At 47.3% G+C, this 144,179-nt stretch overlaps 1 protein-coding gene and 1 long non-coding RNA gene across 6 annotated transcripts in view; one reads left to right on the forward strand and one right to left on the reverse strand.

The window, feature by feature from the left end:
• The window catches only part of LOC121271417, a 26,960-nt gene extending 20,277 nt beyond the window's left edge, over window positions 1-6,683 (reverse strand). Inside the window, exon 1 of the long non-coding RNA XR_005941714.1 lies at window positions 6,363-6,683. This is a non-coding gene — a long non-coding RNA (uncharacterized LOC121271417). The remainder of the gene's footprint in view (window positions 1-6,362) is intronic.
• A 46,560-nt stretch (window positions 6,684-53,243) lies between these two features.
• Window positions 53,244-116,903, forward strand: LOC121271284 (putative adhesion G protein-coupled receptor E4P). 5 transcript variants are annotated; one of them, XM_041177154.1, is made up of 19 exons: window positions 53,244-53,371; window positions 70,047-70,133; window positions 72,419-72,577; window positions 80,214-80,363; window positions 85,251-85,391; window positions 86,336-86,485; window positions 86,756-86,893; window positions 89,795-89,832; window positions 91,331-91,508; window positions 94,519-94,638; window positions 94,875-95,059; window positions 95,471-95,629; window positions 97,794-97,994; window positions 99,555-99,775; window positions 102,320-102,386; window positions 109,053-109,144; window positions 110,891-111,059; window positions 112,754-112,843; window positions 113,836-116,903. In XM_041177154.1, exons 1-19 carry the CDS (start codon window positions 53,338-53,340, stop codon window positions 113,866-113,868), a joined length of 2,412 nt encoding a protein of 803 aa, XP_041033088.1. In that variant the 5' UTR covers window positions 53,244-53,337; the 3' UTR covers window positions 113,869-116,903. The 5 variants fall into 5 exon arrangements, with proteins under 5 accessions (XP_041033088.1, XP_041033089.1, XP_041033090.1 ...); XM_041177155.1 differs by lacking the exon at window positions 86,756-86,893; XM_041177156.1 differs by lacking the exon at window positions 85,251-85,391.
• Window positions 116,904-144,179: the final 27,276 nt, after the last annotated feature.

A 144,179-nucleotide genomic window follows, 5' to 3' on the forward strand; every position in this document is an offset into this window, starting at 1 on the left:
GAACTCTATTCCTGATCAATGTCCACTAATCCCTAGAGAGAAAAGAGGATTGGGCTTGGCTATGAAGTCCCCCAAGGTCAAATGGCTTACCCATAGACTCTTGTCTAGGCTCATATAAAGGGGCAAAGCTACATTGGGGTTGCAAGATTCTGTTGTGAACATCATGCAACAGGGAACAGCTCTCAGCGTATCTTCACACTTACTTTGTTGTATATATGAGGTAACATAGGAAGGGGGAGGCCATTCAGCCCCTCAAGGTTATTCTGCTATTTAATTAAATCATGGCTGTTCTGTATCTGAACTCCTGATTTAGTTTCATATCCATTAATAACTTTTCCTAACTAAAATCTATCTGAGTTGTGAAATATTTGATCGCCTCCCAGCTGCGACGGCTTTTTGGGGTAGAAAGTTCCGGATTTCCACCACCCTTTGTGTGAAGACTTGCTTCCCAATATGATCCCTGAGTGGCGTAGCGCTAATATTAAGTTTTTGCTCCCTTTTTTGGACTCCTTACACCCATCACTCCCCCTCACCACCAGAGGAAATCGTTTCTCTCTATCTACCTTACCAAACCCTTTAAACACCTTAAGCACTTCGGTTAAATCATCCATTAATCTTCCACACTTGAGTGAATACAGGACAAGTCTATCCAACCCATCCTCATAATTTAACCCTTGCAACATCTTGTAGCAAGCCACAATATTCCATGATCAGCGAAACCTGGAATCCGGAAAACCCTGCAGGATGAGGTTTGACTTCTACATTTGAAGGGCACGTTAGAAAATGGATTTTTCTCCCCCCCAAAGTTTAAAAGGTTCCCACTGGCGGATCTAAGATGGTCACTAATGAATCCGATTGGGAATTCAGGAGAAACCTCTTTACCCAGAGAGTGGGGAGAATGTGGAGTTCGCCACCACAGAGAGCGTTTGAGGCGAATAGCGTAGACGCATTTAAGGGGAAGCAAATTAAACATACGAGGCAGAAAGGAATAGAAGGGTATGCTGCTAGGGTGAAGTGAAATGGAAGGAGGCTCATGTAGAACATTAACACCAGAATAGACCAATGGGCTCAATGGCTTGTTTCTGTACTGTACGTTCTCTGTGGTCCCTCACAACCACAATGCTAGAACTCAATATGAGCTCCCCTTCCCTTCACATGGGCACCTGTCAAGTTCCCTCTTAAATGACCATGTCAAGGGGTGTACTCCAGAGAGTGACAGCTCACTGCCCCACTCACTACCTATGTGAAGGAACTGGAAGCCTTTCTGTTCCCTGTGGAACTCTACTCAATCGCAATCAAAGATGATGCAGGTAAGATGGAATCAAAATTAAATTCTTGCAAATTGCTTACTGTCATGTTTTGATTCTCGCCCACCAATCCCTCCCTTCCTCACCCAATGAAGGTGGATCCTTTAATTATTATCAATTCGACATAGCAGGGACTCTTTAACTTGAGAGATTTCCCATGGCAACCAAGCTCCTGCTCATGCTTTATTTGTGCTAGGCTTATCATGTTCCAACATCCCCTATTCTCATTTCCGCAGGTGGAAAGATATGTCAGCGGTGTGCCTTCGAACTGTGAGCTGAGGAAACTCACTGTCAGCAACTCACTTCTTGGGATTTACAAAATGGCCATCCCCATGTGATCCTGCCAAACACTTTCAGATCACAGGTTGCCATGGAGGTAATAAGCTCTCTGGAGTCTTGCACATCTCTCACTTCCTTCAACCAACCATGATTCATGGTTGAGCTGAGCTCTTGAAGTCCCTCCTTAATGTCTTCTGCCTCTCTGACTCCCTTTCCTCAACCTCTTTGACCAAAGCTTTTGGCCATCAGTCTTCACGCCTCTTTCTTTGACTCATTGTCAGTTCTTACCTGCTTAGCCTCCTTCGCGTTTCCTTGGGGTGTTTTACGAAGTTAAAGGCTATGTATATATAATGTTAGGCAGGGACCTTGTGGCTCAGTGGATAGCGTTGCCTGCCTCTGGCCTGGAAGCTCTGAGTTCAAAACCCACCCTGAGATTTGATGGCCGAAGAAGCTGAGTTCATAATATGGACAAAGGAGTTGATTATCAACCAACAAATCCTTCCAACACATGACAATGGCAGGTGGTAAGAATGGGGGAGATTTTGTCAGCCATGTGATAGAAGGGATGGTAGAGCCCCTACCATAACTGTTCACAGCTCTAGACTACAACATGTAGAAGTATATGTGGCCACCTGGAGTCCCTGAGTGAACTGTTATACACCACCGTCATTGTGGTAAAGTGGAGTGCTATCTACCCTTAAGAGAATGTAGTTAGTTGACCATGTGACTGTATTGACCAATCGCTACACAGTGTGGGTTTCTTGGGTAACTGTAAGCCTAGAGCTGAAAGTGATTGAAGAAGCACACACGGTGTTAGTGTCCTGTTCTTAGTTCCAACAAACCACCCGTGTTTGTTCAGTTAATCGGTCTCTCTGTCTCTATTGTTTCAAACACTAACTAATGTGTGAATATCAAGGGTACAGCTCGCGTTCTCTGGACAAAGTGAACCAGATAACAAAAGACATTAAACTGGCGACGAGGATAAACCGGATAACTTGATGACAATCAAGAAAGCTGCAGTAAGTCAGCTCCGTTACTTCACCACTAACTAGAAACTGTTCGAAAGCGCAGTCTCCTTAGTCATCGAGCATACCGAGGTTTGGGCATCTTGAACCATTCGACCCCGTTTCCAGTGACTGATCTCATTACATCGAATGCCTAGTGTTCTTCTTTACCGCTAACGGCATCGCGGGGGGAAGGACAAGAAGAGGGTGATTCTTTAGTCCACATGCGGGAGCAAAACGTACGGGCTGGTCCGCAGCCTCATGTCACCCAACACCCCCGATACAATGTTAGCCACGCCTACCAGCAGGTCGAGTTAGAAGAAAGCTCTAGGGGATTTGTGACCATCAATACACATCGAGGATTGTATCAGTATACTCGACTACCCTTTGGGGTCTCATCGGCGTGTGCTATTTTCCAGCGTACCATGGAAAATCTACTCCAGGGACTGCCCCACGTCGTTGTTTATCTGGATGATGTCTTAGTCACTGGACGAACTGATGAAGAACATTTAGATAATTTGGAGGAGGGGCTGAAACATTTCTCACAAGTGGGGGTTCGCTTGGAGCAAGAAAAATGCCTTTTCTACGCTAAAGAGGCAGTTTACTTGGACCATAAGGTCTATGCGCAGGGCCTGCATCCTGTGAAAGGAAAGGTCAAGGCTACTCGCGAGGCACCTACACCGAAAAACACTACAGAACTAAAGGCTTCTTAGGCCTGATAAATACAATGGGTGATTTCTCCCAAACCTATCAACCACACTGGCTCCATCATACCCATTGCTTAAGAGAAACCATCAATGGATTTGGCAAGCTCCACATCAGGAGGCGTTTCTGAAGGTAAAGCAGTTGTTAAGGTCATCAGCCCGACTGGTCCCCTTTGACCCAAAGAAAGAATTGATTTTAACTTGCGACACATCCCCTTATGGAGGAGGGGCTGTACTTTCACATCGGATGTTGGATGGCTCCGAGCGACCCATTGGTTATACATCTCGCACAATCAGTGCTGCAGAGCGACAATATTCTCACATTGAGAACGATGGCTTGTCTATCGTGATTGTGTTCAGACATTCCATCAATAACTCCTCGGTCACCATTTTCACATTATATATAACCATAAACCTCTGCTGGGATTATTTGGAGAGAATAAGGTGATACCCCCCATCGCATCTGCTCACATCCAAGGTGGGCACTGATATTGGCTGCTTACGGATGCACTTTTATTCACCAATCGGGATGCCAGATTGTACATGTTGGCTCACTGAGCCTCCTCCCCCTGCCAGATAACAACGCGAAGGTTCCAATTCCCCAGGAACTTGTCTTAGTAAATTTTTTGGATTCCTCCCCTGTCCAGGTGAAACAAATTTGTGAGTGGACAAGCCAAGATCCACTTTTATCTCACGCCCAGGAGCAGGTCTTGAATGGATGGTCAGAGAGTCAAAGTCTGTTGACATGAAGCCTCATTTCAATGGCAGATACCAGCTCACCTGCCAGGGTGGTATATTGTTCTGGGGAGCAAGGGTTATTGTTCCCCCGAGAGGGTGAAGGCCATTACTGGCTGAATTACATAGCGCTCACCCTGACATTAGTAAGATGAAATGCTCACATGCAGCTACTTGTGGTGGCCAGGGGTGGACACAGACACCGAAACCCTAGTTTTGACCTTAAATAAAAGTTGTCTTCAATGCCAGCAGGTACAAAAGCTCCCCCCCCTTTGCTCCATTGCACCCCTGGGAATGGCCGGGGTGACCATGGGTGCACCTCCACGTTGACTACGAGGGGCCCTTATTGTGCACGATGTCCCTTTTACTAATAGACACCCTCTCCAAGTGGATGGATGTCTACGAAGTCTGGTCACCCACGTCAGCAGCCGCCATTGACCGTTTACAACAGAGTTTTGCAGTTTTGCAATGCACGAGTTACTGGAGGTGCTCATGTTGGATAACGTGGGGACTGCGTTTACCAGCGGGGAGTTCCATGGGTTTACAACTCTCAACGGAATAACTCATATCAAAACCTTGCCTTACCACCCCGCCTCTAATGGTTTGGCTGAGCGGGCAGTCCAAACTTTTAAGTCCGTGATGAAGAAGCTGGACGGGGATTCCATCAGCACCAGATTGTCACGGTTCCTGTTCACATACCGGACAATGCCACACACAACCACCGGTATTACTAAGGAAGAGACGTCTCCGCACCCGTCTAACTCTTATCAGGCTGAATTTAGGGGGGAGGGTGGAGAGAAGTCAAGAGGCCCAGAATATCAGACATGATGGGCATAATCATGGAAAAAATTTCACGGTGGGAGACACAGTTCTCACGGAGAACTTTGGAGATGGGCCCAATTAGTTATTGGGTGAAGTGAGTGCCGTGAAGGACCTCTCTCTGTAATTAAACAGCCGAATAATTAGACTATATGTGCATCACCTCCAGAGAAGAGAGACAGTCCCACAAGAAGGAATGCCGTCACCATTTGCGTTTGAGTCTACAGCGCACATGAAAGAAATGTCACATGGTTTGGAAGTACAGTGGGGCCTGTTGGACCCGAGAGGGTCAAAGACACAAATTTGCCCACTTCCACCGAAGAACCTGGTGGACAGTTGACCCCTGAGAAGGGGGTCTCGGAAAAACCAGCCAAGGCCATTGAGCCACGTCTAAGGAAGATCCTGAGAGACTTGACTTGTAAATAGTCATTCATCTAAATAATTGGGATGCTGAGATGTTTGTCAATTGTACTTTCAGGTAAAGGGGGAGTGCTTTCTACCTTTAAGAGAATGTAGTTAGTTGACCATGTGACTGTATTGACCAATTGCTACACAGCACGGGCTTCTTGGGTAACTAAGTCTAGAGCTGGAGGTGATTGAAGAAGCACACACGGTGTTAGTGTCTTGTTCTTAGTTCCAACAAACCACCCATGTTTGTTCAGTTAATCGGTCTCTGCTTATATTGTTTCAAGCACCAACTAATGTGTTAATATCAAGGGCACAGCTCACGTTCACTGGACAAAGCAAACCTGATAACCAAAAACATAAAAATCATAGCATTGCTTGCAATACTTTTGCACTTCATATCTGCTCCTGGATTATTGGCATGAAATTGGTGAATAGTTGTCCCTTCAAGTCTTGGAACTCCTCAGTCTTGCAAATATTTCCAACTTCTTTTAGAACTGATGGCCATCCAGCGTTATAGAATCTTCTATTGTTACAGAAATGAATGGGAGGAAATCATAAAGTAATCATGAGCCCAACAAATGAGGTCATCTTGACAGCGTTTTGCAACCACACTGGAAAATGTGTTCCCAGAAATGCATTTTCTAATCCTCTTTCTCTCTCTCTCTCTGTCTCTCAGAGTTTTTTTCTCTTGTTTAACACATTTATGCCCTTCAGGGTGGGGACTGCCAGTACCAAAGAATGGAATATTATCTATTTGAGGCTTTTAGAGTCATATTCAAATGCTGGTAGGTCATTTACAAATGGTTAACAGAGGAAACCTCCCTCTACACTGTACCCATCAAACACTCCCAGGACAGGTACAACACGGGGTTAGATACAGAGTAAAGCTCCCTCTACACTGTACCCATCAAACACTCCCAGGACAGGTACAGCACAGGGTTAGATACAGAGTAAAGCTCTCTCTACACTGTCGCAGCAGACACTCCCAGATCATATATATAGCAGAAATTGGATGCAGAGTTGAGCTCCCTCTGCATTACAACTACCCAGTACCGTACTAAGTTTGAAAGACCCCAGTTGGTCTCTGCTAAGTTACTGAACCTTACCTCACAACCCCAATATGAGGACGGAGAAAATCAACCATGGCTTTTGAGTGGCATCCAGTGAATCCTGCTGGGAATCTACACTCGTGGACATCAAATTGTAAACGCCCTCCACAGTCGAAAAGCTGGTAGATACTATTCCCATTCACTCAAGAAGTTAGCTGTGGTTCCTGTCGCTGTTCCTCAGCAAGAGTAAACTCCTTCGGTGAAAGAAAGGTGGGGGAAAAAGGATGGATTTATAAGTGCCTGTCACAACCTGTCACAACACAGCCAATGAAGTATAATCAATGTTGTAATGCCGGAAACACTCCAGCCAGTGCACGTGTAGCAAGATCCCACAGACAGCAATTGTAGTCCTGTCGATTGAGACATTGGCCAGGATACCAGGGCCACTGAGTTGGACAATTTTCTGGCTTCACGTTAATCGGAAGGCAGAGTTTTACAGGTCTTGACATGAACTGCACACACGCCTCCTCTTTAAATGCTGCCATTCTTGTGATTATTTTTCTATATCTGAGTCAAGTCAAAATCTCATCCAAAACACACAGCACCTCTCTCAGCACTGCAGCATCAGCCAAGATCTTGTGCCAAATTTTCATCAAGGAGTATTTGAACTCTTGACCTTGTGACTCAGAGACAAGAGTATGGCCCTTGGAGCTGCAGCTAATGTCTGGTGAGAAAATAGGGCGGATGAAACAATTCCTCCACCCTGTACTTGCATCTCTTGCATCTACGTAGTCACCACCTGATTCAATAGCCCCACTTCCTGCAGGGGGTATGACGAATTTCCTCAGTGGGGCAATTATCTGGCTTCACGTTGTCGGAGGGGAGAGCTTTGCAACCTGGACATGAAGTGGGCATCGTTCCCTGCCCACCTTCTGAATTGACAGGCCCGAGTTTTCAGCCTGCACTGCCTGCGTGCTCGGTTTCCTAGGCGACAAGGAATGCACCACAAAATAGGCGCATAAGAAACAGGAGCAGCAGGGTTCGGCCCTTCAAGCCTGCTCTGCCGCCTATCAAGACTGTGGTGAATCTGATTAGGGCCTTAACTCCACTTTCCTACCTGCCCCCCCATCAACGTTGCCTACCTTGTAGGTTAAAAATCTAACTCAGCCTTGAATATATTCAATGACCCGGCCTCCACAGCTCCCTGGGGTAGAGAATTTCTTAAGTAAGCAATTAACCAACTGAGAGGAGACCTTCCTCCTTATCTCTATCTTAAATGGCCCCATAATGTCTTGCCTTAATAAATGAAACTCGGAGTTGCCCTGGGCATCGGTTACCCAGGATGGGGAAGTTGTGTTTTGGTTGAGGAGCTCCTGGCCTGAGTTTGTGAGGCCCAACTGAAGGCCTACCTGTGCTGAAGATTGTGGGTAGGGTTATCCCACGCTTCTCATTACTGGGTTCTCACCTGCCCTCAGGATTGTGGTGGGCATGGTGCCCTGGTAAAACCCGGAAAAAGTTCACTCAGCCTGAACTTCAAACAGAATGGAAACATCATTCAATAATGCAACCAGTCCCCGCCTCTGGATACCACATCTAGAGGCCCTGATGTCTGCCAGAGTTAGCGTCGGTCGCGATAGCTCTGTGATTGGATGGTAGTGTCTATCACAAAAAGAAGGTTTGCATTTACACAGGACTTTTCACAACCATCAGATGTCTCAAGATGCTTTACAGCCAACCAAGTACTTCTTGAAGTGTAGTCCCTATTGTAATGTGGGAAACGCAACAGCCCAAAGTATGGGCCCATCAAACCACCACAGACAGCAATGTGACCATGACCAGATACTTTGATTTTGTGGTGTTAATTGAGGGATAAATTATTGGCCAGGGATAGTGTCTGCGCTTTCCTTCAAAATAGTGCCATGGGATCTTTTACCTCTACTTGAACTGGCAGACTGGTTGAACATCTCATCCAAAGAACAGCACCTCTGACAGTGCAGCACTCCTTTAGTACTGCATTGGAGTGTCAACCTTGATTTTTGTACTCAAACCCCGGGAGGGACTTTTTTTTAATTCATTCATGGGATGTGGGCATCGCTGTCTAGGCCAACATTTATTGACCATCCCTAAATGCCCATTGAGAAGGTGGTGGTGAGCTGCCTTCTTGAACCGCTGCAGTCCCTGTGGTGTAGGTACACCCACAGTGCTGTTAGGGAGGGAGTTCCAGGATTTTGACCCAGTGACAGTGAAGGAACGGCGATATATTTCCAAGTCAGGATGGTGAGTGGCTTGGAGGGGAACTTCCAGGTAGTGGTTTTCCCATGGCAGCCAAACTAGATAAATATCCTAAACTGAGGATAGATGACTAGCTGGAGGCAAATCCTATACAAAACTGGACATGAGCCATACATATCAACAGCTAGAGCTGGATAGCACGTCTAGACGGCATGTAATCAACACTCACAAGGGCCTCTATCAATATACTCGCCTACCCTTTGGAGTATCAGCTGCATATGCAATCTTCCAAAGGACCATGGAGAGTCTTTTGCAAGGGCTTCTCCAAGGGGTAGTGTATGTAGATGATGTTCTGATCACAGGGTCAACTGAGACCGAACAGTTGGCCAACCTGGAAGAGGTTTTAAGAAGATTATTGGAAGCCAGTGTATGATTAAAGAAAGAGAAATGTACATTCCAAGTGCCAGAAGCCACTTACCTGGGTCACAGGGTAGATGCTATGGGTTTGCATCTGGTAGAAGAGAAAGTCAAGGGCAAACAAAGAGGCACCCTCTCCATCCAGTGTAACCAACTCAAGTCTTTTCTGGTCATGATCAATTATTTTAGCCGCTTCTTGGCCAAACTAGTGTTAGCACCACTATACTTGTTACTAAAAAATAATCATCATTGACCATGGAATTCACAACAGGAAGAAGCCTTTGTGAAAGCTAAGAAACTATTACACTCATCATGTGTATTGGTACAGTACAACCCCTCGGAAGAATTGGTATTAACATGTGATGCATCTCCTTATGTTTTGGGAGCTGTGTGATCACATAGAATGGAAGATGGATCAGAAAGGCCAATTGGTTTTATCTCCCTCTCCGCAGCCAGGAAGGGTTATTCCCAGCTAGAAAAGGAAGGTTTATCGGTGGTATTTGGAGTGAAGAAATTCTACCATTGTGTCGCACTGTAAACTATTAATGGGTTTATTCAGTGTGGATAAGGCCATTCCACAAATAGCATCAGCAAGAATACAACATTGGGCTCTGATATTACCTGTGTATGAGTATAACTTTATGCACTGTCCGCATTTGCATTTGCAAATGTGGATGCACTCAGTGGCCTCCCGGTTATCAGATAGTATTGTACATGCTCCAGTGCCTTAAGAGGTTGTGCTTGTACTGAATTTATTGGATTCACCTGTGTGTGCAAAGCAAATTAGAAATTGGATGAACAGAGGTCTAATTCTGTCAAAAGTCCGAGACCTTGTGTTGCAAGAGTGGTCAAATTGCCCTGTGTCTGAAGAGATGAGACCATTCCATGCCTGAAAAACAGAGTTAAGTTGTCAAGGTGGAATCCTGGTGTGGGGATCAAGAGTTGCTGGGTTGCATGGTAGAGAATCACTCTTGACAGCTTCACAGTGCACATTCAGGCATATTGAAGATGAAAATGCTTGCGCGAAGCTATGCCTGTGGGCCAGGCATAGACAGTGACATTGAAAGCACGATCAATCACTGTCTCCATTGTCAGCAACAACAGAAGTTGCCTGTTTCAGCTGCACTGCATCCGTGGGAGTGGCCTGGTTGACCCTGGGTTAGACTACATATTGATTATGCAGGACCATTCTTAGGTACCACGTTTTTATTGATCGTAGATGCACATTCTAAATGGATGAATGTGTATAAAGTTAGATCACCAACATCGAGCCCAACTATTGAAAAGCTGTGCCAATGTTTTAGTGTACATGGCCTGCCAGAGGTTATTTCGGATAATGGTGCTGTCTTTACTAGTACAGAGTTTCATAGATTCATGAGTTTAAATGGAAATAGACATATTAAAACAGCACCATATCATCCCTTATCAAATGGTTTAGCTGAGAGAGCAGCACAAACTTTCAAACCAGGAATGGAGAGGTTATCAGAAGATTCTCCAGAAACTCGGCTTTCCCTCTCTCTTCTCAGTTATCAGACGAGGCCTCATTCGACTGTGGGTTCAACACTGTCTGAATTATTGATGAAACGCTGCCTACATACAAGGTTACGTCTGGTGTTCCCAAACTTAAAGGGGGACATAGAGAGGAATCAGAGTAATCAAAAATTGAATCATGATATTTATAGCAAAGCTCACACGTTCACTGTAGGAGACTTGGTATGCGTGTGGAATTTTGGAAGTGGACATTGCTGGGTTCCTGGAATAATTGTTTCAGAGACTGATCCCTTGTCATTCCAAGTGGAAGCGGAAGACCGGATTGTTCAAAAATATGTGGATCATCTTAGGAATGGAGAGACATTCCAACATCCAGTTATTCCACCTGTGATTAACGTCGAGCCATTAATCCCTGAGGTGACAGATTGACCTAGAATTGAAATACCCGATGTCTCTGTTGACTTGCCAAACCCTGAACTGCCACTTTTTAATGATGTACCTGGTGCTGCAGTTCCTGATCATCTTTAGTCACCTGAGTTGAATACATGCATTTGTTGTGGGGCTATTTAAACGTTCTCTGTAAATAGAAACTCTAAAACAAACTAAAGGGGGAGGAAATGTAGTAATTGAAGGTATAGCCTCTACTACTGCCTATCGGGGGGTCACGTGACAGTTTTTGGAGGCTCTAATTACCTGTAAGTGTGGGTAATCTGGGTGGGGGCAGGGGGGATCTTTCTTGTAGAGGACCTGTTTCAAGCATGCAGCATCTGAAAAGCTCTCTGCACTAAAGTTATCCTTTTCCAATAGAAACCTGTCCATTATGTCAAGTCATTACACACGTGCATCCTAGTGTAAGTGTTCCCAAGTCTCAGCCCAGCCAGATAGCGATCGGAGACAATTATTTCCCATTCTGCTTTCACTCAGCTGTCATTGTGCTGGTGGGAGGGAGTATCAGGCAAGTGCTGGGAGTTTAATGTGTCATATCCTTCCTCCACTGTGACCAGCACTTTTTTTTTCAAAATCAGCTTAACTATCTCCTTAATTTGTTTTCAGTCTTATCCCCTGCAATTCCCTGATCTTGACAGTTCCAAGAGAGCTACGATCCAGGGATTAAGTTAAGAAAGGAAATCTTTGGATTCGAGGCATTATACTTCTCTTTATTGTTGCTCTCTGCTGCTGCTGGTCCCTCCCTCTCTCCCTCTCCCCACTTTCTTCTTCCCAGTATCACTCTGTCCCTCCCTCCCTTTGCCCCTCTACCCATTCATCCCTCCCTCTGCTCCTCCCTCCTTCCCTCCTATTATCCCTCCCTCCCTCCCTTTGCCCCTCTACCCATTCATCCCTCCCCCTGCTCCTCCCTCCTTCCCTCCTTCTATCCCTCCCTCCTTTTGCCCCTCCATCTGTTCACTCCCTCCCTCTCCTAATCCCTTAATTGGCGGCCCTCCTTTCTTCCTCCCTCTCTGTTCCACCCTCCTCCCCCTCCATCCATACCTCGCTCTCCCTCCCTCTGGCCCTCCTTCCCTCTGGCCCTCCCTCCCTCCACCCTTCTTTCTCTCCCTGTTATCTCACCCTCTGGCCCCCTGTCCTCTCTGCCTCCCTCTCACCTCTCACTCCGTTCATGTCCCTCCTCACCGCCCCCCCCCAATCTCTCCCCTCCCCCCGCGCTGCCCCTTTCCTTCTCCCTCCCTCTCTGCCACTCCTTCACCCACCTTCTCCCCTTCCTCACTCTCCCATCCTTCCACTCCACCCCTCCCCCCCCCATCGCCAGTCGCTTCTTAATGCCCATTTGAATTCTGCAGTAGATAAGTGAAGATCGTTGACATGGAGGGAAGGATTCTGACATCACTGGTATTGAAAAGCAATCACTGAATGTCATCATTTTTTAAAAAAACTGTTTATTTTATATGCTTTTGAAAGGTCAGTATAATCGCTGATGATTTATCTTTACTGATTAAGCTCATGCTGCATTCACTCTTAAACCACTTCCGTTTGCGCTAACTCAGCAATGTGCTCGACTTTAATTTTTAAATTCTTGGAAATGCCAAGGCTTTCGGGAGAGTTGGCAACCCCCTAATTGTGGCTGCCTTCTTGCCGTTTGGTTTTATTTGAAGAAATGGTCTTTATATTATAATTATAATAATGATAATGAAGCCAGGTAGTGGCCCAATTTGCCCAACGGATGTCCTGCCACAGTCATCTGCCACCCAGAAAGGTAACGCAAGGCACCCCCCCCACCCCCCCAAAGGGCAAATAACCCTGTCGGGCATCAATGGACCCTGGCTGACCACTCACGCTCGTGTCCATGTGATGTGGGCATTGGTCACTCGCGCAATGCACGCACAACAGCCTCTCGACATGCAGATCTTCCCGTTCGTGAGCCTGCTGTGGCCGAATAGCCGGCCCAATGCCCGGTGCCCAGGCTCACGTGTGGACAGCTGACCGCTTTCGCAAAGCAAGGCTGGTGGGGGTGGGGTGGGGGGAGGGGGGGGGAGTGGGGGTGCGTGGGAGGAGGGAGCTGTCTTGTCAGACCCTGTCAAAGATCTTTAGGAAGGGAGGGGAGAAAGATGACAATTCATAAACAAAGGAAAGAATTACTTTTATCGAACAGCTTTCATGGCCTCACTGGCTTTGCAGTCAATGAAGCACTTTTTGAAGCGTAAGGCACTGTTATAATTTACAAAGCAAGGAAACCAATTTCTGCACAGCAAGATCCCACAAGCAACAGTGAGATAATGACCAGGCAGTCCGTTTAAAGGCATTGCTTGAGGAATAAATCTTGGACGCCAGAGATAACTTCTCTGTTTTTCTATCCGCCTGAGAGGCCAGACACTGCCTCAGTTTATTAGCTCACCCAAAAGACGGCATCACTGGCAGTGCAGCACCCCCTCAGTGCTGCACTAAAGTCTCAGCTTAGAGGACATGCTCAAATCACTGGCTTGGGACTTGCTAACTCACAGGGAGGGAGTAGTATCACCGAACCGTCAGGATACAACTTGCCACCCATGCACAGAGGTCAGGAATTGATCCCTGAGGGAATTGCCCCTCTGCCTGGGGGCTCTGAGGTGGGGGATAGGGTTGCACCATGACTCTGGGCTTGCCCAGTGGGTGTTCTGAGGCAGCTGCAGGCTCTTATGCAGAGCTCAGTCTCTTTCTACAAAAGTGTACACAGGATGTGAGTATGAGTACACCCTGCCTTGCAACACTTCCCTCACATCCCTGTTCTCAGGCTTGTGATATTTTCCATTTCACAGCCAAGTTCTAAATTGCTCTATCTCCCTCCAAGACGTACAGTGCTGGAGCCTGCCCTTTGCAGACAGACCGAGCGACCTCAACAGTGAGGCGGCAAAGTTCAAAATGTACCTCATTTGAATGTATAAGCACATATCTCCAGCGTCCGTGGTGTTCTGCTTTTATCCCTTCACCCACCTCTGTAGCCCATGAATCTGCTGGCACAAACCCAGGCGCTTCTGCAGATCCAATTGCCAAGAGGTCACTGGGTTACGCTGTCTCTTTCGCCTCCTGTAGGGATTCTGGCTCAGGCACTTCACTTCTGGTGAGTTTTTCATCCACGACCTCCTGGCTGGGGCCTGATGCTTGTTCAGTTTCACCAGGGCCAACCCACTGCAAGGGTTTCCCTATTCACTTGGTGACCTTCACAAGAGCACTTTGTGCTCGACTCACCTCTCTTCCTCCTTGGTTTCAGGAGGGGGTCTTCCCCTCGCCTGTCCCACGAGTGCGGGGACGCTCCTGCCCTCAGGGTGGAGGTTCAGCGCCTGCTACACTGCCCTGCAGCTCAGCAACTAGGTGAGGCATCCCCCTCACTATCGGCATGTCTACATGGGACCCTCCCTGTTCTCCCTCTAAAGTTGGAAAAGTGGTGTGAGCTATAGGCAGGCCTCCCACCTGCTTCTTTCTTTATAAAACTTTCCACCTGCTTTGGGACTTTTTTTGCACCCCTGTTCTGTTTGGGGATAGCTTCATTCACAAGGACTGGGCTAGCATCGGCTGCTGTGCCCTGCGGCTCTTCAGCTAGGTGGGGCATCCACCCTCACGCTTCCCAGGTCTATTTGGGAATTTGCCAAGGAGAATCTTAGTTCAATGGCACCCTCCGCTGACTTGGGAATTTGCGTTCCCCTGACCTGTCCCACGTCTCCTGGGACATTACCTTCTCCAAACGGATGTTCGGCTCCTGCAGTACGCCACTGTGGCTCTTCAACCAGGTGAGGCATCTCCCTCACTATCTACCTTTCTGATTGGGAACTCCCCTCGTCCCCGGTTAAATCTGCCATGAAGCTGTTTGCCAAACAGATCATTGGCCTATTCCCATCCTCCTTTTTAAACCCCTATGGACCTCCTTTATTAAATGCTGCTCTAGCTTTGGTCTTCTTAACTTGCTCAGGTTTTACCTCGTTTCTTTGCACTTCTGCAGGCCTGACTCTGGGCCTTTAAACTTCCAGTGGCTCTGCAGCCAGTCGTGGCATCTCTCTCACTGTCTCCTTACTTGTCTTGGAACTCCCCTGGTCCCTGTTTAATTCTGCAAAACTTGTACCGACCAACTCCATTTCCGGGCCAGCCTCTTTGCCTGTTTTAAATTCTGTTGGCCTCTTCTGGACGCTCGTGAACTTTACAGACCGAACCTTGACCTTTTTAAACTCAAGGAGCTGTTCCTTAACGACTCCAACCCTCACTGTTTGACCATCTCCCCTAGGGCCCCTGAATGCTCTCCAGCTCTCCCTCTCTGCAGACTTTGGCTGCATGTTCCTTGCCTCTTCGATTGCAAGAAGACCTTGCCTAGCTACTCTGACCCTTACAGGCTCAATTGCCTCCCTTAAGGCCTCTGACCATTCTTGGTTCCTCCAGTACTTTCAGCTTCTTGACTTGAGTGATTTTTCCTGATGTGCTATTCTTTTGCCTGCCTTTATCTTCCTTTCCAGTTCACATAGTCTTCTTTGGTAAGCTCCGTCCCTTTCCCTTTCTCTTTCCTGTCTCTCTTTCCGTTCCCTCTGGAAAGCTTCCTCTTCATCCCTCCTCTGTCTCTTTCCCTTTTCTTTTCTCTTTCCCGAAACTCTAATTTCAGCTGCTCCAATTTTAATCTCTTGGCCACGACCCCATCTGCTTCTATATCCTCAATACCCACCTATAGCCCATTGACCACCCTTTCTAATCCCAAGTGCCTCGCTAGCTCTTTTAACTGTTCGAGGGCCAGAATCATTAAATTTTCATAACTGAAATTCCTTCCATATGTAAAAGCTCTGGCGTCAAATGTGGACATTTTAACACTTTTGCAGGGGAGACTCAAGAGAACCTTTTTGTGGGTTTATTTCTTTATTTTATTCAAAGGAACTATTTATTTTCCCCACTCTAAATCTAAAGTTTTGCCTGTGGGACGTATCCCCACACTGAGCCCCCAATTTGCAATGACTGCACCCCACCCCCAATTTGTTAACTTTCCCAATGGGACTTCAATTTTGTTCTGCTCCCAGGTGAAGAGGAATGCTCTGGCTTCCCTTCTTTATTCAACCCCCACCCCCCACCCCTTCGGTTGGTGGCAACAAGGTTAATTTAAAACAGATCCCTTTCCCTCGTGGATACCTTTTCCCAATCCAAATGTATTTAGGTTTTCGAAGGAGCCAACTTAACCAGGCTTTCTTGAATCAAAGAAAGAGTCATTTTATTAGTTGCTAAAAACCGGAGAAAAAAATAATAAAAACGCAGCACACCTACACACAGATCAGAATTGAGAAGTCGGGTCCAAATAACAGTTAAGAAAGATATATGAATCAGTCGTTGGGCTTGTTTGTGAGGCGTAGATGGTGATGCGTGAGACAATTAAGCTGGGTGATTACAGGGGAGCTGACTTTGGCAGTTTAGCAGTGGTTTGGAGAAACTTGGTTCTGCAGGTTGCCTGAAGAATCTGTCCTATTTCCTTCGTGAATGTGACTTTGCCAACTTGCCTCCAGCAACAGAGAGAGAGAGAGAGACTTTGCCTGCACCAAGTGTGCCTACTTGACCTTCATCTACTGTCACTCTCACAGCATACTCGTACACTCACACACTAGCACACCCAGATCAGGTCTGCAGCCAGCTTTTTAACCTATTTCCTGGTGCATTCCTGGAAGGGAAAATCAAACACGCCTTTCGTCTAGAGTCCATTATCTTTCGGCTCAGGCCATTTCCACATTCTGACATATAACTCAACAGGGGATGGATTTTGGATGCCTGCTGAGATGTGACCATCAGCCTCCATTGTCTCCACAACCACAGAAGATTAAAGTTCAGTCTTTTGCAATTCATCTCTCCCTTTCAAGTGTCTCTGTCTGAAGTAGGCCTTGACACCTCTTTAGCTCCAACATTCCACATTGTCTCGGGACTAGTCCACATAAGGATTTTCCAAAAAATGGCTACTTAACATTCTCAGCCACCTCTGGCTCAGTGTCTTTGCTTATACATCTTTTTATAAAAAAAATGTCTTCCTTAAAAATTTCAATATGCCCGTAAGTAATTCGGGGCTGTAATCCACTATCGTGACACTAGTGCAGATGCCCCAGGATGCTTACACATAAGAATTAGTTCCTCGCTAATTAATTACTACATCTTTACAGATATTTACATATAATACAATTATATAACACTGGTAATGTTGCATTGCTGTATGTGGGAGCTTGCTGTGTACAAATTGCCTGCTATGTTTCCTACATTACAGCAGTGACTGCACTTCAAAAGTACTTCAATAGTTAAAGTGCTTTAGGACAAAATTCTCTTTTTAGAATTAAAATATGTATGAAGGCAAACTGTCACCTAACAGAAGAACAGGGAGTGCTACAGATCCTGCTTATGATGCAGAGGTTGCAGCTGCCAAGAATAATACTATTATTACCCGGTACACTTTGGGCAGTCAGGAAGATTGAAGTGGCCCTGCTGAGTGATGCAGAGACTCCAGGCTTCAGGCTATTAAACTCTCCTGCCTTGGAGGGAGAAACGAGGGACTGAGAAACACGCCATCCCAACTTGAACATGTGTCACTGTTCCTTCATCTTCGCTGGCTCCACACCGTGGAACTCCCTTCTGACTGTGAAGTACCTGCGCCATATGGACTACAGCGGTCCACTGTAGTAGTTGGCTCACCACTGCCTTCGCAAAGATAATTAAGGGTGGGCAATTAAAGCTAATGATGCCCACATTGCAGGAATGAATGAACAAAACTTGGTGTCTAAGCATTGCCCTGGGAGCATCAGAACATGCATTGTATAGAATGAACCACTTTGTGGTGGAGTGGCTATTGTGATCTTTGCGAGCACAGCAGCTGCTTTGCATCTGGAAAGATTCCACAAAGCAGCAATGAGATGAATGGCTGGTTAAACTGGTTTACTTCGGCTGGGGGGGTGGGGTGGGGCGGGTGGTGGTGGGGAGGAAGGGAATTTAAGGCCAAGATGCCGGGAAATCTAAAACGAGAACAGAAAATGGTGGAGGTGCTCGCCAAAGTTGAACAGAGTTTGCGGGGAGAATAAATATTAAGGTTTCAAGCTCAGCTTTATCCTTCAGAATGGAAAAATGATCAAACAGGGTCTCTGAGGTCCTCCAATTCTCACACCTTTTGTAACCCCCTCCTTCCTCTGTCCTCCCATTGGTTTTCATCTGCCTGGACCCTAAACTTTCACTCCCTCGACCTCGCCACCTCTCTCTCCTCCTATAAGATGCTCCTGCAAACCTATTTTTATGATCAAGCTTTTGTTCAAATGTCCTAATATGACCTCCTGTGGCTTTTTGTCAAATTTTGTTTGATGATCGCTCCTGTGAAGTGCCTTGGGATGCTTTGCTCAGTTCCCCTCCAAGCCACTCACCATCCTGACTTGGAAATATATCGGCCGTTCCTTCACTGTCGCTGGGTCAAAATCCTGGAACTCCCTCCCCAACAGCACTGTGGGTGTACCTACACCACATGGACTGCAGCAGTTCAAGAAGGCAGCTCACCACCGCCTCCTCAAGGGCGACTAGGGATGGGCAATAAATGCTGGCCCAGCCAGCAAAGCCCTCATCCCGTGAACGAATATAAAAAAGGGTTAAGGTGTTATGTAAATGCAAGTTGGTGTTGGTTCCTTAGAGTGTGTTATCCTGCACTCTATCAACTGGAATTCTCTACTAAATGGAGTTTCTGGTGTTCCCCCAATACGGATCATCACTTTACCAACCACAAGCAATTACGATGTTATCGGAACCCCTACCTGTACGTTCTATTATTTTATACTTTAATTTATGTTTCAATGTACTGTCGAAAAGTAGAAATAAAAAAAATTGTTCTTTACCTCATGAGTACTTGCATATTAGTTCATGCTACAAGTATAGTGCTGTATTCCATTGGTAAATGGAACTCTCCATTGACTGGCATTTTTGATTAACCGGCACTGACCATTTCCCATGCATGCCGGACAATAAGGATTTTACTTTATTACCCGACATGATTAAGTAAAGATTAAGGACTTTACCTTCAGGAAGCATTGAAATAAAATTAGCAAGGAGCTGATCAGTAGATCAGCTGACTGTGGCAAATTCACATCCAATTGGATTTAATTATTGCAAAAAGGCCAGACTGCGTCCATCATCAACCAGGTCAAATCAGGATAGTAATCGGACTAAAAAGGAGAAGGTGGAAGGAACTTCAAAGAAGCAGAGATAAAGGTGTCCTTGTTCAAATCTCCTGACTCACTAGTCACCTGGCACTCCAAAGTCCTTCATTTGATCCCCTAACTAGCTTGTTTTCATTATTCACTACAACTTATTCATGCCTTTGACCTCCTGGCCGACTAATTACTCAAATCTAATCAAGCTCATGATCTACAGCTTCTTACTTCTATTTCCATAGATCCCATCCTGCATGACCTTCCTCCTCAATGAGCTGAAGTCAGGGCACAGCGTGGCATCTCTTAACCAAACTATTTTGCTTCTCAGGATCTTGGAACTGTGGAATTCCTCACCTCCCTCAGTCCTCTCAACCCCCATCACGGCCCCTACCGCCCACCCACCTCTGGTGCCCCTACAATCCATAGCTTTTAAAAACATAAACTTGGTGTCACCAAATCACAAATTCCTTTTACCCTCGGTGGTGTCCTGTGCTAGTGGGGCCTTGGGCCTTTTCAGGCATTTGGAGGCCTTTTGACCTCAAGAGTCTCAGGGGCCACGTATGCAGTCAGCTGTTCTACCACCTTTGGACAAACTCCCTGTTCATGGTGTTGGATTCCATCCTGCTACCCAGGCCCTGCTTAATTCCAGATAGATTTAAGGTTTGGTCATGATGTTATTGGACTAATGATCTAGAGATTATAAATTCCAATCCCATCATGGTAAATGGGCAATTTAAAAAGCCAGTATCAGTAATAGTAACCGTGGAGCTACTGGTTTATTGTCAAAGCCTATCTGGTTCGTACATGTCTTTTAGGAAAAGAAATCTGCCATCCTTAGCTGGTCTGACCTATATGTGACTCCAGAGCCACAACAAGATAATTGGCTTTTAACTGCCCATTGAAATGGCCTAGCAAGCCATTCAGTTGTACTCCAGAAGGTGAACACCATCACTTTCTCAAGGGCAATTAGGGATGGGCAATAAATGCTAGTCTTGCCAACAATGCCCACATCCCATGAATGAATAAAAGTGAAAACATGCTCCACCATTGCTCTCATCACCATCTGTGGCTTTTCCTATCAGAAACTCGTTGTTAGCTGTTCAAATTTGTTGTCAAGTGATATTGGGAGTGGTTTTGGTTTTGACCTTGATCATGTGAGGTGAGCCAGATCTATTCACCTGTCCATTCTACATCCCCCACCCCGATTTCCAAAATCGGGCAAGATAGATAGCGGGCAGTTGAATCGATATCAGCTATTTACACTCTCGCCCAAAGACAAAATTGCCACGATGGAATGGGAGTGAAAGGCAAGGAATGGCATGTCACTTGCTGCTGTAGTTAATCCAACATCTTTCATTAAAATGTCATAAGAGTGCCAGTCCGAGGCACGACTATTCAGTAAGTGCTCACCTTCAGTTAAAACAGAAACCCATGGAATCCAAGGAGGAAGGTAGAACTTGCATTTATGTAGCACGTTTCACAACCTCAGGGTGTTCCAATGTGCTTTCCAGCCAAAGAAGCACTTTTTGAAGTGTAGTCACTGTTGTAACGTAGGAAACACAGCAGCCAATTTGCACACAGCAAGCAGTAAACCAGAGGCCCAGGCTAAGGCTCTGAGAACATGGATTCAAATCCCAAATTGAATTAACAAATCAGGAATATAAGGCTAGTCTCAGTAATCGTGACAGTGAAACCCATTAAAAGCCCATTCGCTAATGTGCTTTAGAGAAGGAAATGTGCCATCCTACCCACTCTGGCCTACATGTGACACCAGATCCACCAGCAACGTGATAATGACCAGAGACTTTGTTATGGTGACGCTGACTGAAGGATAAGTAATGACCTGGAAATCGGGTAGAACTGCCCTTTTTATTTGAAATCTAGTGCCTTGGTTTATCTCATCCAAAAGACAGTGCAGCACTCCCTCAGTACTGTACTGGGACTGCAAGTTTTCTGCTTAAATTCCTGGGGTTGAACGTGAATGTTCAAACATCGACCTCAGAGGGTGGGAGGGGGGGTGATATCCACTCATGCACTGCTCTCACCTGACGATCTGATCAGATGATGTTCCAAGTCATAAGAGATTGAACACTGGTGCTAAAACATCAGGTATGGAGGTGAGAGGTGGTGGAGAGAGGTGGTGACATAGCGGTAATGTCACTGGGCTAGTCATCCAGAGGCCCAGACTAAGGCTCTGGGAACATGGATTCAAATCCCAAATTGAATTGAATTAATAAATCTGGAATATGAAGCTAGTCTCAGTAATGGTGACCATGACAACTATCATCGATTGAAAAAAACCCATCTGGTTCACTAATGCCCTTTAGGGAAGGAAATCTGCCATTCTTAACCGGTCTGGCCTACATGTGACTCCAGAGCCACAGCATCATGGGTGACTCTTAACTGCCCTCTGAAATGGCCAAAGAAGCCACTCAGATCAGGGGTAATTAGGGATGGGCAACAAATGCTGATCTTGTCAGCGACGCCCACATTCCATGAAAGAATTAAAAGAGAAGAATGATAAGAGATGAAGCTATCATTCATTCGATAAGATAAAACAGTGAAAGAACCTATTGTTAATGTACCTGCCAGAGAAGTGATCATGGTCAAAACATTGACCCACCCACCCCCCCACTCAGGATGAAGTTGACCAATTGCGATTGGATGTGCTGAAGCCTGCAATGTCCCCAAAAGGACAAATATTTAACGGCATAATTAGTGGTAGTGGAGCATATGATTCCCACATTCCTTAAGTGCCTTGGCTCAGTGGGCAGTGCTCATGAAGCTTAGCCAGGATGTCAGGATCTTGTGGGTTCAAGTTCCATTTCGCCACCTTGAGCACATCATCCAGGTTGACAGCCCAGTGCACTGCTGAGGGAATGACACTCTGTCGGACGTGCTGCCTTTCAACTGAGGCGTTAAGCTGTGGTCCCATCTGTCTGCTCAGGAAAGATCCCATAGAGCTATTCCAAAAAAAGGCAGGAGAATTTGTTCAAATGTTTATCACTCAAGTGAAACCACTAAAATGGGTTATTGGGTCACTATGACCTTGCTGTCCATGAGATTTTGCAGTGCTTAATGTGGCTGCTGCTGTGCTCTACATTACAAGAGTGGCTACACTTCAAAAGTATTTCATTGGCACTGCAGCGCTTTCGGGGTATGAAAGACTCAAGATCAGATGAAAGCTCTTTGGTCTTGGAAATGAAAGCCTTGGTGGACTTCCCACACCCACAAGCTGATGAAAAATGGGCTCTTGCAGTCCTGTCATTTCATTTTAGTTCATCAGGGAATGAATCGATTTTACTGAAACACCTTTTCTCTGCCAACTCAAGGTAAGAGTGTTGGGAGAAGGCCAACAGAGATGTTGTAAAATCGCCAACCGTGCAGAGTGGCAGAAATAGGACCATAATAGGAGGCTCGCTCTAATTGAAAAATACATGCTGGGCCTTCCATAAATCAGAAAGCTTGCTGAATGAAAGGCCCACTACTGTCTGAATTCTCAGTTTTCTAATAAAACGGTGAATCGTTTCCAGACTTGGTTTCCTGCTTGGCGTTGAACATTCAGGGCTGTCAGTTAACTGCGTAGGCCTGAGTGTCAACACAGGCTTCGCTAACATCAGTACAATGGGCTATCCCCAATCAGGGATGTGAAAATATTCAAGGCCACTGATAAACTTCCAAATTTCCCCATGTCATCGACTTCCCCATTCCGATCTGTCATATCTCATTGGACTCTGTGGAACTCTTTGGCTTTAGCCGTGCGTCTTCTTTAATGATGTCAGTCCCAGCTCCAACGACTCTGAATCAAGACATTGTGTGCTCGAGAGTCAGCCTAGAGTTATAAGAATGAAATCCATCCCAAATAGATGTAGCGAAGATGTTTCCACTTGTGCAGAGACCAAAACACAAGGGCCATGAATCTAAAGTAGTTGTTGAAGAATCCAATAAGGAATCGAATTCTAGAAAAGCTTCTTTGCCCAGAGAGTGGTAAGAATGTAGGACTTGCCATGTGGAATAGTTGGGGCAAATAGTATACATGAATTTAAGGGACTGATAGAGGAGTATGTGAGGGAGCGAGGCATCAAAAGGGACGTTGGTCAGATTAAAAAGGAAAATAGAGTGTTGAGGAGGTTTGGAGCATAAACTTCACTATGGACTCATTGGGCTGGGCGGACTGTATCTGTAAATTCAACGTAAAAAGGCTGGTTTAACTTGTTAACCATGTTAGACTAACACCAAGTCCCTAAGACATGAACGAGATCGTAATCTGTTTAAATCAAACCTTTCCTTTTTTGCTTATTTACAAAGTGGACCTTGCTGAACCAAAAAATGGCTGCTGCAGGTCACATGATTCACAGGTTGACTGCAGTTCATGGAAATTTCCAACAGCAGTCACAGGATAAAAGTTAAACCCTCATCCTTGAGGAATCTCACACCCTTCATTGTAAGGACACATTACAATCAATGAAACCAGGGACCAGCAGCTGATCAGTCACCCCAGCCTGGTCCTATAACAGAGGGAAAGCCATCGAAATCCGTTATACCTACAGAGGCGCTGAAAGCCACCCTCCATCTCCAGAGGCAGAGAAACTGCTTGTTCGCTCTCACTAATGGGCAACATCTCATGACCTAAGCTCTGGCCTTTGGAAAATTTTAATGTTACATTTCTAGTCTCACAAAACAGTCTGCTGTTTAAACTCCAGCCTGCAGACGTCAAAGCAGGACTCCAGGCTGACCAACTACCTGAATCAAGTCTTGGACCCTGTTTCCCTGGAAGATTCCTGCATCACCTGCCAGGCAGACCAGGTCTCTGGACACCAACCTCATCTCGCTGCGCCCACATCAACTTTAAAGGAATTCTTCAAATCCTGCTTCAGCTAGCTGAACCTGCCTGAATTGTTGCTCCTTCATGAAGGACCCCTCACTGGACTCCGATTTTGTGGACTCTGGCAGTTATATGAACTGATATCCACATCTGTGGTGATTTCCCTTTTAAGTTATAAAAAGGTCACAAAAACTCCTCTTTCCTATCTTCTTATTGGGTGCTTTTGTGTGTGTGTGTGTGTGTGAGGTTGCAACCATTCCTCGGGTTTGAATGCGTGAATAAACTATACTTCTGATTTAACTCTAAAGAGAGTTTACTGCAAGCCACTTGAAAAATTGACCTCACAAACAGGGGGTTTGGGGAAACAGGACAGCCTATATCAAAAAATGAAACACCTCTGCTTACGGACAGATGGAAAGAAAATAAAGGAGTTCAGTTTTACCCCCCTCCCTTGTCCATGACACTGACCATAAATAATTCATGTAGAAATAGACAATTATGGAGAATAGCCACTCTCAAGGTAAGAAAAAAGGTTGGTACGGAACGTAGGAAATGCTGGAGACATATTGTATACAGGAAATAGCAATGTGATAATGAGCAGATAATTATTTTTCATTGAGGTGGGTTGATAAATATTGGTCGGGATACCGGTGGGAGAGTAGAAAGGGCGTCAAGTGTTTGGATCATCCAACCATGCAGCACTCCCTCAGTACTGCACGGCCAGTAAGTGCTGCAGTTTATGGATTGGGGCTCGAGGCAAGGGTGTAACGCTCTGAGTCTAGGCTGAGTGAGCAGGACTGATGGGTGCAGCAGTCATTTGCAGAAATACAGTACAGACAGAATGTCTACGACCTGTATTTGAGCCTAACTCCAATGGACCTCAATTAGTGTTGGATGGGAGGGGTTCCTTAAAGCGAGAGCTCACTGCTTTCATAGGAGCCTCCCACTGTCATATATGCAGGATTAGTCAGAGCTGCCATCATTCATGAGTGCCTGTTGGCTGATATTGTGTTAGTTTGATGTTAATCTGTGATCCTGGCATTTGTCCCGGGAGCACAAAGTTCCAGGAAAGCCCATGGACTTCGAAGCCATGAAGAGAAGGCCCCATTATAAGATTCAGTCAGTGGTGCGGAATATTTGCTGAGTGATTCCCCACGATTTCATGGATTGGTTTTCCTGAAAGGCATCTTGCCAGATTGAATGGCTGGAAGAATTTAATATGTATTTTTTTTTATGTAAAAGAAACACTTCAATTGTAGCAATGGCTCTACAGGCAAAAATCCAAGTCACCAAGCTGGAAAGCGGCTATGTTTCAGATGTATTCAGGCCCTGTGAGCATCAGGGCAACAACAAAGCATAAAAATCATGAATGACGAACTGAGGTCAAAGTCTGGGATCTCTTGGATCAGTGGTGAGTGAGCATGTCTGTAAAGAAAGGAGGTGATTCGGGAAGTTGCCAGGATAGCAGAGAGACGCAGTGGAGCATTGGAAAATGGAAGAGGCTGGTGCTTTCCTTTGGTCCAATGACTCATGTTTGCTTTTCCTGCAGTCTGTGGTGGCAGTATTCCAGGAAATAATATGCAGAGTCACTGCAAGAACAAATTACTCCCTCCCAGGCTTAACTCTACATATTAACACTGAGGAGCACCTGCTCCCCACCCTCCACCCCACACCCCACATCCTCCACCCAATCCCTTCGAAGACATTGAGGAAGATGCTACTGTCCTCTGGTTGCTGGGTGTACCCGTCAACTAATGGGCTGACTTCTCATAGGGATCATTGAAAGTTTACAGCACAGAAAGAGGCTACCTGGCCTATTGTGTCTGCACTGGCCAAAAACAAGCCGCCCAGCTTAATCCCACTTTCTAGCATTTGGTCCACAGCCCTGCAGGTTACAGCAAATGAGGTGCACACCCAGACGCCTTTTCAATGAGTTGAGGGTTTCTGCCTCTACTCCCCTTTCAGGCAGTGAGTTCCAGACCCCCACAACCCACTGGGTGAAAGCATTTTTCCTCATCTCCCCTCTAACCTTTCTACCAATCGCTTTAAACCTATGCCCCCTGGTCACTGACCTCTCTGCTAAGGTAAACAGGCCCTTCCCGTCCACTCCATCCAGGTCCCGGCCTCACAGTTTTGTACACCTCGATCAAATCTCCCCTCAGCCTCCTCCGTTCCATGAGGAACAATCCCGGCCTGTCCAACCTTTCCTCGTTGCTGCAATTTTCCAGTCCCGGAAACATCCTCGTAAATCTCCTCTGTACCCTCTCTGGCGCTATTACATCCTTTCTGCAAGGCAAAGTCAATTCAGTTAAGTGTTTCCCTGAGGCATCACTTGTGTGTGTTTGGCAATGGGAGTAGGGGTCAGAATTTAACAGAAGAGCAGCGGCTGGAGCGCCATCAGTTCCCTTCACCCCCCCCCCCTGCAATTGAGAATGGGCTGGGAAGAGAGTGGGGGTGGGCGTTGGAATGGGGGGGAGGGGTGGATAAATGGGAGGTAACGGGTGAAGGGATGAGCAACAAAGCTTTTAAATGGGATCCCACCTACCCACTGGGCACTGATTATCAAAACAAAAGGGTTGATGGGATACGGGAGCACGAGGGAGGGAGGTTGACGCTGTTAGGACTCATGTGGAGGATAAATTCCAACATTGGCCGGTCGGGCTGAATGGCCTGCTTCCGGGTTGGAACTACTTGTTTCACTTGTGCTACAGAGAGGCTCCAGTTTAAATAACTGTGGCGGCCAATGCACGTGTTGCACAGAGGCTCCTCGGTACTGACTGCACTCGGTCTCACTGAGCAGCTCTACACAAGCCCTGATAATCATCGCCTTATTAATCTGGCGGACTCTTCCCACTGAATGTACCACTACGCTGCTCAGCCTCTCATCCATTGGCCACCGGCCATTCTTCAGGTGGTGGCGAATGATGACGGGCTAGGCAACCACTGGGTCACCGTGGTACAGTCAGATTTTATTATCAACCAACATCCGCACAGAAGATTCGCTGTGCGGCAATCAGGAGCTGAAATCGTGAGTGTTTTATTATTACTTGTTTCCCCCTTCTCTATTTTCGCAAGCTGAGGCAATTTCTGCCACCCTAAATGCCAGCTGCAATCCAAATAGGTTGGAGTGGGATTAATTGGATAACACTTTCCAAGGGCCAGCACAGCACCATGGGTTGAATGGCCTCCTTCTGTGCTTTGAGCTTCTATGATATGAAACTAGAACCTGATAACCCACATGAGTCTGTCAAGCATTGCCTCCGCTAACTGGACAGACATGGACCATCTATCATAAAAACAAAAAACTGCTGATGCTGGAAATCCAAAACAAAAACAGAATTACCTGGAAAAACTCAGCAGGTCTGGCAGCATCGGCGGAGAAGAAAAGAGTTGACGTTTCGAGTCCTCATGACCCTTCAGCAGAACTGATCTTTCTTTACAAGGAGAGGGAAATATAAGCTGGTTTAAGGTGGGGTGGAGGGGAGAAGTGGATGGGGGGGTGCTGGTGTTAGGATAGGAGCAGATCATCAAAAGATGTCACAGATAAAAGAACAAAAGAACACAGAGGTGTTGAAGTTGGTGATATTATCTAAACGAATGTGCTAATTAAGAATGGATGGTAGGGAACTCAAGGTATAGCTCTAGTGGGGGTGGGGGAGCATAAAAGATTTAAAAATAATGGAAATAGGTGGGAAAAGAAAAATCTATATAAATTATTGGAAAAGAAAAAAAGACAAAAGGAAGGGGAAAGAAACAGAAAGGGGGTGGGGATGGAGGAGGGAGCTCAAGACCTAAAGTTGTTGAATTCAATATTCAGTCCGGAAGGCTGTATAGTGCCTAGTCAGAAGATAAGGTGCTGTTCCTCCAGTTTGCGTTGGGCTTCACTGGAACAATGCAGCAAGCCAAGGACAGACATATGGGCAAGAGAGCAGGGTGGAGTGTTGAAATGGCAAGCGACAGGGAGGTTTGGGTCATTCTTGCAGACAGACCGCAGGTGTTCTGCAAAGCGGTCGCCCAGTTTACGTTTGGTCTCTCCAATGTAGAGGAGACCGCATTGGGAGCAACGAATACAGTAGACTAAGTTGGGGGAAATGCAAGTGAAATACTGCTTCACTTGAAAGGAGTGTTTGGGTCCTTGGACGGTGAGGAGAGAGGAAGTGAAGGGGCAGGTGTTGCATCTTTTGCGTGGGCGTGGGGAGGTGCCATAGGAGGGGACCATCTATCTCTCGGGTAAAAACATTGACACCCCCGATCTTCTGAGCAAGTGACATCCCGACGGCGATTCCTACTTTCCTGCACCACGCCAGAGCTCTCCATTCCTGAATTCAGATCCCGGCTTCCACGTACCTGAAGCGGAACTGCTTCTTCGGAGCTCCGGATGGTCAGGGGAGAGACAAGCCATGCCCCTTTTGTACAGCACTAGCTGCACTATTGTGGTAAGTGAAGGTTGTAAAGGTCCTGAAGTTTCTTTCAAAAGCTGTGGAGAGAAGGTATGTGGGTAAGTGAGTAGGGTGGGTCATGTAAGGGTTAGAGCTGGGTAGTGTGGTGAGGTGAGTGTGTAAGGGGCTAGAGCGGGTAAGGAGAGGGGGTAAAGGGCTAGAGTGGATAAGGGGATAAAGGGATAAGGTGGGCAAGATTTGTGGTAAGGGGGTGTAGGGTGGGTAAGGAGCTATGTGGGTAGTGTGGGCCAAGATCTGTGGGTAAGGGGGTAGGATGGGTAAGGAGGTATGTGGGTGGGGTGGGGGAGGTGTGAGGGTAATGGGGGTAGGGTGGGTAGGAAGTAAGTGGGTAGAGTGGGCGAGGTGTGTGGGTAAGGGGGTAGGGTGGGTAAGGGGCTAGGTTGGCAGCTGGGTAGGGTAATGACGTCGGGGGGAATAGAGGGGTAGGGAGGGTAGTCGAGTGGTGAGTTCGGGTCAGGTCAGGTTGGGGAGCATCGGTGGAAGCTTGTCAATTTGGGTTGGGAGGAGTCTGGGGAGTCAGTGGGGGAAGGGAGAATGGGGGAAGCTGGGTGGTGGGGGCTGCTGGGGGTGTCATTATGGAGGAGTTAGGGGGACATGGGGGAGTCGGGTGGTGAGGTTGAGTCAGATTGGGTCAGGGTGTGAGTTGAGGGGTCAGGGAGGGAGATGAGGAATTGAGGGGTGAGTCAGGGGGGTCAGTTATGTAGTTACCCAAGAGTTAGAAAAGGAATTTTCTGTCTAACATTTCCTGGGTAACTATCAAGGTAAGTAAGTGAGAACTATCCAAAGCTCCTGACTCCAACTCAGAGCGGGGAACTTTTTCAGATGGTCCGGGGAGCAGGGGAATTGCCCATCGGATGTTCAAAATTCCCGAGCAATTCCCAGGGAGTCAAGGGGTCCCATAGTTCATCTTCTGGGATACATCTGGTCTCCGACTATCCAGAGATTGGAAGACTTGGGCCATTATACAGTGGAGAAAAACTACTCCTGGAGGTATTTTCACTGGACTCCATCATTTCTTCTCTCTTCATTGGTCCCTCTTCCTTTTCAACATTTATTTCATGTATCCAGAATTGATGAGTTCTGTTTGTATCTCTTCAATCCTTCCTCTATAGTGTTCTCTTTTTTTAAGCGCTTAATGGTGGTGAGCTTCAAGAAGGGTGCAACTGGTCTATAAGGTAAACGTCGTAACCTAATTGTGCCACAATCCACACATAACAATCGTTGGTTCCTGTCACACTGGGCTTATGTCACTGATAGATTAATATGTCAACAATGTCACAACTCTCAAAGTGGACATGTACTTATTTTAAAATTGAGAGGTAGAGGGGCAAAGCTCAAGGCCCCTACTGTGTAGGACCACCAGCAAGATGCAAATGGATAACAAGAAGATCAGGAAAATGAGGAATTAACGATTGGCGATGCTAAGTTTGTGGTAGTGCTCCTAAAGATTGTCTAACTCCTTGTGAAGTCTTGAAGTTCCCCAGCTTCCTGTTTCTCATGCGTGATCGCATCTCACTGACTGATAATGTTACTGTTTACTGATGGGGGATTTCCATCGTATCACCATTGGCAGCTGTCCCTGGATCCTAAGCTCTGGAATTCCCTCGCTAAACCTTTCTGTCGCTACCTCCCTCTTGCCCTTTACGATGTTTCTTAAAACCTACCTCTTTGACCAAGCTTGCAGTCATCTGCCCCAACACCTCCTTAGGTGGCTCGGCCTCACGTTTTGCTTGGTGGTCAAGTGCCTGCAGATGTTTTCTTTTTATGTTGACGGTGCTACATAAATGCAAGTTGTCCTCCGTCGTTCCCAAGATAAGTGCGACTTTAAAATATTCAAATTGGAAACTGCCGGGGGGGGCGGGGGGATGGTACATGTGGGGGAGCAGCGCTCAAGTCCAGCATATGTTCAGTCTGACACAAAGATAGTTTCGGAACAACTGGAAGGAAACCCTATCAGATCTGATGGCTCTAAGTGTTTTTAGTGAGAGACTGGCTGGAATACAAATACTCTGCGCTGGTCTTTCAGCTTGGCGTGCGGGTCCGACACGCACGAGCGTGAAATAGCGAGCGATGATGTCATTGCGCACGCTGGTGATATTTCAGTCAGCGGGCACACGCGGAAATCAGCTGCGCGCCCACCAGCAGTTGAGAGGCCTGTTAAGCCCGTTAACAAATTAATTAAAGTGAATTGTTCCCTGCCCGTCCAATCTCACAGTTGGCGGGCGGGCAAAAAGACCAAGCGGCGTTAGGATTTTTGAGGAAACCTCAGCGGACCGGATGAGGTTTCTGATGTTAATTTTTAAAAAAAAATAATAAAATTTAAATCTCACTTTTAACATGTCCCCCGCTCATGTGACAGAGTCACAAGAGGGGTGTCTTGTTTACCTTAATTTTAAAATCTTTATTTTGAATGATGGGAATCTTCAGCTCCCTGAGGTCGCTCTCTGCCTTCACTGTGCATTCCTGTGCACCTGCACTGACTTACGAGCTTGCCCCCTCCCCCCAGCCCCCAACACCCCAGCGGCGCTCAGCATTTCAGCACGTGGTTCATGCTAGCTGCCTGCTAATTGGTCAGCCAGCGTGAAATCATGGTCGGGGTCCGATTGTGGGCAGCGGAACATTGTGCAGCCACTCCCAGGACTGCCAGCCACACCCACACAAGGGGAACATCCTTCCCTCTCTCTCTCTCTCTGTCTTTCTCAGCCATTTTGTTGTTTAGACCTCAGTGCATTAATGACACCATTCGTAGTCCATGATGGCATTATACAAGGCTGAAAATTCTGAGCTCAATGTCCAACAAAGTATATTGAATATTGAACTTGGAACATAAAATTCTGTCTCTCACCGACAGCTCTTCTCCTCAAATCCCAGCTCCCACCGCTCCTCCCGAATCCCAGCTCCCACCGCTCCTCCAGAACTCCAGCTCCCACCGCTCCACCCGAATCCCAGCTCCCACCGCTCCTCCCGAATCCCAGCTCCCACCGCTCCTCCCGAATCCCAGCTCTGGCTGCTCCTGGTGTTTGTCACTATGAGGTGAAGAGCCCAGCAGAAGCTAATTGCTAAAATTTTAAAAACTGGACAATGACCTTTTGAAATAGCTGAAGCCATGTCTGTCTGTGACCCTGAACAGAAAGAGCTACCATGGCAGTATTGCAGAGACTTGCACCTCATTATCTCTGGAGTGATACTAACAACTCCTGTGGCCTGCAGGGATCTAATTCAAAGAAAAGTATATGAAGGCCATCTGCATTTCACATGCCAGGCCTGGCCAACTGGAGCCTCTTCATCTGCTAGGACCCCACAACCTTCTTTTCAAGTCTCAATGGTTTGAACATTTAACAATCTAAGGGACACAGACAAAGGGATACACACCCTTTATCAAAACCAGAGTGAAGAGGTGGGAGCCATGTGATATGACCCTCTAGCTGGTGGAACCAGTTATATTGCCTTGCTGTATTAAAATCTCAGTCTGCCATTTTACCATTTACAAGAAGCAGCACAGAAAAGGGGCTTTGCCCAAGTTGGAATGCCTGGCTGCATCCACTGAAACTTCTGTGCCACCACCTAACAGACTGATCCATCTCTGCGTCCCTATCTCATCATGGAAGTCAACTCGATTATAAAAGTGAATTATACAGCATCAGTTTTTTGCCTGCCGACCTATGTGAAGGAATACACCATTGAATTTTGATTCTGGACTCTGGACGTGAAACAATAATTATTCTCTCTGTGGTCTTTGCCCTGTAAATCTTACTTTTCTCTATCCCTCTTTTACTGCATGAGTGCACAGGAGGCTACATTGCGAACCTCCTCCTGCATTTGAGCATGCGCAAGTAAACTAACCCTCTGACTTTACCCTATCTCAAGTTTGCTGTGGGGTCACTTATAGAAATTGGATCACACCAAAACTGAGTGGTTAGGAAATATGCCATCACTCAGAAAAGGGGAAGCCAACCAAACCACCTTTCTCTTTATGGGTGGGTGGTGAGAGGACAAACCTGTCCAGAGCATGCCCATTATATAGTTATCATGCATGGTCATTTCCAGCATGGGAAGCTATCAAAGTGCAAGTCTATGGGCATTGTTCTCTGAGACTTCCCCATACCAGTGGAGCCTTTCTGACTAGGACAGCTGAGCTAGGGATGGTCATTTTTCAATGAACATGTGAGGCCCCAACAATGTTGTGGGGAATATGGAAAATGTTGTTCCTGGACTCAAGCAAAATTCACACAGATATTCAAAGGGAGCTTTACACCAAGAGTAATAGGTCTAGGGTTAGTGTTGCATATTTAATATACTTGATTTGCGTCAGAGCAATGCAGGGGTGATGCAAGTTTCCGAGTGTTTATTTACAAGTTTTTTTTTTAAAAATCTCTCCAATCACAAAATGTCCACACTCGTGCTTAGAGCTCAGCTTCTAGCAGCTTCTGTCATCTGTTTACTTTGCTTAGACTCCACATCCAGGCTTAACCAATCAAGTACTGTGAGCATAGATTGGTTACCAGACTCACATAATCAAACACAAAACAGTTGAACAATTGAACACTACAGTTGGAAAGCACCCACAGTGGGGATCATTTTAACTTGGGAGATGATTGAATTAATTGTGCACTATATATTATATATGTATTAGCATAGATATATGTATTTATATATATTAGCCACTGCCCGACTTTGCTTTCCATGAGATAAACGAATGGAAAATTCAATATTATCCTATATCAATCAGTGGCTGATTTGACATCGCCTGTTTCATGCCATTAGCTGAAGTAAAAATTCCTCTGCAGAATGCGTGCACAAAAGCCACCACAGCGATAAGATAAAAAGCTGAAACTTCACTGAAGTATAGAGAGTAGTGGAAATAATTGGGTTATGCTGTTATTGAGTTTGGGTTGGAGATTCCACTCGTGATTAATTCTGAAATACGAGATGTACACTGCTGATAACAGAGGAAGTGTGAGTGACAGCTTTCATACCTGTCATGCAGAGCAGGGAGGTCATTCCTCCCAGTCAGCCCTCCATGAGAGACTGCAGCTTTCTAATGTCACACTTGCTCCCATGCAACTTCTCCTTGAATGACTCCAGGGCCCCCCCCGTATGGTGGGCCTTCCGAATCACTAGACAGGAAAGTTTCGCAAAGGGGTAATTCGAGCACCAAGCTGATTGTACCTTGGAAAAGCACTAGTCTGCCAGGCCACATCAAGGTTTGAGGAGCTCCATTCTTGCAATCGTATCTGCCGCCTGCCTTTGGCTGGATTTTCTCTGCTCCCTCAGGCCCCAGACACCACCAGCCTTGCAACACCCAACCCCCACCGCCACCTACCGCACCGGCCCCCCCCATGCCTCACTGCCCCCTCCCCCAACCAACATCCCTCCTTTTCCTTCTCCCTTCCTTCAGCATACTCGCTGCAAGAAATGAGGACCTTTAATAAACGTCGCTAAACAGGAATTGATTCTCTCTCGCTGGAAAGGCAATTTCTAAACAGGCAACAATTCCAAACAGTGCCTGGAAACATCAGGGTCACTTGCTTCAGGCTTTCAGGTTGACATTCCTATGTTGACAGGATGGTGTCTTGTGCACCCCCTTATTGCTGTAAGGGTTTGGAAAGAGTCAGGAAATGACCCTCAGCAACATAAACAAAAAGACTGACTCCGAGCAGGCTGACGAACAGTGTGGGGAGGTGACTACCCTGCCATTTTGGGTGCTTATTTATTTATTTACTTATTTTTTATTCATTCATGGGATGTGGGTTTCGCTGGCTGGGCCAGCATTTATTGCCCATCCTTAGTTGCCCTTGAGAACGTGGTGGTGAGCTGCCTTCTTGAACCGCTGCAGTCCATGTGGTGTAGGTACACCCACAGTGCTGTTAGGGAGTTCCAGGACTTTGACCCAACGACAGTGAAGGAATGGTGATATATTTCCAAATCAGGATGGTGTGTGGCTTGCAGGGGAACTTCCAGGTGTTGGTGTTCCCGTCTATCTGCTTCCCTTATCCTTCTAGATGGTAGTGGTCGTAAGTTTGGAAGGTGCTGTCTTAGCAGCCTTGGTGTGTTCCTGCAGTTCATCTTGTAGATGGTACACACACTGCTGCCACTGTGTGTCAGTGGTGGAGGGAATGAATGTTTGTGGATGTGGTGCCAATCAAGTGGGCTGCTTTGTCCTGGGTGGTGTCAAGCTTCTTGAATATTGTGGGAGCTGCACTCATCCAGGCAAGTGGGGAGTATTCCATCACACTCCTGAATTGTGTTTTCTAGATGGTAGACAGGCTGTGGGGAGTCAGGAGACGAGGTGCTCACCAGAGGATTCCTAGCCTCAGTCCATTGGTCAGAAGAGTTTGAACAGGTGAATGACACTGGCAAAGCCACTAGCCCCCAGAGAAAGGGTATGTTAACAAGTGCTCGGTGACAGGGGGCAATGCTGGTGAGGCACTTGCCTAGAAGCAGCCTCCTTCAGATGGAAGACAGACCACAGGAATGGGAGGAAGACTGAGGGATGAGTTCCATAACACTTTGGGTGGAATCGTCCGGTCCAGTTGGCCATGGGCATCATGGCGGGCAGGGGGAGGGAGGGTGCGGGGGGTTGGGTGGTGGGGGGGGGTACAACTTGGTGGGAGGAGCAGAAATCGGGATCATCTGATGGTGTCCAATGGGATGCAAAGTAAATGCCGACTGGAAACATTCCCCCCCCCCCCGCCCAACCCACACAAGATTTACCGTTAACGCCAGTGGGAACACATGTCGGCCCAGAACATGCCTGGGCAAGGGTGGCGTGCAGAAATCGAGACTTACCATTAGTCCTTGTTCTGGCGTTGGCAGGTGGGGGGGAACGAAGGTATTGGGGCAGGGGGGAGGTGGCATGAGGTTGGGAGGGGGGAGGTAGGCAGAAGGGGGAGGAGGATGTGAGGCACGGAGTTCGGTGGGGGAAGGAGTTTGGAGGGGGGAAGGTGTCTGGGGAGGAGGGGGGAGTAAGGGTGGAGGAGAGAGTAGGGTAGGGGGGATATGTCCAGGTGAATGTGCAAGGGAAGGGTCTGTGGAATCGATGACTGCCCCCTGGGGACCGAACTGAGGGTGGGTCTGGTGAGGGAATGGTGAGTATAAGAGGGGGCAGAGGGAGCCTGTAGGGTGGCAGGGTGAGGGTGCATCGGCAGCAGTAGAAGGGACAGCGAGGGTGGTTGGTGGGGACTCGGAGGCAGACACGGACCCTGGGGGTGGGAAAGAAGAGGTCGAGGAGGTCAATGTGGATGGGGGTGGGATTCTCAGGAAGGTAGGGAATGTACACATTCACCTGGACATTCTGGAAAGACAGGGTTGGTAGGTGACAGTGGGGAGGTGGAAGGTGATGACAGGGGGGTCAACATTCATTGGGGAAAGGACATGGGTGACTGGGGGAGGGGAAAGGACTAGGGAACTAACAATATACTTCACTACTACCGTAGTTGTCAAAATGCAAAGTGACAGCACTCACCCACACACTCCACCAGCGCAGCGACACACACCTCGGTGGGACCTAGGTCTAGAGGTTGTCGTGTTGGATGGGAACAGGTGCTGCATGGGAGTGCGGTCAGTGGGTGGCCAGACATGTGGGTCAGCTCAGGTGGTCAGCTGAAAGAGACCCCAGCAGGCAGCATCGCAAATGCTCGACACCGTGAGATGAGTGTGATGGGTAAAAGCTCCGTGTGAGTGGGAGAGAGCTTACACGAGTCTCCGAAAGGCCCTGCCACACACACACACACACACACACACACACACTTCTCCCTCCAGGATCACTTGTGAAATGCTAGTGGCAAGGGGCGGGAGCGGGGGCGGGGGTGAGATGGGGGTGCAGAGGGAGGACTCGTGAAGCCTGTCAATGAAGCTGAAAGACCCCATTCCACATTATTCACTCAAAGTGAATATATTTTCAGATTATAAAGTAACTAAATGTATTCACCTGTTGCCACCACTTGTGATCAGAATTTCTTAACTTTTCTAGGTCTACCACTTCTTCTAGGTGCTGCCCTGACATCCGCAGCAGGGGTGGAGACAGCCTGTGCAATGGTTGGCCCTGTTGCCTCTGATGATTTTGGTGTACATCCTCTGGACAGCTGAGACCTTGAGGGCCCCGACTTGCTTTGTCTGTCCTCCTGTGGACCAGCTGTTCCCTCTGCAATGTCAGAGGACAAGGTTGAAAGGGGACTTGGAGGGAGCAGACAGCCCCAAAGTTTCCTGAGTGGATGACCTAGGGGTGTCCAGCTGCCGTTCCTCCTCCCTTCGAGTGCCCGAGGTCACCAGCCTGACTCCTTGAGGGGAGGGAGCACCTGGAGGGACGTCAAGGTGCCCGTTTCCCTCTCTCATTGCCACTGCAGGAACTCACCATGGCTCCTGCGATGGAGTGCAGGTTTGTGGGCATCTCCACCTTCTGCTGGACTAGGGTCTCCATGGCGTCCACCCCCCTCCCCATGGAGACCCCCAAACGTGACATGTGGGCACCACTTCATCAGAGAGCAGGTGGACACAGTCGAACAATTCCCATGCTGCTCTGTTGAAGGATTCCAACAGCTCCACGTGATGTTCCCACACCCTCTGCTGACTCTCCAGGACAGTTGGAAGGTCGAATCCAGAGGCTCGTTGTCTGACCCAAGCCTCACAGATGTCTCTTCCCCAAAAGTCCTCCGAGTTCAGCATGGCTGAACCCACCACCTCTTGCTGTGGACACCTGTCCATGCGGTGACCACCAGATTGTGAACCTGAGCCTGCTCTAGATCCAGGTGCTGCCGAGGTGGTGTGTCTCTGCGCTGGTGGAGGGTGTGGGTAAGCGCTGTGATGGGTCTTCCAGGCTGCTTATTTCCAGCTCTTCAATGGAGGAGGTGTCCTCTTGGCCAGAGCTGAGGACCTGGATGGATCTGAGGGTCTGGCTGGCTGAGGGTGTCGGTCCCTTGGCAGAGCTCCCTGTAAACCAAAATAGAGACAATTAGTGCTTGGCTGCAGAGTCAAAAGGAGGAGGGAGAGCACTCATAGTTGTGTTGAGGGAGGGATGATACGGTGCAGGATCCTCAGGTGGGTGTTCACCATTGACCTCACCGTCACCAGTGGCAGGGTCCACATCCTCAACAGACAGCGCAATGGCACACTCCTCAAAGTGAGTGAGGGGTCTAATGTGGGCCACTCTTCCCCTGGTCTGGGACCCCTCCCTGCTGTTGTGAGCCAGCTTCTCCTGCATGAAAACAGATGGAGAGAGTGTGAGCAGGACGATGGCACTGTGTGGAATGTTTGTGTGGTGAGTGGAGTCATGGAGGGAATGAGAACGTGAGTTCCAGAGGATATGAGCCTGATGGAGATGTGAGGGTGTGTGTGAGAGTTAGTGGTGTTGACCCTTGAGGTGTGTGATCCCTGTGGGTGTGTGATGGGTTTGGGAGTGTGTGAGTTGAGCGTGATGAGGTGGTTGACTTACCCTGGCGGACCGGATGAGACCATTCATCCCCTTCCTGCACTGGGTGGCTGACCTCCTCTGTGTTCCGGTGGTGCTGATCACCACTGTCACCACCGCCCCCCCCCACCCCAGGCCGGATTGGTGACTCTGGTGGACCCCCTGCAGCCAGAGCAGGGGGTTAGAGGACACAGCGGTGGCTTCCACTGTGTCCAGCAAGTGCCCCAGAGAGTGAGGCGCCCCAGAGAGTGAGGCGCCCCAGAGAGTCAGGTGACCCAGAGAGTGAGGCGCCCCAGTGAGGCATCACTAAATCTGGGGGCTGCTGTCTTCTTTGCTTTCAGGGCCCAGCTGTTGCCTGGAGCAGTCCTGGTCTGTGGACATGGAGCAGGCTGCGCCCTGATGTGCCCGGAGCGAGGAAGCGCTGAGGTCACGGCCGGGGGAAGCAGGGAAATCCAAGCCCACCCACCAGCGATCCGGCGTGTTTCCTGTGAATGGATTATTAATGAGGCGGGACGCGCCAGGTAGGGAACGATACAAAAACCCGCCATGGCGGCCGGCGGGCAAAGCGACTTGTTTCCCGCCCACTGCCGCACTCAGCGGCAATCCTGCCTTGCGACCGGAGGGCAGGATGCTTCTGTCACAAACACGCTCTGCGCCGACTGTCCGTGCGTCCTCCGAGACCGGCAAACCACTCTCAGCCCTCACATCTGTCTAATCAATGAACGCATCATGTCCAAATCATTGCTTCTTAATAACCGTCGTCAGCTATCTTCACATTGCCCACAAAGACTCGAATGCCTATCTTTGGTGTCTGTGGCCCTTGACTCTTAAATTCCACATCGCTGGCTGACATGGTGCAGCTTCGGGGCTAAAGGAGAGCAGGCAAGAAGCACAGAACGTGGCAAACGCTCTCCAACATGCCCACCTCGGCTAATTGCACGGGCCGATCCCAAGATCTCCGAGCCTGCCTAACCTCACAGCCAGCGGGTGTAGGTGGAGGGCAGAGGCCGCAGTGCACTGCACAGAAAGGGTACAGAGGCAGTGAAGATGACGCAAGAGATATCTATACAGATACGAGCAACCATAACTGTCATCAAAGTCTGAGGAGGTTGATCACAAGTGAAATCTTTTCCATAGAACCATAGATTAGTATAGTTCAGAGGGAGGTCATTAAATCCATTCAGCTCCAGGTCTTTTGAAGGAGAATCCAGTTAGTCCCGCTCTTCTGCTTCCTCCCCCCATATCCCTGCAATTTTCTCTCCTTCATGCGTTTTTCCAATTCCCTTTGGGAGTCTAAAATCGAATCGGTTTCCAGCAACCCAATTGTTCGTTCCAAGTCCGAACCACCCGTCGATCAAAAGAGATTTTCCTCAGGTTGCCTCTGCTTGTTTTACCAGTCACCTTAAATCTGGAAAAGAGGAGGCTAAGGGGTGACCTGGTGGAGGTGTTTTAACATTGTGAAAGGGTTTAGTAGAGTGGACGTGGGGAAGGTATTTCCACTTGTGGGAGAATCCAAAACTCAGGGGCCGTAACTATCGGATAATCACAAATAAGTCCAGCAGGAGATTCAGGAGAAACTTCTTTACCCTTCAGAGTGGAAAGAAGGTGGAACCCGTTACTACAAGGACTGGCTGAGGTGAATACAAAGGCTGCATTTAAGGGAAGCTAAATAAGCACTTGAGGGAGAAAGGAATTAAAGGGTATGGGAATAAAAGGGTTAACAAGAGTGGAAAGAGGATCACATGGAGCACCAGGATGGACCAGCTGGGCCGAATGGCCTGACTCTGTGCTGCAAATTTGATGAAATGTTATATAAGGTCAGGCAAAACAGTACCAAGCCAGTGTTGGTTCAAACCAACACAGTAAAAACAATTTGCCTTCCTCCTGTGCTCACTGCTTTCAGCCCAGCTCATGCCTGGATTCCACTTGTTGAGCACTTCTGCTTTGAGTTCTTTATATACGTGCTATTTTGAGACTCAGGAAGGGTGACGTTAGCATGACTGGGCGTTCCAAAGCCATGTGCGGAAACTTGCCAGGTTGTGAAATCTTGCCGATCGCCCTGCAACACGAAAGCGAGATAGAAAGGAAGATCTTACATGTGTCTGGCACCTTTCACAAGCTCAGGGCATCGCAAAGCATCTTGCTGCCAATGGTGAAAAGCACGGGGCCTTTTTCAACATGGACAAGGCAGCAGCCAATTTGGGCACAGGGAGATCCTACAAAGGGGACCCCAAGCTAATGTAAGACCACGGCGCGCTTGACTCAGATGTTGCGATTTCGAGGTTTTGCCTGGCAAAACTATGGGCAGAATGTTCCGGAGCTGCCGCAGCGGGAGGCAGGGCCGGACAATGCACCGAGCCAGCCTAAAGTCCATTGACTTCTGCGGGACCGGAAAGTTCCGGAATACGTTTCTCTTTTCATTTCATTTTGAGTTGGTCCAATTGATTGAAGTAATGAATATTCCTATTTGAACTTTGGGTGGGAAATTCCTATTTGGCCTTCACCAGTTGGTTCCCTTAGCCTCGAAACTCAGAGCCAAACATCTCCTCCCACCCGCCATCTCACCAACAAAACAAAACCCTGCCTTCTCCACTGATCCCTATAACATTCAAATGAGCCTGCCCCAGGGATGTGGGATTGGGATCGCAATGAAGGAGAACTGGCTGGTGGATGTCCTAACACCCCTGAGCCCTGAACCCCTTCCAACCCTGCCTTAGGAGCTCAGCATATCACTGAGCATTCAGATGTCTTACACGGAGTTCTTTCCCCAAATCGGTGCACATCTTAAATGATCTCCATGCCGGGCATCATTCCCCATTGCTCCAGCGGTATTCCCTGGTGGAGAAGAGCCCCATGCACTCTCCAAGCCGCTCTCTTGCTCTCCATGTCCGTCAGTGCTGTGCTGTGGGATCCCAGGGGCTTCCTCTTGTTTAAGTGCAGGTGGGATGAGATAGTCCTAACTGGAAAGGCCGAGCAGGCTGGGAGACTTTTCTCCAGGAAAGAGAAGGCTGGGGGTGGGGGTGGGAGGTGGTGACATAATATTAGCCTTTAAGATCATTTCGAGGTTCAATGGGGCCAACGTAGAGATATTTCAGCTTATGGGGGAACCCAAAACTAGCGGTCATAAATGTAAGACAATCACCACCAAATCCAATAGGTGTAAGAGAAACTTCTTTACTCAGAGGGCAGCTGGAACATGGAACTCACTACAACCTGGAGTGGTTGAGCTGAATAGGGAATAAGGGGGCTACAGGATTAGAGTGATTACTGATGGGGTGAGATGAAGAAAAGTGAGAGAAAGCTCATGAAGAGCATGAACACCAGCATGGGCTAGTTGGGCAGAATGGCCTCCTTCTGTGCTGTAAATGAAATGTATGCCAGCTTGAAGCTAGCTTGAAGCTAGAGAGGAAAAAGCACAAACACCTGCCAAAACCAGGAACGCCAATCTCTCTGAGGTTACTGAACGGGAAGTCAACAATCGTGCACGCTTATGAGGAAGTCCCTTTATAACTCAACCCTCAAGTTGTATGCAGTGAAGCCATCGAGTTGGCACAGCAGCTCATTGTTGCCTCGTTTTAACGACCGACACCGGGCAAAAGGAAAAATAGGCTGTCTTCTCTCATCGATCTTACCAAAGTGTGGGCAGGTGTCTGGGTAGAAGGTGATAAATCAGCTGTGGCTCAGTGAGTAGCACTCTCACCTCTGAGTCTCCGCTTTCAAGTCCATCCCCACTTCAGCACAACATCAAGGTGGACAGGCCCAGTGCAGCACTGAGGGAGTGCTGATCTGCCGGAGGTTCTAACCTTCAGATGAAATGTCTCCAATGGAATAAGAGATCTCACTGAGCTGTTTTGAAGCAAAGCTTGAGATTTCCCCTAGCCCCTGATGACCAGGACACTTCCACCAACATGTGAAAACAGACTATCTGGTCGCCATCGTGTTGCTGTTTGTGGGGGTGTTGCTGCACGCAAATCAGTTGCTGCATTACGGCTGCACTTTGGATACACTTGATTGGCTGTAATGTGCTTTGGATGTCCTGACATCATGAGAGGCGCTATAGAAATGCAAGTCTTTCATTATGCTTTAACAGTGCAATGACCAAAGTGAGGGCTGTCAGAGCTGGGGAATGGAACACAACCTGAGTCCAGGTACCGAGTTGCACTATCAAACATTCCCACAGTAACTGTCTCTCTGTTCCCACAATAAACTATGTCTGTCTAGTGTCAATGTGTGAAGGTTTATCCCTGTATGGAAAATTGTAAGAGTATTTTGAAGGAAGCATCAAAAAGAGAAAATTTCAGAATGTTGTTCGGGCGCTGCACAGAATGACAGAAATTAGGGTGCTACACAGAATGCCAGAACAACTATTACCTACCACAAACCTATCATGGATTGTTTTATTTACCACTGCAGGCACGAACTCAGCTGAGGTTTTGTTTTACAGACAGCAGGGAGAGAAAGGCTTTCATCTCTTTAAACTGTCCCTGCTTTGAGTCCAAATACTGAGGTGTAAAAGGATAAAGTTAAAGGGAGGCTTGCATTGATATAACGCCATTCATGACCACAGGATGTCCCAAGGCACTTGACAGCTAATGAACTGTAGTCACTATTGCAATGCAAGAAACCTGGCAGCCAATTTGCACGCACAGCAGCTAAACCCCCACAAACAGCAGTGTGATGTGACTAGATATTCTGGGGTGTTGGTTGAGGGAGAAATACCAGCCAGGGCCCCAGGGAGGACTCTCTGCTGCTCTTCAAATAGTGCCACTGGATGCTTTACATCCACCTAACAGGGGAGACAGGGACTTGCTTTAATGTCTCATTCGAAAGGCGTCACCTCTGACAATGCAGCACATCACCCCTCCGCCCCCCCTCAGTGCTGCACTGGTGTGTCAACCTGGAATTTTGTGCTCAGGTCAAGGTGGGGGGGCCTTAAAGAGGAAATGGAGTTGGAGACACTGGGGAGTTTTAGTGTGGAAATTCCAGCCCTTTGGACGTGGGCGCTTTGGACCACTGATGATGCTCTTGGGCGTGCGCAAAGGCACACGAGGGCAGTCAGGAAGAGAAATGTTGAGAGTTGGGAGAGGCAGCAATGTTGTAGGACTGAAGGAGCTGGGGAGGTGGTGATGTCATGCCAGGATTTAAACATGTGGATTCAAAGAGTAAATTTGAGGTGCCATGGGAGGGGCTTGCAGAGTAGGGGATGATGGAGGAGTGGACCAGGGTATCCTGGAGGAATCAATCCTTGCGGAATGTCACCGGGGAGGGGGGGGTGGTGAAGGGAAGATGTGTTTGGTGGTGGCATCATGCTGGAGTTGGCAGAAATGGCGGAGGATGATCCTTTGAATGCGGAGGCTGGTGGGGTGATAAGTGAGGACAAGGGGGACCCTATCATGTTTCTGGGAGGGAGAAGAAGGTTTGAGGGCGGATGCGCGGGAGATGGGCCAGTCACAGTTGAGGGCCCTGTCAACCACCGTGGGTGGAAAACCACAGTTAAGGAAGAAGGAAGACATGTCAGAGGAACTGTTTTGGAAAGTGGCATCATCAGAACAGATGCGACGGAGGCAAAGGAACTGAGAGAATGAGATGGAGTTCTTACAGGAAGTGGGGTGTGAGGAGCTGTAGTCAAGGTAGCTGTGGGAGTCGGTAGGCTTGTAATGGATATTATTGGACAGTCTATCACCAGAGATTGAGACAGAGAGGTCAAGGAAGGGAAGGGAAGTGTCAGAGATGGGCCACGTGAAAATGATGGAGGGGTGGAAATTGGAAGCAAAATTAATAAATTTTTCCAGGTCCAGACAAGAGCATGAAGCAGCACCGAAGCAATCAGTGATGTACCGGAGAAAGAGTTGTGGGAGGGGGCCGGAGTAGGACTGGAACAAGGGATGTTCCACATACCCCATAAAGAGACAGGCATAACTGGGGCCCATGCGGGTACCCCATTGCCACACCTTTTATTTGGAGGAAGTGAGAGGAGTTTAAGGAGAAATTGTTCAGTGTGAGAACAAGTTCAGCCAGACGGAGGAGAGTAGTGGTGGATGGGGATTGTTCGGGCCTCTATTCGAGGAAGAAGCGGAGAGCCCTCAGACCATCCTGGTGGGGGATGGAGGTGTAGAGGGATTGGACGTCCATGGTGAAGAGGAGGTGGTTGGGGCCAGGGAACTGGAAATTGTTAATATGATGTAGGGTGTCAGAGGAAACATGGATGCATGTGGGAAGGGGCTGGATAAGGGGAGAGAGAATGGAGTCAAGATAGCAAGAAATGAGTTCCGTGGGGCAGGAACAGTCTGACACGATCAGTCTGCCGGAACAGTCCTGTTTGTGGATTTTGGGAAGGAGGTAGAAGTGGTCTGTCCGAGGTTGGGAGGCTATGAGGTTGGAAGCTGTGGAAGGAAGATCTCCAGAGGAGATGAGGTCAGTAACAGTCCTGGAAACAATGGCTTGATGTTCAGTGGTGGGGTCATGGTCCAGGGAGAGGTAGGAGGAAGTATCTGCGAGTTGACGCTCAGCCTCCGTGAGGTAGAGGTCAGTGCGCCAGACAACAACAGCACCACCCTTGTCAGCGGGTTTGATGACAATGTCAGGGTTGGACCTGAGAGAACGGAGTGCAGTAAGTTCAGAGAGAGACAGGTTAGCGTGGGTGAGAGGAGCAGAGAAATTGAGACGACTAATGTCGCGCCGACAGTTCTCAATGAAAAGATCAAGAGAAGGTAAGAATCCAGAGGGAGGGGTCCAGGTGGAGGGAGAATATTGGAGGTGGGTTAAAGGATCTGTTGAACTGGGAGAGGACTCCTGCCCAAAGAAGTGAGCCCGGAGACGAAGGCGGCGGAAGAAGAGTTCAGCATCGTGTCGAGCCCGAAGTTTATTGAGATGAGGGCATAAGGGTATGAAACTAAATCCTTTGCTGAGCACTGAACGTTCAGCATCGGAGAGGGGAAGGTCAGGGGGTATGGTGAATACCCGGCTGGGGCTGGGATTGGAAGATGGGGTGGGGACGGAGGGACAGGCAGGGGTGGAGGGTCCTAGATGGGTGTTGGTATTAATGAGTTGTTGGAGCTTGCGTCCTTTGCACCTGAAAGAAAGAGACAAAGTTTCTTGTTGAGGCGTCGGATGAGACAAAGAATAAAATGAAACTGGGGGCACGCGCAGCTTTGAAAAAGGGTACACCTGTGCTGCTGGAGGGAGAGGTCGAGTGTGTTCATATGGCGGCGCATGGCACTGAGTGTGGATCTCAGAATGCGATGAGAACAGCAGTCCGAGAAACATTTTATGTCCTGGAGATACCTGTAATCCTGGGTGGGTTCGAAACATGAGGGATGGAACTTCAGTTGAAATCCATGTGGAGTAAGTCGGAGACGGAGACAGTCACTGAGAAAGGAGATATGGCTGTGAAAGCGAGTTTTAGTAAACATCTTGTCAAACACCAGGAGAGAAATGGAAAGCAATGAAGGTGAACAAGGCAACAGAGAGATACGGAAATCCTTTCGGAGAGAAGAGCAATACTTCTTCAAGGTAGGCATTCCTTGGAGAGAAGTGGCAGTCAATTAAACACTAAGATAAAAGCAAAAAACTGCAGATGCTGGAAATCCAAATCAAAAATAAAAATAAAAATACCTAGAAAAACTCAGCAGGTCTGGCAGCATCTGCGGAGAGGGACACAGTTAATGTTTCGAGTCCGTATGACTCTTCATCAGAACTAAGTAAAAATAGAAGAGAGGTGAAATATAAGCTGGTTTAAGCGGGGGTGGGACAGGTAGAGCTGGATAGAGGGCCAGTGATAGGTAGAGATAACCAAAAGATGTCACAGACAAAAGGACAAAGAGGTGTTGAAGGTGGTGATATTATCTAGGCATGTGCTAATTAAGGGTAGAAAGCAGGACAAGCAAGGTACAGATAGCCCTAGTGGGGGTGGGGTGGGGTGAAGGAATTGAAATAGGCTAAAAGGTAGAGATAAAACAATGAATGGAAATACGTTTAAAAATAACGGAAATAGGTGGGAAAAGAAAAATCTATATAAATTATTGGAAAAAAGGGGGAGGGGATCGGAAGGGGGGTGGGGGTGGAGGAGAGAGTTCATGATCTAAAATTGTTGAACTCAATATTCAGTCCGGAAGGCTGTAAAGTGCCTAGTCGGAAGATGAGGTGCTGTTCCTGCAGTTTGCGTTAAGCTTCACTGGAACAATACAGCAGGCCAAGGATGGACATGTGGGCATGAGAGCAGGGTGGAGTGTTAAAATGGCAAGTGACAGGGAGGTCTGGGTAATGCTTGTGGACAGACCAAAGGTGTTCTGACTTCCAATCTGACAACTGAGGGAGAAGCCAATTCTCTAGGTAGTGGGGAAATGGTGGAGAAAGTTGGCATGTGCCATGTCATGTTCCACAGAGGTCAGGAAGGTCAAACAACACGCATCTATTAACAGAAGAACTGAAAATGCCAGAAATGCTCAGTAGGTCAGAAGGTGTCTGTGGAGAGAGAGAGAGAGGGAGAGAGTTAACATTCCAACTTGATGACTATTCATCACCCAGAAGAAAAAAACAATTCAGGCCAGTACTCTTATTTCCCAGTTTTACTGGTGTTCCATTTTAAGGTATACGAGACCAGTTCGGACCAGTACTCTTATTTCCCAGTTTTTCCTGTTTTTTTCCTTCTGGGCAGAACTGGGAAGAGTTAAGAGGCGTGACAGGTTTTAGGGGAGGGAAAGACGGGAGGGGAGGAAAGAACAAAAGGGGCAAGGTCTGTGACAGGGTGGATGGTAGGAGAAATGAAATAAAGAGATCATGAAGCAAGACAAAAAAGTGTGTGGTAAAGGGAAATGTGGGACAAGAGCTGACAACTACTTCGACTAAAGGATATTATGGTAACTTCAGATGAGAACATCTACGGTGGGGAGGGGGGGGAGGTGCAGAAATGCAATTAAAAGAGTAAGAAAACAGGAACTTTCATTCTCTATGTTTGACAGTGACTCAAATCGCAAGGAGTGGAGACATTGCAGTGGATAAAGAGCATTGTCTCACGTTCTGTGTGATGTTATTACCATAGTGCCCAGGAGTTCTGGTGTTCCCCTTTTCTCAAGTCTTCCTCAAAACATGCGCATTGTCATGGTGATGGGGCCACTACTTCATGTCGGAAGGCCTCTGGTGGTTTAGAATGATGCAGAAGGCCTGGACCCTCCTCTGCAGAATGCGAGGAACTCATTTTAGTGACGTCTGAACACAAAAGTGCAGGGGGGTGGGGGCGGAGGTGGTGGGAGGTGTCGAACAGGGGCTCAGGGTGGGTGGGTGGGGAGAGGTGAATTTGAGTGGGAGTGGGAGGTGGGCGCTGGGGAGAGGAGAGCGGGGAGGTGACCTCAATAGTCATGGCACAGGAGAAGTTAACCACAGCCTCAGCAACCGAAGTTACGGAGACTGCAGTGAACAACCTTGCTTAAATTGACTCAGCTTGTTTGGCCTTTGGATTTGGAGCCTGTCAATTATCTATATTCTGCCCGATCATTTCTCTTTAAATATGAAATTCTAAACTGTGCACAGAGGATTCCTCTGGATGCCGCTTTGCAATAACTATGACAATACATTGTTGTGGAAAGCAACATTTGTCAAGAGAGTACAGAAGACTAAATGAGCTGCCTGGAGCTGCGGGCTTCAAAGCCTTTCCCTCTCCATGTGAGGGAAGTACTGAGTTTATTTTCACTTTCAAGGGATCAACCACTGATTGAATACTCATCTCCCATCTTATTTTTATCTTTGTTAATAGGATGTGGGTTTCGCTGGCTAGGCCAGCATTTATTTCACATCCCTAATTACCCATTGAGAAGGTGGTGGTGAGCTGCCTTCTTGAACCGCTGCAGTCCATGTGGTGTAGGTACACCCACGGTGCTGTTAGGGAGGGAGTTCCGGGATTTTGACCCAGCGACAGTGAAGGAACGGCGATATATTTCCAAGTCAGGGTGGTGAGTGGCTTGGAAGGGAACTTCCAGGTGGTGGTGTTCCCATGTGTCTGCTGCCCTTGTCCTTTTCTAGGTCACGGGCTTGGAAGGTGCTGTCAAAGGAGGTTTGCTGAGTTACTGTAGTGCGTCTTGTAGATGGTTCACACTGCAGCCATTGTGCTCCATTGGTGGAGGCAGTGAATGCTGAAGGTGGTGCGTGGGGTGCCAATCAAGTGGGCTGCTTTGTCCTTCACGCCATCTAGCTTCTTGAGTGTTGTGGGAGCTGCACTCATCCAGGCAAGAGGGGAGTATTCCATCACACTTCTGACTTGTGCCTTGTAGATGGTGAGCAGACTTTGGGGAGTCAGGAGTTGAGTCACCCTCCACAGAATTCCCAGCCTCTGACATGTTTTTATAGCCACAGTATTTATGTTGCTGGTCCAGTTCAGTTTCTGGCCAGTGGTACCTCCAGGATGTTGATAGTGGGGGATTCAGCAATCGTAATGAATATCAAGTGGAGATGGTTAGATTTTCTCTTGTTGGAGATGGTCAATGCCTGGCACTTGTGTGGTGTGAATGTTACTTGCCACTTATCAGCTCAAGCCCTGAATGTTATCATAATTTCTAAAGGCCCTGGTGCCATTTTGAATCCTCCCCATCATTTTGAGGTCTTCACTATTTTCAGGCCGCAGCATCACCCCGGGGCAGCTAACTATACCAATACCTCTAGATCGGGCCGGGGTGCTCTCCACCCACCCAGCGTGAGGTAAGTTGAGAGGGCAGGGAGTCACTGTTTGAGGGTGAGATGTCCAGGAGTGGGAGCGGCCCAGATTATTTTTGTCGACACCAAAGGTTCACTCTCTTGCCACTCTGAAGCCCACAAGAGTAAACTTACCGCTACTGGGCAACTTCCGTTCCATCTTCCCTGGTCGTGATCTGAGCCTGCGCGGCACAGGCCCCAGGTTAGTTCCAACCTAAAGTGGCATCAGTAAAGTGCTGACTTCCACATTTTATCATTTGTACCAGGCAGAGGTACCCTTAGGGGGGGGCAGAATTTTGCCCTCGTCGAGTGGGCTCAGCAAGGGGCAGGTGGGAGCGGTCGAGATGCCGGCTGCCGCCTGCGGTTGGGGCCAGACCGCCTCGTCGCGCCCTCTCGCGGTACTTCGGTCGGTGGGCGCACGGGTGGGAGTCGACAGCGCGCCCGCCGATCGAAATACCACGAGAGGGCGCGCCATGACTTCAGGCGCGTGCCCACCCGACGAGCGTTATGTTCCGGCCTGGGGTTTCTGATGATTAAACCCCTTTCGAATCGGCAGCGGCTGCATCATCGGCAGCTGGGGCCGGTAGGGAAGGTGCTTAGGGGAAGATTGAGGCTTTGAGGCCTGTTAAAGTATATGGAAAATAGAATTGATTTGCGATGGCTTTTATTGATTGACAGACTTACCGCTTCATGAGTGCCAGGCCAAGGGAGTGAAAACCCATCCCGCTGACTGACTGACACTAGCAACTTGCTGGTGTACCCGAGCTGGCTGTGCAAGCCTTGCCTCTGTGGGCCCTTACTTTCCCTGCGGTGCCCCCTGCAACACCACCCCCCCCCCCCACCCCCCAACTGGTTCCTGCTGAGCTTGTTTGTTTCGGCACTGCCCTGTTGTGAATGGTCCCTCAGTGCAAGTTAAGACTTCCTTCACACACCAGCTCTCAATCATTCATCGTTCCAAACAACTTGAGTCACGATCAATAGATGGAAATGGAATGGGTCTTGTTTCCAAAAGGCGGGTATGCCTTCTCAAAACCTGGGAGTGAGAATCGGCAGAAAAGAACAAATCACAGTCACGATATGTAATAAATCCCTTCTCACCTCTGTGCAAAGCACTCCGTGTTAGGTTTTGTGTTTAACTGCTTCCCTGCATTTTCTCATTCTTCAATTTTCTCCTTCAACTCTCCGTTACCTGGCTCAAGTGGCCATCCTAGGAGGGTGAGTCCAGACAGTGATTGCCATCAGGCTAAAGTCAATTATGGAGCCACAACTGTTGCTCTGAACTGAGGAGGGCTAACGAAACTGTCAAACGGCGGCAGTTTCTAGAACATTCTCACCCCGTTGTATTGCAAAGAACATCAGAAATGTTCACTAACAAACCCAGTGAGAGGACATGTTCAATGTTGGCTTGGTGATGATGAAAGGACAAGTTTGATGTTGGCATGGCCATTATAGGATTCTGCCGACCCTTCACTGTCGCTGGGTCAAAATCCTGGAACTCCCTCCCTAACAGCGCTGTGGGTGTACCTATACCACATGGACTGCAGCGGTTCAAGGAGGCAGCTCACCCACCACCTTCTCAAGGGGCAATTAGGGATGGGCAATAAAAGCTGGCCTAGCCAGCAATGCCCACATCCTGTGAAATTTCCTGTGAAATGTTTAAAAATTAAGCACTTCCCATGCAGATCGATGAACTTCAGCTATGTAAATAGATTGGTGAAGCTGTGCTGTTCTCCTTGGAGAGGAGAAGGTTGAGAAGAGATTTGACAGAGGTACTCAGAATCATGAGGGATCATAGGGCGAAACTGGAAGGATCGAGAACCAGGAGACACCGATTTAAAGTGATTGGCAAAAGCAGCAAAAGGTAACATGAGGTAAAACTTTTTTACACAGCCAGCACTTAGGATCTGGAATGTGCTGTCTGAGGATCTGGTAGAGGCAGATTTAACTGAGGCATTAAAGAGGAAATTGGATAGTTATCTGAAGAGGGAATATTTGCAGGGCTGCAGGGAAAAGATGCTAGGCGGGTGGCGCTAGGTGAATTGCCCTTGTAAAGAGCTGGCACAGACAGAATAGGCTGAATAGGCCTCCTCCTGAGCTGTAACCTTTCTATGATTCTATTCTCTGATTCCGATATTCATCCTTTTCTTGCCTCTTGTTGCGCACTCCACAGTCAGTAACGACTCCTATGTGCTCAGTTGTGAGCTGCAGCCAGTGCCTGGTGGGGGTTGGGCATGTTATACAGCTCACCTCGGTCCAGTTGTCAGGTTGAGAGGTCGTGACCACTCGTGCAAGTCTATGGGCTTATAGCACCGCAGACAGCCTGGCCTCAGGCTACACCAGCTGTCATGCCAGCTGTGTTGTCACAGGTTGAGATTTATCCGACACCAACACGAAAGCAAAATACTGCAGGTGCTGGAAATCCGAAATAAAGACTGAAAGCGCTGTAAGCACTCAGCAAGTCCTGGCAGCACCTGTGAAGAGAGGAAATGGAGTTAACATTTCAGGCCGGTGATCTTTCCTGTATGTATTGGTCAGGTCTCCCCTGTAACTCCCCCTTGCTCTTTCTTCAAAAATAGCCCATGGAATCTTTCACATTGACTTAAGAGGACAACAATTAACATCTCAATTGCCGGCAGTGCAGCACTCCCTCAGTACTGCACTTGAGTGCCAGCCTTGATTTTTGCATTCAAGTTCTGGAGTGGGACTTAAACCTGCAACTTTCTGGTTTGAACTTAAAGGTGTTGTCAACTGAGCCATGGCTGACACCTGACCACACATAGGCCCTGGGTGCTCAATCCCACTCAGATTGTTGCACTGAGCTGTTTTCCCTCATATCTACCCTCTGAACATAAATAAGGGCAAAAAGGACAGAGGTGCCAGATCATGATAAGTGACAGGACTGGACAGGGTGTGGTGTCACCTATGGTGATTGGTACACAATTTATTTTTTATTCGTTCAGGAATAGGCCAGCATTAATTGACCATCCCTAATTACCCTTGTTCAGAGGGCACTTTAAGAGCCAAAGACATTGTTGTGCGTCTGAATTAGCTGGACTGCAGATTTCCTTCACTAAAGAACATTAGTGAACCCATTGGGTTTTTACAACAACCAGGAATGGTTTTGTGGTCATCATCAGACTGTCAATTCTAGATTTTTATTGAATTCAAATTTCACCATCTGCCATGGTCAATATTTGAACCCAGGTCCCCAGAGAATTACCCTGGGTTTCCAGAATACCAGTCTAGTGACAATACTACTAAACCACCACCTCCTTGCATCCCAGGGTCATCATTTCGAGTCCCATGTTGGGTAAAATTGCTTTTCTTAAATATTTTATTCAAAATATAACAATTTATTTTACCAAAATGTGTCCGCTAATTAAATATTTAAATCAATTCTCTATATTTGAAGTTGAAATTTCATGATTACTTATCTTCATCACTTACTGAAATGTCAGGGGCATGTTTTACAGTTGCTATATGAATAGCAGACTAGATGCAAGGACTTGCAATTGGTAAGGACTGCACAGATTTATAAATAGGTAGCTTTCCTTTTTACTCATTCATGGGATGTGGGCATTACTGGCTAGGCCAGCATTAATTACCCCTCCTTAATTACCCCTCCTTGAGGAGGTGGTGGTGAGCTGCCTTCTTGAACCACTGCAGTCCATGTGGTGTAGGCACATCCACAGTGCTGTTGTAGGGGGGATGGGGGAGTTCCAGGATTTTGACCCAGCGATAGTGAAGTGTGAACATTCCCAGAGGTTTGCTCATTTTTAAGCTTGTGACCAACAGTCAGAACTTTATTGTTAGTCTGTGTCAAGCCAAGTTGTTTGTTTTAATGCTGCCAGCTGATGCTTTGACACTGCCACTGAGACTGCAACTGAGCATGTGTGGGAAGTGCTCCCCCTATCCATGTGGCACAAACAAACACAGGCGTAGCCAACACCTGAACTGCTCGGTGAATACCAGCTCCCTGTAAAAACAAATTACCCATCTGGCTATCACGAGAGGGGCAGAATGGGAAACATATAAAACGAGGTACAATCTAGGAATAATGGCTCAGAAATTCAGGGGCGCCCATTCTTTGGGCACCTGCAGGATGCACAGAGGGGGGGTAACCACAAGAAATAGGAGCATGAGTAGGCCATTCGGCCCCTCGAGCCTGTGCCGCCATTCAATAAGACCATGGATGATCTGACTGTGGCCTCAACTGCTCCACTTCCCTGGATGCACCCCACCCCACCCCAGCCCATAACCCTTGCCTTCCCCTGTTGATCAAAATCCATCTAACTCAATGCCAACATCCACTGCTCTCTGGGGGAGAGAATTCCACAGACGAATGAGCTGAAATCCTAAATGGGAGCCCCCCTCATTTTTAAACAGTGCCCCCTCACCTAGTTCTAGACTCCCTCCCCCCCGCACCCCCACACAACAAGGGGGGAAACATCCTCCCAACACCCACCCTGGTCAAGTCCCCTCAATTAGAAGAGATCACCTCTCTAAACTCCAACGGGCATAGCTCAGCAGGAGAATGGGAAGAAGTAAGACACACACCCGGAATTAGGGGCTCAACCCAACCCACCCCACTGCATGAGAGCTGGTGGGACACGAAAGATTACAGGTATATAAAGAAAAAACCCTACCCACAAGGGAGTCTCCCTGACTACAGTTGAAAAGACCGCTTCTTCCTCAAAACAAAACAGCCTCAGTGGTTGACCCGGGCTAACCGGGGTCTCTCCTCCCCTTCAGGGTGTGTCGGTGACTACTGCTATTGGAAGTTTTTTTTTCATTCTCTTCACCAGAATGATTTCAGTACTGTGGCAGGCAGAGAGGGAGAAGGGCGCGCGTTTGAGACAGGCAGCGTTAACTGGGCTAACTGTGAAAGCTTACTGAAGATACCATGGACACGCGGAGTAGCTTCCAGCTCGGACTCGGTATGTAAGAGGTGATCGATGTTAGGGAGGATCGCTGTGTGTTCATGACTGTTTGAGCATTATACTTGTCAAGTATCATTGTGTTCCCCTCTGTTTAAGGTTAGACGTGTTAGCGCTTCTCTCCCTCTCTGATAGACGTGCAATTTGCCTCTCATCTGCTCCAAGTATTATTTTCACTCTCATTTCCCCCCCTTCATAGTTTTTCTCTAGGGATTTTTGTTCTGATGTCTTCACACTCTTTCCCACACAGTGTTCTTTTGATGTGTATACAAGTGTGACTTGTGTCCCTGTTTTCCTTTTAATGCTCTCTCTCTCTCCCCCTCGCTATTTTCCCTAAGTTGGTCTCTGTCTCTTTCATGCCCTGCTCTCTCCGACTATCTTTATCTTTCTCCGCCTCGGTTACCTTCCACGGAAACCACTTCCCAGCAAATCCCTTACTTTCCTCTGTGTGGGAAAGAGTGTGAAGACATCAGAACAAAAATCCCTAGAGAAAAACTATGAAGGGGGGAAATGAGTGAAAATAATACTTGGTGCAGATGAGAGAGGCAAATTGCACGTCTGTCTATCAGAGAGGGAGAGAAAAGCTAACAGGTCTAACCTTACTTTCCACTCTCTTCCCCTCTGCCTCTGGGGTCGCTCGGCAAGCCAGCCCTGAAGGTTAAAATTGGCTGTTTCTCTCATGTGTAGCTGACCCATTAGTGGTGGTGGTGGGTGGTGGTGGGGGGTGGGGGAACAATTAATATTGACCCCCGAGCAGTGTCTGAGCAGGGAGAGGGGCGAGTGTGCTTAAAAGGAGGAGGGGGGTTTGTGAAAGCCTTAGATTGCATGGTCGTGTGTAAACTGTGGGCTTGCTAATGTTGGCACTAGGGCAGTTCTAAATGAAAAACCATTCGATCCGTCCAAACGACTTCTAGACTGAGTTATAAATGGAGAGAGAGAGAGCTGTGGGATTATGTCTTCAGTAGTTATTGGTATAATGACAATTGAAGAGTATTACTGGCAAAACAATTTCATTGGGATTGTTCCTAAACTGTATTGGTGAAGGCTTGTGAGTGAATATCCCACATGTCTCGCTGGGACAGTGTGTCCCCTGTCTCCTTGTTCAGTCCAGAATATGTCTTCGCTGGTACTGTTGCTGCTCCTTGATTGCTCTACTCCGTGGCTTCTGTTGGGTCTAAGTCCCTGAGTTATTTTGGGTGGGATGCCTGATGGCTGCCAGAGGGATGGGGAGGAGGAAGGTGGGGGGGGCGGGGGGGGGGGGCGGGGGTGGGGGGGGTGGGGGGGGTGGTGGCAGCAGACATTGTGAACCTGGTCTGTTTGTGAACTGTTTGCTGCTGGCTTGCTTCAGAGTCGGAATGTTTCAGAGCGTCCCAATCTTTCTTTCGGGCTGTTTTTATTGCACAGCATGGATCCTTTCAGATTGTGGGGCTGCCTAGCTTGGAGGGAACGCTTACAATAAAGGCAAAACACACTGCGGACGCTGGAAATCTGGGACAATTTCTGGCACTTTCTGTTGCAGCCTGACCAGCTCTTATGAAATAAAATAATGTGGGTGCCTAACAGATGTCGGGGAGGTTGCTGGTTACCATGAGTGAGGGACAGTGAGAATTGGTGAGCAGGAGAATTGGGGGGAATGGGCTCTTGAGACCATAATAGTAAAGGGGTGGGGAGTTACTTAAAGCTTACAACTTATCTTTGTTGAGTCACAATGTTATCAACTCCGTCCCCGCTGGGTGACTCACTTATGTGTAGACCTTCTCGAATCAATCAAACTCACCCTGGAGACTCCCAGGTTCAGTCTCCTACAGGCTATCCTAGCGATGAGTCTCAAAAGGTCAACTCAGGGGGGTCAATCCCTTAAAATATGGGTCAGTTGGTCACCCTGTTCTGTTTTTTAATTGGAGGGGACGTTGTCTGGGAGTGCGCAATATGTCTGAGGGAAGCAGGGGTCCAACCTACGACAGTACCACTACAACGAGTTTGATTTCAGTGTCTTGCCTGGCATCTCAAACAAAATTCTCTATCCCCTCCCCACTCCTCCTCAAGCTTTTGGCTCTTGAATGGTTCCAAACACATTCTGCCCTCCCCAGTCTAATTCCCTTGTCTTGGTGGTATCCCAGAGCGCAGGAAGGGGGCCAGTCTACAATCCAGAGCGTGGTAGCTGATGGGTAATGATCAGGGGATTAGCCCTGCCTGATTTTTACCCCCTCCTGGTGCACTAAGATGAACCATAGTACCTCCTGAGGTCAGTTCACTCAGTCCAGGCCGATATCAATATCCAGGAGTCGGTACCTCTCAGGAAAATTCCCAGGAAATACTCCATCCCTAGTTGGGAGACACCTGCAGGGAGGCATTGCAGATTCCCATGTGTTAAGTTAAGGGCCACAGGATCCGGAGGTGACAGGAAAGGCATCAAAAATCCAATTAAAGGGCAGCCTTCAGAAAATGGAACCTAGTCCCCGCCACACCATCTATTGGTGATAAACAAAAACAAAAATACCTGGAAATACTCAGCAGGTCTGACAGCATCTGCGACGAGGAATACAGTTAACGTTTCGAGTCCGTATGACTCCTCGTCAGAACTAAAGAGACATAGAAATGTGGTGAAATATAAGCTGTTTAAGAGGATGGGACAGGTAGAGCTGGATAGAGGACCAGTGATTGGTGGCGGCAAAGAAGAGATTGCCAAAGATGCCATAGACAAAAGGTCAAAGGGGTGTTGACGGTGGTGACATTAGCCAAGGAATCTGCTAATGGGGACATAAGGGTAGAAAGCAGGACGAGCAAGTGGCAGATAGCTCTTGCGGGTGGGTGGATGGGGGGAAAGATTCGAAATAGGCTAAAAGGTGGAGATAAAACAATGGATGGAAATACATGTTAAAAATAATAATAGAAGTAGGTGGGAAAAGAAAATAAAAAAAAATATTGATTATTAGAAAAAAGTGGATCAAAAAGGGGGTGAGGATGGAGGAGAGAGTTCATGATCTGAAGTTGTTGAACTCAATATTCAGTCGGGAAGGCTGTAAAGTGCCTAGTCGGAAGATGAGGTGCTGTTCCTCCAGTTTGCGTTGAGCTTCAATGGAACGTTGCAGTAGGCCAAGGACGGACATGTGGGCATGAGACCAGGGTGAAGTGTTGAAATGGCAAGCGACAGGGAGGTCTGGGTCATGCTTGCGGCCAGACCAAAGGTGTTCCGCAAAACGGTCTGCGTTTGGTGTCTCCAATGTAGAGGAAACCAACCACGTTGGGAGCAGCGAATGCTGTAGACCAAATTGAGTGCAAGTGAAGTGCTGCTGCTTATGCTTTTAGCCATTGATAAGGCTGAGCTCAGATACTCAGGGTGGTATTGACTCCTGTTGATAACCACTACTCCGTTAATACAGTTCATCAAAGATTGTTGTCAAGCGGGATTGATTCGCAGGAACCATAACTGCACTTTCTTCTGGCTCCATTTCCAAAAGCAAAATAGAAAGCCGGGGAACATACTTTGCTGTTTAAGTGAGGGCAGGGGCTCCGGATCTAGGAAAATGCCCTCTATGGTAATTGGAAAGGCAACAAATGGGAGCTCAGGGGAGGCACTCCATGAACTGAACCCCGAAGGTCGGGAACTGGTGGATGAGGAGTGAAGAGGCAAAAATATTGTTGGTGACCATGTCCATATTGGCTCCACTAGGAGTTGGATGTGAGCCTAAAGCGTGTTGGATTTGGGTTCAAATGCAGGGGTTCTCCAGGCCTGGGCACCCACCCCGAGTTGCCCAGAGTTGTTTCCACAAATTCCGAGGGCATTAAGAGCCAGCCAAGGCTCGTGGGGATGGAGTGACGTGGAGACGAACCAGGATAGTTGGGGGGGGGGTAACAGGCTCCCTTCCCTGGGCTACGTCGATCGAAGCAGTTGGGTTTTCTTTAGCAACATCTTGGTCAGGTCGCTACGCGGGACCATTCTGGTAGGCCCTGCTTCAGAATGCCACCGCCAGTGCCACAATCCCCACACGATGCTCAGGCAGATGTTTCAACCACTGTGAATTCATAAAGCCTGAAGATCTGGTGGTCTGATGCAGGCTGGTGCTCTGCGTGTCGCGTGGCCTTGGCGTATCGCCAGGGCGTTCCAAGAGATACCGTCTATCCTGTCGAAGTTGCCAAGTGAGACATTTTTTTTTTGGCTCCAAGAGAGGGGAGAAACCCTGTGATTTTTTTTTTATATATACCATATTGCGACCCACTAGTAAAAGAACAGATTCATTTTTTTACCTTGTCACTGCGAAACTGAGCAAACCACAGAAGGTTTATCTGAGAATTTGTAACATAGGCCGATGCATCTCAGTCTCTGTCCCTCCCAGCTGCCCCCAAATCAGTGGGTCAAGCTGAGATGGTCCATGCCCAATGGGTAACCCTCTCTGGCCTCATTAATCCCCCCCCGGGTGACAAACAATAAGAGACAGAGATAAAAACAAAAAACTGCGGATGCTGGAAATCCAAAACAAAAACAGAATTACCTGGAAAAACTCAGCAGGTCTGGCAGCATCGGCGGAGAAGAAAAGAGTTGACGTTTCGAGTCCTCATGACCCTTCAGCAGAACTGGGTGAATCCAAGGAGAGGGGTGAAATATAAGCTGGTTTAAGGTGGGGGAGTTGGGGGGTGGGGGGTGGTTGGGTGTGGGGAGAGAAGTGGAGGGGGGTGGTGTGGTTGTAGGGACAAGCAAGCAGTGATAGGAGCAGATAATCAAAAGATGTCACAGACAAAAGAACAAAAGAACACAGAGGTGTTGAAGTTGGTGATATTATCTAAACAAATATGCTAATTAAGAATGGATGGTAGGGCACTCAAGGTATAGCTCTAGTAGGGGTGGGGGGGCATAAAAGTTTTAAAAATAATGGAAATAGGTGGGAAAAGAAAAATCTATATAAATTATTGGAAAAAACAAAAGGAAGGGGGAAGAAACAGAAAGGGGGTGGGGAAGGAGGAGGGAGTTCAAGATCTAAAGTTGTTGAATTCAATATTCAGTCCGGAAGGCTGTAATGTGCCTAGTCGGAAGATGAGGTGCTGTTCCTCCAGTTTGGGTTGGGCTTCACTGGAACAATGCAGCAAGCCAAGGTCAGAGATGTGGGCAAGAGAGCAGGATGGAGTGTTAAAATGGCAAGCGACAGGGAGGTTTGGGTCATTGAGACAGAGGTTGCATTTATATGGTGGCTTTCCTAACCACACAGCAACATGAAGCACTTTACAACTAATGAAGCACTTTGTTTTGAAGCCTGGTCACTGTTTTGTAATGCGAGAAACACAGCAAGACACCCCAAACAACAATGGGTGACATGGACACTCAAAACTGCTTTAGTAAATTTGGTTGAGGGATAAAAGTTGGCCAGTACATGATGGATAGCTCCCCTGTTCATCTCCCAATAGTGCCATGGGATTATTCTAAGCCCACCTGGGCCACAGTTTAAGATCTCAGAAAGATGGCACCTCTGGCAGAGTGCAGCGCATTCAGTACTGCATTGAAATATCAGGCTTGATTTTGTGCTCAAGTCTCTGATAGGAATTACGAAAACACACAAGTCAGAGTGCTAGAATCACAATTAACACCAAAGACTTGAGGGCTCACAAGATGGGTGAGGTTACAGTGGGGGAGGTGAGAAAATGCAGGCAGTGAGGTTTATCGGTACTCTGAACCAGTGTCACAGTTTAATGATTAGGACAGGTACAGCACAGGGTTAGCTACAGAGTAAAGCTCCCTCTACACTGTCCCCATCAAACACTCCCAGGACAGGTACAGCACGGGGTTAGATACAGAATAAAGCACCCTCTACACTGTCCCCAACAAACACTCCCAGGGCAGGTACAGCACGGCGTTAGATACAGAGTAAATCTCTCTCTACACTGTCCCCATCAAACACTCCCAGGACAGGTACAGCACAGGGTTAGATACAGAGTAAGGATCCCGATACACGGTCCCCATCAAACACTCCCAGGACAGGTACAGCACGGGGTTAGATACGGAGTAAAGCTCCCTCTACACTGTCCCCATCAAACACTCCCAGGGCAGGTACAGCACGGGGTTAGATACAGAGTAAAGCTCCATCTACACTGTCCCCATCAAACACTCCCAGGGTTAGATACAGACCAAACTAAGTGTTTTTTTTTACTCTTTCTTTGGATGTGGGCTTCACTGACAACCATTTGTTGCCCATCCCTAATTGCCCTCGAAACTCTGGGGTTTGGGACCCACCCCAAGATCTGGTAGGAAAGGAAGGTGCATTCGCACCACAACCAAACAGGTTTGCAAATCCTTCCAGCACATGCCATGGGCAGGTGGTAAGAGCGAGAGAGATTCCTGGTCGCTCATGCAATAGAAAGATTGTTAGAGCCTCTACCACCTTCATTCTGCAGCATGCACGTAGGAATAACTCAGGCACCCTGAGTGAATGTAACATGCCACCACCAAACAGCTTATATAAGACCCTAACAGCGATGTAGAAATGTTGTCCTGTCAGTTCAAGCTAATTTTGAACTTGACCTCCCAGATGAAGGAGCAGCATCCAACCCTACAGATGAAATCACTCACCAACTTGGCACCATAGCTAACACGGTTGTCTCGAACTTGGGCTGAAGAGTTCGAGGCTCCGTTCAGTGTTATATAGTAGGACACCATAATGCAGAGCCACTCACTATGTAACAGCATTAACTTGGCTTCATCCAAAACTCAGCTGCCCATGTTGGAACCTGCACGAGAACTTGTCCCCTCATCGCTCCCGTGACCACTGACCTGCACTGGCTTCCAACCCAGTCAGCGCTTCAAATTAAAAACTCACATCATATGTTCAGCTCTCTCCATGGCCTATCTCTTTAGCTTTGTCCAAGATCTCTGTGCTCCTTCAATTCTCGCCTCTTGTGCATCCCCAATATCCATTGCTCCTGCATGGCGGCTGTGTCTTCAGCTGCCTCAGCTCTGGAACTCCCTCCTTCGACCTCTGTACCTTGGCCTCTTGGAGGATGGGTTTCTGGGATTTGATTGGGTTTGAGGGACACGGTATGAACAGTTGGGGCTTGTTTCGAGAACCATCAGGAGCAGGAGTGGACCGTGTGGCCCAGTGAGGCTGCTCCACCATGCAGTAAGATCATGGTGACCTGGCTGTGATCTTCGCTCCACATTCCTGCCTGTCTCCCATTACCCTTGAATCTCTTGTCAGTCAGAAACCTGTCCAACCCGGCCTTGAGTATATTTAATGACCCAGCCTCCGCTGCTCGCTGGGGAAGAGAATTCCAAAGACAAACGGCCCTCTGAGAGAAAAAATTCGCCCTAATCCCTGTTGTAAATGGGAGACCCCCTTGGCCAGGACTTTTACCCAGGAGCGATCGCAAAGCTGGGCGCCATTGGGCCCCGACATTGAGCACAGAGCTGCCTCAGGGAGCTGAAGGTTTATAACGTTAAAAATTTTTTAAAAATTAGCGATGTTAAAAACATGTCCCCTCATGTGCACCCTAATGGATTTAAAAAATTTTTCTTCAATTTTCAATCGCTGTTGGAAACCTCATCCGGCCCGTGGATGAGGTTTCCTGAAAAAAACCCAAAGACCGCTTGGCCTTTTCGCCTGCCTTGCCAGCCGTAAGGTTAGATGGACAGCGAAAAATTTGAGTCAAGTATTACTTTGAAGGCCTGAACAGGCCTGTTAATTGTCGGCGGGCACACTGCCAGCTCCGGCGCTCACCTGCCGTCTAAATATCGCGCAAGTCCGCAATGATGCTGGGATGCTCGCCCGACATCATCGCCCGTCGTTTTATACTCGAGCAGGTCGGGTGTGTGTCCGACCGCTCAGTGCAAATTTCAGCCCCTTATCCTTAAACTAGTACCCCCCAGTTCTAGTCTCTCCCACTGGGTGAAACAGCCTTTCAGCATCCACCTTGTCGAGTCCTCTCAGGATCTGCTATGTTTCAATAAGATCACCTTTCATTCTTCTAAACTCCAGTGAGCAGAGGCCCAACCTGCTCAACCTCTCCTCATAAGACAAACCTCCCATCCCAGGAACAAGCTGAGTGAACCTTTTCTGAACTTGCTTCCAAAGCAAGTCTATCCTTCCTTCTTTAAGTGGGATGGGCATGTTTTGGGAAAACAATATTTATAATTATCCCAACATTTGCCACAACCACTCTGCCCATTAGAGTATTAGCTCGTTGAACTGACTGGGTCGAATTCAACCCAACTCGCAGCGGTGGTTGACAGGTTCCTCAACCGTGTCCGGCCCATCTCCCGCGCATCCGCCCTCACGCCTTCTCCTCCTTCCCAGAAACATGATAGGGTCCCCCTTGTCCTCACTTATCACCCCACCAGCCTCCGCATTCAAAGGATCATCCTCCGCCATTTCCGCCAACTCCAGCATGATGCCACCACCAAACACATCTTCCCTTCACCCCCCTTATCGGCATTCCGTAGGGATCGCTCCCTCCGGGACACCCTGGTCCACTCCTCCATCACCCCCTACACCTCAATCCCCTCCCACGGCACCTTCCCATGCAACTGCAGAAGGTGCAACACCTGCCCCTTCACTTCCTCTCTCCTCACCGTCCAAGGGCCGAAACACTCCTTTCAAGTGAAGCAGCATTTCACTTGCACTTCTCTCAATTTAGTCCACTGCATTCGCTGCTCCCAGTGCGGTTTCTTCTACATTAGAGAGACCAAACGCAGAATGGGCGACCACTTTGCAGAACACCTTCGGTCTGTCCGTAATCATTACCCAGACCTCCCTGTCGCTTGCCATTTCAACACTCCGCCCTGCTCTCTTGCCCACGTCTGTTCTTGGCCTGCTGCATTGTTCCAGTGAAGCTCAACGCAAACTGGAGGAACAGCACCTCATCTTCCGACTAGGCACTTTACAGCCTTCCGGACTGAATATTGAGTTCAACGATTTTAGATCATGAACTGTCTCCTCCATCCCCACTCGCGTTCCGATCCCCCCTTTTTTTTCCAATAATTTATATAGATTTTTCTTTTCCCACCTATTTCCATTATTTTTGAATGTATTTCCATCCATTGTTTTATCTCTACCTTTTAGCCTATTTCGATTCCTTCACCCTACCCCACCCCCACTAGGGCTATCTGTACCTTGCTTGTCCTGCTTTCTACCCTTAATTAACACATTCCTTAGATAATATCACCACCTTCAACACCTCTTTGTCCTTTTGTCTGTGACATCTTTTGGTTATCTCCACCTATCACTGGCCCTCTATCCAGCTCTACTTGTCCCAACCCGCCTTAAACCAGCTTATATTTCACCTCTCTTCTATTTCTTCTTAGTTCTGTTGAAGAGTCATACGAACTCGAAACGGTAACTGTGTCCCTCTCCGCAGATGCTGCCAGACCTGCTGAGTTTTTCTAGGTATTTTTATTTTTGTTTCGCAGTTCCAAGTTTGTATGTCAAGGTCCCTCGGTGAGACTGCCTGTCCTCTCTACACACTTGGCTTGGGTATCAAATTATCGAGCCTAGAGGACCAATGTGATTCCAAACTCCCATTGCGCCAACTCAAATGTGCTCCACCAGAGGAGATCCCCTCTCATGTCTCCCATCCTCTTCCCTTCAACAGGAGAGCTACCAGTTTAGCCGTTAACCACCTGGAAAAGCCGCGTCTCTGTTCTTGCCAACAGCAAGCGCTGGCTGGTCTCCACAGGGGGTGCTGTGGGCACCGGAAGCTACTCATTGGACGAACGGTCACGCTGCCCACGTCTCACCCCCATCGAAGGCCGTTGGGTGGAGTTGAGCTGCAGTTCATGCCACTGGAAACTGTGCTTGAAGAGGGGCTCAGGTTTTCTGATCAGAGCTTGGAAGATGAGGTGTTAAGCTGTTTTTAAAACGTCCTGCCAATTTATTCTGAGAACTTAGAGATAAAAATCACCTCTCACACTCAACAAAAATAACTGTTTGAGCTCCAGCCTAGAACCTGCTAAACAGGCTGTGGTTGCTTAGATAGATACCAGATAGATAGGTTCTTGATTGGTAAGGGGATCAAAGGTTACAGGGAGAAGGCGGGAGAATGGGGTTGAGAAACTCATCAGCCATGATTGAATGGCGGAGCAGACTCGATGGGCCGAATGGCCTAATTTCGATGTCTTATGGTCTTATGGTTTAACGCCTGAAGAGAGACCGGGCGTGATGCTCTGACACTGTGCCCTGTGGTGCCGGTGAGCTTTCAGCCTTATCACTGGGATTGCCCGAAGCCTTCAGAAGTGCCTGGGATTCCTCAGGGAAAAACACGGGAGCGCCGGTAGCGCAGTGCTATGGAGCCATTCATCAGCACAGCTGGGGAGTCTCCCCCTCCTCCCCTCCATATCGCAGCTGTTACCGGGTCAACTAGCCCACTTTGACATCAAAGCACGGCTCGCCCATTTTCTCGGGGGGGGGTGGGGGGGAAGTAAACCTAACCATGGCAACCGGACCTAACACCCCCCGTTTGTTGAAATCGCGCCATGCGGTCCTTAACTCTCACCCGAGTTGCCGGAGCAGCCAAACAGGTGTTGCTCCAAAGTTCCGTGGTCTGGTCCTATTTGGCTGGAATCCTTGAGAATTGGGGGATCTGGGACCTGGAGTTCAGTTCCCACTCCGCCAGGTGAAAATGTAAATGCGACACGCCCTCTCCCATTCCAGAAATTTCGGGACCTTCTACCCCAATCTTCTTCGTCTCACTGTGAAGGGAGATGGTGCAATGATGCTAATGTCACTGGACTCCAGAGGCCCAGAATGACGCTCTGCAGAACTGGGTTCAAACCCCACCATGGCAACTGGTGAAATTTGAATTCAATTAATGAAATTTGGAATTGGAAGCTAGCCTCAGTAATGGTGACCATGAAACTATCATCAATTGTTGTTGAGAACCCATCTGGTTCACTAATGTCCCTTCAGGGAAGGAAATCTGCTGTCCTTACCTGGTCTGGTCTACATGTGACTCCAGACCCACAGTGACGTGGTTGACTCTTAACTGCCTCCTGAAATGGCTGAGCGAGCCACTCTGTTCAAGGGCAATTAGGGATGGGCAGCAAATGCCCCCCCCCCCAATTATGGAACTGCAAAAATCAAGGCCATTCATTGCAATGCCCCTGCTCGCAGGCTGTTTGAAGGAGCTGTCCGATTACTCACCTGCTCTTTCTGGACACTGCAAATTTTAGGCATTTATTCGACTACTTCTCTGACTCTGCTGCCCTCCCCACCCTTTCATGGGGGGGGGTGCGTTCCAGCCAACCTTCAATCATTGCGTGTTCCAGCAGCTTGCTTGAGAGAGTTCACTGGCCCCCTCAACACACACACACACACACACACACACACAGAAACCCCCCCCAAGATCTGGACCTCGCTCCTTGTTGACATAGTTCATACGCAGCTCCCCTGGCCAGTTCTAGCTGCTTTTTAAGTCAGGCTTAGGATGTGGGCAAGGCTGCGGGCAAGGATGGCAGCTATTGGCCCATTGCTTATGGTTTCTCGGGACGACTTTGTGGCTGGGTCAGTTCCAAGTTAAGAATCGACCACGTTGGTGTGGGTCCGGGGTTGCACTCAGTTTCCAGTCTGCAGTCAGACCAAGGAAGGGTGGCAGATTTCCTTCCTTAAAAGGAAGTTACGAATGACCTCCCTCCTCTTGATCTCAATGCACTGACCAACCCCCATCACTGCCCCCCCGCACCCCACCCCCCCACTCCCCACCCCCCAACTCCTGCTATCTATCCTCAGTTGGAGAGTTGGGAATATATAGATAGCAACAACAACGTGCATTTGTATGGCACCCTGAACATCATAAAACAGCAAAAGGCACTTCACAGGAAATAATGAACAAATAACACTTGACTTGGAGCTGCATTGTGAGATATTAGGATGGTTGAACGAAAGCAATGGATGGGTTAAAGGTGGAAAGTGAGGTAGACAGAGAGGTTTAAGAAGGGAATTCCGGAGTTTAGGGTCTTGGCAGCTGAAGGGTGTCACTGGTGGATTCATTCAAATGCTGGAGAGGCCATTTAAACACAGGATGCTCAACAAGTCACGTTGCGACTCAAGGAGCTCTATAAGTGCAAGCTGCTGAACGCCACCTGCTCTCACACACACTTTTGGTCTTTAAAAAAAAATAACTGCACCCATTTTTGTAACTCTCGGCTCTGGTCCTGCTCCTGCTCCTCGGACACTTGCGGCGTCGCTGAAACTCACTGAGCTCAATGGGAAAATCCTGCAGCAGAGGTGAATGTGCCCATTCAGCTCCAAACTAATGGGACAGGCCGCCACCTGGTGGACTAATTGTGACTGCAGCTCAGCGTGGGCCAATAGAGAGGCAGTAGAGTTTGCAAAGGCTGGGATGAGGCCTGATGGATGACTGTGTCGTTAAATTTCTACATGATTTTTCTCCATGTAAAACAGGGATTAATTCTGCACCCTGCAAGTGATTCTCTTCTGAAGGCATTGCCTTTTTTTTTGCTGGGTATGGTTCACAATGTCTAGATGCAGTTCAAATGGCAAGCTATTCAACCATGAAGTCTAATTCACTCTGCTTCTGAAAGCTGCTTGAACTGGACCTTGTGCATTCAGGTGCATGTTCCAGGAGTTACTTTATTATTATTTTTCATTCATGGGATGTGGGCATTGCTGGCTAGGCTAGCATTTATTGCCCATCCCAAATTGCCCTCCTTCAGAGAGCATTTAAGAGTCAACCACATTGCTGTCACATGTAGGCCAGACAGATTTCCTTCTCCAAAGGGCATTAATGAACCAGATGGGTTTTTACAACAATTGATGATCACTCCATGGTCATCATTAGATTTCTAATTCCTGAGTTTTATTGAATCCCAATTTCAACATCTGCTGTGGTAGGATTTGAACCTAGATCCCCAGTGAATTACCTGGTGTAGGTTATTAGTCCAGTGATGATACCACTGCCCCATTCCATCCCCCTACACCCCAGGAGCCACAGTTTGAGGCACCAGCATGAATGTGCCAGTGGAATTGGAGGTTGGTAATCCTGTGGCGAGTAACCCGCCTCCTGACTCCCCAAAGCCTGACCTCCATCTACAAGGCACAAGTCAGGAGTGTGATGGAATACTCTCCACTTGCCTGGATGAGTGCAGCTCCCTCAAAACTCAAGAAGCTTGACACCGTCCAGGACAAAGCAGCCTGCTTCATTGGCAACCCATTCCCCCCAGCTAGGACATTTACTCCCTCCACCACCAGCGCACAGTGACAGCAGTGTCTTCAAGGTGGAACTCACCAAGGCTCCTTCGACAGCACCTTCCAAACCCATGACTTCTATCACCTGGAAGGACAAGGGCAGCAAGCACATGGAAACACCACCACCTGAAAGTTCCTGTCCAAGTCACTCACCATCCTGACTTGGAAATATATCGCTGTTCCTTCACTGTCACTGGGTCAAAATCCAGGATCCCCCTCCCTAACAGCACTGTGGGTGTACCTACACCACATAAGACCATAAGACATAGGAGCAGAAATTAGGCCATTCGGCCCATCGAGTCTGCTCCACCATTCAATCATGACTGATAAGTTTCTCAACCCCATTCTCCTGCCTTCTCCCTGTAACCTTTGATCCCCTTACCAATCAAGAACCTATCTATCTCAGTCTTAAATACAATCAATGACCTGGCCTCCACAGCCTTCTGTGGCAATGAATTCCATAGATTCACCACTCTCTGGCTAAAGAAGTTTCTCCTCATCTCTGTTCTAAAAGGTCTTCCCTTTACTCTGAGGCTATGCCCTCGGGTCTTAGTCTCTCCTACTAATGGAAACATCTTCTCCACGTCCACTCTATCCAGGCCTTTCAGTACTCTGTAAGTTTCAATCAGATCCCCCCTCATCCTTCTAAACTCCATCGAGTATGGACCCAGAGTCCTCAAACATTCCTCATTCCTGGGATCATTCTCGTGAACCTCCTCCGGACCCTCTCCAGGGCCAGCACATCCTTCCTGAGATACGGGGCCCAAAATTGCTCACAATATTCTAAATGTGGTCTGACCAGAGCCTTATAAAGCCTCAGCAGCACATCCCTACTTATATTCCTATTCTATTCCTCTCGAAATAAATGCCAACATTGCATTTGCCTTCCTAACTATCGACTCAACCTGAAAGTTAACCTTAAGAGAATCCAGGACTAGGACTCCCAAGTCCCTTTGCACTCCAGATTTCTGAATTCTCTCCCCATTTAGAAAATAGTCTATGCCTCTATTCTTCCTACCAAAGTGCATGACCTCGTATTCCCCCACTTTGTATTCCATCTGCCACTTCTTTGCCTATTATCCTAACCTGTCCAAATCCTTCTGCAGCCTCCCCGCCTCCTCAATACTACCTGTCCCTCCACCTATCTTTGTATCATCTGCAAACTTAGCCAGGATGCCCTCAGTTCCTTCATCTAGATCATTAATATATAAAATGAAAAGTTGTGGTCCCAACACTGACCCCTGCGGAACTCCACTAGTCACCGGCCGCCATCCTGAGAAGGACCCCCTTATCCCCACTCTCTGCCTCCTGCCAGACAGCCAATCTTCTATCCATGCTAGCACCTTGCCTCTAACACCATGGGCTCTTATCTTACTGAGCAGCCTCCTGTGCGGCACCTTGTCAAAGGCCTTCTGGAAGTCCAAGTAGATAACATCCATTGGCTCTCCTTTGTCTAACCTGCTCGTTACCTCCTCAAAGAATTCTAACAGATTTGTCAGGCATGACCATCCCTTGATGAAACCATGCTGACTTTGCCCGATTTTACCATGCACTTCCAAGTATTCTGAAATCTCATCCTTAATAATGGACTCTGAAATCTTACCAACAACCGAGGTCAGGCTAATCGGCCTGTAATTTCCATCTTTTGCCTCACTCCCTTCTTAAACAGGGGGGTTACATTAGCGATTTTCCAGTCCTCTGGGACCCTCCCTGACTCCAGTGATTCCTGAAAGATCACCACTAAAGCCTCCACTATCTCTTCAGCTATCTCCTTCAGAACACTGGGTTGTAATCCATCTGGTCCAGGTGATTTATCCACCTTCAGACCTTTCAGTTTTCCTAGCACCTTCTCCTTGGTAATGGCCACCATAATCACCTCTGCCCCCCGACTCTCTTGAACTTTGGGGATGTTACTTGTGTCTTTCACCGTGAAGACTGACGCAAAGTACCTATTCAGTTCCTCCGCCATTTCTTTGTTCCCCACTACTACTTCTCCAGCGTCATTTTCCAGTGGTCCAATGTCCACTTTTGCCTCTCTCTTACCCTTTGTATATCTAAAAATACTCTTGCAATCTTCTTTTATATTACTGGCTAGTTTACCCTCATATTTAATCTTCTCCCTCCTTATTTCTTTTTTAGTTGTCCTCTGTTGGTCTTTGTAGGCTTCCCAATCCTCTGGTTTCCCACTGCTCTTCGCCACATTGTGTGCTTTCTCTTTAGCTTTTATGCAGTCCCTGACTTCCCTTGCCGGCCATGGTTGCCTCGTCCTCCCTTTAGTATGCTTCTTCTTCCTAGGGATGAATTTTTGCTGTGTCTCCCAAATTACTCCCAGAAACTCCTGCCATTGCTGTTCCACTGTCTTTCCTGCTAGGCTCATCTCCCAGTCAATTCTGGCCAGCTCCTCCCTCTGTAGTTGCCTTTATTCAACTGTACTACCATGTACATGAACTACAGTGATTCATGAGACTCACCACCATCTTCTCAAAGGCAATTAGGGATGGGCAATAAATGTTGGTCTAGCCAGCAATGCCCACATCCCAGGAATGAATAAAAAATAAATATTGGGGTGGGGACAATGATGACTCTTCTTCCTTTGCTAACTGAAGTATTTGATTGTGACTAGATGCTATTGTCCATTCATAACATTTTATCTACATTGGTAGCATATAAAATTGTCATTAAGTCTCAGACTAACATTTCAGTTGCCTCGAGATGTCCTCTCACCCTTGCTGCCCACTCTGCCAACCCTACTCCCATCCTGATGAAACTGCTGTCCATCCAACTTCCCTTCCTGTCTCCCACAGTAACCAATATTCTAAATGATTCCCTCTCCTCTGCAGTGTGTGTATTGTCTAAATTCATTCAGATGTGGGGCAATCGCTGACCCAAACCTGGTTGTCCATGAGAAGGTGGTGATGGGCTTCCTCCTTCATGAACTGCAAGTATACTCACAGTTGGGTTAGGGAGGGAATTCCAGTTTTGTCCCAGTGAAGGAACAGTGAATATATGTTCAACCTGGGCTGATGTGTCTGTGACCCTGGGGGGTGGCTAGTTGGATTGATCCACCCATTTGCCTGCTGCTCTTGTTTGTAGGGTTTTCCCTCATATATCATACAATCACCCTCAGAATCTGATACACATTTATACATCTCTTTTGTTTAAGTGCTGAATTGACAAAGCATTTTCTACAGCTGATTAGGGCCAGCATTTATTGCCCATCAATAAATGTGGCCCTGGTGTCACTTAATGACAATAATTGCATGGCCACCATTACTAAGACTAGTTTGATATTGTGACCATTCAGACTAGTGACCATAGTGGGATTTGAGCCAATGTCCTCCAGGGAATTAGACTGGGCCCCTACATTACTATGCCACTATGCCACTATCTCCTCACTGCTTTGCCAATCCTCCAGCTCATTGAGAATGTCACTTAACTGCATTGAAATGGATTTCTCCCAATGTCTGACTCCTGTTTGATTTTTTTTACAGCTATTTGCATCTTCAGCGTAACATATTCAGCTAAAGCTAAAAAATGTGACCCTGGGTTCTACCTTGACAGCAAAAGGAACTGCACTGGTGAGTCAGAATGTAGAAGCATCACCTGAGGAGGTGCCTTACTCCCCTCTTATTTTAGGTGAATGATCAGCCCAGTTGCTCAAAAAGAATGCTGAGGCGTTCACCGACAGGCCACAAAGCCACTTTGCTGTGAACGTACAAGTTCACAGCCCTTTGCACGGCTGGTAGATCTCAGAGGGTTTGCATCCTTACCTCTGAGAGAGGCACTGGGGGGTTCAAGTTCCACTCCAGAGACTTGACAACATGATTCAGGCTGATGCTTCTGGTGTGATACTAAGGGAGGTGTTGAATTCATAGTGTGCCAGCCTATCTGCCCTCTCGGGTGGTTGTACAAAATTAGACTTAACAGACTTCTCACATCTAGAGACACATAAGCCAGACAAAGCACGTGCTTATTTCTGTTTTCCATAGCTTATTTTTCCTGAATGAGGTCACTAGCCTGAAGCCAAAGGCTATAGCTTGAGGGGCCTCCCTCTTCATCATCCATTGTCCTGCTTTTACCACCTGCCATCAGACACATTGAAAGGAGAAACTTCTTTAGCGAGAGAGTGGTGAATCTATGGAATTCATTCTCACAGAAGGCTGTGGAGGCCAGGTCATTGAGTGTATTTAAGACCGAGATAGATAGGTTCTTGACTGGTAAGGGGATCAAAGGTTACGGGGAGAAGGCAGGAGAATGGGGTTGAGAAACTTATCAGGCATGATTGAATGGCGGAGCAGACTCGATGGGCCGAATGGCCTAATTTCTGTTCCTATGTTTTATGGGCTTATGATTTGCAAGTTGATAATCGACCTGTTTGGCTGTGCTATGGACACACCTTCCGTGGCCACCAATCCCAGAGTGGGACTTGAACCCAGAGCTCAGATGCACTATCCATTGCACTGCAATAACTCCCCTTCCAAAATTCCTTGGTGCTGTTTTGAAGAAAAGCAGGTGAGCTCTTCCTGCTGTTCCTCAATTAACATCATTAAAATAAGATGATTATCTGTGATCACATTCTCTCACTGTAACTCATTCTACCCCAGGAACTCAAAACTGTGGAATTCCTTCCCCAAGTCTTCCAACTTTCCTCCTACAAGCTGCAGACTCTTCATCACTGAGCTCCTCTGGGCTTGACAATGAGAGACTGCAAGGCATCATCGAAGCCCAGCAAGAAACTTACTGCAGGCCCCAGAATACAAGCCTCAGAAGTGGGCCTGACCCTTCCTATCGGTTGAGAGGTCAAGCAGATTGGGCCCATATACATTGATGTTTAGGAGAATGAGAGGTGACCTTATTGAAACATATAAGGATCTGTGGGGGCTTGACATGGTAGGGATTGAGAGGATGTTTCCCCTTGTGGGAGAATCTAGAACTTGGGGCACCACATCAAAACTAGGGGTCTCCCATTTAAGATGAAGATGAGGAGGAATTTCTTCTCTCAGAGAATCATTAGTGTTTGGAATTCTCTTTCACAGGGAGCAGTGGAGGCTGGGTCTTTGAATATATTCAAGGTTGAGTTAGACAGATTTGTTTTTTAACAAGAATATCCTTTTATTTACAATCAGACCTGATTTACCTATCTAATCTGCAGAAACAATGTCTTTGTGAGAAGTGGAGTCCTTGTGAATTGAAGATTTTTCATGTACAAAGGAAAGTGGAGTTAAGGCCACAATCAGATCAGCCCTGATCTTATTGAATGGCAGAGCAGGCTCGATGGGCTGAATGGACTTCTCTTAGCCCTATTTCTTTTACTCTTATTGGACTCCACCGGTGCCTTTCATTGTGAAAAGCTCATTTTTTTAAAAAAAACCACGCTGACCTCAAGCAGGAGATTATTTAAAGTGAAACAAAGATAAGGTTCACTCTTGAGTTTAGAAGAATGAGAGAGAATCTCATTGAAACACATGTGATTCTTTGCGGACCTGACCAGGTAGAAGCTGGGAGGCCATTGGCCCTGACTGGAGACGCTAAGAATGCGGCATCACAGCTTCAGGGTAAGAGGTTGTTTATTTAGGACTGAGATGAGGAGGAATGACTTCACTCCAAGGGTTGTGAATCTCTGGAGTTCTCTACTCCAAATAGCTCAGTCATTGAGTATGTACAAGACTGAGTTTGATAGGGTTTAGGGCACTAACAGAGTTAAGGGATATGAGTGCAGGTAGATGGAATTGAGGGAGAAAATCAGCCATGATCATGTTGAATGGCGGAGCAGGTTCAAGGGCCATTCGGCCTACTCATGCTGGTATTGCTTATTCTCTTATATCTTCATTAAAGCGTGTAACCTTCTTCCTCTTCTTTTCAGATGACAACGAGTGTGGCGATAATGAAAGTACTTCATCCGCAAGGTGTGGTGCTCACACAGACTGTTACAATACACAGGGGAGTTACTACTGTACCTGTAAGAAAGGCTTCTCAAATCAATTAGGAAAGACTAACTTTACCAGCCGGATGAACTGCCACGGTGGGAACACTTTTATATCTTCTTTTAACGCTTCACTTTGTGGCATGACAGGGGAAGGGGGGGGGGTTCATTCATTTCAGCGCACCGAGCACAGGTCAAAGGGCAAATGGTCATGGATCATGGGCTCTGCAGTTTTCAGCTGTGCATTCCAGACCTGCACTGAGAGAACTCAATGGCAAGTATCTCCCCTCTCAATGCACCTTGCTGCATTTAATTACCTTTAGGATGGAGTGGGCCAATGGCCGTGAAAGGAGCACCGCCCTCATCCACCTAAAGTTTTTGACAAACCTTAATCTCTGAGGGAGGTTGAAGAGTTTGATTTCCACCAGACTGTTGTCACCTATATGTGTCAGAGTGGTGAATTCCCCACCGACATCACATGGATCAATAAAACAGGTACGATTGGAAATTTACTTCAGGAGAGGGTGGCCCCTTTCAAGGAATCGAACTCCCCTCAGTTTGAGGTAGAGCTGAAAGTCTAAGTGCATGGGAACGTTCCCTCAGGCGTCAGTTGCCTTGTGGCACTAGGCTCTTTCTGGCTGTCCTGAGGCAGTGGGTGTTGTCAGGCATATCTCATTATCCTAGCATCACAGCCCAAGCTATTGTTGCTCAGTCACCCAAAAGTCCACCGAACAATTGGGAGCAGGTTAACCCCCACTGGTCAAGCTCCCTTCCCAAGTCCATTGGCTTTCAACCTACAAAACAGCCATAGGTGTCCTAAACTGGGAAAATGGTGATGGGCCTTACACTAACATGCCTGGCAAGCTTTGATGAAGTTTCCCAATTGGTTTTAAATCTACCCTTGGCACAGGTGACCTATTCAATGGTCTTGGTAAAGTAGTTGACATGGCAGGCACGTAGCGCATTCAGTGGCATGTGTTGCAAAATGGCTTGTGTTGCATGGATGGCAAGGCATTTGGAGCTGGGTATCTACCTGGGCACCATTAACACACATAACCGGGTACAATTGGTTCCGTTGGCATGGCTGGCAATGCTGTAATATTAATACCATAGATAAATGGTAGTGTTGGCACGCTGTTAATAGAAGTGCATGGCTGACAGAGGAAACACCAGCCAACAGGTGCTGCGGCTGGTTTGATCAGTTTGTAAGCTATGTTATTGGCACGTGACATGACTGGCATTTTTTAGGTACTTTGGTTATGATGCTTATTGAATACGCGATTACTTCAATGATGAACAATACTTCCCAGGCCTTTGGGTTTGCTGAAGTGTTGGAAGTTGGGTTTGGAGACAGCTGTGGTGGAGGGGTTTATGAGATGGTTTTGAGCACAAAACCAATGTTTCATTACCTCTCCCAGTTGACCAGTTTTGCCCCAAATCTAGTCGGGCAAGTTCCCAAGATCTCTATTGTCTTTCGTATTTGGATTTTCACTGCATGGTAACAAGTTCCTGAGTACAGGTTGTCCTAGAACAGGAAACCATTTGTGTTCTAGAGTGAATGTTGGACATCCGGAGCAATTCTCCCAACTCGAAAGTAAAAGTTGCCCAAAACTGGGTTCTCAAATTGTCTCCATGCGGTTTCCAATGTGATTGCCGACATCAACTTCATTTAACAGTGAACGCCCCAAGCTCATTGATAAAATGATTCTTATTCTTCAACCATTCTCTCCAAAATGGTCAAAGTAACACTGATCCACAAAGACTTGTCCCCAGCACTTTCTTATAATGACTTTCAACAAAGTGGAGCGAGTGGCACACAACTGTGATCGATAAGCTGCGGTGACCAGCCCCTGGGGAGAGCTATTGGACTTGCAACTGAAAGGTTTTGTGTGTAGGAGTATTATTCCCTTGGTGAGGATGATGTGATTTCCTGAAGACTGTAGGCAGTTGAGATGATTTCTGGCTTTGTGATCTATCCTGCTGGATTTTGACAGTCCTCCTTTGCTGGAGCATAGTGACTGATCAAAGATATCACCCATTCCTTTGTTATCCTCAATCAATTAATATACTTGGAAAAGTAATTACTGGCTATTTATCACAATAGTTATTGAGGGGCAGATTCTAATATGTCACTCTGAAACGATAAAGCTTACTTCTCAACTGCTTGTCGGACTGCAGTGTACAGCACTGAGGAGGTTTGCAGATGCTGTCATTATGTTCAATGTCCATTGATTGAACTGGCTTCATTTATAGTGTTCAAATCTGTACGGACTTGTTATGTTGAGTTACCTTACCCAAAATACGGAATAAAATTTGTCCTTCAGAAACCCCTTCGCAACAGTCTGATATACCACAACTCCGAATGTGACATAGATTGTCAATGGACCCTTCATAAAGCACCTTCCCTACGACCTACTGTATCGAGTTGATATTGAGGTTATACTATGTTCAGCCCTTGACAAGAGTGCTATAACACCCCGTCGAGCCTGAGGATACCAGAACAACTGTAAATTGATGTGAGGATATTCCTGAAACAAAAACAGAAAATGCTAGAAAAACTCAGCAGGTCTGGCAGCATCTGTGGAGAGAGGAACAGAGTTAATGTTTCGAGTCCGTGTGACCCTTCTTCAGAACTGAAGAGAAGTAGAAATGTGATGAAATTTATACTGTTTAAGGGGGTGGGGCAGTTGGAGCTGGATAGAAGGCCAGTGATGGGTGGGGACAAAGGAGGGATTGACAAAGATGTCATGAACTAAAGGACAAAGGGAGTGTTAATGGTGGTGCTTAGTGCTAAAAAAAGTTGCTGATAGTTTGCTTTCTTACCTTTATCCCACTATCAGCACCTTTTTTAGCACTAGTCACTACCGTTAACATTCCCTTTGTCCTTTAGTTCATGACATCTTTGTCAATCTCTTCTTTGCCTCCACCTATCACTGGCCTTCTATCCAGCTCCACCTGCTCCAGCCCTTAAACAGTATAAATTTCATCACATTTCCACTTCTCCAGTTCTGAAGAAGACTCATACGGACTCAAAACGTTAATTCCATTTCTCTCTCCACAGGTGCTGCCAGACCTGCTGAGTTTTTTCAGGATTTTCTGTTTTTGGTTCAGATTTCCAGCATCTGCAGTATTTTGCTTTTATCGAGGATATTCCTGAATGCCTTGGTATTCATGGGCCTATTCTTAACTGTCCTTCTCTACTCTAGCTCTTTTCCCTTTGTCTCTTTCTATTGTTTTTTCCCATTTCATTCTTTCCTATCTCCTAACGTCTGTACCATCTTTGTCGTTCTGATGATATAGCCCACATAATTCCCAACTGCTCCTTGAGCGTGATATTGGGAAGCCCCTTGCTCCTTTGCCCATTTCCTCTCATGAGCCTTGTCAAAGCCGACGGAAGTGATACATTGTTCGCAAGTGAGACTCGGTTGTTCAGAGATTTCCTCCATTTCTTCCTGTAAATGCTCGAACTGTGAAGATTAGCCTGAGCCTTCCCGATTGGTTGTGTGGTGAAGGTTCCCTGAACACCAACATTCTCTTTGGTTTAGAAAAAGTTCACTCTGCCCACCAGGCTCATTAGTTTTGATTGACCTAAAGCTCACCTCCCACTTCCACACCATTGACATCAATCTAATTTCTCCAGAAACTATTTACATATCTCCTTCATGGTCCTTCACCAATACAACTTATTTGACTACTGTATCATCTCTCAGCTGAAAACTTTGCATCCGACATTCTTTGCTGATCTTGACTTTCCAATCTCTGTCCTCCCCGGTACTGGAGCCATGATAGGCCGATTGCAGCACAGCAGGAGGCCATTGGGCTTGTCGTTTCCATGGTGTCCCTCTGCAAGAGCAACTCAGCTAGTCCCATTCCTCCACATTTTTCCCATAGCCCTGCAAACTTTCTCTCTTCTGACAATTATCCAGTTGCCTTTTGAAAGCTATGTTTGAATGTGTCTCTATCTGCACACTGCTGTGTAAAAAGGGCTTTCCTCAGATTGCCTTTGGTTTCTTACCCATTCACCTTAAATGGTTGTCCTCTGTTTCTCAGCCCTTCAGCCAATGAGATAGTTTCTCTCTCTATCTACTCTGTCCGGAAGCCTCATGATTTTGAAAACTGCATCAAGTCTCCTCTCAACCTTCTCTTCTTGTGAACAAGTTATCTAAAGCAGGTTTGGCAGATGCCCATCCTAATCTTGACTGCTTCTATAAAATAACCTCAAAGTCTATTCATACCCTCTGGACTGATTGTCCTCACTGCTTTTAATGGGAATTGTTTGCTAAACGACATGAGAACACTTTCCCACGTAGCAGCACTTGCCTTCATAACTTGTCAGATCTGAAACACTTTGAAAGGTTTCACAGAACCAAGACAAAACAGAAAATAATTCCTTTTCTCATTTGCAGAGAGTAGGCATAAATTGGTCTTTTTTCTGATTGGCAGGATACAATGAGCGGAATCCCACAGGGATCTCTGCTGGCATCTCAAATTTTTTACAATTTACATCAATGACTTAGATGAGGAGAGTGAAGACATGGTAGTTAAATTTGCAGATGACACAAAGATACATAGGAAAGAAGACATGAGGAGGTTGCAGATGTATATAGACAGGTTGACTGAGTGGGAAAAGATCTGGAAAATGGGGTTTAATGTGGGAAAATGTGAAGTTCTTCACTTTGGCAGGAAGAACAAAAAAGCAGGAGTATTACTTAAATGGAGAACAGTTGCATAATTCTGAGTTGCAGAGGGATCTAGGTGTTCTAGGGCATGAGTCACAAAAAGTACAGCAAGTAATTAAGAAGGCTAATGAAATGCTATCCTTTATTTGAGAGGGATTCAACAACACTGAAGCATAACATCCTTACTTTTATACAGGGCATAGGTGAGACCGCACCTCGAATACTCTGTGCAGTTTTGGTCTCCTTATTTAAGGAAGGGTGTAAGTGCATTGGAGGCGGTTCAAAGGAGGTTTATTAGATTGATACCTGGAATGAGTGGGTTGTCTAGTGGGGAAAATTTGGACAGACTGGGCTTGTTTCCACTGGAGTTTAGAAGAGTGAGGGGTGATTTGGTTGAAGTATACAAGATCCTGAACGGCCTTGACAAGTGGACATCGAAAGGATGTTTCCTCTTGTGGGTGAGTCCAGAACTAGGGGGCATTGTTTTAAAATTAGGGGTCACCCTTTTAGGACAGAGGTGAGGAGAATTTTTTTCTCTCCAGAGGGTTATGCGACTTTGGAACTCTCTGTCTCAGAGGTTGTTGGAGGTGGGGGTCATTGAATATTTTTAAGGCAGAGGTAGATAGATTCTTGTTAGGGAAGGGAATCAAAGGTGATCAGGGTTACATGGGAATGTGGATATCGAAACACAAGCAGATCAGCCATTGATCTTATTGAATGGCGGAGCAGGCTCGAGGGGCTGAATGGTCTACTCCTGCTCCTATTTCTTATGTTCTTATTTAATTTTGCCAAAGTGCTCTAGTTTGCACTAAACCACATTTACAGTGACTACAGTGAGGACATTGGATAGAATGCCTGTGGGCCAAATATTTTTCCATTAGTGTCGATAGACACATTAATCAATGACATGAAGCTGGAATTCCATTGTAGAGAGTTCTCTTGTATGATGTTTGTATGGAGTTAAAATATAAACTGCCATAATGATAATTAATTTCCCAAACCTCAAAATTCCTGATCCTACTCTAACTTGCTTTCATCTTATCACCTGTTATTTAATTAATTTCACCATCATTTTAACCCTCTTTCAACCTTATGCAATGGGTCTTGGCTCCTCTCTTAGCAAACAATGCCCTTGCACACCTTGGCACATCAAATGGTACACTTTTCAAACAGAGAGAATGACAAACGGAAACAAATGGAACCAGAAACAACACTAGGAAAAGTGCTAAGAAAGCACTTCACAGAATGGTGTTCAGAGGAAAATAGTCGGCATCTTAGTTAGACCCGTGAAGTTATGATTGGGACCTTTGGCTCAGCTCTGAAATGTTGCAGGAGCTGGCTGTGTAGTGTAGACTCATAGGGCGGAACCTCATAGGGCCCCGCACACCCCAGCACGTAAAATGACATGTGGAGATGTCAGGCGTGTGTCCCGAATTCCTGTGCGTCATTCCGATCTTTAGTTCAGAGTGGGCTGCGCACCCGCTGAACTGTCAAAGGCCAGTTAAGGCCATTAATAAACTAATTAAACTGATTGTCTGGGCTGCCCGTCCAACCTTAATTTATCATGGAACCTCATCCACGGGCGGGATGAGATTTCATGAAGGATGTAATAGTGGAATAAAATTTTTTTAATCAAAATTCATGAACCAACTCAAGTGACACTGTCACATGAGGGGACATGTCTGAATAACTTTATCCTTGCTTTTGTTCATTGTTTCATTTTGAAACTAATTTCCCCGAGACAGCTCCGTGCCTCAAGGAGGTTGCTATGCCCGTGGCACACATGCACAGAAGAGTGCAGGCCCCGACTCTCCCTCCTCCCCCGGCCTGCACAGGTAGCGCTGAGTACTACCGGCGAACATCACGCTGGGTGGGCCTTAATTGGCTCGCCCACGTAAAATGGTGGCGCGCAGCCAATCGCGGGCGGCGATCGGCTCCACGCCCGCTCCCGACCCTGCCCGCCCGAGTCTCCTCCTAGACTCAGACATCTTACAGCACAGAAGGAGGCTATTCAGCCCATCGTGTCCATGCTGGTCAACAAGGATCTGACTGTACTAGTCCCATTTCCCAGCGCTTGGTCCAAACCCCTAGAGGCTATGGCAATGCAAGTGAATATCTAAATCGTTCCCTTTCCTTGCCTTGCTCCATGCCACTGTTAAGCAGTGGGACTATCTTAACACCCATAGCACTGAGTGGATTGGCCATTTGGCAGCTCATTAGTGTTTCCCAGCGAATGTCCAGTTAATCAAAGATTGGAGCAACCCTGTGGTCATCAGCCAAGTCGATATTCTCTGGAGTTTAGAAGAATGAGAGGTGATTTCGTTGAAATGCACAAGACTCTGAAGTGGGCTTGACAAAGTAGACACAGAGAGATTGTTTCCCCCGGCCGGGGAGTCTAAAACGAGTGCCCAGTCTGAGGACATGGGGCCGATCGTTTAGGACTGAGAAGAGGAGAAATTACTTCACTCAAATTGTTGCGAATCTTTGGAATTCTTTACCCTAGAGGGCTGTGAATGCTCCCTCGCTGAATATATTTATGGCTGGGATAGACAGATTTTTGGCCTTACAGGGAATCAAGGGATATGGGGAGCAGGTGGGAAAAGGAATTGATGCCCAAGATCGGCCATTGAATGATCGACAGGCCGTGCGGTCTACTACTCCTCCTAATTCCTGTGTTCTGCTGTTCAAGCCCTCATTTGAATGTGGCCTTCAACAAAATGTTGATGAACATCATTGGTCCTCCTGGCAGTTGAGAGGTGTTCTGTTGTGTCACTGTTGGCAATTATAGAATTATCGTTGATCCATAAATTCTTCAATAAATGGTTCGAACTTAAAGCTTTCTAAGAGCTCCGTTCCTTGTGGTTTTTTTTTGATTACCCAATCCACATTCAGCCCACTGGCAGGCTCTCGAGCATATTAGATGGATCACTAGCTATCAACACTTAGACTGTCATCTCCATATGATAGTCTACAGTGGAGGGGGGTGGGGAATGAGGGAGCTTAACTCAATATAGATAATGGATGATATTCACATGTCCATTTCATATTTATTGCAGAAATTAATGAATGTTACCAAAAGCCACCAGTGTGTGGGCCAAATACAATATGTCATAACACAATGGGGAGTTTCTACTGCCTCTGCAAGAAAGGATTCATCACGCGATTGGGACTAACTAACTTTACAGATGGAAGTGCAGGGTGTATAGGTAAGAATGTTACTGGGCCCTTTCAAAGCATGATAAACCCTGTGCTAAGCTGAGAGAGAGTTAAGCCATATGTTGTTGGGCATGCCTGGTGTGCATAACTCCACTCAACATATCAGGAACTATTCGCCTGTTCACAAAAGAGGTAGGTTTGGATGGTCTGGCCCCCGTTTCTAGGAGGGACCAGAAGTTAACCTCAAGGAGCTCTAGTTAAATGATCTTGCCATCGACATACAGGAGGGGCATTCCAAAGTTATGATTGGTGAACTGGAGGAAGAGGCAAACGGTCTGATTTAATGTCGGTGAACACAGGCCCAAGCAGGATATGCTCGGCACTGACACTGAAGACTGTGAAAGATACAGAAAATGCACTTCATTACCCACACGGAACAATAGCGTAGAGCAACAGTAAAGCAACAACAGCTTACCTTGATTTAGCACCTTTACTGCAGCAAAGTGTCCCAACGCACTCCACAGGAGTCTTTTCAGCCTACAATTTGACACCCAGCCACTTGAGGAGATATTAGGACACGTAACCAAAAGCTTGGACAAAGAGGTAGGTTTGAAGGAGTGTGTAAAGAAGGGGAGAGAGGCAGGGAGGGAATTCCAGAGCTCAGGGCCTAGACAGCTGATGACACAGTTTCCAATGGTGGAGCAATTAAAATTGGGGCTGGTCAAGAGGCCACAATGGAGGGACAGAGAACTCGGAGGGCCTGGGAGCTGGAGGGGATCACAGAGATAGCGAGGGAGAAGGCCATTCAGGGGTGTGAATTTTAAAATTGAGGCATTACTGGACCCGGAGCCAGTGTAGGCTAGCGAGTGCAAGGGTGATGGGTGAACGGGGCTTGGTGTGAGTTAGAATACAGGTTCGAGGTTTGCAGAACCTTATGGATGGCGCAAGATGGAAGGCCGGAGAGCGTTGGAATAATCAAGCCTCGATGTAGCAAAGGTATGTATAAGAGTTTCAGCGGCAGAGATGAGCTGAGACAGGGACAAGTGGAGGTGGAACAAAGTGATCTTGCTCAAATCTGTATTTTTTAAATTCTTTTGTGGACTGTGGGCATTACTGGCAAAGCCAGCATTTGTTATCAATTTGTAATTGCCCCTGAGAAGGTAGTGGGTGAGCTGCCTTCACAAACCGCTGCAATCCATGTGGTGTGGGTACATCCAAAGTGCTGTTAAGGAGGGAGTTCCAGGATTTTGACCCAATGAAGACATGGCAATATAGTTCCAAGAGAGGATGTTGAATGGCTGACAGGGGAACTTGAAGGTGCTGGTGTGCCCATACATCTGCTGCCCTCGTCCTTCTAGGTGAGAGAGGTCGTGGGTTTGGAAGACGCTGTCAAAGGAACCTTGGCGAGTTGCTGCAGGGCATCTGATGGATGAGACATGCTGCTGCCACTGGGTGGATGGTGGTGGAGGGAGTGAATGTTGGAGGTAGTTGGATGGAGTGTCCATCAAGTAGGCCGATTTGTACATTTGGGCGAGATAATGGAGGGCAGCTGGAGCCCATGGAACAAAATTCAGGAAGAATCAAGTCACTGAGGAGAGTCAACGAAGAAAACTGTTGGAAAGAAGACACAAGAAAAAACAAATGAGGGTGTTCAACACAATTTTAATGACCATAAAACCATGTCACCCTTGTACTGCACTGCTGGTTCGATGATGAATCTGTAATGAAAAATACTTGATAAATTTTCTGCTGCGTATTCATCTTTCCTTTGTATAGCGACCTTTTTAGATTGATGACACCAATTCATAAAACATTTAATCTTAAGCAGATGTTTTATATATATTTGACACCCAGCCAGTATATATATGCGTGTATAAATATATTTGTGTGTGTATATGTATATATTATATATTATTATGCTTTTGAAGAGTAAAGTTCTTGCTATTCATACATTGGTAAATTCTGAAACCATTTATGATTGTCGACATGCTGTTACGGAGAAAGGAATGTTTGATCTATTCTGTTTCCTTTGTTTTGGATTTGGCTGCCATTTGGCTAGTTTCCATGGTAACGTGCCCAGTGTTCCATGCATGGGCCTTGTTCTACTTCTCATGTCAGCTTTCAGAGATGGAAAGATAATCAGAACTCAGTGGGGTTCTAATCTATTTTTTTCAGTTTAAAGCCAAATGCCTTGCCAACTGATCAAACAGCCACAGAATTACAAAGTGGATCGTAATTTGAAGGTTTTATTAGATGAATGTTCAGTGCTAAGATTTTAACTCGTCTATATTTGCTTGTAACCTTAGGCATCGTCAAGCCAGAAGCTGTATAAATGGAGAGCGTTTCTGAATGAGATGCTGGCTTAAGATGATGTATTAATACACTTGATGTTAATTAGGTGCTGGTTACACAACCTAAGACATAGAGAGGCCTTGAGCTGATTTTCGAGGAATGGCTTCTATGTATGTGTTGCTTCTGTCAGCGACGATGAAATGGTGATGCATTTAAGAATGAGTGAGATGGATTTGATCTGCTTTGTGGTCAGGAATTCGCAATGTTCTACGTCTCTGTAGCTTTCCATGTACTGCTGGATAGTTGGCTGTCATTGAAACACCTGTCACATTGTAGCCTTCAAAAGACAACACCCTCCATGAGCAGCTAGATGGCCAAGACCACAGTCAAAAGAGTTATCCATTGGGAATATTGCTGTTAATTGAAATAACTATTTGTATCGATGAGAATCCACTGTCTAAAGGAGATCTATAATTCACTTTAAAATGCTCCTGTCCCTACTTCACCTCCTTGGGGACATTAGCATCAGCCATATTGAATTGGACTGAAGTTACATTAACCATAAGGTGATGCCACCATTGTTCCCTTGCCTGAAGGCCATGAATGAACAACTCAGGTTTTTTATGACAACCCATTTTCTGGGGGTAGCTTGCATTTATTGAGCTCAATTTCACAGCCTGCCATATTGGGATTTAAACTTCCCACCTTTGGGTTGCTGGTCTCGGTACCATAACTACTAGGCTATTAAACCATTGAGTTGGGTGACTGTAAGCTAGGAGAATTATACACATCATTCCTACTATCGCACAACTTGTTCAACATTTTCCTCAAGTCCAAGCACGTTAAGGAATCTTGGTGAAGTCAATACTGACTGTCAAGGCCCAATGGAAGTCTCATGGAAAAGACACTGAAGTTTTTAATTCAGGGGTTATAAGACAATCAAAGGACTAAGAATTGTCAAGGAATGGTGTTACTTTTAATAACATGGACCTCCAGCATTGAAATTTGGGAATTAACAGTTTGTTAGAAATTACACCATAAATACATGCGCACAGAAATGGACCTTTCAGTGTAACAGAGGTCCTATTTAGGAAGAACAGAATGAGGTGTGTTATTGAAACATAACCAGCGAAGTAAAAGAGTGAAGCAACTGAGGAATTAGAAGCCTCAGTGGAGATTGGGGATGTGGTGAGAATGCTAAATTTCAAATGAGCGCACCAATTTATACTCGAGGAGTAAAGGGTGCTGATTGGTTGGCAAGTCAACTCTGATTGGCCGAGATGTTGCGATGGAGAGAGCGATGGGGATCTATACTGTAGTGTGAATTGTGTTGATGTGAAATTTGGTATTCTTGTGTTTGTCCTGATGAGTGCAAGATGAAAAGCTTGGGCAACGTGTCTCTCTTTTCAGCAATATTCGTGTCCAGGATTATGAAATTGATTTTGTTCCAGATATTGACGAGTGTGAGACAGATCCATGTGGTTTGAATGCAACATGCACCAACATGTAAGGGGATTTCTCCTGCACCTGTAATAAAGGATTTATCTCAACCCCTGGAGAACGTACCTTCACTGATAAAGCAAATACTCAGTGCTGATGTAAGGCCTATTCTGCTAGAGAAGCTGAATCCATAATACTTACATGTTCCCGACTAAACGCTCAGAAAGGGCACGCTCGAAGGATTGAACAGCTTGCCAGGAGAACGCTGGATCAAGATGTATAAAAAATTATCCCCTCATCAATGGAAATAAATTGCAGGTCTATGGGAAAAGAGCGGAGCAGTGGGACTATTTAGATAGCTCTTTCAAAGAGCTAGCACAGGCACAATGGGCCAAATGGCCTCCTTCAGTACCGCGCGATTCTATGACCAATTAACCTATTTAGAAAGGTACCATTCATGCTGAATAAAAACTAGAAAGGAGCTTGATATTTTCAGGGTATATTTGAGGTCATTAATAGATATGAACTGGAGGGATGAGAAAGCCCAGTCATTCTTAATGGAATAAAGGGTTAATGATGAATATGCTGGTGTCTCACAAAAGATTAATGATTGGAGTTGCTTCACATTCCCAAGTTAATGGGTGGACAATCTGATTCTACACTCGCTTGTCAAAGATCTCCTCAACAATCCACCAGTTCACACCGTCAGGTGTACCCAGGAAGAATGGACACATGGACGAGAGGTTGGAGGGTGGGAGTCACTCCCATCAGCAGGGGGAAGAACCCACTTTCCCACTCGTGTTGACATTTTCACTCAGAGGGCTCTGAATCCTTGGAACTCTCCACTCCAGAGGGGCTGTGGACATTTAGCCATTGAGACTATTCAAGACTGAGATTGATAGATTTTTTTGATCCAAAGGGAATCAAGGAATTTGGGGGTCAGGCAGGAAAGCGGCGTTGAGGTCAAGGGTCAGCTATGGTCATATTGAACGAAAGAGCAGACTCGAGACGCCATGTGGCACATCAGTTGCGGTATGGTTCTGAATGACATTAAAATTCTGAGTTTGGCTTCTCCAGGTATTGAGCCATGACCTTGTGGAAAATGCCATAGGAACCTTAACTTTAGGTAGAAGCTCGAGAATGGCTAAGAGGTGGCCAGTACACGAAGGTGTTCTGGGAGATTATAAGATTGTTTTTCATTCCAGATATCAATGAGTGTGTGACAGACATATGCGGCTTGAATGCAGAATGCACCAACACATTTGGGAGTTTCAAATGCACCTGTAAGAAAGGATTTACCCCTGGAGAACGTACCTTCACCAATAAGACAAAGACTGGATGCCAAAGTAATAACATTATTTTCCTTTGAAGTGAGACCCAAAAATATTTAAACAAGTAACTTGCAATTATGTAGCAACTTTCAGATTTCCCAAAGTGTTTTACTGCCAATGAAATGCTTTCTGTAGTGTAGTCAGTGTTGTAACATAGGAAACACAGCAGCCAATTTGTGCACAGCAAGCTCCCACAAACAGCAATGTGACATTGACCAAATAATCTACTTTAGTGGGGTCGATTGAGGAATAAATATTGCCCAGGGCTTCGGGGAGAACTCCACAGTTACATGGTAGCTTTCACATCTATTAGATAGGTCACCATGGCTCTAGTTTGTCTCCTTCAAAAGTAATTCCAACACTCTCAGTACTGCATTGAACCCACAACCTTCTCTCTTGGCTGTGACTGTGCTAGTTACTGAGACCCAGCTTTATTGTTGCCATCAATGTCAAGAAGAGATGTTGAGCTGTGAAGGGGGCGATTAAGTTATAGAGCTGTTTCTACTGTAGACTGAACTATGATGGAATAAGTGCCTTTGTTCATCCATTACTTTATTTATCATCCAAGAACTACTCTGCCTACTACCCTAAGACCATGCTTCCCATTTACATCTTGCCATTCAGGGTATATCTCCAGCGTCATGATCCCTTGGAATTGTTAGCTGTATTCACTCCTCCTCCTCAGTTCCCATTGGATTTGTCTTTCTGACCCTTTCTACGAGCACACTGGGTGAAGCGATTGGTGGCCCAATAGGTTAGCCTCAGATGATGGCCAATTTGCAGCTGGGAGCTGACATGGGAATCATTCATGCCAGGTCAGGCACTGTTCTTGAAGCCCTGACCTCCTTCACCCCAGTGAGCACAACATCCCTCAGTTCTTGATCCAAAACAAAAGGTTGGAAATGAAATCTCTCAATAGCTAGTTAAAGTTAGTGAGATCACTCTGTTGCTTATTACAGATGTCGATGAGTGTTTGAACGTAATGGAACGTTGCGGCCCCAATGCCAACTGTGTTGATGCACTAGGATCTTTCAACTGTTCCTGTAAGAATGGCTTTGTCTCAACCGGTGAAGCTACATTTACCGATAAAACAAAGATTCAGTGCAAAGGTAAAAACTTTATTTTTCCTCACAATGAGTTCCAGGATGAGAGTGTTGTGATTCTGTGTTCACCCCCAAGCCCAAATGTTTATTTGTCATTTCTGGAGTGGAACTTGAGCCCACAACTGCCTGACTCAGAGGTGAGAGGTGCTGCCCTCTGAGCCGAGGCAGAGGGTTTTTAATGATGCCCAGAGTGTTAATTGTTCATCATTCTTTTGTCTCTGTCTGCGTCTCCTGATCTCTTTGAACCTGTGCATGTTTCTTTGACATCCATTGCAGCCGATCTGTGTCTGTCCCGTATCTGTGGACCCAATACAGTGTGTCGCAGTAAAGCTGGCCGATTCTACTGTGAATGTATCGAAGGATTTTCCTCAGCCTCCGGGGGCGCTAGAGTGACTATACGAGCCCCCTGCGTCGGTAAGAACCCTGAGGGAGCAGTAAGGAATACGCTGGGCCTTGAGGCTACAGATTATGCTGATAAACAACTCTGTTGCTACCAGTGGCCCACAGCACCTTACGCTTGCCCAGTTTTGAGCTGCTACATCTGTTCTGAATCTATCCCGCTTAACCTAACATAAGAACCAGGAGCAGGAGTAGGCAATTCAGCCCCTCGAGCCTGCCCTGCCATTCATTACGATCATGGCTGATCTCATTTCGGCCTCAACTCCAATTTCCCGCCCTCTCCCCATAACCTTTCAACCCATTACTAATTAAAAACCTGTCAACCTCCTCCTTAAATTTATTCAACGTCCCAGCATCCACTGCCCTCTGTGAATTCCACAGATTCATGACCTTTTGAGAAAAGTAATTCCTCCTCATCTCTGATGTAAATCTAACACTCTTTAGCCCAAAACTCTCATTCTCATTCTAGAATGCCCCACAAGGAGAAACATCTGCTCCACGTCTACTTTGTCTATCACCTTTAGCTTCTTATATACCTCAATTAGATCTCCTCCCATCCTTCTAAACTCTATCGAGTATAGGCCTAAACTGCTCAATCTCTCCTCAAAAGACTAGCCCCGCATCTCTGGAATCAATCTAGTGATCCTCCTCTGAACTGCCTCCATTCATATGTAGGGATCTGTCCTTTGCAGGCAAAAGGAGCACATCTAGGCATTGAACTTTTCTGTGTGGGAGAAAATAGTTCCCTGGCACATTCTCCATGGCAACACTTCGACCAATCAGAGTTGGCTTGCCAACCAACCAGCACCTTTGCTCATGCATAAATTGTTGCTCCCTTTGAAATTTGGTTTTCTTGCATCTGTCCTGATGGAGTGCAAGACGAAAAGTTTCAACAGCATGTCTCTTTTTTCAGCAATGCTCAACTTCTGCACTACAAAGTGACTATTTTTACTTTCTTAATCCAATCTCTCCTTCCCTCTCTTTATTTCTCTTTCTATACCTGATTTGACTGTAAGTCATCTTCCTGTGGTGTCCCCTGTTTCTTTCTCAATCTTTGAATCTATTTGGTGAAGGAGGTGAATTCTTTTTCACTGAGGTCCCAAATGTTAAGTTGCCCTCTCCAAGCTGTTACCAACTCCTACTTCCAGTGGCTAATGGTGGAAAAATGGTTTGAGGTGAGCGGGCAGGAAACCGACTTTGAACTGTATTGCCATTCCTTCATTGTCACTGGGGCAAAAAGGCAGAACTCCCTCCCTAACAGAATTGTAGGTGTACCCACATCACACGCACTGCAGCGGCTCAAGAATGGGTTCCACCTGCACCTTCTCAAGGGCCATTAAGAATGGACATTGAATGCTGGCCTTGCCAGTGATGCTCACATCCCATGAATGACTTGCAAAAACACAACCCTGCACCATTAAGTAAGGAAGACTTGGATTTATATATTGCATTTCAGGATGTCTCAAAGCGTCTTATAGCCATTTAAGTACTTTTTGAAATGTAGTCACTGTGGTAATATAGGAGTCAATTTGCACACAGCAAGTTCCCACAAAGAACGATGACATAATGATCAGATAATCTGTCTTTAGTGGTGCCGAACGAGGGATAGATATTGGCCAGGACACCAGGAAGAACTAACCTGCCCCCCTTCAAATAGTGTCATGTTTTACATCTATCTGAGAGAGCAGACGGTGTTACACTTCCCATAGACACTGACAACTTTTCAAAATATATGTGAATTTCTAGCGACTGAGAAGGATTACATGACAGTATTTCACTTTATAAGGCTTTTACTGTAACAAACAAATGAAAAGAATCAATGACTAAACACTATTTCAGTAGGCAGCTAATACTCTAAACTATAGAAAAGTTTCCCCATTTAACTTTTAAAATTACCAAGAATCCCCCTCCATAGTTACAATTTGCTCTGTCTCTTAAATGGACACTTCATTCTCCAGGAAGCGTTTTAAAGCTGTTCTCAGCTGCTGATAGCTTGCTTCCTTTTTCCAGTTTATAACTTCTAATCCCAAACTGACTTTCATAATGAGGGATGAATTGGAAATCTGCCCAGTAGCCAAGCTAGGCAAATCTTCTAGCCTTGTTTAAATCCACACAAACTCGGTCTCTTCAATGTGAGTGCAAGTTCCCACTTGCATATCACATGGCGACTGACATGGCCAGCAGTTTTTCTGGGCTTAAGGTGCAGAATTAGCTTCCTGTATCTTTCTTCTCTCTGCATGTCTCTCTCTCTCTCTCTCTCTATCTCTGTCTCAGATACTTGCAAACTGATCTGTCTCTGAGGTTCAGGGGCATTTTAAGAAAAATCCTATAACGTTACACCACAATGGCTTGCTATTGACCATTTCCCTCTCAAAGCCCATTTCCATGCTGATGTGAATCACATGGGCCTTGCATCCAGGTAGAAATGCTCATTAGCTATCTTTAGACCTGCCAGGTCCATTCTATCATGAATTTAAATAGACAATTTAAAGTATAACCATTCGTGCAACCTGACAGCCCAAACATCTCCCTGTGTCTTGGAGACTATCCACGTGAGCACAGCTGCCTTGGTCATTGTTTACAGGTTGCGAATATCTTGCACCTTTTGCCCAGTGAGACAACCAGGCCCCCTTTTAACCTTTAACAACTAAGTCACCCAGGCTTGTTGTCGGGCAGAATTCAGGACAGGTCACATGGGCCCCCTCTATTCCTACATTTTACCCTAAATTAAAGAGAGAGTCCAAAACATCATAATCTCACAAACTTCATATTTGTAACTACGGTGCTTTGGTTTACTGTCTCACCTGAAAGACATCACTTCTTCAGCACTGCACTGGAATGTCAGCCTTCCTGATTTCATTTCTTGTTCAACTGGTGGTTTGATTTCAAATTAATTGCCCTATTTTCTCTTTATAGCTCTGGAATCCTTACGTCCTAGGTCTTCATCCTTTCAGGTAAGTTACAAAGAATATACATTAACTAGAACTTTGCTTTTAGATCCACAATGGCTCAGTTTTTAAATGCATTTGCAGCGACAGGTTTTGGTCCAATCGCTTGGCCAGAGTTTTAAGCTCCCCCCAACGCCACGCCCCCAACCACATGGGAAATTACACGGATGGGATTCCATCCGACCTCCTGCCCACCCTGTCCCCGGAACAAGGTTTCATGCTGGGATGGGCAGGGACCTTGGAAGGGAAGCCCGCCCATTGCCCCAATTTTTGGGCTGGCAGGCAGGTGACAGCTCGGAGGGGTAGGCCGGAAGTAAAGGGTGTCCGATCTCGTGAGGGAAGCCCTCTCTTGACTGAGGGCGCCCTCCCTCTTAAGGCCCCGGCACATCCCCCCAAGACCCCGATCGCACTACTTGCTACGCCCCAGACCTTCCCTACCCTGCACACCCAGACCCCGACACTTACCTTTCTCTCCAGTTCCCTTGGGCTTCGGCTCAGATAACTTCTTGCAGCGCTTCTTCCGGCCACTGCAGCGCTGTTCCTGGAGGGACCGAAGAGTTTCCAGCCAACCTGATTGGCCGGCAGCTCTCCAAGATGGGGCTTCCTCCTGAGTGAGGGGCAGGAAGTCCTGCCTGCTGCCAATCAATGCTCGTTAGAGCGTGAAATGGCAGCGGGACGCTCGGACTCGGGCAGGATGCATAAAAATTCTGGCCCTTTTCTTTGATTTTCCAATATCCACCTATCTTGGTCCCAGCAATGGACCCTTGTTGGAGAGCAGGTTCCTAGGCAATGGGTGCTCTCCAGTTCTGGCCCTAGTGATCATTTTTCCTGTACCAGTCTCAGAATTATGAGTTAGCAGTTCAGTAGCTATGCAGGAAGTTAAGTTTTGTCCTCAGCCAATGCTCACAACATATTCTTAACCAGTTGGAGGTATTGGATGATGTGTGTTGAAAATTGCATTGAGTGTTTTGTCTACTCGAGGCTACCATACGCACAAGTACAAGCAGAGGGAAGCAGTTAGAGATAATAAAGGGTGCTAGGAATGAATAATAAAGAATCCATGATTAACAGCTCATGGAGTTCTAATTCGAAATGTCTCTGGCTCAATATATAACTGTTTCTGTCCGAAGATCTTCACAGATATAAGTTGGGTGTGGGAATCTTGAGCAATGAATTCTGCCTTTCCCCCACCCTTGTCTCTCCCCTTTAACCTATGGATACCTAACTATAACTGGAAAATTCTCCACAAACGGATAACACCATGGGACCATCAGCCCATTGTCTGACACTCTAGAGGAGCAATCCAAAACTAATCCTTCACTCCAGAGCTCCCTATCAACCCCTCCTTCAACTATGAAACTTATGACTTTGCCATAAAGCATTATTCCTTAAAACAAAAGGTGCTGAGCAAACCTCAATGCATTGATGTGATGTGATATCATTACAAGTATGTCTCCAAAAGTAATACAATAGCTTCATCAATTGCTGTCTTCTGTGCCCACAGGATGTGAATACATTTGTTGGGCAGTCTATCAAAAGTCTCTTTAAGTTCGAAAATAGGAATTCAGAAGAGTTCCATAGGCTGATTTCCAATTTCCTTAACATCATAGAAAAATATTCAATCAAAGCTGCTCGCAACTTAAGTCATGAAGAGATAAAGAATTTCTCGACCGACCAATTTGGTAATGTAACAGACATTTGCTCTTGACTATGTTCTATAAGGTTCCCATTTAGCCATTGGCTTCAGTCTACTCTGGTTCCTGCCTTTAATACAATGCATAGCCATGCCATTATATGATTTAGGACAAGTAGGGAGTTTTCTGAACAACTGTCTTTCCTCAAGCAAATGGTGCCAAAATTGATTGTCGTTATGATCCCAGCTGAGGTTACTCCTGGACAAGCCTGATCCCAGTGTGGAACCCAGCTTGACAGATCCTAACTTTTATTTGGTTGGTAGCTACTGAACAGAGTCACCGGAGTCAGCTAATGAACTTCTAACAAAAGACTAAACATTTATTAAACGAGAAATATTACAATGCTCCTTCACCTACAACTATATCTTTAAAGATATACATAGATTTTTAAGGGTAATACAAGTTACAAAAGCTATCTTAGGCTCTAATGTTCACAGTAAGTACACAGTCCATGTAAACCAATAGGTGACCTGTGGTCAGACACATCACACTCTGAAACCAAATGACAGATGCCACCCCAGACAGATGCTATGGATCTCTTAACAACTCCTCCCTGATGCTTGTTACATCATGAGCCATTCAGTCTCACTGAATTCCGTCTTTCACGCGAGGGTTTCCAATCTTCACTCTCCAAGAACTCGCTTTGGAATCTTCTCCCAAACTGACGCTTTCTCTAAGATGCCTTCTGCAAGGATCAGCTTCCAGGATTTCAAACTTTCATTCTGATGTCCCTCTTCGCTGGATCGCCACATGCAATCTCTCTCAGTGACTCAGCTGTCAACAGTACACCACTGCTTCACATACCCATAGCAAATAGTTACAGACCTTCATTGCCTTTTTAGACCTTCTGGCCTCTCAAGCCTTTATCCCTTTAAGCTTGAAGCTTTAAACTTGATGTTTGGAGTCCTTCTCTGCCCCTCATTCTTAACTTCACTTAACAGCACCTTTTCCAGATTCCTATCCTTCCTTTGACTAGAAGGTCTGCTTGAGACTTTCTCCTGTTTCAGTCCCATGGATTTTTGGGAATTTTTCTTTGGTTTGGGACTGGCTTTCTGTCCCCTTTTAGGCTGCTTCTTTGGCAGCAGTCTTCAAAACCAGGTGAAGTCAAACAGCTTCCAAATCAAACTGCTGTTTCCAGTTCATTCTGTGTGTGTGTGTGTCTGTGGGAGGGACATGCCTTTGTCTACTGGGAAACAGACCAGTTGTTCTACTCTTGTGTCTTACCGCCTTACAGTCGCAAATCTCTCATTAGAAATGCAGGCACCTTTTAAAGTGAAACTAAAACTCCACTTTTCTTACCACACATATACAGAAATACAAATCAAACTTAAATATTAAAGCTAAAACTCATTCCTAACATCCATAAATACAAATATAACTTAATTAAACTCTCTCTATTTCCTAACATTATCCAGGAACCTGTCTTAGTGCTGTTTATGGGATCTTGCTGTGTGGAAATTAAATGCAACATTCGCTGACAACAACAGTTTACATTCAATAGCATTACCATCGCTGAATCCCCACTATCAACATCCTGGGGTTACCATTGACCAGAAACTGAACTGGACTAGCCATATAAATACTGTGGCTCCAAGAACAGGTCAGAGGCTGGGAATCTTGCAGCGAGTAACTCACCTCCTGACTCCCAAAAGCCTGTCCACCATCTACAAGGCACAGGTCAGGAGTGTGATGGAATACTCCCCATTCACCTGGATGAGTGCAGCTCCCACAACACTTAAGAAGCTCAACACCATCCAGGTAAAAAACAGCCCCTTTGATTGGCACCTCATCCACCATGTTAAACATTCATTCCCTCTACCATCGATGCATAGTGGCAGCAGTGTGTACCATCTACAAGATGCACTGCAGCAACTCACCAAGGCTCCTTCAACAGCACCTTCCAAACCCATGACCTCTACCACCTAGAAGGACAAGGGTAGCAGATACTTGGGAACACCACCACCTGGAAGTTCCCCTCCAAGTCACACACCATCCTGACTTGGAGCTATTTTATCGGTCCTTCACTGTCGCTGGGTTAAAATCCTGGAACTCTCTCCCTAACAGCACTGTGTGTGTACCTACACCACATGGACTGCAGCGGGTCAAGAAGGAGGCTCACCACCACCTTCTCAAGGGCAATTAGGGATGGGCAATGAATGCTGGCCCAGCCAACAATGCTCAGACCCCATGAAAGAATAATAAGAAAACAGTCACTCTTCAAAGGCATTTTTCATCACAATTTTAAATTTATGCCCCTTATTTCTGCTTCCACAAATGGAGGACAAAATTTAAAGGAGTTCCACTAAAAAACCTTTTGGTTTTCTTTGGTCCACTGGCAGTGGATCCCAGGGAAAGATATTGAAACCTTCAATATACATGGGGTTCAGAGATAATCATTAATGGTACGTTAATCAAATTAAGATGCAGAGGGGAAGGGTGTTGTTTTTAATTAAGTACTTAGAGCACTTATAAAGAGAGACTGCTGGCCCCCTGGATTGAGTAGGTAGGAGGCAGACATTATTTAAAGCTGCACTCTGTAAATAAGTGAACTATTAAGCAAAGGAAAAGTAGAATTACCTGGAAAAACTCAGCAGGTCTGGCAGCATTGGCGGAGAAGAAAAGAGTTGACGTTTCGAGTCCTCATGACCCTAAACATCAACTCATTTCTTCTCCGCCGTTGCTGCCAGACCTGCTGAGTTTTTCCAGGTAATTCTGTTTTTGTTTTGGATTTCCAGCATCCGCAGTTTTTTGTTTTTATCTATTAAGCAAAGGATTTGTGTCTAGTTTCATACTTCACTACCTGGCTTGGAAACCATTTAGCAATAATTAGGTTCATTTCTGGGGAGAGAAGGAATTACAGGGAAAGTTGAAAAGTGGCTAGATGGGGTTCTTACCTGAAAATGGGTCCAGCGATCTGGGCTTCAATAGCCTTTTCTCCTGCCCCCTAATACTGTTGATATTTTGATGCTGACCTTGCTGGTTCTGTTTGGCTTTGCAGATGTCATTATTCAAGCTATCCGGAACAATACAATCCCTAAAGGTAGAAGGGCAAAGTTAGCCACTGCTAATAACATCATGGACATTGATTGGAACAGTGTGGCTGGGAAGGAAAGCTTTGGTGAGTCTTGGTGGTGCTTACTCGCTGTTCTAGTTCCTATGGTTTTCAGCACGCCCCCCCCCCCACAATCGGCTTGCGGCCGAGTTCTGGTGATTAATCTTCAATTCTTGGAGATTTCAGGACAATCCTGGAGCAGTTGCAACACTAAAGCTGTCACAAATACCACATCTTGACTCCCACTTGAAGGACCGCCCATTGTTGATTCTGCCTTAACGTTTGGCACTTACTTTGTGCAGATGTTGCTGCCGCCGCTCTTATCTCAATCAAACAGCTGGACTGTCTAATGGGCGCCAACATTTCAGACAGCGCCGATAATGAAACCAAACTGGAGCTGATCTCTGAAGTCGTCACGGCCACTGTAACCAACACAGACAAGGAGAATCTTGCTGGAAATGTCATCCTAACCTTCAAGCACAAGAAGGTTTGTTGAGTTTTGTTCTGAAGTTCTAACGTTGTTTAAGCTGGGCCTGAATGCTCCAAGGTGTTATGTCTTGGGGAGGGAGCTGCACGACAATAGTAACAACACCACACCACATTCTATGGCCCAGCTGCAGTGGGGCCAGGTCTGTAAATTGTGCTGAGCCATTCTAAACCCCCGCTGACTTTGGTGGGCCCGTAAAATCCCGCTGGCGTAAAATTAAGGCCCGTGGCTGGAACTCAGCCGTTGTGCAGCATTTTTGGGGAACCCCGTTGATGTGAAACGTGCTAGATAAATGCAAGTTCTAATCTTTGAAAGTTCCAGTGTCAGAGTGAATGACAAAAACATGTCAAATCAACAGGAAAGGGAGTAGATAATGAATGTCACCCTGAAATTCTTTTGCTCTTTTTCCAGTACAATAATCAAACAACGAAATGTGTCTACTGGGACAGTTTAGCGTCTGTCTGGTCTACTCATGGCTGCATGTTGCAGCATTCCAACGCAACCCACACCGTGTGCACTTGTACACACCTGTCAAGCTTTGCTGTGCTCATGGCCCTGTATGAAATAAAGGTATGTCCTGACTGGAAAAGCAGGGGTGGGGGGGGGGAGACCAATCCCATGATCCTTCGTCGGAACGGGGAGACCGAAAGCCTGCCAGCTGCCACTCGGCCCATCTGAAACAGGGCAGTCCCGAGAGGTCCAACTGGCAACAGCCTGGTCTTGCCCGACAAGATCGGTAGCCTCTCTCAGGGCATGCCGCAGGGTAGCTCGAGTGAGAAATGCAAGGCCTCGCACCAGGATGCTGTTGTGTTTGGCATTTCCAGCCAGTGTAGGGGGGGGCATAGGCCTTGAATCTGACCACGTCCCAACAATGCTCAATTTTCAAGCTCCCCAATTCCTTGGACCCAGCAGCAAACACTGTCTGATCGCAGGCCAACAACCACAACCTGCAATTTTTATTGCACCTTTATCATAGTTGACTATCCCGCAGGTTCTTTCACAGGATTGATCTAAAAAAAATTGACACCAAACCATACAAAGGAATGTTAAGGACCGGTGACTAAAAGCATGGTCAGAGAGCTCAATTTGAAGGTGGACAGAGGTGCGGAGAGGTTTAAGGAGGGAACTCCAGACCTTAGGGCCTAGGCAGCTGAAGACATGGCCACCAATAGTGTGGCGGTAAAAATCGGGGATATGCATCTACAGATGTCCCCCTGTGTCTCTTCACCGGGCTGCAAAGCTGCCACTCTTACTTCCCATTCTGCCTGCTAACACTGTGGCCCAAACAAACCTCAACCCTTCCCACTTTAGCAGCTGCCCCCGATGGTCTAATGGATGACGGGACTATACACATCGACAGGCCCCAGACTGTGCTGGGTATGTTGATCTCAGCTGGGCTGACGGTTGCTCTAACTGGCCTCAGGACCCTGCAATTAACAGTCAGCCAGGGTTCCTGCCCCTAGAAATTTCCCATAGTTGCAAAGGAGGTATGTGTGGATGGCGCTGAGGCTAAGACCAGGCTTACAAAAATGGCGGACATGAAAAGGTCAGAAGCTTCAACAAGTGTCCCCTACACTCAACGATAGACAAAAATCCCATGTAGCTTGTCAGCTATTTTTTTTAATCCCTTCATTGGATGTGGGCATTACTGGCAATGAACTGCCTTTTTGAACTACTGCAGCCCACGTGATGTGGATAGCACCCATGGTGCTCTTAGGGAGGGAGTTCCAGGATTTAGACCCAGCGACAGTGAAGGAAGGGCCAATGTAGTTCCAAGTCAGATGGCGTGAGACTTACAGGGGCACTTGCAGGTGGTGATATTCGCATTGCTGTGAGCTTGCGTTGTTGTGAGCTTGGAAGGTGCCGCCAAAGGAGCCTTGGCGAGTTTGGAGAGGAAAATCTAGTGTCAATAAGGAAAGAAAAACCTCTGGATAATTCCACTCCGACCCTCACCAAGGCAATCAGAACAAGTCTCAGGTAGCCTCAGAATTTGCCCAAGCCTCTCTGTATGGGCCCAAGCATGAATTATAGCTATGGCCAATTGTACAAGGTCCTGAAGGCAAGACACCACTCCCACTGAACCTGACTGAGTAAGAGATAGGTGAGAGAGATATCTGAGACAAATTTCAGGATGTCTTTGAGTTAATCATTGAACTTCCTTGTCAAGCAAGCTCTATGCTGTGTTGAAACCAGGACTCAACATAACCTCTCTTCACCTAACTTATTTTGTTTTTTCCTCCCTCCTTTATTCTTTCATGGACTAGTATCACTGACAAGGTCAGCATTTGTTGCCCATCCCGAATTGCCCTAGAACTGAGTGACTTGTTAGGCTATTTCAGGGGCCAGTTAAGAGGCAACCACATTGCTGAGAGTCTGGAGTAGACACCATGGTCACCAGTTTATATTTCAGGTTTATGAATTGAATTGAGCTGATGTGGTGGGATTTGAACCTGTGTCCCCCAGAGCATGAGCCTTGGGATTGCTAGTCCAGTGGCAAGGCCACTACACCACTGCCTCCCCTGCTGGTTCCAGTACCTTGCACCTCCTTGTGTCCCTCAGCCTTCCATTCTCTGTACAACACAGGCATTTAAAGCCAAGTTTGGGATCATCTAATCACTGCTTCCTAGTTGACTTTACATCTCTGCAAACTAAGTGTTGTCCTATAAAAGAGGCCTTGGGCCTTCAGTTTGGTTTGTCAATAGGCTTTAAAATTGCTCTTTTCCTTTCTCCTCAGGGGCCGCACATATACAACCTAGACATGATCACCATAGTTGGCATCATTTTATCGCTTGTGTGCCTCTTCATTTCTATCCTCACGTTCACCCTGTGCCGTTCAATTAAGAGTATAAGGACCACTATCCACACCCACCTCTGCCTGAGCCTGTTCTTGGCAGAGTTACTGTTCCTCATCGGAATATCTAGGACTGAAAACAAGGTAAGGGAATGTGAATGCGGTCACTTCTGGTTAGACCCCATCTGACGCCCTGCGTACACCTCTGCTTACAAGAAGCTGCAACATAGAAATAGACCACTCGGCCCAACCAGGCCATGTTAGTGTTCGTGCACCACATGAGCCCAAAGTACATTTACTCAATACAAGAGGAAAGAAGTCTAATAGAGGGCATGGTGAGGCTACAGTTGGAGTGCAGCTTTGGTGGTCTTACCTGCTAAGAAGGACATAATTACCTTGAGGCAGTAAAAGAAGGTTCACTAAACTGCTTCCTAGCATGAGTGGATTGTCCTATAAGGAGAGATTGAGCAGACTCTGGAGTTTAGGAGAATGAGAGGTGAGCTAATAGAAATATACAGAATCCTTAAGGGACTTGACAAGGTAGAGATGCTGAGGAAAACGTTTCCCCTGGCTGAGGGTGTTAGAATTCAGGGTCAAAGTCTTGGAATAAGTGACCAGCCATCTGGAGTTAAGGTGAAGAGAAATCCCTTCATTCAAAGTTATAGGTCTTTGGAATTCTGTACCCAAGAGAGAGCAGCAAATGCTCAGCCTTGAGTATATTCAAGAGAGAGGGAGAGAGAGAGGCTGATATATTTTTGGATGCTAAGGGAACCTAATAATATGGGGATGGTGCAAGAAGGTGCAGTGAAGTAGAAGATTAGCCATAATCTTATTGATAACGGAGAGGGTGGAGGGGCAGTATCTACTGCTGAACTTAGTTCTTATGTTCTGACTTTGTCCCTTATCTCTTTGACTACTTTTCTTTCATCCACCAGTCCAATCAAATCCATGGTTTCTGCCTCAACCATTACCCCTGGAAGTGAAGCTTCCAGCAATGGATGGTGTGATCAGAAGCCCTATACTGATTGCCCCCATCCCCTGACTAAGGAATAATTGGAACAATAATAGAGAGACTAGGACCTGAGGGCACAGCCTCAGAGTAAATGTATTTAAGACCGAGATAGATAGGTTCTTGATTGGTAAGGGGATCAAAGGTTATGGGGAGAAGGCGGGAGAATGGGGTTGAGAAACTTATCAGCCATGATTGAATGGCGGAGCAGACTCGATGGGCTGAATGGCCTAATTTCTACTCCTATGTCTTATGGTCCTTATGGTCTAATTGTTAATTTCAATGAGTGTATGTTGAGGAAGAATGGATCTGAAGCTAGCCTGTACCTTAAAACAGGTTAATTTCCAAGGCAGCAAAGTAAAGTCACAGGCTCACCCAGTTCCCCCCAGACACTCGGACTGAACTGGTTCATATACTCTTACAATGATTCCCCAATTCTTCCCCAACTGGGGGTAGCTGTGTTTAATTACCAACGGAAAACACGTATTCTATCGCAGCACAATTTCAACAATAACGCAATGACCCCCCAATCGCAAGGCATCTCTTGGTTCTACGCCCATACACACTGGGAACCTCTTGACGTGCTGGCCGGGTTCACTTCATGTTGGGTTATGTTTGCTCTCCACCCCCAACTCCCCACCCCCATGACTTGCTCATGAGGTTAACAAAGCCGCTGCTTCCTGTGTGCCTTTCAGACTGGGTGTGCCATTGTTGCTGGATTCCTGCATTACCTGTTCTTGACCAGTTTTGCCTGGATGCTCCTGGAAGGTGTCCAACTTTACCTCATGGTGGTGAAGGTCTTCAATGCCAAGAGCCTTCAATTGAAGTACATGTGCCTGTTTGGCTATGGGTTTCCACTGCTCGTGGTCGGCATCTCAGCTGCCGCATATGCTCAAGGCTATGGAACAAAAGAATAGTAAGCATGGACTTTTATTTAACTTCACAGCGCTTTTAATTCAATGTTTGGAACTCGAGTTGAGTTTGAGATGGGATCATTCTTCAATGTTCACCATTTTTATTTCATGGGGATTGGATAAGCTAATGAAGAGAAGAGCTAGCTGATTTGCTTTTGCAGAGAGATGGCACAAACATAATGGGCCAAATGGCCTCCCTTTTTTTTTCTATTCGTTCATGGGATGTATACGTCGCTGGCTAGGTCAGCATTTATTGCCCATCCCTTATTTCCCTTGCTCAGGGGGCATTTTAAGCATCAACCACATTGCCGCAGGTTTGGAGTCACGTGTAGGCCAGAGCAGGCAAGGATGGCCGATTTCCTTCCCTAAAGGGTCTTAAATTAGTGAACCTGATGGGTTCTTTTGTTTACAACAATCGACAATGGTTTGAAAGCTGCCATCAGACTTTTAATAGCAGAGTTTTATTAAATTCAAATCCCACCATCTGCTGAGACTCAAACCCAGATCCTTTGAACATTACCCCGGGCCTCTGGATTACAAGTCCAGTAACAATACAGCTACACCACCACCCGCTCTATGCTCTAATCATTCTATGATTTCTATGGACCCCTAATTCTCTTTGGATTTTTGATGTTGCCTTTACCTTATTTAAGTTCCCTTGTGCCCCCCTCTTCATGGATGGTTTTGGCAGCTATTAAACCATCACAGCCAACCCCAGTTCAGCTCCTCAAGTGACCTCCACACACACAAGCTCTATCCATGGGTCATAAAAGAGGTGGCCAGTGCACTAGTAGATGCGTTGGTGTTAATTTTCCAAAATTCGCCAGATTCTGGAAACATTCCATCAGACTGGAAAGTAGAAAACTTTCTATTCAAGAGAGGGAAGCAGAAAACAGGAAACTATAGGCCATTTAGCTTGACATCTGTCATGGAGATGGTGTTAGAGTCGATCAGTAAAGAGGTTATAGCTGGGCACTAAGAAAAACCCAAGGTAATCGGAAAGAGTCAGCATGGTTTAGTGAAAGGGAAATCATGTTTACCCAATTTAGTAGAGTTCTTTGAAGGAGTAACACGTGCAGTGGATAGAGGGGAGCCTGTAGACAAATAAAAGTTCATGGTGTAGGGGGTAATGTATCAGCCTGGATAGAAGATTGGCTGGCTGGCAGAAAACAGAGATTATGCTTAAATAGGTATTTTTCTGATTGGCAGGATGTGACAAGTGGAGACACTCAGGGGTTTGCGCTGGGGCCTCAACTTTTTACAATTTGTACCAAAGATTTAGATGAGTGAGTGAAGGCATGGTAGCTAAATTTGCAGATGACACAAAGATAGGTAGGAAATTATGTTGTGAAGAGGACATGATGAGGTTGCAGACAGATATGGATAGTTTGAGTGAATGGGCAAAAATCTGGCGGATGGAGTATAATGTGGGAAAATGTGAAGTTGTTCACTTTGACAGAAAGAAATAAAAAAGCAGAGTATTAGGTAAAAGGAGAGTGGCTGCAGAATTCTGAGGTGTAGAGGGATCTAGGTGTTCTAGTGCATGAGTCACAAAAAAGTTAGTATGCAGGTACAGCATGTAATCAAGGCAGCTAATGGACTGCTATCCTTTATTACGAGAGAAATTGAACATAAAAGTAAGGATGTTATGCTTCAGTTATACAGGGCATTGGTGAGACCCACATCTGGAACACTGTGTGTAGTTTTGGTCTCCTTATTTAAGGAATAATGTAAATGCATTGGAGGCGGTTCAGAGGAGGTTCACTAGATTGATACCTGGAATGAGTGGGCTGTCTTATGAGGAAAGGCTGGACAGGCTGGGCTTGTTTCCACTGGAGTTTGGAAGAGTGAGGGGTGATTTGATTGAAGTATCCAAGATCCTGAACAGCCTTGATAAGGTGGACATGGAAAGGATGTTTCCTCTTGTGGGTGAGTCCAGAACTAAGGAGCACTGTTTTAAAATTAGGGGTCGCCCCTTTAGGACAGTGATGAGGAGAATCTTTTTCTCTGAGGGTTGTGTGACTTTGGAACTCCCTCCCTCAGAAGGTGGTGGAGGTGGGGGTTATTGAATATTTTTAATGCGGAGGTAGATAGATTCTTGTCAGGCAAGGGAATCAAAGGCTATCAGAGGTAGATGGGAATGTAAAACAGATCAGCCATGATCTTATTGAATAGCGGAGCAGGCTCGAGGGGCTGAATGGCCTACTCCTGTTCCTATTTTGTATGTTGTTATGGTGGGGGAATTGTAGGGGAAGGGATCATTGAGTAATGATTGGAGGACGGAATCACGTCTGAACTTCAATCCCAGGGACCACAGACCAAATGTGGGCCTCACTGAGGGCAGAATTGAGCGGGGCAGTTATGCACCCCTTGGTGGAAAATGCTGATGTGAGAGCCATTTGAGTAGAGTTACTGAGGGCCAGCATCTGTAGGATTGAGGGGAGAAAACTGTGTGGCTGTGGTAGGGGTGGGTTTGGGTGGGGGGATGTAAAAAAAATATATATTGAGACTCTGGAAACCAATTAATTCTTGTCTTTCCTTCCCAGTTGTTGGTTGGATCTGAAGTCAGGGTTTATCTGGGCTTTCCTCATTCCAGTCTCCTTAATTATTCTGGTAAGTTTAGCTAAAGTAAATGCGCGAAAACCTATAGGCTGTCTGTCTGTATTTATGATTCTTCTCAATGCCTCCATTCCAACCCTGCGATCCCCTAACACCCAGAAGGACAAAGGCAGGAGGGGCAAGCCACCACCTCGAGCTTCCCCTCCAAGACACGTGCCATCCCAACTTGGAAATACGTCGACAGCTCCTTCACAGTCGCCAGGTCAAAATCCTGGAACTGCCTCCCGTAGCTGCACTGTGCGAGCCCATTCACCACACAGGGCATGGGTTCAATAAGAAAGCTCACCAACCTCTCAGGGCCAACTAAAGATGGACAGCAAATGGTTGATATAGACTCGATTGGCCAAATGGCCTCCCTCTGTGCCATATGTGGTCACTGTTTAAAAATAAAGGTCACCCATTTAAGGCTGAGATGAGGAAAACAATGTTCTTCCTGATAGTGGCGAGACTTTGGAAGCCTGTTCCTCAAAAGGCAATTGAGGCAGAGTCTTTGCATATCATTAAGGCAGAGATAGCAATTGGTAAGCAGGGGCTGAATGGTTATCAGGGGGGTATGTAGGAATGTGAAGTTGAGGTTAAAATTAGATCAGCCATGCTCTTAATGAAAGACAGAGCAGGCTCGAGGGGCCGAGTGGCCTATTCCTGCTCCAGAGCCTTTCTTACTCTATGAATCTAAGTATCAGCCATGCTAGAAACGTCCTGTGAATGAATTGAGAAAACTATCACAACATGCTGAGCAGCTTTATTTCCACCTGCCCAGACATTGTTGTCGTGGTTTTTAATTGGCACCCATCCCTTCACACTGGAAATTGGGGAGGTAAGCAGATGATAACTGAAGAAGGAATGTTCGGCTCATTGGCCCTCCTAGCATCCACCCAACATAAGGTTCTAACAGCATCAAAGTAAAGGGCCCCTTCTCTTAAAATATTGAAGTCCGGGTCCTCTGCGAGTTGTCAGGCCCCCATTGCAATTGTCAACGAGCAATGAGATCAGTCTAATTCGATTCATTTTATTATTATCCATAAGGAAATTTGTTTTGGATGCATTGCTTGCTTGTTAAGAAAAGAATATACATAAATGAACAATAACGCTAAACGAAAGAAAATTACCCGACCACAAAGATCTATCTTTAATCAAATATGTATTAAAAATGATTCCAATGCATTAAAATAGTTGGTGTGTCCCGATCTGAGTGCATATCCTCATCCCGTATGTCAAACTCCTGTTAAAAGCTCTTATACAGAACATCACAACTGAGTTCAGGAACCGGTTTGTCCTGCATCTGAAGGATTGTAGCCTTTTCCCTGAACGCACCTGGCAGTAATGCTGAGACAAGGGGGTGATTCTCATTGTCCATGACACTCTTTACTTTTGTCAAGATTCTTCGAGAGCAGATTTTCAATAATCTCTACCATTAAAGAGTCTCCCTTTCTAACACAACAATACCAGGAGATTCATCCAAAAAAGAATAGCACTCCCAACTACAGTCAGATACCAGGTGCCAGCGAGACTGACCAGCACTCTTCAAAAGTTATTTCGTGCCTCTCAGTTATAGTGTTTTCGAAGAGTTGGATGTTCATAAGAATATAAGAAATAGGAACAGGAGTAGGCCATTCAGCCCTTCGAGCCTGCTTCACCATTCAATAAGATCATGGCTGATCTTCTTGTGTTTCGATTTCCACATTCCCATCTAACCTTTGATTCCCTTCCCTAACAAGAATCTATCTAGCTCGGCCTTAAAATTATTCAATGACCCCGTCTCCACGACCTTCAGAGGCAGAGAGTTCCAAAGTTGCACAATCCTCTGAGAGAAAAAAATTCTCCTCATCTCTGTCCTAAAAGGGCGACCCCTAATTTACAAACAGTGGCCCCTAGTTCTGGACTCACCCACAACAGGAAACATCCTTTGGATAAAAACAAAAAAACTGCGGATGCTGGAAATCCAAAACAAAAACAGAATTACCTGGAAAAACTCAGCAGGTCTGGCAGCATCGGCGGAGAAGAAAAGAGTTGACGTTTCGAGTCCTCATGACCCTTCGACAGAACTTGCGTTCGAGTCCAAGAAAGAGTTGAAATATAAGCTGGTTTAAGGTGTGTGTGTGGGGGGCGGAGAGATAGAGAGACAAAGAGGTGGGGGGGGCGGTGTGGTTGTAGGGACAAACAAGCAGTGATAGAAGCAGATCATCAAAAGATGTCAACGACAATAGTACAATAGAACACATAGGTGTTAAAATTAAAGTTGGTGATATTATCTAAACGAATGTGCTAATTAAGAATGGATGGTAGGGCACTCAAGGTATAGCTCTAGTGGGGTTTTTTTTTATTTTTTTTAATATAATGGAAATAGGTGGGAAAAGGAAAATCTTTATAATTTATTGGAAAAAAAAAGGGAAGGGGGAAACAGAAAGGGGGTGGGGATGGGGGAGGGAGCTTACGACCTAAAGTTGTTGAATTCAATATTCAGTCCGGAAGGCTGTAAAGTCCCTAGTCGGAAGATGAGGTGTTGTTCCTCCAGTTTGCGTTGGGCTTCACTGGAACAAGGTGTTTGACAAGGTGTTTACTAAAACCCGCTTTCACAGCCATATCTCCTTTCTCAGTGACTGTCTCCGTCTCCGACTTACCCCACGTGGATTTCAGCTGAAATTCCACCCCTCATGTTTCGAACCCACCCAGGATTACAGGTATCTCCGGGACATAAAACGTTTCTCGGACTGCTGTTCCCGTCACATTCTGAAATCCACACTCAGTGCCATGCGCCGCCATATGAACACACTCGACCTCTCCCTCCAGCAGCACCGCCGTACCCTTTTTCAAAGCTGCGTGTGCCCCCAGTTTCATTTTATCCTTTGGCTCATCCGACGCCTCAACAAGAAACTTTTTCTCTTTCTCTCAAGTGCTAAGGAACGCAAGCTGCAACAACTCATCGAGACCAACACCCAGCTAGGACCCTCCACCCCTGCCTGTTCCTCCGTCCCCACCCTTTCTTCCAATCCCAACCCCAGCCGTGTAGTCACTATACCCCCTGACCTTCCCCTCTCTGATGCTGAACGTTCAGTGCTCAGCAAAGGACTTAGTTTCATACCCTTACGCCCTCACCTCAATGAATTTCGGGCTCGGCATGATACTGAACTCTTCTTCCGCCGTCTTCGTCTCCGGGCTCACTTCTTTGGGCAGGAGTCCTCTCCCAGTTCAACGGATCCTTTTACCCATCTCCAATATTCTCCCTCCACCTGGACCCCTCCCTCTGGATTCTTACCTTCTCTTGATCTTTTCATTGAGAACTGTCGGCGCGACATTAGTCGTCTCAATTTCTCTGCTCCTCTCACCCATTCTAACCTGTCTCTCTCTGAACTTACTGCACTCCATTCTCTCAGGTCCAACCCTGACATTGTCATCAAACCCGCTGACAAGAGTGGTGCTGTTGTTGTCTGGCGCACTGACCTCTACCTCGCGGAGGCTGAGCGTCAACTCACAGACACTTCCTCCTACCTCTCCCTGGACCATGACCCCACCACTGAACATCAAGCCATTGTTTCCAGGACTGTCAGTGACCTCATCTCCTCTGGGGATCTCCCTCCCACAGCTTCCAACCTGATAGTCTCCCAACCTCGGACGGCCCGCTTCTATCTCCTACCCAAAATCCACAAACAGAACTGCCCCGGTAGACCGATCGTCTCAGCTTGCTCCTGCCCCACAGAACTCATTTCTCATTATCTTGACTCCCTTCTCTCTCCCCTTGTCCAGTCCCTTCCCACCTACATCCGTGATTCCTCTGACACCTTACGTCACATCAACAATTTCCAGTTCCCTGGCCCCAACCGCTTACTCTTCACCATGGACGTCCATTCCCTCTACACCTCCATCCCCCACCAGGATGGTCTGAGGGCCCTTAGCTTCTTCCTCGAACAGAGGCCCGAACAATCCTCATCCACCACTACTCTCCTCCGTCTGGCTGAACTTGTTCTCACACTGAACAATTTCTCCTTCAACTCCTCTCACTTCCTCCAAATAAAAGGTGTGGCTATGGGTACCCGCATGGGCCCCAGCTATGCCTGTCTCTTTATGGGGTATGTGGAACATTCCTTGTTGCAGTCCTACTCCGGCCCCCTTCCACAACTCTTTCTCCGGTACATCGATGATTACTTTGGTGCCGCTTCATGCTCTCGTCAGGACTTGGAAAAATTTATTAATTTTGCTTCCAATCTCCACCCCTCCATCATTTTCACGTGGTCCATCTCTGACACTTCCCTTCCCTTCCTTGACCTCTCTGTCTCAATCTCTGGTGATAGACTGTCCACCAATATCCATTACAAACCCACCGACTCCCACAGCTATCTCGACTACAACTCCTCACACCCCGCTTCCTGTAAGGACTCCATCCCATTCTCTCAGTTCCTTCGCCTCCGTCGCACCTGTTCCGATGATGCTACATTCAAAAACAGTTCCTCTGACATGTCCTCCTTCTTCCTTAACCGAGGTTTTCCACCCACGGTCGTTGACAGGGCCCTCAACCGTGTCCGGCCCATCTCCCGCGCATCCGCCCTCACGCCTTCTCCTCCTTCCCAGAAACATGATAGGGTCCCCCTTGTCCTCACTTATCACCCCACCAGCCTCCGCATTCAAAGGATCATCCTCCGCCATTTCCGCCAACTCCAGCATGATGCCACCACCAAACACATCTTCCCTTCACCCCCCTGATCGGCATTCCGTAGGGATCGCTCCCTCCGGGACACCCTGGTCCACTCCTCCATCACCCCCTACTCCTCAACCCCCTCCTATGGCACCACCCCATGCCCACGCAAAAGATGCAACACCTGCCCCTTCACTTCCTCTCTCCTCACCGTCCAAGGACCCAAACAATCCTTTCAAGTGAAGCAGCATTTCACTTGCATTTCCCCCAACTTAGTCTACTGCATCCGTTGCTCCCAATGTGGTCTCCTCTACATTAGAGAGACCAAACGTAAACTGGGCGACCGCTTTGCAGAACACCTGCGGTCTGTCCGCAAGAATGACCCAAACCTCCCTGTCGCTTGCCATTTCAACACTCCACCCTGCTCTCTTGCCCACATGTCTGTCCTTGGCTTGCTGCATTGTTCCAGTGAAGCCCAACGCAAACTGGAGGAACAACACCTCATCTTCCGACTAGGGACTTTACAGCCTTCCGGACTGAATATTGAATTCAACAACTTTAGGTCGTAAGCTCCCTCCCCCATCCCCACCCCCTTTCTGTTTCCCCCTTCCCTTTTTTTTTCCAATAAATTATAAAGATTTTCCTTTTCCCACCTATTTCCATTATATAAAAAAAAAACCCCACTAGAGCTATACCTTGAGTGCCCTACCATCCATTCTTAATTAGCACATTCGTTTAGATAATATCACCAACTTTAATTTTAACACCTATGTGTTCTATTGTACTATTGTCGTTGACATCTTTTGATGATCTGCTTCTATCACTGCTTGTTTGTCCCTACAACCACACCGCCCCCCCCTCCACCTCTTTGTCTCTCTATCTCTCCGCCCCCCCACACACACACCTTAAACCAGCTTATATTTCAACTCTTTCTTGGACTCGAACGCAAGTTCTGTCGAAGGGTCATGAGGACTCGAAACGTCAACTCTTTTCTTCTCCGCCGATGCTGCCAGACCTGCTGAGTTTTTCCAGGTAATTCTGTTTTTGTTTTGAACATCCTTTGGATGTCCACTTGTCAAGGCCATTCAGGATCTTGTATATTTCAATCAAATCGCCCCTCATTCTTCCAAACTCCAGCGGAAACAAGCCCAGCCTGTCCAGCCTTTCCTCATAAGACAACCCACTCATTCCAGGTATCAATCTAGTAAACCTCCTCTGAACCGGCTCCAACACATTTACATCCTTCCTTAAATAAGAAGACCAAAACTGCACACAGTATTCGAAGTGCAGTCTCACCAATGCCCTGTATAACATCCTTACTTTTATGTTCAATCCCTTTATTTTGAACACAGAGATTATAGCATCATTGTGCTATTTTCTGTACTCAAGGGCTTACTGAAACTCTATCGCTTCCTCTGATTAAGTAGACAGATAATTATTACAGTAGGATTGGAGAGATTAAGATGGGCTGAATGGTCTTCCTCATCCACAATGACCTTGTCATCTTGCTGGTAACAGTTCCACCTTGTTGGCAACCATCAGGCACCTTCACCAAGTGACAACTTTTCATGTGCAAGAAGGTGGAAAGATAATATACAGAGCCACGCTAGATCCTCTCCGCATCCATTATTACTCTCTGGAGGTCCTTCCTGAGTATTATGATTAGAAGAAGGTTTGCTTTCTCCTCCTAGCCCATGGACAATGTTCAGTTATAATGCACCTCTACCCAAGCTGAGATGGGTTAAACGGAGCAGGTAACTGAATCTCAGAACATAATCCGTGATCACTAACTATCCTTAGTTACCCTGAGAGGCAACAATGAGTGTTAAGATTTCACCACACCAGGGGGAGTGGGCGGTGTACCAGTAGTGTCACTGAATAAGTAAGCCAGCGGCCTAGGTTAATGCACTGGAGATGAGGTTTCAAACCCCACTCAAGATTCAAGGCTGGTGAAAGTTCGACAGACCAAACAACATATTAAAATATACCATTGCCTATTTCAAAATATTGTTCTCTCTTTTCCATGTCAGGTCAACGCAGGTTTCTTTATCATTACTGTGTGGCGGCTAGTGGACAAATTTTCAAGCCTTAACCCTGATATGAATGAGTTGAAGAAAATCAGGTGAGGAGATTTGGTACAAAGTAATCCTTTAAATGAAGGTGTCTGGACTCTTGTCTTCATGTAGATCCATAACTCAAGGGATTGCATTCAATGTTTTTTTATTCATGGGATGTGTGGGAATCGCTGGTTAGGCCAGAATTTATTGCCCATCCCTAGTTGCCCTTGAGAAGGTGGTGGTGAGCTGCCTGCTTGAGCCTCCGCAGTCCATGTGGTGTAGGTACACCCACAGTGCTGTTAAGGAGGGAGTTCCAGGATTTTGACCCAGCGGCAGTGAAGGAACGGTGATATATTTCCATGGCGAGTGGCTTGGAGGGGAGCAAGTGGTGGTATTTTCCCAACTTAAAGTTTAAATCCCTCTTCTTAATAATTTGTCTTATAATTCCAGTTACGAACAGACCTTGCTGCTATGGTTTAGGATTTCTTCTCCAATGAGCCAAATCCCAATGTGGAAAACCGGCAACTGCAAGATAATTAGAAAAAGGAGCTGAGCTGGCCTGGGCCTCAAGGGCCTGAGTACCAGGCCTCAGAGAGCACCTGACCCTGGGGTCATAGGTTAGAGAGGCCATCTTTAAATTATTAATGGCATCTGAAAAATGAAGTGATGTGGATCGGTCTACATAGATATATGTATAATTATTATAGTAATTCATTAATTAATTCTAAGATATTAATTCTCACATAAGGGCATCAAAGTTATAGTTTGGAGATTTGGCCTACTTTGGTTACAACCTTGGTGTTACAGGCTATCATCCAACTCAAAACCTACAACTTAAAAATGGAGCAGCAAGATTCCCGAGCTTTAACGTGAGGGAAAGTAATCGTCTACTGTTTCTTTAATTAATTCTTAATGGAAAACCTGGCACCTATTGCCCAGCCCTGGTTGTCCTTGAAGGTGGTGGTGAGCCGTCTTCTTGAACCGCTGCAGTCCATGTGGTGTTCACATAGTGCGATGGGAGTGCTGGTGGTGCAGTGGTAAGTCTACTGGACTTAACAACCCCAGGAGCTCCAAGCTACAGTTCTGTGGCTGTGGGTTCAAACCTCACCATTGACACCATGAATTTAAATTCAGTTGTAAAATTTGGGATTGAAAGCTAGTTTTAGTAATGATGACCATTGATTGGTGTAGCAATCCATCTGGTTCATTAATGCCCTTTAGGGAAGGAAACCTGCTGCATTGTCAGTGGATGTCCAAGTCCCATAAAGGAGTGGAAGGGGTCGTGGTTCTTGTTATAGCATGAGTTATCCAGAGAAGGATGCTTTTCCATTCTGGATGATGAACCTATACATAACAGATTGTTGTTTAAAATAAAAGACCTCTTGTTCGTCAGTATCCCTTTAGGGAAGGAAATCTGCCATCCTTACCTGGTCTGGCCTACTTGTGACTCCAGACCCCACAGCAATGTGGTTGGCTTTTAACTGCCCTCTGAAATGGCCAAAAATCTAAAAAGTCATCAAGATGGTGGCTCAACCTCAAAGGGCAGATAGGGATATGGGCAATAAATGCTCACTTTCCCAGCAGCACCCGCATCCTGTGAATGAACATTTTTCTTTTTAACATAAAGATAAGCAGTCCCAGAATTTTGATCCAGCGACCATGAACAATTTTTTTTAAATAAAACAACTTCTCCTTAACAAGGAGAATTTTTATTGTGTTGTTAATGTAATCGAGTGGGGCAACAGTGGATCATTGTTGGATGATGCTTTTACACACTGTGACCTCATGCCATATCTCATGTCTTGTCTTAGGGCTTTCACCATCACCGCTGTCGCCCAGCTCTGCCTCCTGGGGTGTATGTGGATCTTTGGCATATTACATTTCCAGGAGAATACGATTGCCATGACCTATATCTTCACCATCATCAATAGTCTGCAGGGGGTGTTCATCTTTACCCTGCACTGTCTCTTTAACAAGCAGGTAAGTGTCTGAACTCACTGAGAGGAAGTGTCACTCCTCCTGGGTCATTCAATGTGAATTAACCCTGAGTGAGTCGAACAACGGAACGAAAACAGGGCAAATCCCTTTGCAACCCAAAAGAGAAAAACTGTTCTAAGTTGTCAATCCCGTTAAAAATCAGCAATAATGGCACCAGTAGCACTGGAGTTCCATTTTAAGGTAAGCAAGGCCAGTTTGGACAAGTGGCGCTCTTCGTTTTCAAGTATTACTGCTTTATCCCTTTTTGGATCCACTGAACACCCAGGGCGCTGCACAGAGGAAATAGGAGACTTGTTCTGTCTCTGCCTCATCTGTATTACCATGGGGCATCCCATAATGGCCGTTAATGGGTTGTGTCTGTAATGAGCGCTGCCAGCCTGTTGATGTCCCCCCTGGCTACACCCGTGTGGTGCCCGAATGGAAGGGTGTGCCTACTATTAGTGAAGCTAGCTTGTGCCCAGAGCATCCTGGTGAGAAGATCTCTGAAGATCAAAGCCATTGCTTTCCTGAGGTAACTGTAGTGTGTTCCCTCACAAGCCTCCTTCAGACCTTGTTGCTGCTTGGTTACTGAACTCGCTTCCACCCCCTGTATCTCAGCAGGGCCCTGCCTAAGGAGAGGAGGAGGGGAGGCCTGCATCAAGAGAATGTCCATGTTGAGCTGATAACCCAGGCCAGGAAAACCGGGTGCATTCTTCCCCTCATGGTAAAGCTGCATCTCAGGCCTAATACACTACCGGATTCTCAGCCAGGCCCAGAGAGAACTATGAACCTCAATATCTTTTAGATGGAACGTGAACTTTGACAGGCAGTCAGGCCTTTAGCCATTGGGTGTCTATTTGATTCTACAATATTCTTCCTTTCTTCTCTCTCCTCTCTCCTCTCCCCTCTCCTCTAACCTCCCCTTCTCTGCTTTCCCCTCCTATCCTCTCCTCCCTCCTCATTTTTCACACCTCTCCCCTCCTCTCCCCTTCTCTCCCCCCTTTCCCCCCTCCCCTTTCCCCTTTCCCCTCTCCCCTCTCCTCTCTCCCCTCTCCCCTCTCCCCTCTTCCCTCTCTCCTCCCCTCTCTCCTCTTTTCTCAATCCTCACTCCTCACCTCTCTCTCCTCACTCTCCTCCTCTCCTGGCCTCTCCTCTCCTCAGTTCACCCCACGCACCCTCCCAGATCATTGCCAAAATATCTATTCTTCATTTCTGAGTTTAAGGTGTTGGTAGGCAAATCAACAAAGGCGGGCATCATAACCAAACGCAACATCCATGTATCAGCAGAGGTCTCTAGATACTGATGAGGGGTATGTATCTAGGCTGATTTTGACCGTTACTGCTCAGAAATATTAAGTAAAATTGTGTGAACCTCACAGATTCAATGCTGAACAGAGATTGGAGCTGGAGACCTCCAGGCCCCTGTGACCTAGTGGCACAGGGCACTATTAGTGTGACCCTTTCACCTCTAGATAGAAGCTGGGATAACTCTCATTCCCTGGTCATGATCACTCACCTTCATGGTTTTGTACAGAGAGGAAAAGAAGGTGAGCCTGTTAGTCACCCTCCCTCACCCAGGTGGACAGTGACGAGTGAATTCAGGGGCTCCATAGGTTGTGAATGGCTGGCCTCAGTGTCTATCAATGCCTATGGTGCAGGTAAAGCTGTCCAAACTCAATATTTCCATTCTCTTGTAGGTGAGGGACGAATATGCCAAGATCCTCGTCAGTATCTGTCACATGAAGAAAGCCTCAAAATACTCAGAGTTTTCAACCTCGTCGACCCAGGTAAGTGTGTGATCAGGTCAAAGCAGTCAGGGAGGAGGGAACCCTTCTCAATGGGCATATTGCTTCAACCGGACAGCACTCCTCCATGTCTTAACTGGTACAATGTGGCGGCTCAGTGGGTGGGATCCTTGTCTGTGTCAAAAGGTTGAGAGTTCAAGAGACTGGAGTAGAAAATCCACGCTGAGACTGCCCGTGCAGTACTGAGGGAGTTCTGCACCGTTGGAGTTGCCGACTGCCAAATGAGGCATTAAGCTAAGGCGTTCTCTGTCTTCCTGAGTGGATTAAAAGATCACATGGCACTATTCAAATCGCATGCGAGTTAGCCCTTATGTCTTGCTCAATGTTGGTTCCTTGACCAAATCAATGTGATATGGGGAGACAGTGGCGTGGTGGTAATATTGCTGGGCCAGTGATCCAGAGGCCCAGGCTATTACTTTGGGGATGTGGGTTCAAATCCCACTCACGGTAGCTGGTGGAATTTAAATTCAGTTAATAAATCTGGCGTATAAAGCTCGTCTCAATAATAGTGATCATGAAACTACTGTCAATTGTCATAAAAACCCATCTGGTTCATTAATATCCTTTAGGGAAGGAAATCTGCCACCCTTACCTGGTCTGGGCCTACATGTGACTCCAGACCCAAAGCAATGTGGTTGACTCTTAACTGCCCTCTGAAATGACCCTAAGCAAGCCCACTCAGTTCACGGGAGCAAACGCTGGCCTTGCCAGTGACGCCCACATTCCATGAAAGAATAAAGAAAAAAAATATTGTACTATCTGACCATTCGGACCTTCCTGTTTATGGGATCCTGCTGTGCACCCATTGGCTGCAACAGTCACTGTATTTCATGAGCTGTACCTTGAGGTGTATAAATAATATATAAATGCAGTTCTCTCTTCTTCAAGAGAGGGAGTCAGCAGAGGAACTCAGTCATGATTTTAAATAAAGATGCTCAGCCGTTGCAGACAACCTTTTTCCTGCTTTCTTCCAGGGGCTGAAAAGCACACACGAGACAGGAATGTGAACGGAAACACAGTACCTACGCAGGGCTGTCTCGAGAGCTGCTTGACTATGTGCAATTGAGATAAAGAGAGAGAGAGAGAGACGGCATCGCACTGAATCACTCTGCTTGGGACTGAAAGTGGTCTATTAAGTCCCACCCCTGCTATCCGGGTTTTCCGCCGTCTCTCTGCTTAAATGCGGTACGATTTGGAGGAGACGAGAGAAGAAAACCATTTTGCCATTCCGATATTCAGGAATGCTTTAATCCACTTGGGCCACATCTGCTTTTAACGAGCATGTCTGTAGCATGAGCTTGTACAATTCTATGATTTGGCGTGACGCTATGGTAATGATAGCATGGAGATTGGATGACAGAGTGAGTTATATGATGTCCTTTCACCTTGAGGACCCTAGGATTGAGTCCATCCCAGGCAGATGATGTGAAGGTTCCTTTAGAACCATAGAAAAGTGACAGCACAGAAGGAGGCCATTTGGCCCATCTTGTCCATGCCAGCATGAGGACACCCAGGTGCCCTTTCTAATCCCACCTTCCTGCACCCGGCCCATAGCCCTGCAGCTTACAGCACTTAAGGTGCAGATCCAGGTACATTTTAAGTCCCCCTCTGTTTGACTAAAAGTCCCATATGTAAGGGGCATTCTCAATCTCATTCCCATTAGCTACTGATTGGACAAGGGCTACTTTCCCATTAAATGCTTTTGCAGTGCTGGAGAGGAGGGCTGGAGAATATTGTGGGTAGGTGGTAGAGTGAGGCCACAAAGGAATTAAGAATTGATGATTTTGAAGTTGGAGGACTGGCGATCGGTAGTGGTTAGGGAGCTGGTGAATATAGGGCTGGTCTTTGTATGAGGTGAGGGGGATGTAGTGTTGTAGTGTTTTGAAATTGCAAATGCACATATTGTTCACTTGAACCTGCCATACAGAACTGTACCTGGAAGACGGTGACTGCAAACAGAAGTGGGGCATATGCAGAAACTTTTATATCTATATATATATATATATATATAAGAGCCATGTCTGCTCGCGCACTTTGAATTCCGAGCTGTATCTGGCTGTTTCAAGCCCCAACAACCTCACAAGGTATGAGGCTAGGGAGTTTTGGGGTGAGTTGCAGTTTGTGTAGAGATGGAGATGAGGCTGGAGCATGCACGAGCTGACTTAAAAATCAGCCATGACCTAAACATTGAGGGGCCAAATAGCCCATTCCTGTAGACACGTCCTTAAAATTTGAGCATGGGGATGAGAGTGCTGTTTCCTTGAGGAGCTGAGATGAGTTGGAGTGGCTGATAGGGGAAGGGTGGGCTTTGGATACCTCTTCATACTGGGCGGAGACAGAGTAAAGTGACAAGAGGGCATGTGTGAGCTACACAGACCACTCCCCTTTCCCTGTACCAGCCAGTCACTGTCTGGGTTGTTGGAGAGCCAATAGGAAGGTGGCTCGCATGTCCCACTGATGATAACAGATTCTGTTTGGTCAAGATGGCATCAAAGGCAGAGATTCCATCCCCCCCCATCCCCCTCAACCCCTTTATTGATAACGTGCTGAGCACTCCAATAGCACTGAGATGCTCAGTGTCAACAACTCACGAGCAACAGAAAAAGGCTGGCACTTATCCTGGTCACTTGGCATGAAGCTGGAGTCCAACTTGGCTTCAGTGGGATAACATGAACTGGGAACACACAAGTTCCACAGCAGAGGATCTACCAATAGCACCACCCGTCCACCAGAGGATGCGGGCAGGGAAAGTAGGCACACGGAGACGCCACGACCTCCAAGTTTCCCTCCGGTTCACACGTGCAGACCCACTTTAGATGCATGAGGGGTAAAAATACACCACGATGCTGAGCCCAGTTTGCCAGGTAACTACCAGAATTAAAACAACGCACATTACCCAACACAAGAGGACAAGGAGTAACTGTGTGAAGGTCTAGTAGTGGAACAGCTGGCCAGGTCACAATACGCTGTTAAGTTAAAATGTTTAGGAAAAAAAAAGTGTAATCCTATTTATGAAAACAAGCCCCAGCGATTAGCAACTGCTGTTCTGTTTATCAGTTTATATTTTTATATTCTGCTGTTTGTAAATGTTTGTAAGTGTTCGCAGCTTTGAGTTTTGTTTTAGAAAGAGAGGGATTCAAGTTAACTTAGCTCCCCGCCCAGTCAGGGACAGGGCGGGTTTGAGTCCGACGCGTGTGTTTACATCCAGCCGGTGGGTGGCCTTAATTCACAGGGGCATCTGCTCCATTGCTGCTCCGCGTCTTTTCGGGATGAAAGGCAGCCGGCCGACCCTGGGAGTAGGAACCCAGGATTGGCTGCGGATGGAGAATGGCCTTGCCCCCCACCACCAACACCACCCCCCCCCCCCCCCAACCCCCACCTTGCGGGCTGCCTGGTCGGAGTAGGTCAGAGGGGAAACTGGGCGAGGGGCACCATCGAGCGCCCCTACGCCGGCGCCCTTCACAGCCGCTGGTGCCGGAGTCGGCATCGGAGCAGGACGCGGTCTGCGGCGGCTGCTCGCTTGCTCTCTCTCTCTCTCTCTCTCCCTAAATCAGCGGGCTCCTCCGCTGAGCTGACCTTACCAGCTGAGCACAGTGCACAACCTTGTCAACCCCCGCCCCCCACCCCACCATCACCCCAATCCCCCCCCCCCCAACCATGATACCCATCCCCATTCCGTGCTCTCTGGTTCGTCAACCCAAACATCTCCCCACACGTTTTAGCAATTTTCCTTGATGTTGTCAAATGTTTGGTTTTTTGTTCGTGTGTCATGTTGAGAAATGTTCCGTTTTTGAAAAGGCTGATTTTAGTTGATTTTATTTTATTTTTGTTTTGCGTAACGTCTCGTCCGTGAGGCAGTGCGTGACAAGCTGAGGTAACCGTGTACCAAGGCGCGTTCTGGCGATGGTTTTCAGTGACGAATGTATATATATATATTTTTTTTTTTTTCCTATTGCTGTGTTTCGCTGGAACTCTTTTCACCCTGTGCTGCGGTTTCATCTTATCACCAGTCTTCCTTCAAATAAAAGAGAGAGAGAAGGTTCTTGGCCTGAGGTGTCCTCCTTTTGCCTAGTGTGATGATTGCAGTCTCTGGTCTGAGCATTTTGCACGCCCGTGCTGAACAAAGCTGGGGGAGGCTGCTTTTATTGGGGTCGGGGAGGTGGAGATGCTCATAGGGCAACAGCCGCCTGAAAGTGCTGCGTCATTAACAACCCACCGCTTTCAGAGCGGCTTGCTCCCTGCTTCTGTTTAGCACAAGGGGTTGGTAAAACAATCACGTGAGCTCTTTTATTGGAAGACAAGACTACATACACAAAATGGTAACTGGGAGGCTACGTCGACGTGTCTGATCTGTAGGACTGCTGCTGTTTTGCATCTGCAGCCTACAATCAAATCTTACCTCACACCCTGTCTCATGGTATATCACAACGGGCGGGGGGGAGGGGGAGGGGTTGGAAGCTGCTGTGTTTTGGGTGGTTGACCCCTGTTATGTTTTTCTTAAATCCTTTCACAGAATGTGGGCTTCACTGGATAGGTCAGCATTGGTTTCCCATCCCCCTTGAGAAGGCGGTGTTGAGCCAGTGGTGGTAACATTAGTATGTAAATAGAGGACCAACACGAACCTCCTCCCTCATCCCCCCCACCCCCACCCCACCCCACCACCTCCATCCACCATTTTAGGAGAGACCTGGTTGGTGATCGCTCCATTGGGATTTCCGAATAGCTTCCTTGTCGAAAGTGCTAAGACGACGCTGGGCCAAAGGGGAGAGGGCACTGAGCTGCCCTGGGTGCCATCTGACAAAGGTAGCACAAGGGCAGCACTAACACAACCTAAAACAGTCACATAAAATAAAGCAATAAAATAATATCCAATTCGAGCCACCCCGAAAGAAACCTCGTGCAATTTAGTTGCAAGGTTGTTACGTGGGTCTGTTAGGTACCCTACTCCTCAGTGCTCACCGGTTACGCAAGGTCTCAAGAACACCAGGGGGCAATGGGTCCCCACATGGGCCTGGATAATGTCATGGAGAGGAAGCCATCTCTGCCAGGCCCAGAAGCAGGCCGACTAGAAAGTCGTCCATGTTGCCCTCTTTGCCACCAGCACTGGCTGACCAAAGATTAGGCAACTAAGCATTGAGGGGCAGAGTAGTCCCCTCAGGCTGCTTTAACAGAAGAAGCCCACGGAAGGTTTTAGTTAATTTAATTTCCAGGGTTACAAAAACAAGCTGGGCTGTTAACGCCAATAGTAATGGTTGACTGGGTTGTCAGCCAAACATATGACTATTCATGTTAAACTATGGTATCTCAGTGTTAACTTAATGGATGAATTCAAATCAGACTTCACAAGGCAACAGCTCCTTAAACACCAGTAGTTTTTATAATTGCACCCGCATTTTCGCTAGCGCTTGCCCTCACTGCCCTTCCCAGTCAAACCTGTGACTTTTCCCTCAAAATACAATCTACCCTGGCCATTCGATGTCAATTATAAGCCATCTCGGTTTCAATGATCATGGCATAATGGGCCTTTTACTGCCGATTTTAAAAAGCTGAGTTTGTTCGATTGTTTTCAGTATTAAAAACCAGAAGCCAATCAGGGTGGAGAAACCTAGAGCCCAAAAAAACCTGAGATAAATCTGAGGAAAATCAGCTTTTATTTTGAATGTCAGTAAACCTCAAAGCTAGCAAGAGACGAACAAGAAATGATTGGTTATTTACACAACGCATTTGTGACCTTAAATGGCCCCAATCTCAGTTAAAAATGGAATAATAGTATAATCTAAATATCCATAATCACACTGTAACCTTAAAACTGAAAGCAAAAATGCGCAACAAAATATTAATGCTCAAATGATTAAAGCACCCCTACTTTACCAAAGAAGTTAACCCGCTAACTATTGAAAAGCAAGACTTACAAATGTCACAATATCATTGACAAGTGACTGATTCATGTACAACATTATAATCATTAGTAATTGTGCACTTTCTGCTAGAATCCTTGCCTTCCAATGTTGCAATGTTTGGTCTTGCTTCGCCATTCTAAACTGCTATGTCAACAATCCCTGATCAATCTTGTCACATTTCTGACTCTAGTCACTAGATGGCTCTGTTCCAGAGAGCTTCCCTGAAGTCCCTTGTTGTCCCTGGTGAGGGAGACCAAAACAAGGGCTCATAAGTTTAAGATAGGCATCGATGGGTCCAGTGAGAAACTCAGGAGAAGCATCTTTGCCCAGAGAGTGGTTAGAGTGTGGAGCCCACTATCACCAAGAGGGTTGGAGCCCGACTAGAGCCAGAAAACCATAAAGTGGAAATTAATGTAAGAAAATGTTGATGGTCTTTTTTAATTCATTCACAGGATGTGGGTGTCACTGGCTAGGCCAGCATTTATTGCCCATCCCTAATTGCCCTTGAGAAGGTAGTGATAAGCCGCCTTCTTGAACCGCTGCAGCCCACGTGGTGTAGATGAAGAGGAGTGAGAGGAGACTCCTGTGGAGTATAAACACTGGCATAGGGCAGTCAGCCTGTTTCTGTATAGTAAATATTTTGTAATTCAATATTAAAAAGGTATCATATCCATGAAATGACCAATCATAAATTATTACAACATTTATAAGGCCTATTTTTTTCAATGCAATCATGAAGAGCAGGCAGATAGGATCAGAAAGAAGCCATTCAGCCCATCGAGCCTGGATCCACAATGCTGTTCCTATCTGCCTGCCCTTGATGATTGTATTGAATGAAACAGACAGTATAAACATCGCAATAGTTTGCAATTGGTCATTTCGTAGGTTTAAGCTATCTTTTTAATATCAAATTACAAAGTATTTACCATACAGAAACAGACCATTTGGCCCAACTAACGTATGCCAATGTTTACACTCCACAGGAGCCTCCTCCCACACCTCTTCATCTACACCACATGGTCTGTAGCAGTTCAAGAAGGCAGCTCATTACCACCTTCTCAAAGGCAATTAGGGATGGGCAGTAAATGCTGCATCTCAACTCCATTTCCCTTGATGCTCATTGATTGATCATTCCATTGTGTCCTTGAGTTAGGAAAATCAGACCAGTTTTTAACCCCGTGATTCCTGTTGAACTATGGAGTTGTGGTTGGGCGTTGTGTGAGGCTCACCTGTTAAGCTCTTCATAGAAACAGGACAACAGTCTCTCAGGCTTGTTTCAACCAGATCATAGCCGATCGAAACCTCAACTCCATTTGCCCCCCCATTCCCCATTACCCAACAAAAATCTGTCGATCTCAATCTTGAAAGCTCCAAGTTCTGCCTTAGTCCAGAGCCTTTTGGGGGAGAGGGAGATCTGCTTTATCATTACCCTTCATTTGAGGAAGTGCTTCCTGATTTCTCTCCTTAAAGGACTTGTGACAGCCATTTTTGTTGTTAAATCTTATCATGTTTGGATGTTTTTACTGGGAGTTGAAATTCAGTCAACTGTTCATCTAATACGAAACCAAGCCAAAGGAATGTAATGGCTCCAACCTTGACACTGGGTAGGCTGTAATGGAGCATTTTGGCCTGTCTCCTTCTGTCTCTGAGTGACTGGAGTGAAACCACAACCTTGAACCCAAGCTTGCCCTTGTGGCCAGAATAAGCGCCAAGCTCAACTTCAGTTCAGGCCTTGCCACCTTTGGAACGTTTCACGGTAACTCGTATTGACTAAAAGAAAAGAGCTTTACATTGGCACCGGGCAAAGGTATGGGTGGATTGGGGAAAGGGATGGGGCAAAATTTTGTTCCTTGACTGAGGCCAGGATCTCATGAGCCTAGTTAAATAGGGATGCAACTCAGCTAGGCCCTAATATCCTGGAAGACCTGTCAGTTGGGGGCCGCATTAACCAAAGCATAAAGGCCCAAGCTATATTCAGGGAGTTAAATGTCACTTACAATTATGGCAATATGACCGATAAAGCCCATTATTGTATCAGACACGGCTCTTGAAAATGCCTCTTCTTAATCAAAACATTTAAGCAGCAAAAAAAAAATGGAACAAATGGTTAAAATAATAATAGAGAACAAAGCGCAGGTAAGATTGACAAAGGCTGATGATGGTGCATTTTCTCACTCTCAGCATGTGGGCATCGCTGGCAAGGCCAGATTTCTGTACCAAAACCCCAATCAGCCATGAGAAGGTGGCGTTGGACCTTCTTCCTGGACCATTGGGAGCAGTTAGGGTGCGACTGGGCACTGTTAAGAGTCAACCGTATTGGTGTCACACTAGTGTCACCTATCGGCCTCCGAAAGACACGAGTTTGGGGTTTTACGACAATCTAGCAGCTTCACAGCTATGGAAAACAGCTTTATATTACTCATTTTTGTTTTTTGAAGTGGATTCAATTTCTCAAGCTACCGTGGTCACGTTGTCTGAATCATTTGGCTCTCTGAGGGATGGTGAGGAACATTCAGATGGAGGTAAGGTGAGCTTTTGGTGATATTGCAATGTTGAATCAGTTGCCGTGGTTACACATCTCATCCACATTTGCTGCTCATTGAAGCCATTAGAAAGGATTATTTGAGGGGAGAAGTATAATAGGCAGGTGATTTGGAGATTACACATTTTATGCTATGGCACAAAGTCAAACTTACTCTCAGTCAATAAAGGAATACATAGGTTTGGAAGATAGATAGAGAGGAGGTCATTGGATGGAGGAGGGCAAAGGGACATGAGTTAATGGGTCAAAAGCAAGTCATCAGCTGCAGCACAGATAGAGTAATGTGGGAGAATAAGGTAGACTTGGTGAAAGTACATCACACGCGTGCAGTGAGATTGTAGCAGCTCCCGACGAAAGTGAAAAGCACAAGCGAGGGTTAGATCAAAGCAAAATAGAGATCCGCTCAGCCCCTCAGCTGTCAGTATTGGTGGTTGCTTCTGATCTCTGGATTCCCTGCGATCTCTGCAACTCCTGAAATCAAAGAGACAGGAATATGTATCACCAATGAGATTAGCAGTGTCCTTGGTCATAGTCACTAATCCTCTGTATTACTTGCACCATTGTTCCCAGCAGTAGGTCTCATCAACGCACATTGCCCCTCCCACAACAGAATGCACCACCCTCAAAGCACTGCCCCTCCCAAACACACACTGCCCCTCCCTCTCCCCCTCTCTCTCCCCCCTACCCCCAACTCGAATTCTATTGGTAACCCTTGCATCCTTACGTTCCAGGGCCTTGTCTGGCATGTGGTCTTGGGCATCATGGAAACTGCTTTCAGAAACTCGTTGCGCACCTGCGGGAAGAGGAAAGAACATGAGGAGTTGTGCCTTGAGTCTTGACCCACGCCAGTCACCCTCTGCCCCTGTCAAACCCATTGAAGGTAAAATCCCAACCAATACCTGCACTGCCAGCAAGGTCACCCCAACCCCAGTGTTCTCCCACTCTGCTGGCTGCTCACAGTAGCTCAGACAGGAAAATTCAATGAGCAATGCCACAATTGGTCTTGGGTGTCATGTTGGGTTAACCTGGGAGGGCGGGGGGGGGGATGTGGAAACAGCCTCATGATTTCGCTGTGACGTCTTCATGACAAACTTCCAACCTAGACTCAGACAAGAAGAATGCTAGCTTGCAACTTCAACCCACAAGAGTTAGTACATTCACGGGTGTGAGCGGGGGAAGGAGAGGGGCACCATTACAAGGTAGATAAGACAAAGGAAAGACAGGGTGTCTTAAGGTGCAGTAACGGCCGTAATGCATCCTAACCGACAGCAACGCGATAATGACTAGATAACCTGTTGTTAAAGCGTCGGTTGACCAATAAATATTGGAGAGGGCATTGAGGAGAACTCACAGGCAAATCTTCAAATGGAGTTTTGGGGCTTTTCAAGCTCACATCAGTTTAACACATCATCTGAAAGATAGTACCAGTGGCAGTGCAGCACTCATACATATGCACAAACATGCAAATTAGGAGCAGGAGTGGGCCATTCAGCCCCTCCAGCCTGCTCCGCCATTCAATAAGACCATGGGATGATCTGATCATGGCCTCAACTCCTCTCTCCTTCCTACCCCCGATACCATATGACTCCCCTTGTCAATCAAGAATCCTTCTAAATCAGCCTTAAAAATACCCATTGACCCTGCCTGCACCGCTCCCCAGGAAAGAGAATGCCAAAGAGTCATGACCCTCTGAGAGAAAAAAAATTCTCCTCGTCTCCATCTGAAATTGGAGGCCCCTTATTTTCAATCTGTGTCCCCTAGTTCTAGTCTCTCCCACAAAGGGGAATCATCCTTTCAGCATCCACCCTGTCAAGTCTCCTCAGGATCTTCTACGTTTCAATTAGATGGCCTCTCATTCTTCTAAACTCCAATGGATCCAGACCCAACCTTCAGTACTTAGTGAAAACATCAGTCAAGATCTGGTTCTCAAGTGGGACATGAGCCCAAATGCTTCTAATTCACAGGTAATAGCACTACCAGTGAGCCACAGCGGACACCCTGACTATTAAGGTTTATTCTGCATCTGAATGTGTTGTCCCCAACACTTGGCAGCAACAGAAGGCCCCTTCCCTGAACGTTTTGGGGAGATGCTGTCCTAGGCCGGAATTTTCGAAGAAATCAGCAAAAGTCTAGTATCATGTGGGGAAATCTGCGTGCGACTCACCAATGGCAATGGGAGGGTGGGGGGGGAGGTGGGTGGGAGGTCCCACTGTATCGTGCGCCATTTTGTGTAAAAAATGGAGAAGCAGGGGTTTTACATCTGATCGCTGGCGGGGTGGCTTCTGATTCACCTGCCCTGCCATCACCTCAGGCCTTCAGTGATCCAGGAGCCTGCACAGAGCTGGCACTCTCTAAGGGATGGGGATAAGGATGCCATAAGGAGGAAACATGCTGGTCCCAAATTTAGCGACATCTCCCTTGAGCACCTGCTGGGCGCAGTGGAGGCCCCACCGTAAGTTCTTCTACCCTCGCTCTGGGCGAAGATCAGCAAAGCAAGCTGGCAAATAAAGCAAGGGAGGTGGTGGCAACAGTGGTCAGCCTCAACGCACTCCAACAAAGGGCAGCCAAGCTGTGCTGAAAGAGGACGAATGATCTGTTCCGTTCCGCCAGGGTAAGTCACTCATCTCATCACTCTCAACTCTCACACTCTCAAACCCATCTCACACACCCACAGGGCCCTCACTCACTGCCAGTTCAAGGGACATCACCATTCACTCTCTCACACTCACCGTCATTGTCCTCATCCCATCCATGGGACCACTCACCACCCACACAGGCCAGGCAGACTTATCATCTGGCCTGGCAGGCGTCCTGCTTACACTCTCTCCATCTCTATTCATGCAGGACAAGCTGACACACAACAAGAGGGAGAGTTTGCAGACCGGTGGAGCAATGCCTGAAATCAAGGTCCTCACGGACGTTGAAAACAGAGCCATCCAGCTGACCGGTGAGGATCTGGACCAGTCCTGTGCTGACAGTGAGGTTGGTACTGCTCTACCAAGTGAGGATCCAGCAGTGCAACACCCATCAGATAACCATGCTGTGAGTGATGTGTCCTGTTTCACAGGCCACTGCCGTGCACTAATTATCTCCCCTTGCTTCCACAGGCACATCGGGGAAACAGCCAAGGGGCATCTTCGACTCCAGCCCCAAGAGCACCATGGAAGAGGAATCCACAGCTCCAAAAATTGAAGACCCGTCACAGCCTCACCCACACCCTCCACCAGCGCAGAGACACACACCTCGGTGGGACCTAGTTCTAGAGCAGCCTCGGGGTCACAATCAGGTGAGCACACCGCCTGATTCACAGCAGGCAGCAGCAGGGACTGGCACTCGGAGGACTGCTGGAGGGCAGGAATCTGCTGAGTCCGAGTCGGATGACGAGCCTCTGGACTCGGTCATCTCACAGTTGCTGGAGCTGCAAAGACAAGCTCGGGAACATCAGGAAGGGATGTCTGCTGCGCTCCTCAGATTGCAAAGTACAATGGAGGAGTCCGTCTGCCTTCAGGCTGAGGTGATAGCACTGGCATGGCAACTCACCAAAGTCACTGATAGGATGGTGGCCACCATGGAGACCTTGGTTCAGGACATTGGCTCTGCACTGCTTCAGGAGCTGCACTCCATCACTGAGGCACCTGGAGACATCCATCAGTGTCAATGCGAGAGCTCACTCCAGCTGCCCCTCCCTCTCAAGGAGTCAGCCAGGGGCCCTCGGACATTCAAACAGAGGAGGATCAGCAGATGTGCACCCCTGGGTCGCCCACCCAGGTGACTCGGGGAGTGTGTGGCCCATCTGAATCCTCTCTTCTTGTGACCTCAGCAGCTCCAGCTCCACAGGCCGAGGAGGGTGACACTGCCACACAGCAGGACCCAGAAAGCAGGCCGGGGCCCTCCAGGTCTTGGTCCTCCAGAAGATGCCCGCCAAGGTCACCACAGACAGGGCATAGCAGCCAGTAGGCTGTCTCCATCTCCACTGCGGATATCAGGGGAGCACCAAGATGTAGCAAAAGGGTTAGAACGGTAAAGAGGATGTAGTTGCACAACGTGGACACGGGTGTTAATCACTTGTACATAATGTTGACCATTGTAAATACACTTCCAAGAATATCTCCTTGTCTATGGTTCCTAGTTATTATGCGGCAGTGTTCGTGCCAATCAGATGTGAAACCTTGCTTCCCATGCAAAATGAAGACTGGTGCCTAGTCCAGGACCTCTCAGACGGCTGTGCAGTGTGTCACCTTTTGGGCACAGTGATTGTCCCAGCTTCAACGTCACTCTCCAGATTAGCGATGCCAGCACCTCCATGTGACTTGTGTTTGCTGCAAGAATCTCATACCCAGGCATCACCCAGGGTTCTGTGATATTCTCTGTGTGCTCTCAGCACCTTTGAGGTGGGGTTAACCCTGACAGGTGAAGGTGTGGTGCTGAAGGGAACAGGTGATGAAGCCTTGCCAAAGGATCGAGCACTGTTAAAGTCCTTGTGCCCGCTGTACCTTAGCAGCGTCTCTCCGATATAAGCCTCTTCACAGAGCGTATGTGCGCTGAACACTGAACACGTCCCGATCAGGCACAGAAAATCCCAGCCATAGTGCTAATGTCACTGGACTAGTAAAACAGATGCCCAGTCTAATGCTCTGGGGACATGGGTTCAAATTCCACCCTGAATGCTGGTGGGGTTTAAATTCAATTAATAAATCTGAAATTCAAAATCTAACCTCAGTAATGGTGACCATGAAACTATCATTGATTGTTATAAAAATCCATCTGGTACAATAATGCCCCTTCAGGGAAGGAAATCTGCTGTCCTTACCTGGTCTGGCCTACATGTGACTCCAGACCCACAGTGACGTGGTTGACTCTTAACTGCCCCCTGAAATGGCTGAGCAAGCCACTCAGTTCAAGGGCAATTAGGGACGGGCAACAAATGCTGGCCCTTGCTGCACCTCGAATACTGTGTGCAGTTTTGGTATCCTTATTTAAGGATGTGGGTTCAGAGGAGGTTTACTAGATTGATACCTGGAATGAGTGGGTTGTTTTATGAGGAAAGGCTGGACAGGCTGGGCTTGTTTCCGCTGGAGTTTGGAAGAGTGAGGGGTGATTTGATTGAAGTGTACAAGATCCTGAACGGCCTGGTCAAGGTGGATGTCGAAAGGATGTTTCCTCGTGTGGGTGAGTCCAGAACTTGGGGGCACTGTTTTAAAATTAGGAGTCGTCCTTTTAGGACAGAGATGAGGAGAATTTTTTTCTCTCAGAGGGTTGTGCGACTTTGGAACACTGTCTCAGAAGGTGGTGGTGGCGGTGTCACTGAATATTTTTAAGGTGGAGGTAGATAGATTCTCGTTCGGCAAGGGAATCAAAGGGATTAGATGGGAATATGGAAATTGAAACACAAGACCATCGGCCATGATCTTATTGAATGGCGGAGCAGGCTCGAGGGGCCGAATGGTCTACTCCTGTTCCTATTTCTTGTGCTCTTTTGCTCTTGCCAGCGACGCCCACATCCCATGAAAGAATAAAGGGAAAAAAGCACCCACCAACGTCTTGATGACTACAGAAGGGGTGACGCCATGATTCTGTGCCCACCTCCTAACCCCCCCACTTCCCCACCCTGCCACCACCACCGTGCGGGTCGGATGTTGCATGCCCACCAGTGACTCCCTGGCAGGACAGCGGCATTGCAGAACCGCGGCTGTTTGACTTAGATATGTGGGATGTCTCTTGATGACACCTACCTGCTTGTTCAAAAGGCAGTGCAGAACAAAAATGAAAAGCCCCTGTAAACTGTTGACTACGGTGAATATGTAGGACAGGTAGATGCTTCCATCCATGAAGTAGAGGATGCCAAACACCCAAGTACCACCCAAGACGACAAACTGAGCGAGTGCTGTGCACATGAACGATCTGCAGGAGGGTAAACATCATTAGTAATATTTAAGAGTCACTGCCACTGTCTCTCCGAGCTTATTGGTACACAGCTCCAAATGTTTACTTTATTCGTCCATGGGATGCGGGGGTCACCGGCTAGGCCAGCATTTAATGCCCGTCCCTAATTGCCCCTGTTCAGAGGGCATTTGAGAGTCAACCACAATTGCTGTGGGTCTGGAGTCACATGTAGTCCAGACCAGGTAAGGATGACAGATTTCCTTCCCTAAAGGGACATTAGTGAACCAGGTGGGGTTTTTACAAAAATATCAGTGATGATGTTTTCATGGTCATCATCAGCCTTTGAGTTCCAGATTTTTATTGGATCCAAATTTCACCAGTTGCCGTGGAGATTTTGACACTGCTGTTGGCAGGTTCCAGTTTTTGATGGAAAGTGGGAAGCAGCTGAAACCGATTCCGTTCAAACTCAGGCCTAGACATTTGCTCCCATTCATGAATGCCACGGGTAGAAGATGGGGAAGTGGCATAAGGTACAATGTCCAGCAGAGGGCAGGCTTAGGCACGACGGGCCGAATGGCCTCCTTCTGTGCTGTAACAATTCGGTGATTCAACTCTGTGATTCATGATGAGCTGTAACACTCAAGCTGCAACCTTGGCTGAACTTACTCAAACACAAGGGTTCCTGATCTGTCCCAGGGACCTGGCTTTCCCTGCAAGGCCACTAGAAGAATCAACAGAACGGATTTGAAATGAATTACCAGAGGGTTCTTTTTCAATTCACTCTCAGGACGCACCCATCCCTAGCTAGGGGAATGGTGGACTGTCCTCTTTGGAGACTTGATACCACTGATTGGCCCATGGTACACCTTCAGTGGGTATGTTAATAGGAGTCAACCATGTTGGTGTGGGACTGGAGTCACATATGGGCCCAGGCAGGTTAGGAACAGCAGGGCTCCTTCCCCTAACAACAACTACTTACATTTATATAGCACCTTTGATGTACTAAAGCATCCAAAGTCAGAGAAGTGTTATCAGGCAAAATTTGACAGCAAGCCACATAATGAGCTCGCACAGCAGAAAGCAACAGATATGAATGGATAGAGTGAATGGAGTGGTGAAGACCTGCGAAGTGAACGTTAAAAAAAAGACGAAAGCTATGAAGATTGGAAGGAACAATGGCGGGAAAACAGAGGTCAAGATAAATGGTCAGCAGCTGGAACAGGTATGACGATGTGAGTACTCGAGAAGCATGTTGTCAGAAGACAGCTACAGCCAGAAAGAAATCAGCTGGAAGAGAAATTGCAAAGAACCCATCCTCCAAACATAAAGAGTTTCTCAGCATAGGAACCAGTAGAGATTGTAAGGAAAGAATTGTCAAGGCTGTGATTGGAGTGTCTTGATGCATTGGGCTGAAAAGCGGGACACCCAAAGGCTAGAGGGTTGTGAAATGTGGTTCTAGAGAAGGTTGGAGTGTGTCAGTTGGAGAGAACACGAACAATGAAGAAGTCCTCATGATGGTGGAGGAGGGGAGTTCGTCAGTGAATATCATCAAGAAAGAGTGGCAAAGTTGCACTGGCCAAATTCTAAGGCATAAGAACTCGCTGAAAGAGGAAGATTAGAGAATGTAGACCAAGAGGGATGATGATGTTAGACAACTTGAAATTCAAAATGGGTAGCCTCCTGCGAGCAACTGAAGATGAAGGGTAAGACCGAGAGGCATGGAGAAATCAGCAGAGGACCAACTCTAAGGCAGATCGCTAGCACACATAAGAAGGTATTTCGAGACGTGTGAGGTAGGTTTTAAGGGCATCTTAAAGGAAGTGAGGTCAAGAGATGGAGGGGTTGGGGGAGGAACTTGCAAAGCTTGGGCCCAAGGCGTGTGATGACAGGCCTGCCAGAGGTGGGGTGATTAAAATATTGGATGTATGAGAGGCCAGAAGGTTGTAGAGCTTGAGGAGGTTACAGAGCCAGAGGCCATGAAGGCATTTGGGAACAAGGATAAAAATTTTAAAAGTGAAGAATTGCTGGACCAGGAGCCAATGTAGGTCGGTGGGCACATGAATAATGGATGAATAGCACATCAACGAAGCAGTTGGGCTTTTATGACAATCTGACTGCTTCAATCAATGCTGATTTTTCACTGAGGTGGAAGATCAGGGAACTGAAATGAGAAACAGAAAAGTGAAAGTGAAGATAATTTACATTAAAAATGAAACAAAATTTTACCTCACTTTCTTAAAGTGTGGGACATCAGTGCTGAGCATTGAAAATTTACCAATCAACTTCCACACCGTAATGCAGAAGAACCATGCATTAATCTGCAATAAGAATATAAGAACATAAGAAATAGGAGCAGGAGTAGATCGCACAGCTTGTCAAGCCTGCTTCACCATTCAATATGATCATGGCTGATCTTTTTCCTCAACTCCACTTTCCCCATATTTTTTGATACTTTATTTTCAGGGACTTCCATAACCCTTTGGGATTTATTTTTATTATTGTTTCATGGGATATGGGTGTCGCTGGCCAGGCCAGCATTTGTTGCCCATCCCTAATTGCCCTTGAACTGAGTGTCTTGCTAGGCCATTTCAGAGGGCAGTTAAGAGTCAACCACATTGCTGTGGGTCTGGAGTCACATGTAGACCAGACCGGGTAAGGACAGCAGATTTCCTTCCCTAAAGGGACATTAGAGAAGCAGATGGGTTTTTACAACAATCAGAGATGGTTGTCATGGTCACAACTGCAGGAAACTATTTGAATTCCACCAGCTACCATGGTGGGATTTGGACCCCACCACCCCAGAGCATTAGCCTAGGCCTCTGGATTACTCATCCAGGGATATTACCACGACACCGCTTTCTCCACACCACCATCTCGCTTTGCAGCTAGAGTATTTCAAGGATTCGCAACCCTCCGAGTGAAGAAATGTCTCCTCATCTCAGTCATGAAATTATCGACCCTCTTATCCTGAGATTGAGCCCCTGTGGACTAGATTCCCCAGCCAGGTCCTCTCGTTGTCCACCTTATCAAGTCCTTTCAGAATCTTGCACGTTTCAAATTGAAAACAATGAATTAAGTATCAACATTGGAGAGCAGCCTAGCTTTTGTTTAATAATCAGAGATCGAAGAGAACTGCATTTCTATAGCACCATTCATTTCCCAGAATGCTTAGGTGCTCTTTACAGCACTTTTTTAAAAAAGTGTAAAAACTCCTGCAATGTAGGAAATGTGCCAGCCAGTTTATGCACAGGAAGCTCCCACAAACAGCAATGTAATAATGACCAGATAATCCGTTTTTTTTGTGACGTTGAGTGGAGGGAGAAATATTGGCTCCGGGCATTGGAGAGAACCATCACCAGCTCCAACTCCACCCCTCCACCACCAACCCCCCCCCACCCCCCCGCCTCCAAACCCAACCACCCTCCCCCCATGAACAGTGCCTTGGGATCATTTCTATCCAGCTCAGGGTGGGCCCTTCGTTTAACGCCTTGTCCAAAAGACAGCACCTCCAAATCACACTGCTTCAAAGGCAGGTGTTCTCAGGATTGGGATCTTCCTTTTTATGCAGAGGCCCAGGTGAAGGGCAAAAGCCTGTAAGGACGTCACCAAGCTTGGAAAAAATAGACAATCAGATGAGGTAAGAAGCAGTAGGATTGGTTAGGCAGTGACTACGTTGGGTTTTTAAAGGCTTTGGATCATTGCAGGGGATGAAGGTTAAGTAAGGTCAAGGTTGCTTGGTAGTAGAGGAATTGAATACTGCTGGAAAAGGGGGGTGGAATTTTACAGCCCTGAGATGGTGGGGGAGGAGCCATAAAATGCGGCAAGCTATTCCAAAGCCCATCGACTTCGGCGGGACCTTAAAATGCTGCCGGCGTGAAATGGGGCCCAGACAGGCCCCTGAACTTCCAAACCCCCAAGACCATTGAGGACAGGTGTGCTGAACAGTGAAAACAGAAGCATGGCCGGAGTGCACTTGGCAGCCCAGGGCACTGTGTGCAGAGAGAGGAAAGCGGAGTCCAGCTCCACCGAAAGTCAATGGGCCTCTGGTGGGGCCAGCAAACCTCCCACAGCAGGTCTCACCACAACAGGGCCAGAAAATCCCGGCCAACCTTTCAGGCCAATGACCTTCCCATAGAACCATGCTTTCTGCTGCCGGTCTCTGTTCATTGATCCCCGCTGGAGACGATGAGCATTGGGTGACAGTGCGAAGGAGTTCCATTACCCTGAACTCCAGGAAACGAATGATTTCCACACCATGAGGGGCCTTTGCGTGTGAGTGTGTGAGCTCACAAAGTTGCAGCTTGGGAAGGAGTGCCAGACAAAGAAGGAAAGAACATTGCTAAAACAGAGAGACAGCGACGGAGGGAAAGGATGGAGGCAGGAGGTACCTTTACAAACACCTGGTGCGGTGTGAGAAAGGGGCTCGATGAGTCTCCCAGATATGGGTGCCAGCTTTATTTGACAAACCACAGTCCCCCTTCAAAACCGTTGACGTGTCTGGGAGGAATATGGCAGGTTACTGCATTGATCTTACCCCAATAATTGCACAGACCGGCCCGAGGAAAGCCCAGATGAATCCAGATTCCAGGCTCAACCAGCAACTAGAAGGGAAAGAGAAGTTACAATCATTCTAATTGTACAAGGCGGATATTCATTGAAGTTCTTAGTTACAATGCAAAGCTGCTCATTCAACTGTTTCATAAAACCAACACACGCACACACTCAATGATGTCTATTCGCCTGCTTTAGAGAAAGCGGACATCTATCAGGGACAGAATTTTGTCCCTACTCTTCCCATTAGTTTCTGAGGCATGAGTCATCTTCACCTTTCCACTCCTTAAGGTTCAGAGCTATGATTGGGTGAGATTCCAAGATGCAGCTTCTGATTGGTGCCCTTAAAAGATGCTGAACCTTGCCAGCAATTCCCTCTCCAATTTTGAAGTGAGAATGAGGACAATACAACTGTTCTAAGCAAGAGCATCGGCCAAGAGTTGAACCTGCAGTTGTATAATCTGAGTGTGGTATATGGACACTGTTGAATCTGAGTATGATATATGGGCAATGTCTATTCTCTGTGTGATATATGGACAGTGTCTAATCTGAGTGAGAGACATGGACAATATTTACTCTCTGTGTGATATATTGGCAGTGTCTAATCTGTGTGTGATATATGGGCAATGTCTGGACTCTGTGATATATGGCCAGTTAGTCTGTGTATGATATGCGATGTGTCTGGTCTGTGCCTGTATATAGACAGTGCCTAAGCTGAGTGCGATATGTGGCCAGTTCCAGTCTGGGAGTGACATATGGACAGCGTCTAGTCTGCGGGTGATATAAGGATAGTGCCTAATCTGTGTGTTATATATGGCCAGCATCTAGTCTGTGGGTGATATATGGCCAGTGTCTCCTCCATTCCACCAGGGTAAGTCACTCTTCTCATCACTCTCAACTCACACGCGCAGGCATTAATCATACATTCCCGGGAAACACGGCGTTTCCATGGCGAGCGGGCTTTCATTCACCCGCCACACCATCACTTGGCTGCTTCATCGCGCCAGGTGCCATATATAAAGTGCAGCCACACGCACACCTCTCGGTGCTTCCAGCCCTCGACTGCTGCATGGAAGACATGGCCCCAAATGGAAAAAACATGGCAGCCCCCGGGTTCAATGATGCGTCCCTCGAGCTCCTTGTGGCCGCTGTGGAGGCTCGCTGTCATGTCCTCTACCCCCCCACTCTGGCCGCAGGAGGGGCAGCAACATCACCCATCCGGCTTGGGAGGTGGTGGTCAGTGCCAGCACCCTGCAAAAGAGGACAGCCACCCAGTGCCGCAAGAGGATGAATGATCTCCGCCGTTCTGCCAGGGTAAGTCACTCTTCTCATCACTGTCAACTCACACACTCACAAACCCGTCACACACCCACAGGGCCCTCACTCACTTTCAGTTCAAGGGACATCACCATTCACTCTCTCACACTCACCGTCATTGTCCTCATCCCATCCATGGGACCACTCACCACCCACACAGGCCAGGCAGACTTATCATCTGGCCTGACAGGCGTCCTGCTTACACTGTCTCCATCTCTATCCATGCAGGACAAGCTGACACACAACAAGAGGGAGAGGTTGCAGACTGGTGGAGGAATGCCTGAAATCAAGGTCCTCACGGACTTTGAAAACAGAGCCATCCAGCTGACCGGTGAGGATCTGGACCAGTCCTGTGCTGACAGTGAGGTTGGTGCTGCTCTACCAAGTGAGGATCCAGCAGTACAACATCCATCAGATAACCATGCTGTGAGTGATGTGTCCTGTTTCACAGGCCACTGCCGTGCACTAATTATCTCCCCTTGCTTTTGCAAGCACTTCTGGGAAACAGCTGATGGACTCCACAGTGCAGAGCCTCCAATCAAGCCCTGAAGAAACTTCTGAAGAGGAATCTGAAGGCACCGTCCCTGAAGTCCTGTCACAGCACTCACCCACACCCTCCACCAGCGCAGAGACACACACCTCGGTGGGACTGAGCTTTAGAGTAGCCTCAGGGTCACAATCTGGTGAGCACACAGCACTGTCTGACCCACAGCAGGTGGAGGCAGGGACTTCCCAGGTGTCCGGCACTCGGAGGACTGCTGAAAGCTCGGGAACATCAGGAAGGGATGTCCACTGCACTCCTCAGATTGCAAGGCACGATAGAGGAGTCTGTCTGCCTTCAGGCTGAGGTGATTGTGTCGGCATGTCAATGCACTGAGGTCAACTCTGGTAGGATGGCGGCCACCATGGAGACCTTGGTCCAGGACTTCGCTCCTGCACTGCTGCGTGGGCTGAACTTCATCATTGACACCATAGTCGGCCTCCAACAGTGTGTATTTGAGACGGGTGCCGGGTAGCCTGATCTCACTCTAGCTACCCCTTCTCCTCAAGGAGTCAGCCAGGAGACCTTGATCACCCATAGAGAGGAGGATCAGCAGGTGTGTTCCCTGGGGGCATCTATCCAGGCGACTCCGGGAGTGTCTGGCCCATCCGAATTGCGTCTTCCTGTGACCCCAGCAGCTCCAGCTCCACAGGCCGAGGAAGATGCCACTCCCACACAGCAGGACCCAGAAAGCAGGCCGGGGCCCTCCAGGTATCAGCCCTCCAGAGGAGGCCCGCCAAGATCATCACAGACAGGGCTTAGCAGTCAGCAGGCTGCCTCTAGCTCCACTCTGGATGTTCGGGGAGCATCAAGATGTAGTGGCAGGGTTAGGAAGGTTAAGAAGATGTAGTTACACAGTCTGGGCACGGGTGGTATTCACTTGTACATAATGTTCATTATTGTCAATAAACTCCTAAGAATGTCTCCCTGCCAAAGGCTCCTTGTTCTGATGAGCAGTGTTCATGTCACTCAGATGTGAAACCTTTCTGCACAAGATAAAGGCAGGTGTCTCAGTCCAGGGCCTCTTCCCTGTGCTTTGTGCAGCCTTCAGACCAAAGTGATGGTCCGGCCTCACACTCCCTGGACACATTACTGATGCCTGCACCTCGATGGTGCTTGTCATTGCTGCCAGAATGTAGTGGGCAGGTGTCACAGAGTTCCCTCATTCTCTCTGTCTGCTCTCAGCACCTTTAAGATGGGGCTGGCCCCCATCTCTTCAGCATCTGTGACCAGGGACTCTGTGCTCCTGAAGGGTTCAGGTGCTGAAGGCTGACAAAGGATCAGATGCTTCTAAAGTTTCACGGCTGCGTCTCTATGATATGACCCTGATCACAGAGCATAAGTGAGCTGCCCTTGGCCAGACAGGAGTCAGACATTCTCAGAGGCTGTGTGAAGATCTATGGAGTGTCCTCACTGCAGGTCATCATCATCCTCCTGCAATCGAGTGACTATTAGGGTCTCCACAGCGTCTCCATGACAGGAGCATTCTCACAGAGGGTATTTGTGCCGCCATAAGCCAGACTGGAGTCAAACATTCACAGATGCAATGTGAGGATCTTGTGGTATCTCCTCACTGCATCTCGTCACCATCCTCCACTAATCTAGCAGCTATGAGGGCCTCCCGAGCATACCTGCCACATCTGGCCAGTGCGAGGGCCTCATCACCTTTGAGGACCTCCTCACCCTCATCATTGTTGACATCCTCCTCATCGGAGAAGATCTCCGACTCCTCCATCTCCTCCTCAGCCAGTCCCTCTCCCTGTTACAGTACCAGGTTGTAAAGGGTGCAGCAGGTGATGACGATGTGTGACACCCTCTGTGGACTGTATTGCAGGGCTCCACCAGACCGGCCCAGGCACTGGAACCTCATCTTCAGCATCCCGATGGTTTGCTCCATCTAGCTGTGAGCTGCAGTATGAGCCTCATTAAACCTTCACTCTGCTGCAGTCTGAGGCTGCCACACGGGTGTCATCAGCCACGGCCTCTGTGGGTGGCCCTTGTCCCCGAGGAGCCAGCCCTGCAGCCTCTGTGGACCCTGGGAGATGTCAGGGATCTGTGACTGACTGAGAATGTAGGAGTCATGGACACTCCCTGGAAACCGTGCCCAGCCCTGCAGGATGTGTTTGTGGTGGTCACACACCAGCTGTACATTCAGTGAATGGAATCCCTTGTGGGTGACATAGTTGACCGTGTGTTGCGATGGAGATCTGAGCACCAAGTGAGTGCAGTCAATCACACCCTGCACCTGTGGGAAACCCGAGATCTGGGCGAATCCTAAAGCTCTTGCATCCTGGTTATCCTGGTCCTGAGTGATATGCACAAAGACCTCATGGATGCATTTGTGGGTGGAGGCTTGTGATGTCTCACAGAGGTCACCATAGCATAAACTGCAAACGAATGAGGGTTTTAGTGTGGGCTGCAGAACAGTTGGATGACTGGATAGCCAGAGATTAGTGCGCTGCATGGCTGCCCGAAACCCCACCCACCTCCACCTGACCGATTGGCAGCAGCTTTGCCCACTGGACTACATGCTGTGCTCTCAGCTCAGGCACAGGCATTCTCCTAACCCACACTGCAAGGCTGCACTGTTAGCTTGAACCATGGAGGAGACTGGTCCAAACTGGGATGATGACATTGCAAGGGGCCATGAGCTCCTCCACCAGTGACTGCTCCATGGCCAGTTTAGTGAGGAGATTGTACAATGTGCCCAGTCGTCCAACTGTTCTGCAGCCCACTGAAACCCTCATTAGTTTGCAGTCTGTGCCCGAGGGGTGAAAATCTCTGGAGCATTTGGTGGCAACTTCATGCCTCTGCATTCCTTGAGAGGGCAGATAAGCTAGAGGCCCGACCCCATGGGTGTCAATGTGGCTGTGTCTGAACTGTCTCAGCTGCAGAGGAATGGCCAGTTTATACAAGGGTGTCCCTAATGCGTGACTGCTTCCATCCTCCCAACTCTGCTCGGTCTTGTGCACTACCTTCAACCACAGGGCAGCCCTTGCCCCCACACCTCCAACGCGCCTGCACATTGAAGTCCAATAGACGACCTGGGCAAGCGCTGTGCAACATTACTGTGTACTCACCTCCGAGTTCCCCTCAGAGTGCAGGCCACCTTATAGATGCTGCCCTGAAACAGGTCGGCATGCAATCCCACCCACGTGGGCGGACGTTCTAGCGTTGGGGAGGTTGGGTGGGGGGGGCGGCGATTCCGGGCGGGCAGGTCTTATAATGATTGGCTGATGCATTTCAATGAGGTTCCCAACATCCGATGGTGGGAAATGCGGCTCGCCATGAAGGGCTGAGTGGACAGTCACAAACTGGTATAACGATTTCTGACCCTCTCGCCATATTGTCCACTCTCGCTGCCAAGCACTGCAGACATCAGTGGGCACTGAAAATTCCACCCTTTGTGTGATATATGGACAGTGTCTAGTCGGTGTGTGGTATGTGGACAGTGTCTAGTCGGTTTGTGGTATGTGGACAGTGTCTAGTCGGTGTGTGGTATGTGGACAGCATCTAGTCGGTGTGTGGTATGTGGACACTGTCTAGTCGGAGTGTGGTATATGGACAGTGTCTAGTCAGTGTGTGGTATGTGGATAGTGTCTAGTCGGTGTGTGGTATGTGGACAGTGTCTAGTTGGTGTGTGGTATGTGGACAGTGTCTAGTCAGTGTGTGGTATGTGGACAGTGTCTAGTTGGTGTGTGGTATGAGGAAAGTGTCTAGTCGGTGTGTGGTATGTGGACAGTGTCTAGTCGGAGTGCAGTATGTGGACAGTGTCTAGTCGGTGTGTGGTATGTGGAGAGTGTCTAGTCGGTGTGTGGTATGTGGATAGTGTCTAGTCGGTGTGTGGTATGTGGACAGTGTCTAGTCGGTGTGTGGTACGTGGACAGTGTCTAGTCAGTGTGTGGTATGTGGACAGTGTCTAATCGGTGTGTGATATGTGGACAGTGTCTAGTCAGTGTATGGTATGTGGACAGTGTCTAGTCAGTGTGTCGTATGTGGACAGTGTCTAGTCAGTGTGTGGTATGTGGACAGTGTCTAGTCGGTATGTGGTATGTGGACAGTGTATAGTTGGTATGTGGTATGTGGACAGTGTCTAGTTGGTGTTTGGTATGTGGACAGTGTCTAGTCGGTGTGTGGTATGTGGACAGTGTCTAGTCGGTGTGTGGTACGTGGACAGTGTCTAGTCGGTGTGGGGTATGTGGACAGTGTCTAGTCGGTGTGTGGTATGTGGACAGTGTCTAGTCAGTATGTGGTAGGTGGACAGTGTCTAGTTGGTGTTTGGTATGTGGACAGTATCTAGTCGGTGTGTGGTATGTGGACAGTGTCTAGTCCGTGTGTGGTATGTGGACAGCGTCTAGTCGGTGTGTGGTATGTGGACAGTGTCTAGTCAGTGTGTGAGATGTGGACAGTGTCTAGTCAGTGTGTGGTATGTGGACAGTGTCTAGTTGGAGTGTAGTATATGGACAGTGTCTAGTCGGTGTGTGGTATGTGGACAGTGTCAAGTCGGTATGTGGTATGTGGACAGTGTCCAGTCGGTGTGTGGCATGTGGACAGTGTCTAGTCGGTGTGTGTAATGTGGACAGTGTTTAGTCAGTGTGTGGTATGTAGACAGTGTCTAGTCAGTGTGTGGTATGTGGACAGTGTCTAGTCGGTGTGTGGTATGTGGACAGTGTCAAGTCGGTATGTGGTATGTGGACAGTGTCTAGTCGGTGTGTGGTACGTGGACAGTGTCTAGTCGGTGTGGGGTATGTGAACAGTGTCTAGTCCGTGTATGGTATGTGGACAGTGTCTAGTCGGTGTATGGTATGTGGACAGTGTCCAGTCGGTGTGTGGTATGTGGACAGTGTCTAGTCAGTGTGCGGTATGTGGACAGTGTCTAGTCGGTGTGTGGTATGTGGACAGCGTCTAGTCGGTGTGTGGTATGTGGACAGTGTCTAGTCAGTGTGTGAGATGTGGACAGTGTCTAGTCAGTGTGTGGTATGTGGACAGTGTCTAGTTGGAGTGTAGTATATGGACAGTGTCTAGTCGGTGTGTGGTATGTGGACAGTGTCAAGTCGGTATGTGGTATGTGGACAGTGTCAAGTCGGTATGTGGTATGTGGACAGTGTCTAGTCGGTGTGTGGTACGTGGACAGTGTCTAGTCGGTGTGGGGTATGTGAACAGTGTCTAGTCCGTGTATGGTATGTGGACAGTGTCTAGTCGGTGTGTGGTATGTGGACAGTGTCCAGTCGGTGTGTGGTATGTGGACAGTGTCTAGTCAGTGTGCGGTATGTGGACAGTGTCTAGTCAGTGTGTGGTATGTGGACAGTGTCTAGTCGGTGTGTGGTATGTGGATAGTGTCTAGTCGGTGTGTGGTATGTGGACAGTGTCTAGTCGGTGTGTGGTACGTGGACAATGCCTAGTCGGTGTGTGGTATGTGGACAGTGTCTAGTCAGTGTGTGGTATGTGGCCAGTGTCTAATCGGCGTGTGATATGTGGACAGTGTCTAGTCAGTGTATGGTATGTGGACAGTGTCTACTCAGTGTGTGGCATGTGGACAGTGTCTAGTCAGTGTGTGGTATGTGGACAGTGTCTAATCGGTGTGCGGTATGTGGACAGTGTCTAGTCCGTGTGTGGTATGTGGACAGTGTCTAGTCGGTGGGTGGTATGTGGATAGTGTCTAGTCGGTGGGTGGTATGTGGATAGTGTCTAGTCGGTGTGTGGTATGTGGACAGTGTCTGGTCGGTGTGTGGTACGTGGACAGTGTCTAGTCAGTGTGTGGTATGTGGACAGTGTCTAGTCAGGGTGTGGTATGTGGACAGTGTCTAGTCGGTGTGCGCTATGTGGACAGTGTCTAGTCAGTATGTGGTAGGTGGACAGTGTCTAGTTGGTGTTTGGTATGTGGACAGTATCTAGTCGGTGTGTGGTATGTGGACAGTGTCTAGTCCGTGTGTGGTATGTGGACAGCGTCTAGTCGGTGTGTGGTATGTGGACAGTGTCTAGTCAGTGTGTGAGATGTGGACAGTGTCTAGTCAGTGTGTGGTATGTGGACAGTGTCTAGTTGGAGTGTAGTATATGGACAGTGTCTAGTCGGTGTGTGGTATGTGGACAGTGTCAAGTCGGTATGTGGTATGTGGACAGTGTCTAGTCCGTGTGTGGTATGTGGAGAGTGTCTAGTCGGTCTGTGTAATGTGGACAGTGTTTAGACGGTGTGTGGTATGTGGACAGTGTCTAGTCAGTGTGTGGTATGTGGACAGTGTCTAGTTGGTGTGTGGTATATGGACAGTGTCTAGTCGGTGTGTGGTATGTGGACAGTGTCAAGTCGGTATGTGGTATGTGGACAGTGTCTAGTCGGTGTGTGGTACGTGGACAGTGTCTAGTCGGTGTGGGTTATGTGGACAGTGTCTAGTCAGTGTGTGGTATGTGAACAGTGTCTAGTCGGTGTGTGGTATGTGGACAGTGTCTAGTTGGTGTGTGGTATATGGACAGTGTCTATTCGGTGTATGGTATGTGGACAGTGTCTAGTCGGTGTGTGGTATGTGGACATTGTCTAGTTGGTGTGTGGTATATGGACAGTGTCTATTCGGTGTATGGTATGTGGACAGTGTCTAGTCGGTGTGTGGTACGTGGACAGTGTATAGTCGGTGTGCGGTATGTGGACAGTGTCTAGTCAGTGTGTGGTATGTGAACAGTGTCTAGTCCGTGTATGGTATGTGGACAGTGTCTAGTCGGTGTGTGGTATGTGGACAGTGTCTAGTCGGTGTGGGTTATGTGGACAGTGTCTAGACAGTGTGTGGTATGTGAACAGTGTCTAGTCAGTGTGTGGTATGTGGACAGTGTCTAGTCGGTGTGTGGTATGTGGACATTGTCTAGTTGGTGTGTGGTACATGGACAGTGTCTATTCGGTGTGTGGTATGTGGACAGTGTCTAGTCGGTGTGTGGTACGTGGACAGTGTCTTGTCGGTGTGGGGTATGTGGACAGTGTCTAGTCAGTGTGTGGTATGTGAACAGTTTCTAGCCCGTGTATGGTATGTGGACAGTGTCTAGTCGGTGTGTGGTATGTGGACAGTGTCCAGTCGATGTGTGGTATGTGGACAGTGTCTAGTCGGTGTGTGGTATGTGGACAGTGTCCAGTCGGTGTGTGGTATGTGGATAGTGTCTAGTCGGTGTGTGGTATGTGGACAGTGTCTAGTCGGTGTGTGGTACGTGGACAGTGTCTAGTCGGTGTGCGGTATGTGGACAGTGTCTAGTCAGTGTGTGGTATGTGGACATTGTCTAGTTGGGGTGTGGTATATGGACAGTGTCTATTCGGTGTGTGGTATGTGGACAGTGTCTAGTCGGTGTGTGGTACGTGGACAGTGTCTAGTCGGTGTGGGGTATGTGGACAGTGTCTAGTCAGTGTGTGGTATGTGAACAGTGTCTAGTCCGTGTATGGTATGTGGACAGTGTCTAGTCGGTGTGCGGTATGTGGACAGTGTCCAGTCGGTGTGTGGTATGTGGACAGTGTCTAGTCGGTGTGTGGTATGTGGACAGTGTCCAGTCGGTGTGTGGTATGTGGATAGTGTCTAGTGTGTGTGTGGTATGTGGACAGTGTCTAGTCGGTGTGTGGTACGTGGACAGTGTCTAGTCGGTGTGTGGTACGTGGACAGTGTCTAGTCAGTGTGTGGTATGTGGACAGTGTCCAGTCGGTGTGTGGTATGTGGATAGTGTCTAGTCGGTGTGTGGTATGTGGACAGTGTCTAGTCGGTGTGTGGTACGTGGACAGTGTCTAGTCGGAGTGCGGTATGTGGACAGTGTCTAGTCAGTGTGTGGTATGTGGACAGTGTCTAGTCGGTGTGTGGTATGTGGATAGTGTCTAGTCGGTGTGTGGTATGTGGACAGTGTCTAGTCGGTGTGCGGTACGTGGACAGTGCCTAGTCGGTGTGTGGTATGTGGACAGTGTCTAGTCAGTGTGTGGTATGTGGCCAGTGTCTAATCGGTGTGTGATATGTGGACAGTGTCTAGTCAGTGTATGGTATGTGGACAGTGTCTAGTCAGTGTGTGGTATGTGGACAGTGTCTAATCGGTGTGCGGTATGTGGACAGTGTCTAGTCCGTGTGTGGTATGTGGACAGTTTCTAGTCGGTGGGTGGTATGTGGATAGTGTCTAGTCGGTGTGTGGTATGTGGACAGTGTCTGGTCGGTGTGGGGTACGTGGACAGTGTCTAGTCAGTGTGTGGTATGTGGACAGTGTCTAGTCAGTGTGTGGTATGTGGACAGTGTCTAGTCGGTGTGCGGTATGTGGACAGTGTCTAGTCAGTATGTGGTAGGTGGACAGTGTCTAGTTGGTGTTTGGTATGTGGACAGTATATAGTCGGTGTGTGGTATGTGGACAGTGTCTAGTCCGTGTGTGGTATGTGGACAGCGACTAGTCGGTGTGTGGTATGTGGACAGTGTATAGTCAGTGTGTGAGATGTGGACAGTGTCTAGTCCGTGTGTGGTATGTGGACAGTGTCTAGTTGGTGTGTAGTATATGGACAGTGTCTAGTCGGTGTGTGGTATGTGGACAGTGTCAAGTCGGTATGTGGTATGTGGACAGTGTCTAGTCCGTGTGTGGTATGTGGAGAGTGTCTAGTCGGTCTGTGTAATGTGGACAGTGTTTAGTCGGTGTGTGGTATGTGGACAGTGTCTAGTCAGTGTGTGGTATGTGGACAGTGTCTAGTTGGTGCGTGGTATGTGGACAGTGTCTAGTCAGTGTGTGGTATGTGGACAGTGTCTAGTCGGTATGTGGTATGTGGACAGTGTCTAGTCGGTGTGTGGTACGTGGACAGTGTCTAGTCGGTGTGGGTTATGTGGACAGTGTCTAGTCAGTGTGTGGTATGTGAACAGTGTCTAGTCAGTGTGTGGTATGTGGACAGTGTCTAGTCGGTGGGTGGTATGTGGACATTGTCTAGTTGGGGTGTGGTATATGGACAGTGTCTATTCGGTGTGTGGTATGTGGACAGTGTCTAGTCGGTGTGTGGTACGTGGACAGTGTCTAGTCGGTGTGGGGTATGTGGACAGTGTCTAGTCAGTGTGTGGTATGTGGACAGTGTCTAGTCCGTGTGTGGTATGTGGACAGTGTCTAGTCGGTGTGCGGTATGTGGACAGTGTCTAGTCGGTGTGTGGTATGTGGACAGTGTCTAGTCGGTGTGTGGTATGTGGACAGTGTCTAGTCGGTGTGTGGTATGTGGACAGTGTCTAGTCGGAATGCGGTATGTGGACAGTGTCTAGTCGGTGTGTGGTATGTGGAGAGTGTCTAGTCGGTGTGTGGTATGTGGATAGTGTCTAGTCGGTGTGTGGTATGTGGACAGTGTCTAGTCGTGTGTGGTATGTGGACAGTGTCTAGTCGGTGTGTGGTATGTGGACAGTGTCTAGTCGGTGTGTGGTATGTGGACAGTGTCTAGTCGGTGTGTGGTATGTGGACAGTGTCTAGTCAGTGTGTGGTATGTGGACAGTGTCTAGTCGGTGTGTGGTATGTGGACAGTGTCTAGTCAGTGTGTGGTATGTGGACAGTGTCTAGTCGGTGTGTGGTATGTGGACAGTGTCTAGTCGGTGTGTGGTATGTGGACAGTGTCTAGTCGGTGTGTGGTATGTGGACAGTGTCTAGTCGGTGTGTGGTATGTGGACAGTGTCTAGTCAGTGTGTGGTATGTGGACAGTGTCTAGTCGGTGTGTGGTATGTGGACAGTGTCTAGTCGGTGTGTGGTATGTGGACAGTGTCTAGTCGGTGTGTGGTATGTGGACAGTGTCTAGTCGGTGTGTGGTATGTGGACAGTGTCTAGTCGGTGTGTGGTATGTGGACAGTGTCTAGTCGGTGTGTGGTATGTGGACAGTGTCTAGTCCGTGTGTGGTATGTGGACAGTGTCTAGTCGGTGTGTGGTATGTGGACAGTGTCTAGTCGGTGTGTGGTATGTGGACAGTGTCTAGTCGGTGTGTGGTATGTGGACAGTGTCTAGTCGGTGTGTGGTATGTGGACAGTGTCTAGTCGGTGTGTGGTATGTGGACAGTGTCTAGTCGGTGTGTGGTACGTGGACAGTGTCTAGTCGGTGTGCGGTATGTGGACAGTGTCTAGTCAGAGTGTGGTACGTGGACATTGTCTAGTCAGTGTGTGGTATGTGGACAGTGTCTAGTCGGTGTGTGGTATGTGGATAGTGTCTAGTCGGAGTGTGGTATGTGGACAGTGTCTAGTCAGTGTGTGGTACGTGGACAGTGTCTAGTCAGTGTGTGGTATGTGGACAGTGTCCAGTCGGTGTGCGGTATGTGGCCAGTGTCTAGTCGGTATGTGTTATGTGGACAGTGTCTAGTTGGTATTTGGTATGTGGACAGTATCTAGTCAGTGTGTGGTATGTGGACAGTGTCTAGTCCGTGTGTGGTATGTGGACTGTGTCTAGTCGGTGTGTGGTATGTGGACAGTGTCTAGTCAGTGTGTGGTATGTGGACAGTGTCTTGTCGGTGTGTGTAATGTGGACAGTGTTTCGTCGGTGAGTGGTATGTGGACAGTGTTTAGTCGGTGTGTGGTATGTGGACAGTGTCTAGTCAGTGTGTGGTATGTGGACCGTGTCTAGTCGGTGTGTGGTATGTGGACA

Source organism: Carcharodon carcharias, chromosome 30, assembly GCF_017639515.1.
Source record: "Carcharodon carcharias isolate sCarCar2 chromosome 30, sCarCar2.pri, whole genome shotgun sequence".
Lineage (NCBI taxonomy): Eukaryota > Metazoa > Chordata > Chondrichthyes > Lamniformes > Lamnidae > Carcharodon > Carcharodon carcharias.

Coding starts and splice junctions, on each gene's coding strand:
- LOC121271284 (XM_041177154.1), top strand. CDS start 53,338: ATGGACACGCGGAGTAGCTTCCAGCTCGGACTCG. Junction 99,776..102,319: donor GGCTATGGAACAAAAGAATA/GTAAGCATGGAC, acceptor TTTCCTTCCCAG/TTGTTGGTTGGATCTGAAGT. Junction 102,387..109,052: donor CAGTCTCCTTAATTATTCTG/GTAAGTTTAGCT, acceptor TTTCCATGTCAG/GTCAACGCAGGTTTCTTTAT.